A 144,179-nucleotide genomic window follows, 5' to 3' on the forward strand; every position below is an offset into this window, starting at 1 on the left:
ATGTCAAAATTTGTAGTTGGAAATAATGCTTTCTACTTGAAACAGTTACTTTTCTAAGCAGTCATAAGGAGTACAGAGTCTTTTGTATGGTCTACCATGTACACCTGCATTTACTGAGTGTTCATTTCTAGATGAAGTTATTTTTTTCAATTCTTTGAATAAAACAAGTATTTCCCATAAAGCATAAAAAGCAGGTTTACATAAACATCATTCTTTACCAATAGATGCGGACAAGTACAGCTGTTTCCCAGGGAGTATAAATATCAGGGATAAAGAGCATCCTTTAGCAATAGATGCAGATATAGATTGCATTTTTGGTCTGCATATATTTCATTATGCAAATAGTTGCACACTTTTTTCTTTGTATGTATATTTGGGACAACTGTATTACCTTATGTTTTATTCTTGGCTCTGCTTGAAAAACCTAAGGCCTAGTTTAACAATCCTGACTCACCTCATGGTGATTTTCACTCCATTTAGATGGTATATTCATTTTTTGCTGCCTTTTGCACAGAAGTGAATTTCACCCCCAAATAATCCAGACCTGTTCATTGCAATGTATTTGTGTCACTGGACTCACAGACCAGATTTTGTTCCTTTTACACATGTAATTTTAGTGACTCAGCTAACATTTCCAAATTCCAATTCACTTTAATGAGCTGCTGATGTAACAGCAAGTGATCTGTCTCACTGCCTTCAAAAGGGTTGAGTAAGTTTTATCCATATATGTATGATTTCTGAAGATGAGGCTTATATCCTGGGTAACTCATCAGACTGAACAGAACCTGGACAGGGATACAGGGATGCAGTAGCACGTGAAAGTATTCTTTTGTGAAATATTAAGCCATCAAGACACATTTTACATTCCACCAGCTCTGGGTAGGATAGCTGACAAAGAGAACTACCGCTATTTTTTTTTTTCTTATTTTCTTTTATTTAGACTGGAATCTAGTTTAATCATCTTTTTCCCCATTGTTGACATCTTCTGTAAATTAAGAGACTCTGAGAGTTTTGAATTCATAGAACAAACGGCACTGAAAGGGTATGTACCTGCAAGTGAAGCTTTTGTAAACAGGCATAAAATAACAATGCTGCATGAAGACAGTCGTGCATCGGAAGGCAAACAAATTCTGACTGCAGACAGGTGCATCATGTAGTTACGCAGTCTATTGTTTAGCTTTTTGATTTTGAAGAGGTTTTAGAAAAATGGAGAGACTTTTATTCATGGTACTCTTTCAAATGTGCACTTTTAAAAAAAATGTTAATACTTGGTACAAATCCTTCAATAATTCATGGTAAATAATTTTCTTGTTCTGAAATTGTATAGACTGTAGTTTTTATACAATCGCATTATGTATCTTATTTTGCTTGCTTTAAATCAAGGACTTTGTATTATGAATTGCCATGTTATGAAATTATGTGAACTATGTTAGAAGCTGTGATTCTGGTCTCTCATATTTTTTTCCTCACAGGAATAATTCTATTCATTTTAAGCAAATCAGCTTTGACTTTTAGTTAGGTAGTTCAGAAAGATTCTAGATATTTACAGAATCCTAATTTCTGACTACACTGAGTTCTGTGCTTTGTCTCACTGCACAGCTTCAAAATTTTATTTTTTTTACTGTGTTACAGTTTCTTAATTCTTGAAACCTGTTTAAAATAAAATTCTTATAAATATTTAGGTTTCCAGCTTTGTATTTCTTGCCAGTTTTTTGACTATGCACATAATTTCATGGTAACAGTCTTTTCATTCAAATTGTGGATGCTTTTCATATTTAGACCATTCTAATAGCCAGACAGCTGATCCAGCCCTGTTCTGGAAGTCACTCAGTTAAACACAGATGAAGATTACTCTGTCAGTCTCAGCAATCCTTTCAGCACCTTTCCTCATAGGCAACTATTAGATGGAAAACTAAACTAATTTAAAAACAGTTTTATTTAGTCTGTAAATGGCTTTTGCTTCATTTTCAAATACCATCCCAGTGTTTGTTTAAAATCAGCCTTGCACTGCTACATCCATGCTTCTATGTTAAGCCTCTTTACTGGCTTCTAATTTTGGCTCCCTGTCATAGACTCAGCTGCAAAGATTAGTTCCCATCTACCTTTCAGTTCATGATTTGTAGCTTCCCTGTATTCCACTTCAGAAAATCTTTCTTTCTTCCTTGCAATGATATCTCAGGGTCAAAAGACTTATGTAAACCAACTGGTTTGGATGGAATTAATGATGAGCAAATTAAGCTACCTGATTTACTTGTGCAATCAGGTAATTAGATATCTAATTTCTGGACTTTATATCACCAACTTAGTTCTTTCCTGTTGTAATATCCACCCTGACCTTGAATAAAAAATGATGGATGGGAAAAACAGAACTCATATAAAACAAAAATCCAAGCCCCAGAGAGTTTCCTGGTAAATTAGGATGATTTAACTCCTTTATTCATAAATCTATAATAACTGACTGGATTTTACTTTCCGTGTAATCCCATTAGGATTGGGATCAGATGAAGACTAATGAGGCCTGTCACCGCTCTTCTTCAGAGTACTGTTTTTAGGTGACTGAATATGGCATAATTTTCAAACAGCTGACCAGCTGCAATTCCTAAGTGTGGGAGATTTTCTGCCTTCTGCATCAAGCTTAATATTGCCCATGATACAAAATGACACATTAGAGAGGATTTAATTAGCACTTTTTCTAGCAGCACTGGGAGAGAGGTCAAGAGGTATGTTTTCAGTGCCCAGCTCTTCGTCTGAAGATGGGCACCCTGAGCCAACGGACAAGGAAATACACAATAACTGCCACCTGAAGGAGGTCCTGCACACCTGCGGTAGTGGCCAGTGTCCTGTTCTTCCTGCATATGTGTACGTATTGAGAAATCAGAAGCTTTACAAGGTTATTATCTTGCTCTTTTTAAAGAAAAAATGGGCTTTGGTGTTACAATTTTCAAAGGTCAAGTAAAGGCACCAAATTGGACTTCGATTTTCAGAGGCTGCTACTCAAGCCCTTCCCTGAAGTTAGCCTTGTTTGAAATGGTATAGGGTAGGAAATCAAATACTGAGGGAGCTATAGCCACCAATCATAAAAGAAAGAAGCCAGTCCTTCTGTCTTTAATAGATTGAGTTTAGCAGTAAATAACGTTACAGATTCCTTTTCAATCTGAATTCAATCTTTTCCTTTTGCTTTGGTCTCCCAGTTGCATTAATTTCCACTCCTTTCAATGGTCTACTGGTACAATGAGTCACTCTGAACTATGACACATGCTTTAGTGCTAACACTAAAGTTTTTGCTGTGCCTTTCCTGTAGATTAATCAGGTACTTCGGTGTCCAAGCACCTTTCAATACCAGTAAAATCCATATATTATTCTCGTAAAAGTTGATAATAACAAAATAGTGTTACTAAAATGTGGCTGGGAACCATGCTGCTGCTGCTTGTGGTTACAAAACACATAGGTCAGTTGGATACAGACACAATAGAGACTTACTTCTGCACTCAAATCTACTTCATTTTATCTTCTAATTCTAACCTGCCTGGGGAAGAAATATCTTGTATTGATTAGCTGGTTTTGAAGACAATCAATGCTCTAACAAGTACATGACTCAAAAGTGTCATCAGAAGTATCAAGGAATTAAGTACTTTCTGCAGTCTTGAATGCTATGGCAAGTGTCTTCTTTACAGGTTGATGTTGATATATCTCTTTATGTTCAAGTCCTCTGGAATATTATATTTAATGTTACTTATGACTTCCTCTCCCTGCAGTAACTACAGTCTCTGAGCTGTGATTTAACGCTGCTTGTACTGCCCTTCACTGCGATGCTGGGACATGGTTTGACCAAGCAATTTCTCCCTCCTACTCAAATAAACCACACATGGAAAAAAACCCCACAGCTCAAACATACAATACACTAATGTTATGGGCCTGATGAGGCATATCGTAAAGTCTGACTGTGAATTGCTTTTTTTCATAGCCACAGCCTTAAAGAACCACAACTCAGATAAGAGTTGGAAGGGGCTGCAATGTGTGCTTGTGCTTGCTATATGCTGAGCGTACCTGCACACAGCTCCTAAGGGCTCAGGGAGTCACTGCAGCTGCATGAGTTGGTTCTGGGAATTCAGACATGCTCCCATCATACTGCAACCACAACACCAGCACCTGGGCCACCAGGCTTTATCACAGGCAAAATGTCACTTCTTCTAGGCAAGTGTGGAGCTCTCCCTTTGGAAAATGTTTCCATCCTTTTATTTGTCTGCACTAGCTGACTAATTTGTCACACAATGTGAGGTCTACGGATTTTGAGATAATGTCAGTAACTGGGAGAGGTAACAGGCAAAAAACTTGAACTGGACATTGCCAAGGAGTTCAATAAATAATTGTGGGGAGTCTTTTGATGTTGTAAAATGGTGAAGGAATGAGGGGTGGAGTTTTTTTGTGTGAGTATATTGTTCCCCTTTGTTGGTCTTCTGATGATGTGGCTTTAATTTTGGTGTGGATTTTTTTTGTTGTTGTAAATGAAGTCTATACAAGAGTATGTGATGAATGTATATTTTACTGACAATTCAGCTGAGTAAGACCTATGACTAACCTACAAAAGGGGATGTTGACTATTGAATTTCACCAGTTGGAAGGGACTTTACATGGGCATGATATTCATTTATTCCTTGGAAAAACATATAGCACTATATACTCTGAACTTGCATAAAGTAGCATGACAAAGGAAACAGGAAGCTGGCATTGAAATCTATGAATTTATACCAGTATCAGACTGGTGAGAGGGGCAATATACTTCCCGTTTACAAGCTCTACCCAAACTGTAACCTTCCTCAGTACATGAAAAGGTTGGAAACAGAAAGTTTGCGTGGTTGCCCTTCACTTTCCTCTACTGTTGACTTGAGTTGCAAAGGTTTCAAGGGGAGTACTGTGCATACAGGTCTGTGTTGACAAGAATACTATGCTACACATGCTGCTTTGTAAAGTAGTGGCTGCTCAGGGTCTGTATAGTGATCAAATGGCTGACAGCTGCTCCTGGTTTTCTTTTTTATTCAGGGGTCCAGCATGAGAGCTGGACTGTGAATACTGCAGTATTATTGCTGGCTCACAACCGTTGAGCTGATGGTATTGATTTTTTGAAAATATGTTTGGAGCAGTAATAAAAATAAAAAATAAATTCAAGAATGATGAGGCTTTACAAATAGCCAATAAAAGAATCCACCAAAACACTTAGTAAACTCTTGGGCCATTCAACCTTGACAATGTCCTTTTCAATCCGAATCCAATCTTCTCCGAATGCTCTGAGCAGCCAGCTGCGTTTGTTTCCACCCTCACAGTGCTCCACTGGCTCAATGAGTAACTTTGAGCTACAGCTTGCACTTTTAAGCTTTCACACTCTACACAGTCAGCCTGGGCAGAGCAGAGAAAGAAATGCATACTGGAGGACCTCAAGTAAATGAAAGTCCCGTTCATCAGAAGGAACTTCTTCTGAAGTGAATGGGAGGTCACAGTATGGGGTGGCTGTGAAGCTAGACCCCTTATCAGATTTCAGATGGACCTCCCAAGCACACATACTGTTCTTTTCATAGACTTAGGGATTTGCAGTGTTTGGTTTACCCCATGAGCAGGTGAAAAAGATGCAGTATTTTTTATTATTATACATTTTATTAGCTTACTAGATTTTCAAAAATACAAACACAAAGCAGTTCTTGAGCACAGTAGTTTAAAAAAAGCAATATGATTTTTGCTATGAGATGATGTTCCACAACTGTAGCCAAAACTGACATATAATCATTCAATACCTCTCAAAATCAAAAATTAATTATCCAGAATTAAATGCTCCATATGTAAGCTTTCCATAATGGATGTCCCTGAAGAAAAATGACCCTCAGCGTCTGAATATTTCATTACTTCTGACACAAGGGACTTAAGCCACCACTTTCATTTAAAACCAGAATAATTAGTCTAATTTTATTTCATTACACAAACGTAAAATTGGAGTAATGCAGCTATAAATTAGGCCAAATACTTCTAAAACTACTCAATAAGATAAAAAATTTAAATCGGTAATAGAATGTCCTTTATGGACAGATGCTAACAGCACTGAGTACATGGGATAATGTCTTATTCTACCAACAGTTCCATTAAACTCACTGGGGATAACTGGGGAGTAAGTTACAGCATAAAATACACCACACAATTACCAGTTACCATTGTTTGTACAATGTCCTCTGTGATGGGGTTCCTATCCAGATATCACAAAAATACACGAGACAAAATAAATTCATGAGCTTTGAAATCTAACTGAAATATTGAGATAATTGAAATAAATTAAATGAAAAGATCTCTTTGAGCTCAAATAATCCATTCTGCTTGAACCATTACTAGCTGTCTTTGAGACTGCATTTCCTCCCAGGTGAATACAAATCATCAGTGCAAATCTATTCAAACAATCTCCGAAGAAAGGACTTTTTTGTTGGCGTAGTTAACTTCATGGTTGTCTTTTTGCGCAATGGTTTCATGGGTTGCTTTTTCAGGTGCACCTTTTTGGGAGTTTGTAGCCCTTTATTAAGGTGAACATGCTCATTACAGAAGTACTTGACATTTGCTTCTGAAAGACGTAGGAGCATGCTCTCTGAGAGATCCATACATTGTGCGTGGACCCAGTGGCCAGTCCCACTGGAACACAGGATCATTGCCGGTTTGTTGAGCTCTGTCGAATAGAAAGGGACCCAGGTGTTAATGTCAATATTGCAACTGGCAGAGCAGGTGATCCAGTAGCCTGTTTCTGATTCATCTTCTTCGTCATCTTCATTGTAAGTGTCAGTATCATCAACATCAAAGCTATTGGCTTCAGCACTAAAACAAAACTCTTCCGAATCTTCAAATGGAGTGGAGTCTCCAGGGTCTTCAGTCGATGTTTGACTGCAAATTTCTGTTGTCAGTTCTTCCTCCTTGTCATCTTCTGCTCCTTTGCATCTCAAAATGTAGAAGTAGTGAGCATCTGAGATTAACTGTTTGTTGGCCCCTGGAATGCCCAGCAATACAGACCCTTTGCCCATATCATAGCCAAACCACACCCTGCAGTGTTTAATATCTTGTGTCCAGTCTGGGCCCACCCTTTCAAGAATCTCTATCTTACTATCTTCCAGAACTATTGTGTTACACGCCAACCGTTTCTGGCTGTCAGACTGGTAGCCCCCAACAAGGACAAATTCAGTATCACTCATTTGAGTCACTATAGCACTTGACACAGATATTCCCCCTGGCAAGATGGTGCAGGTAACAGCTGGGCTGCCCAGTGGGAGATCAACTTTCAGCTTGTACAAGCTGGGGGACCTGGTGTTATTTTGAAGTGAATGACCTCCCAAAATGTAGACTGTATCGTTTCTGGCAACAGAAACATGGAAAGCAAGTCCATCTTGAAGCTCTGGAAGTATGTATGATGTACAGCATCCAAATTCAAAATCAACGAGAAACACAGATGGCAAACAGTCAACTACACTGTTCCATTTTTCAGTGGTTCTTTGTGCAAGAGGAGTGTATGACCTCCCTCCAAATATAACACTCACGCTTTTTCCCCGGCTATGAACTACGTTAATTGTATGCCCGTATCTAGCTTCAGGGACATCTCCACCCAGGTCTTTCTCAATGCATTGGAACATGGTTTTCTTGCTGTTTTTGCTTACCAGACTCATAACGTAAGCCTTATCAGAAAGGTCATTATTAGGTGTTTTCCCACCGTGGATGATATATTGGCAGTCATCAGACTCTGCATTGCCTCTGAGTGTGCAAAGAGCAGGGTAGCGGAGAGGGGGGAGGTAACAGGAGTCTTTAGAGAAGGTGGCTGGTTTCATTTTGAACTCATCCTGCTTTATATCGAGGAGGAAAACACCAGTGGGACAGGACCTCTTTGGCCATCCTTTCTGCCCAAAGAAGAAAACATGCCCATCAAAATTCAGGAGGGAGAAGCCTGGCTGAAGCAAGGATGAATTACTGGAGGCCGACACCACCTGCAGCAACATTTTGTCTGACTGGGCCATAGCGTGGTCAGTGTCTGAGAAAACAAGCGACAAAAGAAACAGATGAAACATGCTTTAGAGCCCACGAGCGTTGTTTAGGAATACTTAAGACATTGTATTGAAGTTGCATTTCAGTTCGCACTTTGAGACCCCAAAAGAGACCCGCTTCTGCTACTCAAGACACGAATCAAGCAAGAGCTGTGCGTTCGGCGGGATTTTGTACCACCTACGGCCTGTTAGCGCCTAACACCCGTACGGCCCCGCGCTGCTGCGGGCCCGGCCGCTGCCATGGGAACGGCGGCCCCGGCGCCTGGTGGGACCGGTAGTTCGCGCTTGGCGCCTCGGCCCGGCCTGGCCTGGCCCGGCGCGGCGCCCGACCTCCCGGCCGTGGGGCCGCGGGGCGCAGGGGTTCGCGGGCACGGGCAGGCGGCGGGTGAGTGGGGCCGCAGGACCGGGGTCGCCGGCGGTCGGTCGGGGGGGGTCGGGTGTCCCGGCGGCGGGATTCGGCGCCGGAGGTCCGAGGGCGGAGGGAGCAGCGGCGGGGATGACACAGAGCGGGCAGTTCCCTGCCGGTTTCTCGCCCCGGGGCTGCCGGGCTGGCCGGGCTGCAGCCGGCCGGTGCCGCAGGCCGCCTTAGCTGGCGGCGCGGGGTTTGCAGGGAAGGGCGGGGGTCGCACGGCCCCGGGCCCTGGGGTCAGCCGCGGGCGGGCCGGGCGCCTGCGCCCCCAGACGGTCCCGGGCCCGCCTGCCTGAGGGGCCCGGCTGCCCCCCGAGTGAGCGCCCCGGTTGTGGTAAGAGTGGGGGGTCCCCTCCCCTCCAGGCCCCTGAGCCCGGCCCCTGGCCGGGGAATTGCCGTCGTGTCGCCGAGTCGGTGAGCTGAAGTAAGTGCGTACATAGGCGAATGCAAACTCCAGTTGAACATTTTGCAGGTTTACAAAGAAAACATCAAGATTTGTTGGAGATGCGTAGGAGCAGCCGGTGCCAGCAGTATTTCTGACCGCGCAGGTATCATTGCAGTGGCAGAGGTGTAGAAGCTGTTAGTGCTGGGGTGAGTCTCGCACACTTGTGCCTGCTTGAGGTAGCTGTGTGGCTTGGGAGTCCAGCTGCCAGAGGTTTTCATACTGTGATCAAATTCTTCATCTCTGATGTTTGCTCATGCTTTCATGAGCAGGTTTCAAGGGGTATCTTTTGCTTTTTTCCCTGGTTTCTACAAAAATTTGAAAGCGTTGCTGTAGTCAGCCTGGATAGTAACACTGAGTGAGCTTTGGAGAGCACAGACACCAGAAAGGGAAACTGACTGGTTCATTGGCACTGTCCTTGGTGACAGCAGAGCTGTGCCTTTTAGTAAACATGCAAGTTCTCTGTCCCAGACTTTGCCAAATCCCCAAAATGTAAAGGTGTGAACTAGCTTTCAAATACAATATTTGAAAAAAACCCAAAACAAACAACCCCATAAACCCCAAACTTCTACATTTTAAAATATAATTCCCTGTTTTGAAATCTTTAGGATTCATATTTTCCTTGCTCCTGCTTTTCATTTTGCTCTAACAACAAATGCCAGACACACAGGGTTTCTTTTATAAAGAGGGATGGGTATCTTCTAGTCATGTGACATCAAAACCTGGGGGCTCTGGAACAGCATAGTGTACCTAATGAGAGTCACTGTAAAATTACGGGAATTGATGAGACTGACTATATCAAATTACCATCTTTGCATGTTCTCATGCACCACAGGAACTGTTATGCCTCACTCCTGTACTGTCTGTGCAGAAACTGGTATGCAAACTGCTGTGCTAAAATGCACATCTGTCATTAAATGCTTTCAAAGGTAGGTAAGCTTGGTCAGATATGCTTAGGCCAGAGCACACAGACAGAGGAGGCATAACCACTACTGACTCTGTTAAAAAAATAATCTGTGGAATAGCTGTCATGTCTTTTTGCATGTTGTGGAATCACCCAAAGATCATGATCAGGTTCTATTCACTGTGTAGCCAGTCCTTATCCCTCTGCCCTGAAGGTGCTGGTGGTTTTGCACATTTGGATTCCTTTTTGGAAGTACTGGGGTGCAGGTGAAGTTCAGTTATGAGTTAATTAAATTATAGAGAACCCCAATCTGAGCATGTCAGTATACGTAGCAGGTTTTGTTCGTATTATTTGCATGAAGAAAAAATTGCCAAGTTATTTACCTTCAGGCGATAGGCTAAACAGAAATCTCTGCTGCTTGTTTCTTACAGCCATTCAAAAACGGTGGTGTTAGAGGAGTTTGTACTAAGTTGAGTTTACTGTGTTAGATTTCCTTTGTCTCTTTCATATTGTGTCGCTACTTAGCTTCTTGGTTTTCATAGGGTCTTCAGAAAAGTATGTCTTCCATACTGAAGATGCCACGAGCACATCTGTAAGTATTCTGTATTTTGTAACAATAGTGTTCTACATTTGTCTGCTGGTTTGCATTTTAAGTCTAACGAGAGTATTAAAAATGGGAAGGAATTTAGTTGAAATGCTGGCATTCAATTTTTATTCTTACATATACTTCAGGCGCCTCCAAATGTGACAATTACTGTTGTCCACAATCTCACAAACTATTTCCCAAATATTGAGCAGTACTCAGTTCTGAAGAGTATACTATCTGCAGAGACTGTTGCAGATATAGAGTGGAGAAAAGATATAGAGTGGATGAAAATTATTAAAAGTGAGATTGATAAACACACAGAATTTACTGGTTATACAAACATACTTAAACACACTTCCTCTGTGTCATTCCTTAATATTTATTGAACTTTACATAAGCAAGCAGTTCAGTAAGTAACGGAGGGAATATTTATCCTAGATTCTCTGGCAGAAGTAGCTCCTGGGGCACTTGCTGGAATTGCTTTTTCTTTCCAGGTTGTTCATGCTAATTATGGTGTGTTAATAGAGTGTGGTTGATCTTTGGCTATACTGGCCTCCACCTCTAACCTTCCAACACCACTGATTCCTTTGGGTCAATGCTCATCTGTCCCTGAGCAGCTTCAGGGATCCCAAAAGGTAGCAATCTAACTTTATAACCAAAAATTTTAAGGTTTTTTTGTGGCTTTATGCTCAAAACCACGTCACTGTGGAGCTGGATTAGCATCAGTGTTAGTGCGGTGGGAAAGAGACAAATGCCTTTGTTGTGGGACAGCACAAGATAGAGGGGAAAAGACAGTACGAGAAGTGAAGATGGTTAAATAGAGAAGGGTGGAGTTACACAAACAATTACCAGTTATGGTGACTTGAGTCATACTTCATCATATTTAGCATTTTTTAAAAGATGAAGCTCCAAGGATTATACAAATAAGTGAATCTCAGCATTACTTTTATAACCCCTTTATTTGAGGAGCGAACTGGACAGATCTGACAAGCTAAACTAACAGAAAGAAGAAAACAAATATTTTCCCCTATTTTATTTTAAAATCAAACATTATTTTTAACTGTTTTTTTTCCCCCAGTTATTAGTTGTATGTCAACAAGAGATTACAAGGAATTCAGATATAGATAGGTTCGTTGGGAGATGTATTTACAGAAGGATCATAAATGAAGAGAGAAGGTGCTTTCTAAAAGCACTAGCTAATGTAGTTTGAAATGTGCTTAGTATGGAAATAGATGGACATAGTTACAACTTGTATGTGGGGTATTATTTCAGAAACTATATAAAGTATATATATATATATATATATATATATATATATATATATGAGAAGTATAGGATGAATGTGTTTTAGAAACAAGGGGTAGGATTCAGGTGCCTAAACATCAAGTGGCATTTCACATGCCTTTGGATGTTGCTCTTCTCTTCTAGCTTCTGCATGGAAAGTGGCAAGTCTCCCATAGGTCCTTTGTCCTCATAGATCTAGGGTTTATACAATGTCACTAGATCACTGTGTTTAGGCAGTGAGTCACTCACAAACACTGTTTACTACTTACTGTTCTCTTTGACCCTATGTAGTAATTGTTCACCTGTGTGCAGTGCCTCTTACTCAAATAGGCAACAAAAACATTTTAAACAGGAGAACAATGAATAATCAGTACTGTTGTTTAGCATGACGTTTCATATTAATATTTGTCAACATTAAAAAATACCATATTAATAATAATTTCACAGTAATTTGAATGCTACCAAATAATGAATTATTTGATCTTATGAACTGTAGCAAACCCCAAGCACCTTTCATTTACACAAAGGTAAGGTATTTGAACAGCATTAATTGGACACTGAGAGAATGGATTGCGGGATAGCATGGAGTCTTAGTTGGTAAGTGCTCATTCCTGACCATTAAATTCTGTCATTAGTTTGCAGCTACTTTTAACTTGGCATGAATACAGATATGCATGGTAGAATTAAATTTATTTTGCAATATTGTATATAGATTTTTTTCTCCGCCTGATCTGCAGAGTCTCCCTTTGCAAAATGAAAAAGCAGAACCCTGAAAAGCAAGTGCTGTTCCCAAATTCTTCACAATCAAGGTCATATCCAGACACCCACAGAGCTTTGAAGTCCTCTATAAACAGGCTTAAGGAAGGAAATTTTATATAATATTGCTCAAAACATTTGTTAAGTGTTTTGCTTTGGGCAAAACAATAAGTTAGACATACCTGGCTGATAGAGGGTTTTTGTGTCTTCCGAAATCTTTCTATGTAATTGGGATTCGAATGTGAGCACTTTGAGGAATCTTCTCTGACAGCACTGGGGGCTTGTGGCATGGAGAGACAGCCTGATGGAGGGGAATCTATCTGCGTAATTTGCAGATGTGCTTCTGAGTCTACTGTGGCTAACCGGCTGTGAAATGTTGTTTCCCCCCTACCCCCAGCCTTAGATGGCACAACAAGAAACCTGCCAGTCTCCAGAAGCTTTAACTCTTTGTAGTAGAACCAGACCAGAGTGACAGTAGATTCCTGTTAGTTTGATTGTAAATGTAGAACATGCTCCTTTATTTTTTTTACACTGCTAAACCTGCCAACCTCATGAACATTTTTTGGAATTTTTCAGTGCTATTGTAACAGAAAAATGTCATCTAAAGTAATTTTAATAGCTAGTAAAAGGAAACAGCTACTGCTGATTGGTGTACTACTGCTTTTCCCAGGAATGCTCTGCTGCAAGTAGGTAGTGACATTGAAACAGAGCAAAGGAAATGACAAATGTGTGCAACCCAGTGAGTGAGGGCTGACTAAAAGTCCAATTCAGAGTCCACTGAAGTAATTAGGAATGTCTTTTTTTCTACTTCACTGGCCCTCTGATCAGACCTTAAAAGACTAATAAAACTTTGCACCCTTTTGTGGCATTTTTCATCAGTTTCACAGTGCTTTTCTCCAACAAAAAAATAATTAGACTCTGGGAAGTCCTATGGGAACATATCCTTTCAACTGCTAGCAGTGCTAGGGCACAGAGGATGAGCCACTTGCTTAACATAGCACAGCAAATAAACATAAGAACCTGGGAAACAGTTCACTCTTTGTGGCTCCCTGCTTTTGTTTTGCCAGCCCTACCTTCACTCGCTCCTGAGTTACAATACCTGCAGCGCAGTATTTCAGAAATAGCTCGTCTCCCATTTGGAACTGCTGTGAGAATAGAAAGAGCCTGAAATGGAATTTGATCAGTACAGCAAAGCAAACATACCAAATGTTTGCAAAAACTGTCTTGAGACTTTGAGTAGCTGTAATGCAGATAGGATGTGGTGATGTTTCTCATCTGAAGTACAGCAGCTCTAAGGCACTGGGCCCAGTAGTGTCTATATGGCATATTCTCAACTGAAACGAAGGTAAAAGTAGACTCTGCTACAGAGTTCAATGCTGAAGAACTGATCTTATCCCAAATGTAAGGGCATTCAGATCACATTTATTTCTATTTTCGGTAGCGTCTAGATGCTTGACGGCTTCTTACCCAAGTGCTTGACACAGTCTGACCCTTGTTTGGTTCTGTGATCAAAGATCTACAAAAGCTTAAGAGAAAAATCCAGCCCCCTCCCCGGATCTGTCTCATTTAATATTTTATATTCATTTTATTCTCCTTCTGCCACGTGACATGCCTTATTTTTAGAAATTAGTTTCCCAATTATTGTGGCTGAGAAGATGGAAAAATTAAAGTTTGTTGACAACAACACATCAGTGTTGGATGAAGACATGGTCTGTCCAAGCTGGTCTTCTGTACAGTGACAAACTGCTTTGGAGGAACTGCAGGAAGTAGCTTCACAATAATGTGTCTACAGGGCAGGAAAATAATGTTCATAACTGTCCGGGTCATAGCAAGAACATCTAGGATTTGCATCCTGAATTTATTTGGCAGAGAACCCATGCAAAAATGAATAAATGGACTTTACCTTTGTAATTGCTATTCTAATAATATTGACATAGGTAGTATGTTTTCAGCAGATTGCTCACTGTTACGGAAATGTTTTGTTTCACTTGATTTTTTTCTTTTGCAATAAATTACTTAAAATAATATGTGGTTTATATCTTCTTAATCCCAAATCATTCCAAATGGCATTGAGAAATTTCAGGCTTTTCAGCATATTTTCTGCCAGTAAAACACAATCATCTCTGAGCTGGTATGTAGCTGTCTCCTTGTGGGTTGCAGTGATGGACTCCAGCTCAGCAGGGAGAGGGAGGGCCACCTTACTCGTTTGTGTAGGGTTAGCCAGCCAGAAGGCAAATATCCTGGATGTTTAGCCAGGACTCACAGGCTGAAACCTATGGAAAAATGGCACAGGGAGTCTAGCATTCTACAGTCTTCAATTTTCTGTCTCATCTAAAACCATCAGTAAACAGTATTTAATGTGAGGGACAGGGCTTTATTTGGAGGCTTCATCTAAAATAGCTGATTGAATCCAGGTGTGCTTTGACTGTCGAATCTAGGATGATCACATTCCAGCGAACAGTAGCTACCGAGTTTTGGAGGGGTGCTTGGTGCACAGGGAATGCTACCTTTGTTGTAGGCCTCCAGGTGGTCTTTAAAGGGAGCAGTGCTCTTGAAGGCATTAGAAATTCATTAAAAAACCCTTCTGATCATGTACGAGACTGACATAATAGCACTGAAATCAAACAGGATCAATGTGCTTGCTTGCAATTAAAGCCCTTAGATATGTCCTTTAAAAGCTCACAGGTGCTGGGCATGAGAGGCATGTGTTTTTGACCATCCTGAAGGTCGCCTCTGAGGCTTAGTATTATGCAAGCAGATGCAGTTCCCATCCACACAAATTGCTGATGCATTAAGTGTGTGCCCTTAAGAACTCCTGCTGAAGGCAGTGGCAAACATCCAGCTGATTTAAACAGGATTAGCTGTTGCAGATCACACTGAATTGAGAGATGCTGCAAGGAACCTCATCTCAAAGTTTGCGTCCTTTGTAATTGAAGCTTTTTCTTTTAGTTTGTTCCCATAGTTCAGTTGACCTGCACCTGCTTGTGGCCAGAGCTTGCTGCTGTCGGGTTTACTCCAGGAACGTTGCTTCCCTGCAGGTGATAGGTAGCGGGGAGGAGGAGGGAGAAAAGTAGGGCAGGACAGTAGAGCAGGGAGGGCTTTCTTTTGCAACTGTAGCTTTACAGATACCTAGACAAGAAGGAAACAGTTGACTGCCTGTAGCCTTCCTGTGCTGCCCCACCAAAAACATTTTACGTCTTTCTCTGGTAGGAGTTCCTGGAATCACTCCTTTCACTTGGTCCACTTTCAAAGTGCCGTCCTGGGATGTTGGTTAATGGATAGTGACCACAGTCCATAGCTAACAGGCATTTATTGAGGACAGGCTTGAGTTCCAGCTGTGCATGCCGCTTTGCACCATGGGGGCTGATGATCTGCACCCCTCTAGCGGTAGTGCGGGTATGACTTCCTTGGTAACATCTGCTTTTCTAGTGTGGAGGAAGCACAGCTTTCTGGGCCACTTGTGACTGGTGTTTCTGGTGAGGCTGTGCTTTCATGGTTGCATTAACAGCTATGACAGGCTGCCAGAAGGGGCAATCCTGCATGCTTCCCTTGCTCCCACTGCACGTTCCCCCTGTCCGGTTGTGCAGGCACTCATGATTTAATGCCTGTAAGGCAGATCAGAAAACATGTATTTAAACAGAAAATAGGTATTTGCTGACTTTATTTTCTGGTTTTATATCAGTATTTTATTTTGTCTGGCCAAGAGATAGGCTGGAAAGAAAAGCAAAGGGGTGAAGAGGGAGAGTGGGTGTTGGTGGCATTTTTGGAAGCAGCCAGCATTTAGGCTTAAATTGATTCTGACTGTAGTCATCTGATACAGGCTTATTCCTTTTGCAAAGGTGTTACCTCATTCTTTATTGCTGTAATAATACTGTAGCAAATCCATACTCCTCTAGAGTCTCCTTGAGTCTGTAAATGGTAGTAAGCAAGGAGTGGAAATCAAGATACTTTTCCTCCAAAAGTACTAATCCCTGCTCTTCAGATTGAGTTTACTTTAGTTGCTAACAATACAGGATCTAGGTTACTCATTTTGTGTGTAATTAAATCAGCTTCCTTTAGCAAGCTTTACACAAACATATCTATTACATGGTGTGACTTCTACAGTACTGGTGTCTAGAGGGCAGATTGGGATGTTACCTTTTTTTTGTAAGAGACAGCATGTGTTACATAGCTCCTGGAACAGGTTTGAGAGGAGTCTCTAATGTCCTGAATCACAGTGTGCTTTCGCATTGTCCTTAGGAGGCAGGAAACAGCTTTGGTTCCGTACTTGATCCCTTGACAGCTTACCACACACTTCAGACTTGCATATATGCCTGTAGTATTGCCTAACTACATGAGTGGTCAACACACAGAGATAATTTCTGTATTGCCTTTACCAGCACACCCCATTGCTAGTGACAGCTTTTATGCTGCCGAACTAGCCAGGCCAAGAGAGTCCCCAGAATCAAGGTCTTTAGTGCAGACTGACATGTAAAACCTTTATTGATGCTCAAGTTCAGTATTGTGGGTTGTTAAGAGAGTAGCATTGCTTTTATGAGAAGGTAGTTAGATCTGAAGTATCAAAGATTCCTTTGAAAAAAGTTAGTTGTCACAGGTGCAGTTACTGTGCTTGTTCTATAGGGAAAAAAGATCAGGCATTGTCCAGTGGTAACAGAGTATAAGATGTAAAAATAATGTATTTGTGTTGTGATTTTAGCAGACATAAGTTATAAAATCTCTCAAACAGGTGTAATAGTGATGTTTACCATTAACCTATGAGTGATCTATAAATAAAAATTTCTGATTATCCTTTTTTTTTTCATTAAGAATGACTTTTGGGAGAGCAAAGTGGTGTGGTGTGGAAAAGTCATGGTGTGGAAACCTGACTTTAACTTATGCCAGAAATGCTAGTGAAGTTGTTTTTTTTTTTTTCCCCCGAAAAAATTGTGTAAAGTTTTTGTGAGTTTGTAGTGGGTGAACTTATTGCTCTTTCCATTTAAAAATTCAGAATCTTGATTTTTTTTCATTGTCTGTATTATATTTAGAAGAAACTTAATAAAGCACTCAAAAATGCAGCATAAAACAGGAAGCCTATATTCTACCACATTTTTTATTGTTTAGTAGAACTAATAACTGCAGAATTGAAATCATGCTAATACTCACTTGACCTGCCTCTGTGATTGAATGCAGAGATTTCTGGTTTGACTTAAACAGCTGGGAAGAAGACTGCATTTTGAGAAATAAAATTGATTTTGCACAATGATCAGCAAGACTTAATGAATGATTGCCTCAAGAAACCTCATTACACTAATTTGGATGGATAAGCAGGAGTGAAATGCCAAAAGAAGAAACTGTAGTTGCTGCTTGGATGCATCACTTTCTCATTTTTGACTCTAAAACTATCCAGAGCCAGTGTGGGGAAAGGATCAGATATTCTTGACTTACTTTCCTTGAAACCTCCAAGTTAGTTTGATGCCTTTTGGGAAAAAGAAGATAAGTTTTTTATTTCAGTAGTAGTTACCCACTAGCAGAACAATGCAGTCATTTCATTTGTAGATGTGTGATTGTAGCCAGTTCATAAATTTTGGGTGATTCCAATCCATTATTGTACATTATTTTTTCTTTTTCATGGCAGTTCAGAGGAGTCATTGCCTTGAGGCTGTGAATTGGATGATTGCTGAAGCCTTTCACCTATGTAAAATCTACTGGTTAGCTCCTTAGCAAAGGTGAGATTCTTCTGGTCAGCCTGTTTTCAGCTGTTCACATCACAAAATTTCTCTGCAGCTGATGCAGTATGGTGTTCATTTACAATAGACTTATGAATAAAGTAGGTGGGAAGCAGCAGAAAACCAAAGTGGAATGAAAATGAAAAATACAAAAACCTTGACAGGTTGAGGTAAGTTTCTGAACACCTCTGTTTACCATTGACCATAACCATATATGTTCAGTTTCAGGTGTAGTAGGTGTTATCCAGATACCATCCTCTGTGCTTGCTTTCATTTGGGGTGATGCAATAGCATCCTGCAGCTCTTCAAAATAATTGAAAACAGGGAGCGACAGGTAGTTCTAGCTGCCAGTCTCTCCTCTCTATTTTTTGAGTGAATGGCTGTTCTTCTGACAGAACCTAGGCTTTTATTAGGACCTAGCTGTTTTTTCCTCTCCACGAGGAGATGATTCTGTAGACGTAAGTAACAGCTGTGTAAGGGAAGATTAGGTCTGTGTTGAACTGTCACCTCTGTAGTCCAGTTGGCATTTTATTTCTTGCTTTAGATTTTTGAAGCAAAACTGTGAAGTTCTTAGAAAGAGCAGTGGAGGATGGATGCCAAAATGGCAAATAGGGTTTTCTCCCCTCTTTTCCAATTTTGGATTTATTAAAATATGAATAATTTAGTGAACTCATGTTTCAAAATATATTCTTTGGTTTTCCATTGAGAAGAAATAATAAGGAAATGTAGCATATGAATTACAATTTATTATATTTTCTTAACCCAAGATGAATACCTTTGACATAGTTAGTAGGAGATCTCCTATACTAATGCCTGTAATAACTATATTTGCTATGGGAGAGTACTCTGGATTTACTGCTTTGACTTGGGTAAAAATTGGATCCATTTTCTGGTGAAAAAAAAGCCGTTAGTCTTGAGAAAGTAGTCTTTTCCCATGCTTGGAATATCCAGGGAATTTTCTATGCTATATATTTTAAAAATAATACTTCAGTGTTTTGGTGATGTTTCTCCCAATGCATACATATTGAAGTGGATGCTCGATTAAAATACATAGGCTTACTGAAATATATGTTTAAAACTCTTAGGGATAAATTCCTAATCTCTGTATGTCAGGAGATTTCTGGTATTAAATGTTAGATTATATCCGAACAGCATCCAGTGCTTGCTTTTTCATGAGGCTGATGTTCAGGATTTTGCAATCATTATTTGGCTAAAACTTGGTCAGGCTGAAGTCAGCACTACATTTCCCAGCTAACTATAATGAGTCAAAACCTGGCATCGATCCAAAGCCTTGTTGCACTGTTGCTTCTCTACAGTTTAGGATGTTAAAATCTGACGTGAAGTTTTCCAAGTTCTGTAGGAAGTAGAGGCTGTGCAGCAGAGTAGAAATGAGCTAAAGTGTTTTAGTAAGGCTTGGTCTGGATGCTTAATCTGCAGCTGATGACTTGGTAGCTGTAGAATATTCACTTAGAAAGCTGCCATTCAGCTTGGTTAGGGATACAACTATTCTCCCAAATTGTTTATTAATTTTCTAGCTTCCTAGAGCATTTTAGAGTAAAGGAATCTAAGTTTTACTGCCAGCCCTTCTCTGATTTGTTTGTAAGTCATTTAAACTCTTGGTGACTCAGTTTTTTGATCTGTTACTTGGAATAATATTTGTTTGCTCTTCTTCATGGGACTATTGTGAAGTTTATTTCATTAGTGTTTATAAAGGACTTGGAGATCCTTGACGCCAGATGCCAAAGAAAAACAAAAGGTAGTTATTACCATTTTCTTGACTAAATATATGCATTTTTTTCTTTGACTCTAGCCTTAAAAATCACTGCAGTCTTTCATAGAATGAAATTTACCTCAATTAATGGCTGTAATAACTGAACAGTAATGATGAGTAGAAAGCATTGCTTCCCTCTGAAACCACTGTAATTTGCATAAGCCACTCTGAGAGTCTGGTAAATTATATTTTGCTTGGCCAGTCCACAGGGAGATTAATACTGTTTTGTTTTTCGTAAAACATTAGAAAACTTAAAACTTTAGGTCATGTGGGTGTGCATGTGTTTTTATATCTTCAGAACGTTAGTCTTATTTACAAGCTGGTAATCCAACAAAATTAGAGTTTTACATTAGAAATCATGCTTTATTTTCCTGCTGGGCTCTGAACAATTTTTGTTCGATCTTATTTAACTTTAAAATCAGGTTGCCAGCCTTTGCTTAGTGTAATTGATTTGAAGTTTTGCTGAAGAATTAAGCTTTCATTCCCAAAAGCCGTTTCTTCATGCTGTGGTAAATCAAGAGAAGCAGCACAGGAACACATGAAAATCAAGCACTTAGTGTATAAGGCATTCTTGCATTTTTATCACATTTATGTATGTAAACTGATCATTTACACTTTTTAGTTAAGTTGCCACTGTGTGAGACAATGTGTCAGTTATGTGTGTCCACACTCTCAGGGGTGTTTTTCTGCTTCTAGTAGTCTGGTCCTATGTATATTAAAAATCAGTAACATTATTAACTATTTAGCATCACACAGCTGTTAAAATGCCATTTACACAGCTTTTATAAGTGAGAGGCAAAGTTAAGTTCAGCATACTTCACTGAGAGATTTTTCAGGGCTATTACTTCCCTCAGAGTCTGGTGAAGTGATGAAGATGGGCTGGAAGGGTATTGCTGTGTGACTGAAGAGTGGAGATTTCAAGTCCAGAAAAGCCTCTGTTGGGTTCCTTCAGCTCTCAGCACTTGCCCTTCTCAAGGTGTGGTTCTCGTCTTCCTATGTAGCTGCCCAGTTTCATCATACCTTCCCCATCCTGTGTGTTGTCTCAGCATACACACAGACGTCATCATGATTTAAACATGCTGTCCAAAATCTGGGTTTAGGGGATTTGATGGTACAGTGAGCAGTGTACCTGCAGAATGATGGATTCAGTCCGAATTTTGAATGTACAGGTGTCCCAGATGTTAAATCCAATACGCTAGTGAGTGGTGTCACTTTCTGAAAAGAAGGCAGGGGTTGTAAGACTGAACAACTTAAAATGAGGGGGAATGAACACCAGCAAGAGAGTTGGACACTTCTGTGGCCCATATTACCCGAGGACATAAATTTCAGGCATAGATGATCACAGTCTCTCCATTTGCACTTAAGATTACTATGTCCACTTGAATTTTGGGGGAATTGTTGTCAGAAGTCCCACTGACAAGATCAGAATTTCACAAGGAGGGAAGAAAAATTTGATGTTCCGGTGTTAATCGATGTGAATTAGTGACTCCTCAGTTAATTTTTCTACAGTTTTCTACCTGCAGATACATGCGGCTCATTCTATTGCAGAAGCAGCCTACTAAAGCAGATACACCTGTTCGACTGTCAAGGTGTGGATCATGGGAGAACAACTGTTAAACAACAGCATCCTTGATCAATTTATTAATAGCCATGAGCAGTCGTATGAAGAATTTCTAAATACATTTACTTATCTTTTGAAAGGTACGTAACTTCCCACATCTCTCATTAGAAATTGCAGCCAGAAGGGAAGGTAAAAAGAGAAGCAGTAGTATTTAGTGTCGTTCTGCTACTCACTTGCTTTTTAACCTTAGGCAAATCATTCTGATGCTTTTGTTTCTCCTATCAGCAGTGGGATCCCTAAGGACAACTTTCCTTATCTTGCTCCACAGACTGCTAAGGTTGTTCTCTACAGGTGGTTAACCACTTTGTGCTCGCTTTAGGGAGGTGAGGGAGCGTGCACTATTTGGAAGGGTAGGCTTTTCCTAAGTATGGCCTGCATTGTTTTGCTGAAGTTTCCATAAAAGAAGTGCCTAAGTACTTAATAGTACAAGATAGCCTAAGATCAGAGGTGTGCAATTTGGATACTTACACAGGTTTACTAACGCTAGCTTGCTGTGCTGTGCTGTTGTGTGTGCCAAGCTAACAGATAACTTGGATGAAGGCACATCAGGACATCAGATTAGGATGATTAGGCTGAAAAAGTCTCATGCTTTGCAGATGAAACAAAAGGTGGGGCTTAACCTTGATCTAAGTGTTGCTCAATTGCAGGCGGTTCAGATCTGAATCCAAATTCTGCAGCTCAGGTTCATTTCATTTGGCCATGTTAAGTCAGATGCCATAAAAATAAATGCGAGCTACATGTTACTCACTTACAATTCTCTTTACCTCAGCTTTGCACTAAAAATGATGTCCTCATATTATTGGAGAAGCACTGTATTTTTCAATTACAGCATGTGGCATGCTTCATTGATTGGCACTCAGAAGTCTGTCCTGTCCTTGTCCTTCAGGCAGAACTAAGTGTCAGTCAGGCACGGAGCAGAAAACCAGTGGGGGAGTCGAAACTGCCATAGAAATAATCTTGCGGCAACCTTCTTTCTCTCCTTCCAGTAAAATATAGAAGAGAAAGGAGACACTGGGGGATGAGATAAGAGGATTGAAAATTAGGCTCTGGTCTTCTTTATGTATGATTGATACACTGGGGATAGCTCCTATCTTAGAAGCACGCAGCATATCATGATGATACTTGCAAAAAGCCTCAGCGTGTACTTCAGTGACTTTCATTGTCACTATAGCATCTGCCACTAAAACTGTATAAAATGTAGAGCTTTAGCTGAATCAAATTCTTAGAAATGCTGTTTCCTATGCTGATATAAACAAAACTGCTCAGCTTGTTTTCATCCCACCTTCATTTTCCTTTAAAAATACCCAGAGGTGCTGGTTTGCATTCTAAGCTAGTGAGCTGCAAAAATTCCGTGTAAAGCACAAGGCATGTTACGATCAGAACAGTGCAAAATACTTTTTAAAATATCACATTCTTAGTTTCTTAATTTTGCATTTGAAAAAATGTCATTTGGCTTCAAATTTTTAGTTTTAATTAAAACTTTATTATTTTTTTTTAAAAGCAACTGTGATAGCTTAGTAAGATTGCTAGTAAGATAGGCTTCAGAAATTTTCACTTTTATGTATGAGTTCAGATGTTTACTGTGGGGATGTATTTGTGGTTACTGTCAAGCAAAATCTGACAATTTTCAGATTACATTTCCGAATTTGGCCTGACAATGGTGGTGATCCATACACTAAATCTTTGTACAGTGAGAATTAATGTCAGAATTTGCAGTCCTGCTTAATAACCAAGCCCAGACAGTTGTGTGTGTATATAGGAGGCTTTAAAAATTCCTTGAAAAACATCACCATCTTCTAGATTTGGGCTGTCATAACATCAGAAACAGAAGACACACATAGAAGTAATTGGATCCCACTGATTTCACAGGGTACGATATATATATAAGGTGATTTTCACTTTTGCATGAATGTATACTAGCTTTGTAGTTGGGATTGCAAGGATTTTTTCACCAGGAGTTTCTACATTATTCTTGAAAGCATCTCATAAGAAACTAATTTCTTAACTAATGTTGAATTTTTATCCGTTAGTTACATTTCCCACAGTGAAACTAAAAAGAGTATACCTTGAGTACAAAGACCCAAGCATCCTTGACTGTTCTGGCCTACCTAAAAAGAACTCTTTGAGGCTATAAATGTCAGCGTGGAGTAACCTCCTGTGAGCACATTAGGGTCTTCTGCTGACAGAACAGTTCCATTCTTGTAAATATGGGAAACAGTTTTAATGAATTTTTGCATTCCTGACTTTCAATGGCTTTTTAAAAATTGCTAGTATTCTAAACAAGAAAATCACAGTTTTATACTGTTGTCTTTTTGTGTCTGAATGAGGGACAGAATGAGAGTTCATAGATTATAGTAAGGCTTTTACCTCCCTTTTACCAGAGCTGGTGGGACATGGATAAACATACTTAAATGTCATTTTAAAACTCTGAGCTCAGCATTTGCCACATATATACTCCAACAGAACATGACCTATGTATTTAAAATAGGTAATATTTAAAAAGTGTGGGAGCACTCCCTCCATAATTGGATTTTTTTTTTTTAACCCTTTTTATCAATCCTGTAATGGATGGACACTTGAGGGGTGGTTTGAGATTCTAGTAAGTCCCTTACTTTTCCTACTTAGAACATCCAAAGTGTATTTTTTGTCAAAAGGATAATATTAACAAGACAAATAGATAGGTGAAAAGACTGGTGAACCGATGGGAATATGATTTTGTAATTAGAGCACAGGTGCAGAAAGGTGAATTTTTTTATGCTTGTTGTAAAGCTGTGCAGAAGTTTTCAGCACCTGGTAAAAAATGACAACCTCTTGTGCAAATCCAAAGCAAAAATAGTGGTAAGAGAAATAATTGTATTAGTCATTTATTTTAATACATTAGTTTGTGCTGCTCTTAGAATCACTGAACCCTCTTATGCTTATGCCAAGTTACATGTTTAGCTTGTAAATATAAAAGCCAGTCTGATAATAAAACAGCTAACTGGCATTTGCTTTGAGATTGGACAACTCCAGGATGCTTTCTAAGTCCAGAGAAAAATCTTAAGAATTTCTTGACTGTGCAGTTGAAGATGCCGCAGAAGAGTTTGATTTGCAAAGGAGTTGATGACACAGATTTCTGTGGATCTGGTCAATGAGTCATCTCTTCAGAACTAAACACTTCCTAGAACAACTTTGGACAAAATCTCATGGGAATAGACCCAATCCCCACTTTTTAAAAAATTGCCACACAGGGCAAGAGGTCTTTCAAATCTTAGAAAAGAGTGTTTGAAATCTGGTGGAGAGAACTATGATGTCCAAACTTAGAAGGCAGCATCTGCTGATTTTTCTAAACTCAGAGGTGGACTGGGAAATTCGGTGGAGCATAAAGTTTCTCCTTTGACCTGCTAAAAAAAATACAGAAAAAAAAATGGTCCAAGCTTCAAATTTTTAATCTAGGTTTCACATTACTCCTCTCCCACTTCTAAAAGTATGGGATCCTGTATCAGTCAGCTGCATAGAAAAATGCCAAACCAAAGTTTAGGTTCATATTTTTGCTATGGCCCTGGGCATTTGACTACTGGGATTAAATTCAGTCCATTCCTGCTGTTAGTTTTGCTGTGTTTCATATACCTCACACAGCCTGGCAGTACACTGAAGTCTGAGCGCTTTGATCAGACCAATCTCGAAGCAAATTCAACCTTGGGTATATACTTCATAGCCTCAGTGCTGTTGTTTTGATGCTTCTGTGCCGAGCAAGCTGTCAAGCGGAGGAAGTTGGAAGTGGCTGACCACTTCTCTGCTTCCAGGTGGCATGTCCTATTCTGTGTTGTGATCAGATTAATTTAATTCCCCAGTGAAAGCTGAGTGATGTATTTGGTTCATGGTTCGTTTGACGGTAGTTGTCTGCTTCTTTTTTTTTGTTAACCACATTTAGGAAAAACAACCACCTTAAACTTCCTATATAAATGTCAGTGGAGGAACTTTACAAATGTGAGTCTTAACAGCAGAAAGCATAGCAGAAAACTATATAAGAAATGACAGTAAATTCACTTTAATTTTAAAAATGGACCAGTAGGACAATGCTAACCCCAAGAGAAATTTGCAGCCTTCTTCCTATGAGTGGATTTGCCAATAAAAGCAACTAGACAGTTCAATAAAACTAATTAAATTAATCTGTCATCCCCAGGGAACTTAAACAGGGCATGAAATAGGGAAACAGCGTCAATTCAGAGCTTTTTATTGATGTGTTGTGCTGGATCATTGGAAAGAATGGGATAGGAGAAAAAATTTGCAATTTTCTATTGATCATAAATTCACTAGCTATCTCTATGTAACCTCCATTCAATATAGTATAAAATCAAATATCATACAGAGCCCCTAAATGTGGAAAAAACCCAGACATAGGGACGCAAACATCATAGATTATTTTTGAAATAATAATAGCTGATCTATTTTATGGATATTTGTTGTTCTTAGATCCCAGTTGTATTTGCTATGCAAAGTATTACATCTACATTTTATAGACAGAAAAAAAATAGGCATGAAGAAGGGAAATGACTTGTGTTTGATTGCATAGTAGCTCATTGGCAGCACCAGATAAGGACAGAGGCATCTGGACTTGTGGAAACTTTGACAGCCCTTGAACAATAGTGCTTCCCTGGTAGCAATTTTTTGTTCTTTTCTGTGATACCTTTATTACCAAACAATTTCTAAAGATTGTTTCAGATGGAAAAACAAAAGTATTTTCATTCTGTTGCATAACTTCTATTTTCTAGAACGTAGAAAAGAGGCGTATTAGTAATCTTGCTGTTGATGCATTGATACACCACTATAGGTGGAATCTGTATTGGCTATGGTTGAACTCTGTAGTACTGTAAAAAGCGGTTACACAGAATGATCTCTTGCTTTAGCTCCTCACCTTGCCTTGAAAGGTATTGAAGTGTGCTAAATGCAGCTGTTGGCTGTTTCATGTCATTGCAGTGAGGAAGGCCTCCTTTCCTGATGTGGAAATGACACAAAGCAAATAATGTCAGAGATCAGAATCATATCGTAGCTCAACAGGACAATCAGAAACAGAAATCAATTGACCTCACTTCCAGTTTAGTGCTGAACTCTTTGTAGAATTATGTGCTTTCAGTGTCCCTTATAAAATCACATATACATGCCTAATTTCAAGACAGTAGGTATTTGCCTTTAAAAGAAAAATCAGGCCTTTTGAAGATGCTTTAATGTCTTATCTATAATATCCAAAATTAAGCATTTTTAGAACTCTTGGGCTCTCTGACATTTTATTCATTTGGTCCCACCTACTGTAATCTTTTAATAATATTATTTGTTAGGAAAGGAATACTTTGTATGGAGGTGCCAGATGCTTTTAGTTATGTACAATTCACTTTTTTCTTACAGTGCTTATTTAGTTACGTGCCTAGCTCTGGATTCTTCTAGAATGCATACACAGGAGGTTTCCAAAATCAATTCTGTCCTGCTTTATTAGTATATCACTTGCTCTTTTAAAAGTGCTACCAACATGTGTATTTAATGTAGTTTCCTTGTACTGAGGGTGAACTTAAGCACATTTGTGGTTGCTTTGACTGTAAAAAAGAAAATAAACCCAAGTGTTAAAAACACAGTGCTTATTTAAGTAATAAGCTCAAATACATTCTCTTTCTTTTAGCTAAGGTTCAAAGTATGGCTTCATGTAGCCAAGACTTACGAAGAAGTGTGTAGTTCCTGTAGACTGAACTAATATTCTCCCATTAGTTACTGTCTAATTTAAAGCTCTTCCTGAACTATCCCTCAAACACAACTTCTGAGATGTAACACTTTTTACATCCTGCAAAGGACAGTGTAGATTTTCTGAAGCCATAAGAAGCAGGCCTACCTTTATCAACTTCTGGAAGAAGTCTCCCAGCTTTTATATCCTGATACGCTCTCAAATTATAATTGCAAAATGCTATCAGTTGTACAGCCTGTGCCTTTATGAAGCTGTTTTTTGCCCCCACTGCAAAACCACTATTGTTGGAATTAGAAATCCGATCTAGGATGGTGGCATTGCTTGGTAGTGATAGATATCACTTGAGTGCTGGTAGATATTACGAGGTGTAGCTCTCATAACAGGACTGTGCTGGTTAATATCAGCTGAGGATCTGCTCTAAGATTTCTGTCATGTCATTTTTTAAAGGTAATTTTTCATCATCATCTGTTGGAAGAAGCAGGATTTTGCTCATGCAGGCTGCTGAAATGGTCAAGTGTACATTTACCTTGTTATTTAACTGACTGCATTATAGTACTCAAATGGGAAAGGTATCCAACAACAGCACTGTTGAACTGTGGAAGAGTAATAATTTTTTTTTAATGATTAGCTGGGGTGAATGTGATATAAACAGGAAATATTACCCCTTTTCTAACACTGACACTATGTAAAGCACAACAGAGATACAGATAAATGCCACATAAAACCAGAATATATAGGTTCCATTAAAGGAAAAAGGGTGAGATACTGATACGGTAAAGAACAGTTAAACTTTTGAAAATTAAGAGGTGAGTTAGTTTTGGAGAAGTATTGCTGTACATTAAGCTAAAGCAGGTATGTGAGATTGACTGAAACATACTTGAGAGTAGCAGTCATTTGTCTTTCCCCAGAAGGAGCATATACAAGAAAAGGTCCTTTCCTGTCTGGTTTTCAAACATGCTACAGTAAGGGGAGTATCAAAAAATGTCAGTCAGAAGCAGTAATAGGTACTTAAGAATTTACACTTTTAAATCAGATAGTCCCACTGAAGTTACTTGTCCCAGTCCATGGAATAATGTATTTATCTTAGCTGAGGACATGGTATGGTGAAATTTGCTTAGGAAATTGGCATTACTGAGAAAAGAATCAAACCCATACTACCGTTTATAGTAAAAGTTGACCTTTTTTGAAGGAAAAAAAAAAGGTAAACTACTTTTTGCTGATTATTTGTAATTTAATTGGGGTAAGATCAAAGACGGTAGGGGAAAAGGCTGCACCTGCTGAATCTCTGTTCTGGTGAAAAGAGCAACGAATTCCGTAGGCATGAGTGAGTTACATTGGAAAGAGGATTCAGCAGCAAGAATGCCCTTGTTAATTGGAGGTGAAGTATAGAAAGAGAAGACCACAATTTTTGACATATTGGACTTTCAAGAGGTGTTAAAAATATTAATTTGCACACTTAGGCAGATAAGTTGTTATTTTCTCTGCTGCATAGTGCGGCGAATGAAGAGACGGGACGCAGCTTGATGCAAGCAAGATGTCCATTTATTAGTGATTTTCTTACAATTATATATGTTTCTACCTTCTACATATTACACACTGATTGGCTAAATCTTAAGCGTAAAAAACACTGATTGGTTAATATTTAAGGCACACCGTTAGAACAATAGGTACTTACTAGTTTATCTTGACCTAGCAATAATTTTTATTCCAAGGTTAGGGAGTTTCTTTCTACGCGGCTTTCTTAATTACATATTGGCGCCATCCGTTCCCTTATCTGGCTACTTGTTTCTCTGTCCGTCTGGTTGCCTCCTCAACTGTGATGGCTCAGGGGTCTGCTGTTAGCTTGTTCCTTTGCTCCCAGGGCTTGTGCCCTACAAGTTCTAACAAGTCTCTATTCATCAGGCTATAAGTACTTGGACTCTTGTCCTTGAGGCCTTGTCCTACAGTATAGATTGTTAATTGGACAGAAGAGTTCTGTTTGCTTGGTGCTACTGTGAGTTCAGCGTTGTTGAAATTAGTGAGGGTTTTTATTGAGTAAGATTAGAATGGGACTCTAGGAATTCAGATATCTAGGGGGCAGGCAATTCAGATGCTGGGGGTTGGCAGGTATGGTATAGTATATGTAGAACATCCACTGCCTTTTTGGGTGGCAACAGGAGGCTAGGCAGGATGCCCTAAGACTCTTAAAACAGCATGATGAAGTTTAGGGGCCTGAATTGTGCCTGGATTGCTCTTACTTACAGACAGGCGTATAGGACCCTGACACTGAAATCCCCCAGCTATGGCTGTATGGGATACTTGGGCTTTTTGTCATGAAAAGGTGGACAAACTGCATTGATTTACAGAGATTTATTCATTTAAACACATGGAAGCAGGAAGATAGCTTGAGAATGTTAATCAGAGAAGGTTTTCTAGGCTAAGTAACTTTAAAACACTACGTTCTGTTCTCAGCTGGGCAATATACAAGCAGAAGGAGACTGCAAGTTTTGATTGGGGTTACTGCAGAAAATCTGGGAGCTGGTTTGATTGAATTATCAAAAAGAAATGAAGGCTTTAAAAATTGCCTTCTCAACAGATTTGCTTTTTGGCCTTGAAATTTTTTTTCCCCTGTTACAGCTTGGCATTTAGGGTAAATGAACTCAGCACCATACAATGGTTTACATGTTTGCAAATAAGTAAATACAGGTACTCTACAGTCTGTTACTGATATTTTATGGAAACATTTCAGTGACAGGGTTTGGTCTTGTTTTAAAGTGTGGCTGTTGTGATGATGTGTTTGAAGAATGGAGATAGTGAATGAACATGAAATTTGTACTCATGACCTCTGTACAAGGCGGTTATTGTGCTACTATGAGTAAAATTACTTCCTGTTCAAGAGTCCTGCACAAAGTCACTGTATTATTGGAATCCCAGGTTTTCCATCAAAACATAACTTGGAAGTGATTTAAGGGATTCACAGGCCTTCTGCTGGCCCTCAGTCCAGCGTTCTGAGGACGAAGAAGTACATTGGAACTTATAATAGCAGCTTTGCTGTGTTTTTTCTTTTGTTGTTTTTTTGGGTTTTTTTAATAGTTAAAGGGGCCCCTTTCTCATTTTTGTTTTTGGAATGAATTCATTCAGTTGAAAAAAGGTGGGAAATACCTGGTAGTTGGTATTGTTTTGTCCAGTGTATTATCCCACGCCAGGTTTTCTACAGTATGTTACTGATTGCTGTGTCTGGTCTGACTTTGAAATGTTTCACACCATGAGACTTTTGTCATTCTTCTGGGGCTACTATTTCATTTTAACAGATTTCTCTGACAGGAAGTTTTTCCTGATAATCCTGGTAGCTCTCCTCTCTGGCTTTGTGATAAGTGATTCCATTATTCTTTGAAATATACAGGGTGATCGGTGGACATTTCCAAAAGATTCCCTTCCAAACTGGAAGACAAAGATAATTTTAAGCAATAGATAGTGAGAGAGAGGAAAAAAAAAATAAATTATCAAGGTGGATATACTTTCTGATAGAAATATGTTTCTGAAGTCTGCAACATACTTTTCAGTGACACACAATTATGATAGATACTACTCTTGAGAGACTCAGATTTACTTCTCTAGAGACCTAAGCTGGCTTGTTATTTCATTGTTAAGGTACAGACAGTGGAATTTCTAAAAAGTAAGACTGAAAAACTGTCTGCAGAGTGAATATGTGAATCTTTCCATCATTTCAGCCTTCTTCTTTTGCTACTTTTTGTTGTGTTTGTACCCCTTATTTTGGACTTTGGTCACATATTGTAATGGCCAGTGTTGTACGTCTGGGTCTTGGCAGGTTGAGAACCGTGACTGTGAATAATGAGTCAATTATCACTTAGTCAGGGGGAAGGCAGAGCTATCCTCTTAGAAGCATGTAGTAGCTTGAGTTGGAAGGAACCCATAAGGGTCATCGAGTCCAACTCCCTGCTCCTCACAGGACTACCTAAAACAGTATGTGGCAGATGATCATCTGTCATCCCAGGAAAGAAGAGTTCCGTTTTTTGCAGTCTTGCTGGCTTGAATGTGAGCCTTCCTCCTTCCTCATCTCTTTCAAAAGCAAGGACATAAATGGTTGAAATTCAGAACACTGTCAAAGGAATACAGCTGTGATTTTTCTCTGCAGATTGTAGTTTCTTTAAATTTAGAACAATTTATGTGTGTTGTTTTTAATATTTTTTAAGATCATGACTGCTACTGCTTCAAGAGAGCCAGTTATGTGATGCATGCATTGAGAAACTATAGGTGTCAGTAGTTATTTTGGACATCTGAAGGTGTATTTTACTGGCCTTGAGGGACTGTGCTTGAAGCAAGAAATGTAATGTTTGATTCACCTCCCTCCCTCCAATTATGTGGCATAGCCTCATTATGCACCTGGTTGCATAGCTGATAACTCTGTCTGCAGCATGCATTTCACAGCTGCTTTAGGTTGCTTAGACTTTTTTTCTTTTCCTTCTGAATTTTTCACTTGTCATGAATATAGTATCACATTGCAGTTGTGAATGTTTCATCAAGTGTAATGTTTAGGATTCTATAACCAGTAACTCTGCAATGGTCTTAACCAGGAAAAATTTTCTGACAGAATTTATGACTGATCTCTTAGGAGATTGGATAGTGCTTCTTGCTGTAGACTGGGCTTGGTGAATGACACATAAATACTATGAATGCACTTGATTTCTTATTAGCTCATTTAATCTATCTAGCTTTTTAACTGTGACAACAGCTCAGCTGTCCAGAAAATAAATAACCTAATAAAATAGGTACAGTATAGTTTGTATGTACTGTTTAATTGTAACTGCCTAACTAGGTGTCATAGGTCTTTTGATGCTAAAAGTGATATTGTTTTGTTTGGAGAATTCAGAACCTGTATTTTGGAGAAGAATGATCTGGTATGCATCCCAGAAGAATGACCACAGTGGTATCCAAGATAGGCATGGGCTTGCTCACGAATATCATGTATATTCAGAGCCTATCAGCTGTATGGATTATGTTGCTGATCATTCCAGTTCATGATACCTTTTGTCTCTCTGTTGATCAGGCTGAGAAAAATGTATGACTTCCAGAAGCTTTTTCTCAGTTCTCAAAAGGCTTCTGATGTGCACAGGGAGGATACTGGGCCCTGAATCCCTGTTGTTACTCTATAGGTCTGTACATGTTTGGCTGAATAATTTCCTAATACGCACATACCCTAAAATACATTAATATCCTTCATGACTTGTCAGTCTTTAGCATAAAACTTGTAAATTCTTAGTATACAACAGGAAGTCCATCCTGTTTTACCACTGCAGTAACAAAAGATTGAAGCTTTTTGAGCTAGTCATCTAGTTCTTCCTAAAAAGTACGGTGACAGTAAGAATATCTTCAGATAGTAGGTGACAGTTTTGCCTGTCAAGAATTTAAAAGGGGGTTTCTTGTGCAGTAGTGCTTCATTTCCATGGCTTGAAAAAGTGTGTAGGAAGAAGAGATTGCCCATATGTACTTCTGTTTCCAAATGTTGCTTTAGGAAAGTATTTGCTAAAAAAGCAGGGAGAAGACACATGTATCAAGAGGCCTGGGATTTAGGAATTATTCAGAGGATCCATCTGTGGTCTGAGCATTAAAATGTTTGCTGTATCGGTCTGTTTTGGTGCAATTTACTTTCTATGATCCTTGACTCTTATGAGTGTGGACTTCAGGTTATGTCCAGACTGCCAGCCCTTTCTATGTGTCATAGTAACTGCAGCACAGAACTGTCCCTGGGGATTAATAACTCTTCGGTGGATGGCTCAATGTAGTAACCCCAAGGGCATCATTAAAACTCTCCACAAGAATTACTTCAATGCTTGTAACGTATAATTATGCTTTAGAAATGCATGACAGCTTTTCTTATTGTCACAAAGCAGATTTTTCAAACTAAACTCAAGAAATTCTGTTAAATGAGCATTTATTTTTCATGAAGAACATGTGATGTGAAGTTCATTTGAATTGATTATCCTATAGCTGCTCCATATTTGATAATGGGACTTTTAAAATAAGAAGTCCTGGATTTTTATTTTGGCTGTGATTTGCCTATTTTTTGCTGTGTTATAGGAAAAAACCTATTCAACATGGGTCAAAAATCCATACTTCCGTGCACATATTGTCCTGTTCTGTTATCAGCTCCTAGATCCAGTTTGTACTGTTGAGATTTCATTTGATGATCACCTAGCTGTACCCTAATTCTTCTGGCTGCTCTGTGCTCCATGGACCTGGCTGGTAGGACAGTCAGAAGCACTAACAGTTGTCTTAACTTTGCTCTTGTTGTCTGAGGAGTTGTTAAAGGTCTGAAAGATGTCACAAGCTATCGTTGAAAGATTCAGTTCTGTTTCTGAATACTTCCCTGTTTTCAGTGAGGGCACAATTGGCCATGTCTGATGTATAAAATAAACATGAGAGAAGTTATTCCAATCTTCTGTCAATCCACTGGCAAAATATTTTTCCAATCCGTCTTTCAAGAGCAAAGCAACCCCCTAAGAGAACAACCCTTCTTGAGCATTTGTATTTAATTTTTAATCTCAGGACCTAAAATTCTGGCAATTAAATATCACTGGCATACTTCTGTTTATTAGTCTGATCCCAATAAAAATTTATTTACTCACAAAATTTTCTCACCCAGTCAGATTGCTGATATAGGGAGGAAATCAAATTGGTAATAAGCTAAGTCAAGAGCATACTGTAGTTGTTAAACACTGAAAGCAGCAGTACCTAAAGAAATTAGCTCAAATGAGTTTTATTAACTAAAGATACAGGGGCTAGGTTATAGGACCTGTCAGCGCATCTCATCACGTAGTCCTGGACTGGTGGAGATTCTGACTGTGATGCCCTTGGAGATCCAAGAGCTTTGTGGGTGCTGGCCCTGGGCAGATTCCCAGCCACAGTATCAATACCGGTTCTGACAAGAACTACCAAGGCTTACTTCTATACTAGACAACATGGACATTTGCTCTAATGGTTGTGAGGTTCACACATGGGGCACATGTTTGGGCTGATAGTATAAACAGGGTGATACCAAGATACTGAGGTAGAAAATACAAGAACTACTTCATTTTTGGACCAGATTGTTGCTGTGCTATGATCAAAATCAGAGTCCTTCCTTGTGCTTGATAAGAAGGCACAGCATCGGATAGGTATGTGAAGGAATATGTGCACTTGAAGTGCTTAAGATAGCAAGTGATTTTGTGAGCACAGATCCCGCATAAGCTTAGTTGCTGAACTTTTAAAACTAGACATGCAAGTGTTGGGAGCGTGTGTTAGTGTGTTAGGGAATGGGGTTTTTTTGTTGTTTTAATTCTAAAACTGTACATCTAAAATAGCTCAACTGAGTGCATGCAGTTGCTATGGGTTTATAGTGTGTCACAAAGAAGAGACTCTCTTCATATGTGCAGGTGTTTTCAGTGCCAGATGAAGGCATGGGCACAAATGTGCCATTTTGTGCAGAATTCAGAGAGCATTTAAACAGTTTTAAAATAAAAACTAAGGTGTAATCTCACTTACTGTCTTGCTTTATTGGGGTATTTTCACCTCTCAGGTTATTTTATCAAATTTTCTGTATATTGCATAGGCTTTTGAGACAATTAATTCTTCAGTATTGAGGAATAGGTGCACTTAAAGTTCAAACTGCATATTCAGTTTTATGATAAAGATTGCAGTACATGATGTATTATTCATGTATGTCTATGTATATTCATGTATTTCTATGGAGTTCATGGAAATGCTGAGCATGAGAGGAAAAGTGAATGTGTAAAATAAGTCAATATTAGATCTAATGGATTTTGCGGTTTTCTTTTTCTTGGATAGTGCATTATGTTATCTGATCTCCTTGCAGAGGAAGAGGGGAAGACAATTCAAGGAAGTAAAGTGGACTCCTTAAGAAATACTTTTTCTACTCCTGAATTATCAAATGGAAATAAACAAGATGGCCCACCTGAAAGGAGCAAAGACATTTGTGTGTCTCTTCCACCACAGATGCAAAATGAGAATGGGGTAATGAGTTAACATTTGTCCATGTGGACAAGCACCACATTTAAACAGATGAAAATATTGGGCAATACACTGTCCAAATGTTAGAGGCTAGTGGTATTTATCCCATCCAAGGCAAATATTTAAAATACTACCTAAGTGTGTAATGCTTACAGAGGCAACTGCAGGGATCACGTTTGGCAGTAGCATTTATTCTACTGAAGACCTGCCATAATCTGACCGATAAGTAAGGTGCCTTGCAAGGAAAGACCTTTGTAATGCTTTCACTAAAAACTGCAGTCAACAGCAGAGGTTGGCAAAAGGGAAAAAATCTTGAGAGAATGGAAGCCAGTATGCACATGTTTATTTTGTTTCCTGGGGATTTTAGCAAGTACTGAGTTCCGTGTTACTGAAGCTAGATTGGTTCAGCTATTTAAAGTAAACAGTAGGAAGGCTGGAGGGATTTTTAATCTTCTGAAACAGAGGAGATTAGGGATTTAATGTATTGGGACAGGAAAACAACAGACATCATGTGGAGAGAGCGAGATGGAAATCTGAATCCATGTGTTAAGAACTTCCACCCTCCTGCCTGAATAACAGATAGCAAAGCTGTGGTCTAGCCTGTACTCAAAAATTCCCTTCATTAAACTTCTTATTAAAAAAGAAGTAGCAGGTCATTTTGTGTAATGCACAGAGCAGCAAACTGAAGTGCCTTCAAATGGCGGGCCTGCCGGGCCTCAGCCAAAGAGCACAAGTTGTCATTTTCCTCCCTGCTACCACGTGCCTTTGAGGTGGAATCAAGCAAGGCTTTTAAAACAATCACATTCTGTCAATTGTGTAATAATAATGACAAGAATCTTTTTGCCGTTTTTCTCATGAAGAATATGGTTGCCTCATTGGGGTAGGTTGCCTTTGGGCCTCTTACTTTAGCCACTTTGAATTGGCTTTCTGCCCCGTAAAGCAATGTGCAATTTACATTATCGTTTGTTTAATGGAACATTTTAATACTTGTCTTTGTTGCTACAGAAAAAAATGTTTCAAGCATAGCTGCACTGTTTTGTCACGTTAGCAGTTTAAGAAACAAATACTGTAATAGTAGAATGCATCAGAGAAATGGCTAGTGTAGTAGCAGGAGGAGGCTGTAATGCAGTAAGTTGGCCACTATAACCTTAAACCTGCCCTGAGGAAAGAGGGAAAAAACTGCTATCAAAAACAATGCTTCTGTTCTGAATGCTGCTTTTTAGACATGTTATGATTATTTGCTACTGTTGTTCCAGTTGGTTCAGTCTGGTTCTGTGTAGGATTTCAGACGATTACCTGGATACATTCTGTTTTCAGGAGCATTGCATTCACTTTTTTTAAAAAAATTAATACACTGTAAAGGATCTGTATGTGTAAATCAGTAGGAGCTTTGATTGTGATTTTGGTTCTATTTCATGCATATAAGTATTTCTGCCTATATATCTACAGACAGTGGTGAATGAGAGCGCAAAAGCTGGTGGCTATGATGGAAATAATCTCAGTCTGTCTGAAAGAGCGAAGGTGAGGTTTCGTTTGATTTTCTTCAGAGTGGGCATTGTGAGTGGAACATGACTGATTTTTGCTTTATTCATTTACAGAGTACTTGCAATTTGTTGATGTATTTGTTTCCCATCTGTGGGAAAGAAAGATGAGAGCATCACCATCCAAATTTTTTCCAAATGTTAATGAGTATGTACTTTTAAAGTGTAAGGGTTATGTAAGTGTTCATGAGAACGGGGTCAAATCATGTTGGAAAAATCATCTAAGTGTATCTCTAATAACTTTGTGGAAACACAGAGTACTACCTAGTGCATATAGTAAATCCTCCATGGTAACACTCTTTGCACATAGGCTGGAAAAGGCCTTTTACTCTCACCCTATTCACCTATTCAGAGGGCTACAATGTCTTTCCTTGTGGTGTGTTTTAGATAGTTTAGACCATTTTCAAGGGGTATTAGCCTGAAAAAACAGTAGTGCAGCGTCCCAGATGAAGTACCAAAAATTTAATAATTCTTGGCTTTTTTATTTCCCATTCAGTTTACCATTAGTATCAAAACAGAAGGATCAGGCTCTGCATAGCCCACAGCATTTATTGTGTCTGTGCCATATGCAGTGAGCTTGCAAAACTGCGGAGTAGCTTATCATTTAACTTCTTCTATGAGAATATTTTACTTCTCCATTTTGCCACCAAGTTCCTGAAAAAGTTGCCATATACCTTGAGCTTCTTTTCCATCACTGTAGTTGATATGCAGCAATTTTCACAGCAATTCTTTGCTTATATGTAAAAGATTTTCCTTTGAGTTACACATTTCAAAGAAAATTCATATGATTTCTTGGAAAAATGCAGGAGACAATGGTAAAGGTGAAGCAGACAGTGCTTTTTTGTGTTTCTCTGGATTTTATTATAAGGAATGGAATTAATACGTTTTAATCTGTTTTCTAAATTGTGTTTTTTATGGCAGGTGGACAAGTACTTAGATTTGGAAGATATAGACACAGGTGAAAAGACATGCTGTGGTAGGTTCCCCCACCCATGCCTTCATATTCACTATCGTTGTCGGTCTTTGGATGCAAGTGTATGGGCATTGTTTAAAGAACTGTTTCTCCTCTAAAAAAGATGTTCTTCTTCAGTTCTATTGCTAGAAAATTCCCAAATTTCCCAAATTCTACAAATTACTCATTTCCTCACTCTAAGAGGTAATGAGATAATAAATTATAAGGAATATTTATTATACTGTGTCCTGGTGAGTAGTTATTTTCTTTCAAGATTTTTTCAGAATTGCAGAACACTTCTTGTTAGCAACGTTTCTACATTTTTCTGCACTTTTATTTTGTACTGAAATTATTTTGATTACAAAAGTTTCTCCACAAAGTAACGTGAGTGCTAAGAGAGAGTTTGTTGTGGTTTAACCCCAGCTGGCAACTAAGAACCACACAGCTGCTTGCTTGCTCCCCCTGCCTCCCCAGGTGAGATGAGGAGGAGAATCAGGAAAAAGGTAAAACTTGAGGGTTGAGATAAGAACAATTTAATAATTGATATAAAATGAAATACAATAAAAATAACAACAACAATTGTAATGAAAAGGAGAGAGGGAGAGAGGAATATAATCCAAAAGGAAAAAAAGCCCAAAACACAACAGGTGATGCACACACGTGTGTTTTAACACACACGATTGCTCGCTACCAGCCAGTCCCTGAGCAGTGATCACAAAGACCTGGCCAACTCCCTCCAGTATACATACTCAGCATGATGTTCTATGGTATGGAATATCCCTTTGGCTGGTTTGGGTCAGCTGTCCTGGCTGCATCCCCTCCCAGTCTTTTGTGTCCCTCCAGTCTTCTCTCTGGAAGGGCCTAAGAAACTGAAGAGTCCTTGGCTTGGTATAAACATTACCTAGCAACAGCTGAAAACATCAGTGTGTTATCAACATTATTGTCATACTAAATCCAAAACGCAGCATTGTACCAGCTACTGCAAAGAAAATTAACTCTATCCCAGCTGAAACCAGGACAGAGTTCTATAAAGTGGAAATATTTAATGAAAATTTTGTCCCTACCTGTTAAAATGACTTCATCCTGGGCTTTAAATAGGTGAGACTAGTTTTGAATTCACAGTGAAGTTCTTTAAGAATTCAAATGATGAGCATTTTGAATTGTGTTGAACTGTTCCATACTCTCCCACCTCTAAAAAGTAAATAGAAACCTAGTGTCTGTAGTTGTCTATCATAGGTGCTTGTGTCGTCATTATTACCACCAGAATTGATGACCTTTTAGTGATTAATTTCATTTTCCTCATCTATACCTGTCACTGCACAAAGAAACTAAGCCACAAATTTCAAGGGATTTGTCTAAGGTCACTGAAAGAAGCTGTTACAGAGCAGGACTTTGGTCCTTGGTTCCTTGGTTATTTCCATTTGATTAATCTGTCTAATGTGTTAAAGATTTGATTAGTCTTTCCTTTCTATATGTGCAGAATTCCTGTGAAGTCAGAGGGCTTAGGGACTTCCAGTTGATTAATAATTGGAGCTTGGCTGTTAACTGACAATAAAATAATAAACCAACATAAGTCAGGTTTACAGCAAATATTCTTTCTCCAACCTGGGATTTTCAGGAAGGAGGGAGTAAGGTAGCAGTCCTCTATCAAGCACAGACATCAAAGATTTCTTTTGAGTGCAGTGTTCACATGTGCCCATTTTTCCCTTTGTAGGACATTGTTCTGTGTTTATGTCTTTTAATATATATTAAAAAAACGTGGGGCTTACCGGTGGAAGCCTAAGCACACATTTCACTTGTACCATAATGAAATGAGAGTTGTCTCTGTCTAGTTCATGGATGTAGTATTACATATCTTTAGTTCAAAACAGGCCACAAATTGGATGATGAGAAATAAGCTCGACACTAAAATAACCAAGCAGGGCTGTGAGGGAAGAAGAGCTCTGCCAGAGCCTGGAGATAGCTTACCACTTTCTGGACCATGCCAGACGTTGCCTCTCTCCAGGCTTTTCAGCCATTTCTGTGCAGTTGTGTGTGTGCAAGTGTAAATGTTAATCACATATGTTTAGAAACCTCTAGTAAAACAGACTGCATTTGAACAAGATAATTACAAAAATGATCATCTGCTTGTACCGTCTGCATAGCACTTTATCCAAGCCACACTGGGAAAACCTTTCAGTTAGTTCTTTTATTGGTGATTATAAAAATAATAAATATAACATTATACCATCACCACTGTAGATTATCAGTGTGCTGACTACTTGCTTTTTATGTGACATTTGATTTGGCTTTCAATCTCTGCTGTCCTCAGCACTTCCCATGAGACAGCATCCCCTGCACAAACTCCCTGCACAGTCTGCCTAAATGCAGAAAGAAGCCGTATCAACTCTGAAGCAATCAACAGCAATCAACAGTGCTCACAGACAACATTAAGCATTTTGATTGTATTGTATAACATCAAAACACTTCATAGCCAGAAGCTGATTATTACTTGTAAACTCTGTAAGGAAAGTGAACAGCTTCCAAATTTCTATCTGGGCCATCCACAGCCTGGGTCTGGCCCAGGGCTTCTTCAGTGGAGGTAGTTGTTGAGTCAAGATGAAGAATTTCCCTTTGACTCCTAAGTGCAGAAAATAGGACTTACAGTTTGATAGTGTCTTACATGTCAAAATCCACTTGATAAGCTTCATAATAAGGGAGGTAAAATCTTACTCCTGTGAAAACCATAGCAACAAAATGCAAAATAAAATATAAAATGGTATTGCTTCCATTGTTTGTAATCATAAAATAATATAAAACAATATCCTTATTGACCACCTTAATAAAGGATTATTTCTGAAGAATTCCAGTTAGTTTATAAGAGAGGCAAAGTGTTACACTAATTTGAAAGACAATCTGCTGCTGGCCTTTTAAAATGCTGCCACTTGTATGTCAGAACAGGTAGATTTAAGACTTTGTATTGGCAAAACAAGCTAGGACACCCACTAAAAAATACTATTCCTTGCTAGTATAGCTACAAGCAGCTTTTATCTCTACTTGTTACTGGCAACAGTTCAGTATCTCTGTATTTCATTTAGCTTTAAAGGGCAGATCAGTTAGCTGAGTTAGCAACGGTACATTAATACAATAAATATTCACACTTAAGGGGAAGTGGCTCAAAGCTGAGAGTGTGAGAAGTGTGACAGAAAATAGGCATTAAAACTTCCCATCTGAACCAGTGCTTCTTGGGAGATGTCCTGGAAGAATCATTCTAGTTTATTTTTTTCCAATTTATTTTCGTAGTCCATTGTATTTTAAGGTGTGAATGAATACAGCTGCTGCTTACAAAAAAGCCCAAAAAGCAGCCCGTAGATTTGGCCAGTATGCAAATTTCGTTGTAGCTGTTTTCATTAGACAGCACTGGGCTGAAAGTCTGAAACCAGGGCAATGTTTTGCGTTGTGGGAGTTTGGCACAGTAAACCATGATTGGCAAAGTAAAATTGCTGCCTTAAACCATACCTTTAATGCATCGTGTAGAGACAGCATGTGTATGGCAGACAGTTTAATCGTTCTTTCTCACTGAATTCAATCTGTAACTGTAAGTAGCTTAAGGCAACAATAGAGATGATCAGGCTTTCTCCAGGGGTGGAGGGAGGATGCCTACTACCTAAGTTTTGGCAACAGAATTCCTTCCAGGACTGGTGACAAATCACTTGCTGCAGGGCTCGAAGGATAGTTAGGTAATAATAGGTAATATTTGTATGAAGTTCAAAATATGTGAAAAGCATGTCTAGAGACCTTGAGTATGCTATTTTTTAAATACAAGAGAAAACTAAAATAGGACTAATTAAATGTATGTGTGAGGCTGCATAAGCAAGGATATCGGAGTGTCATCCTAATCCAGCTTGGAGCCCTGATGCACCATAAACTTGTCTTTTCAAGGTCTCAGTTCTCTGTAACCCCACAGAGGCTGTGGAGAACCCAGGTGACTCAGTTACTTTGAAGCTGGGGCCAAGCATAGCTATTGGATTATTTAAATAATTCTTTAGGCAAATTGTATCAATATTTGTCATTTTCCATAATCTATGCCTTTGCATTCATATTTATATTTTGAGCCTATATTTACACCCAGAAAAATCAGGTTGAGGAAGAGGATTCAGAGTTAAATTATGTGGATTTTTTCAAGTATGAGGCTCTCCTCAACTGGTGAATCTCTTTTTTTCACCTCCAGACTCTGCAATCCATTTAACACTGCCTCGAGATGATTTCACACTAGGCAGCTCTTTGGAGCTAACAGCTTGAAAATCAGAGGAGACAGCAAAATTAAGCTTTTAAACTTTTTTTTCATTGTCACTACCTCCTTCCTCAGCTCCCCATCAACAGCGTTTTTTTGTGAAATGTAGTGTCTGAAAGTGGTAAAACCTGTGTTAGTGTATGTATAGCTGGGCATCATTTGGCTACAGTAAAGCTAAAGATTTAGACAAGACTCTGAATTTCTTCACTTTTAAAAGTTCAAATCAGGTTTGTGTCAATAGATTATGTTTTCTTTTTTTCTATACTTCTAATTAATATGCATGGAATGAGCAAGAAACCCCAACTCAGCAGTGTTCACCGATTTATTAATCACTTTCTGTGGGTCTGTCATGGCAGGGTGTGGGTGTGTGTGTGGATGGTCAGGACTAAAAAGAAGAGAATTGCTCAGGTTCCAAATATGCTCTCATTAAAGTATGCTGGACATGAGTAAAAGCATTTGAGTTCGCTGCTGTATCATCCAGGAAGTTGATTCATCATGGTCTAAGAGAAGCATTTCAAAATCTCTTCTCAGATTTTTTTATGTTATTGCCTGCTTAGTTGTCGCTATATGTGGTGCCGTTGGCAGTATCCAAGGCTTTCCTGTTGCTAATTAATCACCTCCACAGAGAACATAATTAGCAGCTTAATTAGGATCATCATCCACGAGTGCTGTAGCATCAGCCTAAACCAGCTGTGAGGTACTGGCTAGAGCTTACAATAGCCTACAGTTCCTTTGGGAGCTCCCACTGAGAAGGAGGACTGTCAAAACTCCCTAATTTTTCTCTCTGAAGCATTTTCTTGATTAAACATTATCAGGGAAAGCAGCATTTACCGATTAGACTTTCATGTGCTGTCACACAGCCAGGATAGAGAGACAAAGCTCATTTCTGGCATGTCTACTGGCAAACAAAGGTTGATTACCACTTTCTTATGGGATGATTGAAGAGAATCTGAAACATTGTTTGCATTACTAATGAGCCTTAAAATAGTGGAACTGACATTCTGAATATGACAAACACTTCTTGCTAAAAGCAAAAATAAATTTCCTTCTGTTGTCCTAATTTATAAGAGTTGTCTTCCTGAGCCATTGCCAGACTGTTGCGTAACAGTGCTTCCTCCTCATCTTCTCTCTGTGGATTGGTCTGTAGCAGGGGGTAGGAAGGTCTTAGTACGGAAATAATCAGTGTTTATACCAGTAGGTGATACAAACCTTCTGATGCCCAGGCTTTCCTTCCTTCAGTGTGGGTATATATTTAGGGTGCAAATTTGAAACAATAGCAGATGCTTGCTGTTGGCTTTAAATGAACTTTCACATCTTCCTTCTGTCCTACAAATAGTTTTGACCCAAGTTATGAAAGATCAAAAAAAGCAGTTGCAGAGCACGTGAAGGCAGGCATAGCATATATACCTGTGGACTGCACTGTTCTTTTCAGAAAGTTTTTGCGTATAACTGATGCAGAATAAGATCAGGTGCTATGCTGAGAACAAGTACTGAAAATGCATAGATGACTAGAGACAGGTATAACCAACCAAGAGAATACAGATGAAAGTGAAACCACTTATACGTGAATCATGAACCAAAAGACAAAAATCCAGGATTGAGATACCCAAGGGAATGATACCCATCTCTTTTTTAAAGAACATTCTACTTTACAAGTCCAAAGCCCTGTTGGCTTTGAAATAGTACACAATTCCCAGAAAAAAAAACTAAATGAAGAATTTGATTATGGATTTTTTACAAAGGCCTAGCTAGGAAATCATTATTGTCAAATGCAGATTTACAGGAGAATGAGAGGTCATTAACTCCATTACTGTGGTAAAAATGTGCAGGAAGAGATAAATATCCACTTCTTCCTTCTCACCCTGGATCTATGTACCCTTTTATTGGTTCTGTTAACTAACATTTAAGCAATGCTAAGAAAATTTATTCTGAGATTTCAAGAAGAAATCAAGCTACTAAAATGTAGTATAAAGCTGTAAAGAAACTTGTGTATCAGCTAGAAAATACAGTAGGTAGATTTACATAATCCTTCCACTAAATTACAAGACATATGGTCCCCTTAAGTTCCTTCATAAAATCATCACGGGGACAAGATGGACACATCTGTGCTGTAGCAGAGCCAAGACTGATTCATGTTAAAAGATATTTCTAAACCTAAGGCATATCCTTCTGAGCTGTCACAGAGAACAAACCCAGTACGAACGTTTTGCTTAAGCATGTAAAGCAAAAGTGATTCAGAAAGTCTGTGCGTTTGTGAACTGTGGACCAAATCCTGCCTGTGTCAAAAGGTTACATGTTGCTGTGTCCTGGATATAGGGAAGTCCTTTCAGGTACCTCTTTTTGGAAAGCTCAGGGAGGAACAAACATCTGTAAAATATCCATGGACAAGAGAGTTGTCTGGCACATTAGTGGGGAATATTAGTACTTCTACCAGGTATTTTTACCTAATGTTTCATGTTAAGATGCTTTGCAAAGATTCTTTATGCCGAGCGTACAGGTGGTGAAACTAAACTAGTAAAAGAGAGCTGAATGAGACTGCCCAGCTAATTGGTGTCAAGACCAGTATTCAGTCTGGTGTTTTATAACTCGTACTGCAGAAATCTCTGCTCAGGACCTTCTTTCTTTGTTATGAAAGACATTAATCCCAGGTGTTCTCTTGAGTTTAGGAGCGTATACATCCAGATTTTTAAATCAGAGTCCTCAAGAAAGCAGAGCTACCTGTCTATTTTCAACCAAGTTTGATTTTTCCTTAGTATAGTACATTTTATTATCTAGATTTTAGCTCAGGACTGTATGGGTGTTTTAAAGATAGCTGCCTGTATTATATATTATGCAACAACAAGTACAGCACACTTTGACTAACAAGCTTCTGCCTGTGTCTGAGCACTACAGAATTTTACATGGGATTTTGCTAATTTATACATTGAATGGAAGGTTAAAGTTGGCAATTTTTTATTCAGCAGAGTCATTAGTTCTCCCAGGGGAGGTGGAAGAGACAGTGGCTTGCTGTACACCCTTTTTGGATAAGCCTATTCAACCAAAGTTCAGAACCTTGTCAGTTCCACAGCTGTCGGACAGCAAAGGCCAAGAGGTATGAGGTCAGATTTATTTATTTAAACACTGGGGGTTGGGGTGGGTTTTTTTCACCTGTTGGCTTCTAATGTTGTTACAACAAGAACAGAAAGGTATGGATGGAGTGTGTGGATCTTCTATGAGTTAACAAGTCACATTATTAATTTTTAAATTAATAATGAGTTCTTAAGGACATTAAGACTTGAGATAAACACTCTAACAGAAAGGTATTATTTTGTCTTGCACACTGCTACTATATAATCTACATTTTCAAAATGTGTACTTCAATACTTAAAAATGTGTGTGAGCTTTTTCATATTTAATTGGTGTAACTCACAGAATGTTCAGGTAAACTCTTGCGCTTCCTGACCTTTTAACAAGTCATTACTAGGGCCATTTAATTTCCTAGTGATCTCATAATCTTACAACATCCTGCAGTTCTCATTGGGCTGAATATAGGAACCATCTTCTGCAACAAGGAGGTAGGGAATGATCCCTTTAACTTGATATTTAAAAGAAAAAAAGGTTTTAGAATGTATTGTGATCAGAATTGGGATTTTTCCTCTTGGAAATTAGTAGTAGCTAGATGCTGCTGAGGATCTGCATTGTCTAGGTCTGGTGTAGAGAGGTTTGCACTATACAGTCTGAGTCTTTTAATCAGACTCAATCAATACAGGCTTTAATTTAGAATTGCCATTTTCCCCCAGAATTTCTGTTCTTTTCAAACTGGAACAGAAGGTGTGGATTGCTCACAGGCTTATTTTAAGTCATTAAGCTTCCTATCCAAATAGTCAGTGTGAGCATTAACTTTTGGGGATGTTTCTATTACAGAGAATTCTTCGCCACTTTTTTTCCCCTGCTTGATCATTGTAATAGAGGCTGAAGTTGGCTTCCAGCTAAAATGGGCCAGTTTTGATAGTTTCATATGCTTATTGATGTCCCATGAGACTTAAATCAAGTTTATAAATGATGCGTGACCAATGAAGGTTTGATATTATAGCAGTGCATATGGTGCCTCCTTTCCTGAGCTCAATTGTGTTTAGTTCTTTGCAATAAACTCTTTACTATAAGGAACAAGTCTGCTTTGGGAAAAAGTAAATGTTCTAAAATGACCTTTCAAGCTTTAATACCCACCATTCTGTGAATAACAATACTCACACTTTTCCCTAAGGATTGACATAATTTGAGGTTTTTGCCTTGAGAAATATCCATTGGCACACACACAAAAAAAACCTAGAATGAGCTTTTATGGTTTTCTCATTTGGTAACTTCTGTATAAAACTAAAGAAGGAGAGTTGCAGCAGCCTGCAGTGTTCCTAAAGGATTGCATATGACTCTTTAAACTATAATTCATGAAAAATAGATGAAGAACCTACTGCATGCAGAATTGATTTCCATTTCAGGAAAAGCTGGGTTTTGAAAGAGAAACTGTGTATTATTATGTTGGTTAAGGGTTGCTGCATTTTTCAAAAAAAAAAAGGCTTACGATTTTTAGAGCTGTTTGCTTGGTGCCAGGTTACTCAGGATGAAGGCAGTCTTTCCCCCAAGTTATACACATATTTGTGCCTTCATTTAGATAATGTAACTGGCCTGATTTTTAGAACTGTCAAGACTGAGCAGGTCCATTTTAAAATCCCTCAGTGCTTCAGATTGTCATTGCCTTGAAAATTAAGTCTTGCATTGCTTATGGAGGACTAGTTTAGAAAAAAGATTTTCCCTGGAGACATCCCTGCTTTGAAGTGAGACTGTTCTCTGTCCATCAAAACAAATCTGTTAGAGAAGGGCAACTTAATGTGGCTGCCTAGTCGCTTTTTCATAGAGAATGGAAAACCATTCCCTATGAAAAAATAAAGAAGCTTAATAGTGCAATGTAAGATGTCAAATGTCTATGCTATGGGCATATTTTTGAAGGACTTTAGGGGAAGGTGTGTATCTCTGAATGTATTGCTAGGGAACGTTTGAAAAAAGAAGCTCTGCAAAGACCCAGTATATAACTGGGCTAATTGTTAAAGAACAACTTGTCTACCTGAAAATATTTTTTGGTCAAAAGCTGTTGATAAGAGGCTAAGTAAATGACACAGAAAATTATTTATGTTGTCCATCAGTGTTGCTTCATCTTTCTTTCCTGGGTTTAGACATAAATATATTCCTGGTTTTCAATATCAACAGTGCAGCATACATGACCCCCCTCAGGCCACTGCAAATTGAAACAACATTCATTCCATGGCTGAAGTACATTATCATAGAACATTCACCTTCCCTACCCAGATATTTATTCTCTCCTTTATTTCTACTTAATGCTTTCTTTCATAAAAGACATCATAGTTTTTTTAATTAACAATATGTCCTAATGTCTGTTTCGTAGGGTCTTTACTTGTTCCTATTTCTCCCCTTGCATACATATGAGTACATCTGAATGATTATTTTCCATCCACTCAACTATAAACATGCATTCAAAGTGGGGTTCATCTCACCTAACTTCAGCTTTAAATGTAGTCTAAATTAGTAGAATTCATCAAGAAAGGGAGATAAACACTTCCAGAAAGTGATTCGTCCCACTTGCTGTAAGCATTTTTCCTAAGTTGTGGTGTGTATCCATCCATAGGCTTACTTTTTGGCTGGGTCTTTTTTAGCTAATTGACTATCTTAATCTAGAAGCCCAGTTTTTACATGGTTGGGATCAGGAAAGATGAATTCTACCCTTCTATTCTACTTCGTTTGTCCTTAGTTTGAGCATTCAAATAACTGTTTACCATGCCTATCATTTTATTTTGATCTGTGGAATGGCAGCATCTGTCACCTAAAATACAGCTTCCATTGAGTTCATTTGATTTAAGGTTTTACTGATGGGCCTTTGCTAAGTGCTGTGCATAATTGCAATAAGAACAAGGAAGAACTTAAAGACAGGTTTGACTGAGTGAAAGAAGATGAAAGAATTACATCTTCTCAGAGGCCAGTAAAGACACAGAGATTGAGTGACTTATCCAGAATGATGAAGCAGAAGTGGCAAATTGGTCAAGATTTATTGGCTCCCACTCCAGTGCCCCAAACTCAAGACTAACTTTTTTTTTCTCCCAAGTACCCCAGTATATATTAAGCTTGTATGAGATAATAGCATATATTCCTCCCCCTCCTCCCTTTTTTACTTATTGTTATTGAATTATTGTATTGAACTAGTAAGTTTTCCCTTCGGTATACAATGAAATCATTGGTGAGTGTATGTGCATCCTTTTCATAATTTGAATGAGTGGAATCATGGAGTGCCATAATTACACAGAAATAAGGTTTTAGAAGGGCGGAGACAAGCTATTCAGTTAACTGTAACTTCACATGGATTAATAAAAAGAACTAAGTTGCCAATTATTGTTAGACTTGAAAGTCTCAAATTTAAGGTATTTTATTTGCAACATTACTTTGTAAAGCAGCCTCTAGCAAAATGCTTCAGTTATTAATATGACTATTACATTCTTTTCCCCTTTAATTTGGACATGGAGGAACTGTAAATGAAAATGAGTTTTTTCTTCAGAGAGTAAATCACAGGAGCAATCTTAAGCAAACTGGCAGTTTTCTAATAGAGCAAAATTCTGTTCCCAGAGAGCTCTCAAAAAGATTTCAATTAGATGTTAAATTAGACACCTGAAATTCACGTATTTCTCTCAGTCCTTAGGCAAAATTAACAAGATAATAACTTGATCAGCTCAGAGGATTCGGTGTTCTATAGCAAAATGTCTCCCTTTTGAAATAGATCAAAATTGCAGTTTGCAGTATAAAAATTTTGGATTGCTTTGTCTGGAAGGTTGAAGTGGATGGCTTCTTGGGATAAGGAGCAAAAAAAAAGAATCCCTAGTGCTTTGAGTACTTGTTGAGAGATGAAGCATGCTGATAAATATGCAATAACAATATGAATACACTTTTCAAATGTGCAACGAGTGGGTACCAGAAAAATTGTTAACAGTATAGTTAGGTATGTTCTATTCTGGCATCTAATTTCAGTTAGCATTTTGGGATCAAGTGTTTTAAATTAAAATTTTTCAGGTATTTCTCTGCATCTGCATAAAATGTTCCTGGAATGACATGAAGGTCAGCACAAGGGCATAGTGAACGTGTGTATACTTTCCATAACAGTTGACAGAGGAAGAAGAGGTTTGTTTTTGTAGAATCCCTCTGAAGGCTTACTGTAATTTAAACTCTTCTTAGCTTATTTACCTACAGGTGTGGTAACAAATATTGTTACAACTAAACTAACTGAAAAATATTTGCACCTTGCATTGTATTTTAGAAGAGCGTTTTGGATTTCTGCAAAGGAAAGACAGGTAGTAATGAACCCTGGTTACTGGTGCCAGTTGTTACCCAGTTGCTGGTACCCTTACTGGTGTGGAATTTTAGGAGACTTTCCCTGGGGAAAAGATGAAAGTGGATGTGAATATGGTGAGGAGGTCAAGGAGTTGACCTTAGCCGTAATGGAAAAGAGAGCTTGTGTGCAGGCTTTGTCTCATGCAAACATTTCTTGAATGCACTGTCTATAAAAGTTAATGATGGTTTACCTGGGATAGTCTATGGACATAATCAAGATAATCTTTGTATGCAGAATGAACACCATTTTCTAAACCACCTCTAGTTTTCTTATATATAAATGTCTATTGTCTACAGGTCAGCATCTAGGATGATTTATATGCTTCAACATCTGTTGAAGCCAATGTAAGCCAGATCCCTTGAACGTTAAGCAATACAGATGACTAATGTTACAAAACCAGAAAAAATATTTCCTGATGAATCAGGCAATATTACAGTTTATTAATAAAGGATGTAGATGCCGGCAAGATGCTGGCTGCCATGTCTGTTGGGTACCTGGCCACTGGGGAGGAATCCAGCTACCACTTCTCTGACTTATCATTGGATGGCATTACTTGTGTCAATGCAACTTACAAAATGTTACCAGAACTTGTGTGGGATACTGTGCCTTCTAAACTAAGTGGTGACCATAAGATGCTAAGTGTTCTTCCTCCCTTTCAGCAAAACAAATTCTTAACTTCAAATATGTCCGTAGTCATTGGCTTCATTGAGGTTTCATCAGAAGTTTGGAAAAATAAGCATGTATTTAGAAGTTTTATTGATTTGGTACAGAAGTACTTAAATCTTTGAAACTCAGAGCACTTGTGGAGATGTGCTGTTTGTCATAGTTGAAATTTCTAGGCATTTTATGTTAACTTCTCAAAGGATAGGAAGCATTCCTGTACAGTTTGGGCAGTGAGGATGTGTCTTCTGTGTAGCTCTGGAATTAATTTTATGTAACTGCTTACCATAAACCTTTTGTGTCATGGTCCCCTGCAGCTCCTTATCAGTGTGCAGCCTGCCATAGTTGCTTGTTTTCATTATTTTGTTTAATAGGCAGAGTGTTCTAAGGTATTTTACCAAGAAGCAATATAGAAATGCTGTACACTGTGTCAACAAAGCAAATATTGGCAAATGCTGTAAGACTTTTATGTTCATCATGCAAGAAATCCAAACCAGCCAATTGCGTATTTCTGTGATGGTGAGAAGAAATTATTAGAATCTCAAAATTGATTATGTGTCATTTTTCTCATTCCAGGAATTTCCTTTGCTGGAACTGTGTTCTGGGAAGCATGTTACATTAGTATCAGATGCATGTACGCTGAAGTTTTATGTGATACTAGCCCAGATTTTAAGGATATGGAATCTGTCTTTGAAATTTAACGTAGCTGTACATAACTTGTCCGTATTCCCACAATCCTGCCACTACAAGTGGCAGGAATGTAATAGATGTGTGCAAGGGTGGTTTTTAGATTCCTTGCCTTGAGCAAAATTAGCTAATGATATTCATTCAGATACAGTACAGTACAAATGGGGCACATTAAATGGCTTAAATTAGGTCAAATTGAATAATTGAATTTATTCTCTTACTTAAAAAGAGCTTAATCAGCTGAGAGTGCTAGAGTCAGAAAAATTAGTTTAATTAAATATTAATTAGAAGTTTGTATTTTGGGCTCCCTTATCATCACTTGCAGCAATATTATTTATGTGTCTGTTTTTCCTCACTACAGCTACTAGGGGATGATGTTCAACCATTCTCACTGGATGAAGAATTTGATTATGATGATGTGGCACTGACCCCTAAGTTCTCTGAAGCTGAGCTGAAGGCCATTGTAGAATTGTCTGAAGAGAAGAAAATGGGGACAGTTGTGAAGTCAGCATGAGCTGAAGACTGAGTCAAAGGCATTCTTTGCAGTGCTGTTGAGATAATATTTTTAGGGGGTAAATCTATCTCTTCATTGTACCCTTATTTACTGTTTTTATCTGTGTCGTCTGTAAATGACATCCTCGAGATTTACTTGTTCTACCAAGGTGCCTCAGAGCCTGAGATCGCCTTTCCCTGTACCTCCTCTGAGTCCTGATGAAAACACAGAATAGGAAGACGGTGCTTGCCCAAAGTTGCTTGTATAGTAGCCCTTCAGCCAGAGAGGAAGTATTTCCATTCTTTTTATATGTTATTACACTGACCTGCTTAGGCATTCAGGTTGGCTAAGGAGGTCTGTATTTGTCCCCAAACCCGACGGGATTTTTTTGTAGGTCAGTCACCAGATTTTAAGGCCCCAGTGCTCAGCTACTTTGCTGTTTTTTAGGTGAAACAAGGCAGTTGGAAGGATGTCTCAAATGACAGCCATAAATTCCCTTTTGTGGAAAAATCCTTGAGTGGACTGTATCCTGTATTGGCTCAGGCTAAGTATGCTGGAGTAATTGGCTCCATAGGACCAAAACAAGCTGGTGGAATTCAGAACAGCGCTATGGCTACTCTTGCTTATATCTGGTACTGACAGTTTCTGACTAGTGCAGAGCTAGTCCTAAACTGCCTTTTGCTTAGTTCTTTCAGTAATGAAGATAAGAGCTTCTTGCAGCTGACAAGTCTATAAACTCTTCTCCTATCACTGTAAGACTTAAATATACAGAGTTATATGAGTGAATCAATCTGGGAGTATTGGGATTTTTTCTCTGTCTTTTGAGTTACTTCACTTCTGCAGAGGAATAAATATTCCTGTTTCCAATAAGCTTTTTGGGTTGATCAAAATTGGTGTGGTGCAACTCCTAACAATTAAAACACGAACTGCTACAAAAAGCCTTCCGCACAGAGGAAAAAATAGTGATCTCATCCATTTAAGGAACTGACGTTGAAAGGCTGTCAGATTATTGGGCTTTTTGCAGGTTATGGCTTACACTCAGCATCACTGAAATGCAGCAAACTCTGAAGTTGAGTAAAGGTCAGGTAGTATGGGTGGGAGAGTGCATCTTTGATATAAGGTAGTATGTACTCTTGCTACGAGGTGTTTAGAATTAATTTTTTTCAGCTTACTGTAGAAGCTTTGCTATTGAGGCTTGGTTTAACATAATAACACTGAATTGTATTGTTGGTCATTTTCTGGTACAACTGCATTAGCTCAAGTTTATTGTCCAACATTTTGTTGTTTGCCTATCTCCATTATTTCTGAAGTGGGTGATTAACATGATGAATATGGTAAGAGTGCCTGAGCAGACAGACTATAGGCCAAACCACTAGTTGTTTAAAGGCTCTGGATGAAATCCCTGTGGCCAGTTGGCTGCTCCATTGTCACCAGTTTATAGAAGCAAAATAGGTGCTTTGATGCTCCAAAGGAAATTTAATGGATCAATAATTTTGTAGACCATAATCACATGCCACTAAAATCTGAATAGTGTTTGTTTTGAGGAATAGTATTTACCTCAGTTAAGGGGATATAATTTAAAAAAGAGATTAACAAGAACCAGAAAAGAAAGTGGTCTCAGGCAAGATGTTTAAGGAAAGTGATATAAAACTACAAGTATATTTAGAAAAACTGGCCTGTATAGGACCTTGTTGGTAGAAGGTAATGAGAAATTTATATTTAACATTGCACTCCAAAGGATGCCTGTGCTGTACTTAAAACAGTTTTGATGCAATTGGCTGTATAGCAGATACTGTTCTTTGGGAAACTTTTTTTTTCTCTTTTATAAATGGGAATTCATTTAAATGTGAATTTTAATTAATTAAAATAATAAATTAATTCATTTAAATAGTGAAGTGTTTTGTTGAACCCAAGATATTTTGAATTAAGTTTCAGATCCAACTGGTATTTTGCAATGAAACATACAGCTAAAAATTCCTGAGCAGATCTAATTATTAATTCATCTTCTTCTGGAAGACACAGATGATGTGTATAAATGGGAGGGATAAGAAGTATGTTCTGGAACAGATCCATGAGTAAATCTGGGAGGAAGAAATCGAGAACTTCTCTACAAAGATAGCAAGGTCAGCTTTTAAAAGCCTCAACAGAAAAATAAGGGAGATGACTTCACTAACTTAGGTATGTATAGGAAAGATAAAGTAAGGAACCTTCAGTCTAAGAGAACCTTTGTGTAAGAGTTTGCTGTCCTGCACACAAAGAGTCAACTGTAAATGTGAACTTTTGTGGGTTTCTGAAATGATGAATTTGGCACTTTTTTGGTGTGCTTTTTTAGAAAGGTATGAGACACCCAAACTGTTGGAATCCTGTTGCCAGTAGAGCTAATAAAAAACCTTGAAGTTCATAATGATCTTCAGGCCAAATCAGCTCCAGAATCTCTTAAGTGCATTTTCTATTCATTTCATTATCAATTTTTCCTGGTACATCAGGGATACATCCAGCCACTCAGTTTCTTCTCTCACAGGCAGGTGATTCTCTTACCAAATGTTCAGAGTACCTATTATGCTCCATAAGTGTCATTCAGTATAGTAATTACATGGTTCTGTTTGATATAAAGGAACACTTTGCTGCAAAATACCCAACAAAACTGGAAGTCTAGAGACATCCATCTTATGCAGAGAAATGGGGATAATTCACGTACATTTACACCACTTATGAGTTAGATTTTTGCTCTTTGTTAACAGAAATGGGTATTACAGTGGAGATTAGGCAGTGTAGTCTACATTTTCTGAATATGACATTTTATTGGCCTGCCCCTTTGGTTGTTTTTGGCTTGTACCTTTCATTTGATTATCCTTCACAGGGGAGGCATATTTTCTTCTTTGCCATTACGAGGTTGTCATTTTTAAGAACATACTTTATGTGTTTGTTAAATTTGATACATGTACATAGAGTTAGTTATTGAAATTGTTTCAGTGTTTGTCAGGTGGTTTGGAGTCTGATTAATATATCTTTTCTTCTTGTAACTTGTATTCTCTTTAATATTTAATATTGTCAGCAGGGGTTGGTGAGGGACATTCTCTTTTCTATTTATGGTATTTTCTAAACATTTTTCCTCTTTTCCTAAAAAAGTAAAGGCAAAAGTCATGCACAGAACAGGAAACTTCAAGGGCTACTTGGATTTGACTTAGGGGCTGCTGGAGTAGGGAATATGATTCTCCCTACCACATTGACAATAATTTTGAACTGCAAAATCTCTGATATTGGGTGAACCCATTGGAGGTGATGGTTGTGTGGTGCATCTCTCTAATCCCTTTGTATTCATGACTTCACTGATGTCTAAAGTGCAATGGAGTTATGCATCCGTACCAGTCAGTGAGCTTGTTGTTTACTCTGTTTTAAACTTGTTTACTTGGTTGTTAACAGAAGGATACTGACTGTTTCTTTACACAGTCTTGATGGAGCCTGAGTTATGGGGAGGAACTCCTTGAGTTTATGGGAAGTGTAGTAGTCCTTCCACTGAGGCAGGAATCTGAAGGGTCGTTTCCTTGGCTGGTGTGGTGCAAGCTTGGATATTAATGCTCAGAGTTACTCCTTGTGGGTGTAAAAGGAAGAGTAATTATTTGCCGAGATAATGGTTGTGAAAGAATAAGATAAAAATTGAAGAAATGAAAAGAGATGCAGACAAATCTGACTCAGACATTGTTAGTGTTCTAAATGTATTTTTGTTTATGCACAAAGGTATCATTATATACACTTGTATACAGATAGTGCCTCTGAAAGAAAATAATTTTAGTATGAAGAGTACTCACTAGATAATTCAGAACCTTTTGAAGAAGATGGCATGGAAACAAATCCCTGCTCTTATGGAAAAGACCCTTTGATCCTCTGGCCTTGATTTTCTGCTGCTATAAACTGGCAGAACTCCACTGAGGCCATTTGTATTCATACAGAGCAGACAGGACCCTGGTATTTACAGTCTTAGCTGAAAGAATATGGAGCCAAATCAATTTCTGATTTAACTTTACTTAATATATAGCTATGTATATGACCCATTATCATTATGGGAAAATATTTAAATGAAGAGCCAATGCACATGAAATGTAAAAAACATATCTTCAACTGTTCACTTACTAATTCTACAGAGGTTGTTTTGGAGTTTTTGTAGTGGTGTGTGCTTAGAACATTGCTTTTTGCTTTAACGAAAATATCACATACATTTTCAAGTCCTGTTCAAATCATGAAACTTGATTACATACATGACTACTAAAGATTCCCACCTCAAGTTTTTTTTTTCCCCTCTGCATCTTGGCAAGATTGGAAAGTGGACTTTGCTTTGTCTTGGAATTGTTTTAAAAAGGTCTGACATTCTTTGTGAAAACATACACTTACAAATGTGGACTCTCAGTGATGCAACACTAAATGCAGAAATAAAAACAGGACCAAATTCTTAGTTATTCAGCAACTCATGTACGTCATGGAGTAGCTAAACTGCAACTTAGTATCAAAGTCCCTGTTTGATAGCAGGCTGATTTGTAGCCTGTTGTCCTCTACCTTCAGTTTTAGTCTGGAGTCTAAGCAGTAGCATGGTCCTACCTGGGTATGAGTTTTTACATCCCAGTTGGAAGAGACTGCAGGACAATGAATTTCCGCTAACCAAAGAAGCTGAACCAACAGACTTGTATCTGAGCTCCATGCACACTCCAACGTGCTGAATAATTCAGCTGAGTGTGGCTGTTCACCTCTGTTCAGCAGATTTGTGTTATAACCATTGTGAATGTGATAGTCCTGAAGACGTGCAATAGAAAAGTGGTGACTGACAGTGGTTGGGGCTGGGATTCATTGGAACCTGTTCACTTTCTGGGGCCATGCTGAACAGGTGGCTGACTGCTCCTTTGCAGGCGGGGCTTCAGCCTTGGTGTGTTCAGTGTAAGTGAGGAACCCTGTGACAAGGGTTTCTTGCTGGCCTCAAGAGGTGAGCTCCCTGCACTGCTGAGCAGAGTGCTTGCGATAGCGGAGGGCATTCCCACCACAGTTGCTTTCTTGTGGCAAGGCATCAGTTAGCACAGGTGGCTGTGAGGTGCCACGTGTGCCCTGGGCGCCTCTTGGAGGGATGCGCTCTCTCACTGAGCGGCTGCTGCCTTTGCTGGTCTTGGGCACATGTAGTTCTCCCAGGTGCTAAATGTCTGCCCATCCCTTGGAAAAACAAGACAGGATGGTTTGCTGTGAAATGGTGTGAAGTTGTAGAACATCTCAAAAGATGATGAGTTTGGTAAAATTGTGATTGCTGGCTGTTGCAAGTGACACCTTGTGTTTTGCTGGCAAGGTACTGTAAGCCAGCATTGCAGGTGCATGAGCTGTGAAATGCCACAGAATTAGACTGGAGATAGTTTTAGTGCTTGTTTATGACAAGTTTGCAAGAAGAAAAGCAAGTGTTAAAAGGTACTGTCATTTTTATAGACAGGTTACTTTATTTGCAATTGCAGTGCCCTGCAGTTACAATGGAAATCAATTTTAATGCCTTATGAAAATGCAGAAATACTTGTCTCATTTACAGCACTTCCAAAAAGGATAGATAATAAAATTCCCCTGATTAACAGTCTATAATTTTATGTTCTCTGTGGTGTCTTGTTTGGTATATCTAGCCACATAAATGTTTCAAAATAATAAGCAAAGACAGATCTGAACAAAATCCCTAAATCTAACTTCACGCTGAATTTCAGCTTGTAGAAACTCTCTCTATATATTCAAAGACCTCTTTGATCTGAATATTCCCAAACTTTGGGAAAGTAGATACTCTACTCTAAAAGTCTCTAACCAAAAATTTCTCAAGCAACCATTTATTACCCATCTGGACTTACAAAAAAACAAAGCAGTCAGGGTCCTGCCTATATAAAAAGAGCCTATGGAGCATAACAATTGGAATAACTTCACTCTATTAGAAGATAACAGATAAAAGGATTCTAAAGGTAGAATTAAAGGCAGAATCATATTCTTCTGGAGAATGAACCATACTAAAATATTCTGTTGACTTCATACAATTCTTGAGAACCTTTGAATGCCTGACTGAAAAATTAGTGTAATCATTTTGTAATTCATGTGGATTTACAACACAGTTATCTCTTGAGCCATTAAAATGAGATTAAAAATTGTGTGGGATTCTTCAGTGTATTTTGTGGCAGTGCTAATACTCTAAATTAAGGCTTTAGCCTCATTCTATCATATGTTACAACAGAGTTTGTTCTTTTGTGGCTGTTGTGGTTGAAGACGGGTGGCACTCTTTCTGGAGTGCAGGTGGTACCTGTGGCAAGTAAGCAAGTAAGTTTAATAAGTTTTCTTGAATCCATCTACTTTTCTATCTATATGTATAAAATGGTGTAATATGCGATATAATATGCGTAATTCTTAGAAAGAGACAAGTGTCATTTATTATCTTGCTTATGCTCTTCAGAATAAGGTAGCTAGAGGACAAATTCTACCAATTACTTGGAAGTGTTGATTCTGCCATTTAGGTTTGCTGCAGATTGCACATTTAGTTCTTTGAAAGAGAAATGTTGAAATGCATTTTTTCATCCTCTTTTTCTTATTTTTGTTTTTGTCTTTCCTATGTCAGATTTGCAACTAGCTTTCCTAAACTTGACAAGACACTAAATTAATCCTATGAGCTACTTTCCTGCTGGATAAAATTTTAAAGTAAAAAAGATGGAAGGCTGGTGTCTGGGCCAGGAAACATCAAAGCACCGTTAGCATTTCATGCACAAGCTTAGCATTTGCAAAGCTTTCAAAAACAAACAATCAGGAAAATACAAATAATGGTCAGCCTGCTTACTGAATGAAAATTTAATTCCAGATTGCCTTTGTTTAAGTCAGCTGCTTACACTTTTGCTCCTCTGCCCACCAAGGATTCTGTTAACTAACGTATTTCAAAATCCAGACTGTCAAAAATCCTGACAGCTTGCACTAGCTGAATAGCATTTCCTGCAACAAAACTGTGATACATTTAAGGCTCTTTGTTTCAGGTTGTGAAACACTTCCTGAATTCTACAGATGTATTTGCCACTCATGAACATTAATAAAGTAAACTGTACTAAAAATAATGGCCCAGTGGATATCTTTCTGCTGAGAGCAGGAAGAAGGGAGCTAGTGGGAAGACAGGTTGGCTGAGCAGCCACGTATTACTGCCTGTGCTCTGAATGTGATGCTTGATGTCATGCTTTTGATTCTATTGACTATTGGTACGAGAATCTTGGTTGTCAAAAGAGCTAGCTGAATAACACCCCTCCTCATCCCACCCCCAAACCCACGTGTATGAATGTGCTGGCAGACAAGCTATCCAAATCCAATTGGCTATTGTTCCAAGAGTAGTATTATTCATTACAGAGTGTGTTTTACAAGGTGCTTGCAACTGAGAGCATTTACTAATTGACAGGATTGGGCTCTGTTCACAAATGTTCAATTGAGTGTTTATCTGCTACTGCTTATAATCCTATACTTCCCAAAATTTCATTTTTGGAATGTATATTCTTTTGATACTTTTCACTCGCTGCCCCAGAAGCAACAGATTAAAGTCATCCTTCAAGGATGATACTGAAAACACATAACTTGGAGTGCACTGAACAGAAGTAATGAAAATCAGAATGAAATAAAATGATGTAATATTTAATTTAGGAAAAACAACTTGCTGAAATTTAGATATGCTAGACTCCACAAGTACTACAAAGGGAAGTTGGTGGAACTGATTTGCTAAGGTCAGTTAAAAGCAAGCTGAAAAATACTGGAGAATATGCTATAGGAACAAACCACTGCATCAGCCAGGAGTCGGATCTGATTAATATTTTCCCTCTAAGACTAAGGTACATGAAAATGAATGATTGAAGTCTGAAGAATTTTAGTTGTTAAGATTGTTATTATCTTGGGATTTCCAATTCTGATAATGGAAAAAGGGATAGTGCGGTTTAGTGATGCAGGTTCAGTCTGACTGTTTTGGTTCCAGAGCATCTCTACAGATTTGATTTGTACACAGGCTGGCAACCCATTTATGAAGCATTGCAGCCAGCATTTGCAAAAATGAGAAATGATGTATTATTTAAATAATGTGCTTTTTCTGAACAGCCTAGTTGCATTACAATTGCACAGTAAGATAGGAGAGATGGTGCTTTTTTTCTGCTCTTAAAAAATCAGTTTAGTTTATAATTTTGAAGTGGAATGTTGGGTCAGAACCACATTAGGGCTTTGAGAGGTCTGGTGTCTGTATGTAGATCTGTGGCTCATGACTTCATGGTTCAGCCTTGTTCTCTTTACCTAAGTAAATGACACCACATTTGATCTTACTTTGGAATATGTGAAGTTATTTTTTTTCCAGAATCCAAAACCACTGTTAAATTTGTATTTGCAGAGCATGCTGCTTTTACTGCTTTTTTCTTCTTGCTTTTATTGGTCTTAACTGTCATGTTATATCGCAATCAATATAATATAATGTAATATACAAACAACAGGCATTGCTACATTTTTCAACATGAAAAGGGAACCTTATCTGTACTGAGAGCTGAAGAGGACTTTGAAACCCTTTGGTTGGCTGCACGTCAATTTGAATAGATGTGCATTGTATTAAGCCTCTATTTTTATGAAGCGTTTGCATTACCCAGATCAGGGAGGTGCTACTGGCTGAAATAATTCAGAACAAAACTCAGTTCAGTCAACTACAAAAGAGTCTGCCTTTTGGTCACTATAAATTCCTCTTGATACTCCCCTCCCACTGTAGCTCTATCAGAATCAATGTACCAAACACGGACTCACTGCCGTCTCTTGTAGCTGGGCTCATGTATAAGGCTGCCAGTTCTCTGGGACACTTCCAGGGAGCTGCAGTTTACCAGGAGGCTCCCTAGAGGAGAATGTAATTTTTACTTATTTTCTGTTCCAAAACATGCCTCCATATAATCCTACCTTGTCCTGTCCTCCCCAGAGGAATGGCTGGGGTAGAATACCAACACCTAGACTGATTACCACTTGTTGGTTTAACTGAGTGTTCAATTTTGCTTTTGAGTTCACCTTCCCTAACCTTTCTTTTCCAGATGGAATTTTACTTGTGGTGTCAAGCACTGAGGAAACAAAAATGCGTTTCTTCAAACCACCCCCCATCTTATTAACATTCAGAAGGATGTTTGCTGATGTATTCAATGGGAGAGAAAACTGATTGCTACCTCACAGTAAAGTTTCTCTGTTTTAAATGTTAATTGTTTCAAACACTCTGGAGTTTTCTGTGACCCCTAGGTCATTTTTTTTTAATGATGGTTGATGCAATCTCTCAGAAGAAGGGGAGAAAAAAAGTACTTTGCTGGCCTAGTTTCAGGTAACCTCTAAAAGTTCAAGTGGACCAATTACACATAAAAGAACAACAACTTTTGTAAAGCTTCATTTGACTCCCAGAGGGGAAAAATGATAGAAAATCAATTAACTTTCCACATGAAAAAATAGCTTGTATTGCTAAGGTTTCCTTGCATAGTTTCTTGATTATGTTTGGAAGCAAATTGCCTTGATTATACCTTTGATAGGAAGGAAAGCCTTTTAATTAATTTAATACATGCTATAGCAGTGCTAAATTGTATCACAGAACAATTAAGTGGGCCTACACCAATATTTTTGCCCTGTTGAAAATGGATATTGCTCACTTAGTGAGTCATGCTCTTGCTGGGTTGACGCAATTATCTGTTCGTTGCAGTGTGTGTGACACAAAAGTTATTGGGGCCTTTTGTGTAGAAGCCAGGCTAAATGGAGTAAACAAAAAGCCAATTTCAGTGAAGAGTCTGAAATGTCTCCTCCTGCCAAAAATTTGGAGAAATCTGAGCTAAACTTCAGAGCCTGTACCCACACTGGGGACTGAACCAGACCCCCGAACCCTAAGGCGGCCTCTACGTTCGGCATATTCAGGTTTCAGATCTTTTCTGTTGTTCCTGAATTGAAATGAGGAGTGGAAATGATCCTCTGTCATGAACTTATGATCCTCAAACTCTTGTGCAGCTGTGAACTATTGATAGCAAAATTGTAGTAGCATCATCTACAGTAGGTGCTACTAGCTGCTTCTTAAACCAGTTTTTGCCTGAAGCTCTCAGCTGAAAACAATTACATTTCTTGTGTTGGCTGAGAATAGGGTTTTTAAATGACACTTTTAATTCAAATGTTCTAAATATAACAAGAAACAACTTTTTTTTTTTTTTTTTTTACAAATAATGTGTGTTCTTGTATCATCAGTGATGTTACGTGATATTGTTGAAAGAATAGAATATTAAGATTCTTCTTGATCTGTCTCTGATGATAGTCTATTTTCTTGTCTTTCTAAACTAGTACAATTGGGTCACATCACTTTCTCTGATAAATCTTGCCTGTTCAGAATGTATTCACCAGCACTGTGCTTTTCTTACTGAGGTCTGCCTGGTCTTTTCTGGCGAGTTGTAGAATCAAGTATCCAAAAGCTGAATAATAAAAGAAAGGGTCCACCATTAGAGAATCTCTCATGAATTCATTCACTCATAGCTGTCTAAACTCAGATAAAATACTATCACATATTTTTCTAATATCCCAAGACCAGAAACAATGAAAAATAAAAACCTGTACAAGTGAGGAACAACACATATGCTTTCTGTTTCTTCTGATTTCTTAGAGAAGAACCAATTGGTGAGGGATTTGTTTATAAAAGGAAGATAGTAACTATAATTAGGGAAAGACTTGAGATGGGAGAGGAAGCTTTCTTGCATCAACGTGAAGGCAAATCTGAACTAGAAATGAATTTCAGAGGTGCAGAATCATGGCTGTGAGTGCTGTACCACAGGACCGGTATGTTCTGAGCTAGTGTGTTCTGTATTATTTAGAGATTTAATTTAATTAGAAATCTTAGATTTAATAACTAACAATTTGAATTGTGAAAAAATTGGGCTGGAAAACATCAGTATGTAAGGAGCACTGTCAGAAGCACTCTCTAGGCTTGAGTACCAGTAAAAATACTTGGCATTGACCTGAATGGCAAAGTCAGTAACCAGAATGGCTGCATGAGGTTGCCTGGCATTAGAAAGAGAGGTGCAATTTGCACCACTTAATTCAGTAAAGAGTGACTGTCTTGAGGATAGGTGTCAAATGTGCTTATGGCTCCCTAAGAGAGCCAGTACAATGAAAGGGCTAATGCAGTACCTGGTCCTTCCTGCACCCAGCTGGTTGCTGCCAGTCTTTTTGACCAACTGGGGACTGTAGCTTCAGTGACCTTGACTGTGATGATCAGGCTTAATTGACTGAGTTCAGTTGGTAAATGTATCTAAAAACAAATATATTTGTTTTCCACGCTGCTGGTACGTACACATACTTGCTTTTTGCATCTGTGGCATGAGTGTTCCAATGCAGCCCTCTACCTTCCCATCAATCGGGATTATACAAAACCTCCACCTTTTTTGTTATTTAAATTTGTCTTTCTTATCATCACAGATGCCATACATTTATATACTTTTTTAGTTCCTTCAAGTGAAGAATAGCAAAAATATAATATGCATTCACACTACCGTATTTTGATTGTACTAAGGTTCTGTTTGTAATGTTTAGCTTTCTTCATCAAGAGGAAAAAAAATATATTCTCATCTCGTTCAACATCAAAAGTAGATGGTTTGGGCACTCTGTTAGTGCTGGGATCAGCATCACAGTTAGCCAAGACCTAATCCCTGTGAAAGACAGAGGAATGTGTCAAAGATGATTGAAAATATCACTGATGCATAAAGGCAATCATGTATGGCTACTCATTCCCAGTCTAACTGGAATGTGATTTTCATTGGGTTACTTGAGGAAACATGCTGCTTGAAAGTTTCAGCAATAATATTAAAGAAAGACAGTATTTTCTAGAAAAAAACCTCCTCATCTATTTCAGTTCTTGAATTTTCCACTTAGGCCTGGGATCATTAATTCCTAACTCAAGTTGTGCTCCATGAGAACAGACCAATAAGAGACTCCCAAGTGTGCTGCTAGCTGGCTGACTCTCTTAAGAGACTAATGGATGATGGGAAACGTTTAAGGGAAAGCTGAAAAAGGGAGAGAAGAAAGGTCACTAACTAAAAAGTTTTGGATTTTTTTTTTCTGTCTTGGACAAGAAAGATTAAAGGGGTAAGACCAAGTATGTGATTCATTTTGGGAAATGGGATTAAAAGATCAATGCAGGGCTTGATGAGCATCACATAAGAGTTCCAGAATGCTCTGAGAACCGTTTCCTAGTACCTAAGTCCACCATAAAAAATATTTTGTTGGGGAGAAATTACTTAGTTACCCTTGATTTTTTTTTTATTCATGAAAAGGAGAGTATTGATACTGTAAAACCAGTTCTTGGTGCAGAACACATGGTGGCAATATTGCACCACTCCTGAACAACTGTCATGCGGCACTTCCCCAGCCAATATTCATTTACTGCGCAATAAATAGGTAGGTAGATGCAGTAGAATGCTGCTTTACCCAGGGAGCATTATACTTGTACATGGTAGCACTGATTTTGTTTTCCATTAAAATAGAGAGTAAAGTATAGGAAAAATGCTTCCCTCCCCCCCCCCCCCCCCCTGTTTTTTAGCACTCGTTATTTACATGCATTCTAAGCACTGATACAGTTTAAGTTTTGCAGAAATAATGTAGCCGGTATTGGAAAAATATATGACTAATTAGTTTCATTCCATGAAACCAAATACACCTGCCTTAGAGGAGCACTTAGGATAATAAAAACCTCTACCCATCAGGCACACAGAGAAATTGGGAACTGTGAAGGTTTCTCCCTCTTAAAAGAAAGCTTTACTGCTCAAACAAGCTAGGCATGACCTCTCACTTTCAAAGAGATTTCTAGCCTAAATATAAGCTTCCCTAAATGTCTACAAAGAAATTACAGCATTGCAGAAGAACTTAGCAGGAAAAGTTTTAGGCACATGTAAGGGTGAGTTTCTGGGTTCAGCGGCCATGGAGGGCTCTCGGCACAGAACCCCTTTGGGTCTTTCATATTTGTCCTGCTTTTGGTGTGCTGTTGCAGCTCCACCAGCTCAGTTCCCAAGCCACAGTCTTCCCTGGCTTTTTTTATGCCTTTGTTGAGCTCTGTGCCCTGACAGACAAACCCTCTTCTACACTTCTGTCACGGCTCAGCTGATTTCCATTTCACCAACACAAAATTAATCAGTATTTTTCATTCTGTTTTTCAGGCTCTTAGGCCTAGACATGTTATCAGCCGCTACTGGGTTATTCCAATTTCCCTTAGCTCTAAGAGTCTGGATTCAACTCTGGATCTCAGTGGCAGGAAGGAGCAGTGCACTCAGCAGGTATCCCCGGACTGCCCTCCACAGCGCTACCTTACCTTCCGAGTGGGAGAGTAAGGAGCAAAGTGGGAGCGAAGGGGGAGCGAGGGTAAAGCTGCCAAGGGCTCAAGATGCCCTCTCATAGTGCAAGAAGGAAAAGGCAGGTTTTTTTAGCTAACAAGCAATACTGTGCTGTCTTTGTTCCCTTCTCCCCATTCTACCAGACACAAACGTGAACTAAAATGTAAAAAATTAAATCCCAAAGCATGAAAGCAAGTACTCCAAGTAAGCCACACTCAACCAACTGCTTAGATTCATGCTTGTGAGCTCAGTACTTTCAAACCGGTTGGTATAGGTTGATTTTTGTGAACAACACATACACTCACAGGCCAGCAAAAAAAAAGTATTAGCAATTAAACAAGTATTTGGATCATGTTGCTGGTAAGGTTACTGTAAATAAAAGCCATCTGAAACCACTGAAAATGGGTTAAAGTAGTCGGTACAGCAAAACCAGGGAAATTAAGTGGTTTTTTTTTTCAATGCCTAAAGTCCTTTTTAGGGGTATGTTTCCATGATGAAGATCAGGAGCCCTACAATTCCACATCTTCTTTATTGATTCACAGGAGGCTTAGCTTAAGTGGTAGTGGAAAAAATTGGAATGGAAATTTGCCAACAACTGCTGGTCAGAAATTTGGTGTCTCAGTAGTTCCTACGTCTCCCTGCATCCAACAACCAAGACCGAGGCCTTAAAAAATGTATTAAGGGAGGGAACATAAGTGCCATACAATTCCTTTTTAGGTGTGTAACAGAATCTACATGTTATGATCATTATTTCTACTGTCAGTAATTTTTAACAAGATAAATTAATAATAAGAAGTGGACATGGTAGTGAGTTTTCTTGAAATATGTTGTCCTTGAGCGATTCAGCTAGAACTGTAGAGACCTCTGACCCTGCACACGAGCCAGCAGACATGCCTCCCACGCCACCATCTCCTTGGGGCAGACTGACATGGTTACTAATCTTTTAGTCCTATTACCCACCCTAAGAACAGCCTCTTTGTGTGGCCTGTGAAGCTCCTTCCATCTTGCCATCTTCCTGCCTCAGAAATGCTATGATAGCTTCCATAACCCTTCAGCCAGTGCTTTTTTCTTTCATTTCTCCCTATTCAGCCTCTGCCAGGTTCCCACTTGCCCAACACCTTTGTCAATAGTGCATTGGGTTTGTATTACTACTGTGATTTTCTGCACTCTTTGCTTGACAAGCCACAGTGCTGGAGATTAACAATCCAGATTAATTTCATCAGGAGCCCTTGGCCCAGCTGCCTACACTCACAAGACCAAGAAATTCACCACCCTGTATGCCTAAGCGACTTGCTTCTGCATCATTCTGGTTCTATTTTAAGTGTGAGCTTGAACTGACAAGAAACAGACTCAAATACTACTAGTAAGAAAAAGATAAATCCCTTTTGTAAAAAATATTATCTGTGAAGTGCAGAAAAATAGCTAAGCTAAACATTTTTAATGTAGAAAGAAGGACATTAAAAAGATCCATTCCATAACACACACCTTAAAAAAAATCCCTGCTAGCTTTTGCTTGTTTTCTCCCCTCACACATAAGTAACATACTAGTTCCCTAGTCTCAAGCAAGTGCTAACCCCTCAAACATTTATCAGTTGCTCTATTATTGCTTAGGCTAAAAAATTATGCTTTTGGCACTTTGTAGTAATGGCACAATGATCTTGTGCAGCATCTTCTGCCAATCTTTTTTAAAGGACAGTAAGAGTGTCATTTTTGTAGTTGAAGCATTAAGTCTCCAGGATGCCCAGCAAGGCCTCCTTGGTGCGCAGATTTATTTCCACTGAGCAGTTAGAAGTATTTCAATGAGGGAAAGATACTGAAGAGAAATACAGTAGCTACAGGTAGTAAAGGCAGATGCTGTAGACTACTGATTGAGAGCTAGAAAGTTACAGAGATTGTGATGTTTAACACTCATCACTAGTTCACAGCTGATGTACCTTTACTCTCCTACTCTGGTAATATTTTACTTGGTCGAGATTTAATGGTAACAAACCACAAGATCCCTAGTACATAATATATTTTCTCTTTCATGGGAAAGCCACACAGAAAAAGTGTGAACTTCACATACAGATGCTGGATTAACAATCCTGTTTTCATGAAGTACATAGAAAGGATTTATTGGGCGGGTTTCAGACATAAAATAAGCTCTTTCAGAGGCAGAGGGTGAGATTCCCCATTCACTTCTGCGGGTGTGGATGGAATAAAACACAAGTTGCTCAGAGAGGACTCTGGAAACACAATTGACCAACCTGCATCACAATTAAAACCAGTTTGTCCTCATATGTAGTGACATAGGCTAGAAAATGACTAGTGGAGAAAATGGCTGTGTTATCCTGATTATCTTTCTCTATTCTTCTCTACTACCCTGTCATCGCTGGGCAATCTGTTTTCTTGCAAACTTTATTTGAAGTTGCACTCTTTATTACTCCCCAGTGGAAACTGCTTGCTTTGAGTGGTCTGGACATCTGCAGCAGTAGAAGAGACCTCCAACAAGATGCTTAAAACATATTCCAACATTTTTCATGCTATTCTGTGACAGATGTTTTGTCCAGTCATATTAATCTATTGTCTTGAAAATTAGTTCCTATTAAATAAAATGCAGACCTAATTTTCCTTCCTTTTCCTTGCTTCAAATATTTGGTCTAGTGCTTTGTTGAGATTGGAGTAGTGGACCAGCAGTAGTGCGCATTGATTTTTACCCTCTCCATAAAGATATTACCTTTCTCTTCCCAGTCATATAATGTTTTCAAAATTGAAAATTTATTAAAAGTCTTACTACTCAACTTGTGACTCAGTCTGTTGGGTTTTTTGCAGTTCTGGATGAAGTGTATCTGGTTCACTGTATTGAGATCACTGGGGGTTTGCTTCTTCCACAGAAGCCTGTTGAGATACTCAGTTCCATTAGCAATCATGCTTTTGTCTTCGCATTCAGCGCTGTTGCTGCTACTGAAAACAAAGACTGGATCTGTGTTTGTGGGCTATAAAGAGAGTGGTTTTGATCTCCCTGCCATAATCTTTGCTGACTGCATGATGATGCTATTTCTTCTTTCTTCAATATCTGTGATACAAAAATGATGTGTCTGCTGATAAGATTTACTAGTGGCAATGTCGGGAAGTGCTTTCAATATAGAAAAGGGCCAGATCGCCACTCAGGGGGCAATGGTTTCCCTTGAGAGTGGAAGCTATGTGCATTAGATGGAATTCAGTAATATAAAGTGAAAAGAAATTCATGTGAGAAGGGATTTGCCAATAACCAGCCCTCCTGGGAACTCACCAGACTTCCAGTAACATGCGAGGGAAGGAGACTTTGATGTTATCAATATAAGAGAAATTCAACCCAGCTTCAAGTCCAGTCTTCTATCCTGGCCCTTTAAAATCTAGGCTTCCTTAGCAATTAACATCTTGGACAATAAGAAGGAATTAATGTATTTTTCCCCCATGATATGATGAAAGCATGTATCTGTTAATTTAATTTATTAATGGTTCATTGGTGTCAGCAACAGAAAATTTTTGAACATTCGAAAGACAGAGGGAAAGAAAAGTCTGTTGTCTAAGTTTTTGTTTTCTTTAAATGTTATCCCTGAAGGCACATGTATTTGCTTTAAAATAATTGCAAATGTCACAGCTCTGATTTCAGCTTATGTGTTGCCTGACTTTCAGGGATAAGGGCACTTAAGTTGCTGGTAAACTCCAGCCTAGAAATACTCTGGCCTTTTCAGTTTCTAAAACATTTCATAAGCAGCATTTCCCATCTAGCCTGAAGCAACAAGATTTGACATTTATATATTGCCCCACACATACATCAAATAATGTTACCAGATTCTTTATGATTAACTGATGTAATTGACTTATGAGATAAAAAGAAATTTATGTGGGACAATCTACAGAATAAAACAAAGTTTCGATTTTATTCTAGAGTTGAACTAAGAGAAGGAGGAAATAGATCTTTCCTAAGGACAGCCATTCTCAGGAAAGCAAGCATAGGAAAAGCCGTTGCATCAATACTGGTGAGAAGCAAGGGCATGCCAAATTTATTCCACACCTGGGCAGTATGTCAGATCAATGTATCAGAAAGAATGCAGGAAAATACGGAACAAACATCAAGTAAGTCAGAGTAGATAAGTAGCACTGTCCAATTTTGCAGCAACTCTTCTGCCCTCAGGAAGGACGGACACACACTTACTTTTTTTGACTAAACTTTCAGTGCTCAAGTATTAAGCTTACTGGTATCATTCCATGCCACATCTGTCTAAATACACCTGCCTTGCATCTATGTGTATTCCTGGTATTAAAAAAAAAAAAAAAACAAACAAAAAAAAAAAAGGACTTGAAAATATACAGTAGATGTGACCACCACCAAACTTGCACCTGAAATTGTAGAACAGGGGGTCTCACATGACATTCTTTTACTACCTGATGCGTTGAGTGGGTTTTTGTTACTGTTGCTAGGGACATTCCACAATTAAAGCATTGAGCACCACTCCTAACAAACATTTATAATGTACTTTGAAACCATTTTGAGCACCTCTGTGCTCACAACTGCAGATTTCTGCAAGAGCTATATTAATTCAACAACATTTTGGTGGGAATTCAACAACATGGGAAACAGCTGCAGCAACCTTCAGACGGCAGTGTAAGCGTAACACATGAGAAGTCAGACAGGAGAGTAATCATTTGAACATTAGGAATATTTCAGATCTCATTGTGACTATGAGAAGAAAAGGCTTTGTTGGTGTCCTGAAGGCTTTACACCTTTGCTTGTCTTTTACCACTGTGTGCCTGGATAAAAGACTATGAGGATGAATATAATTTTCCATTTGCTTGATTAATAAAGGGTGTCAAATTAGTCAGACTGATAGGAAAATGGCTTTTGTTGATTTATTTCTTTTTCCCATTGGAACACAGTTCAATTCTAAAAAAAATTAGTTCCCTGTTGAGGGCAAACAGTGAGATCCCAGAACTCCAGAGGGATGATCAGTGACACTGGGATAATTTGTATCCAGGGAGTGGTGTGCTGTGCCCACTATTTGAAGAGCTGAGTTAGTCTATCTAACTTTCCTCACTGCGTATACTAAGAGCTCCTTGTTTTGTTTCATATGGCGGCAACCAGTCGCAAAGAATGACGGACACTGTATGAAGCCCCAGCTAGTTAATTTTTCACTACAGAACTGAACTTCAGCAAAGGAAAATAAAAAAAAACAACTTCAAGACCTAACGAAACCTGTTGTTCTTGTGTTAATAAAAGAAAATTGAACAAAGGAAGGAATAAGACAGAGAAGATTAAGTGACTCCTTATCTCATAGCACAGTGACATTTTCTTATCCTTCTTAGAATTTGTGGCCAGCTCTAGTAGTTGTGTTAGTAAACTTGTACATTAAAATTCAAACTACTTGCTGAACTTTAAAATACTTTCCCTAATGGCCGTTAGTTTGAAAAGAAATCTTCATTATTTCTCTATCTGTGAATGGCTTCCTTCTGTCAACGTTATTTTGTGAGTCACCAGTAACTGATGCATTGCTTTACCTTTATATAGAGTGCTTAGAAATACAGTGATACATACTATGAAGTAAGTAATAATTTATGACAAGGTGTGCAGTATGCAAAATGTCATATAGTTTGGAGAGATTAATGCATGAGCCAAGTGCAAATACATTGACTTAACCAACTACCTGGAAAGCAAGATTAATGAAAGAGGGAAATGAATGCAACAAAGGAAGAAAAAGGCATTGTAGTGACAGAAAACTGTATATAGTATATGTATTTAATATAGGGACCTCTATGAATTAATAGCTCATCTCCAAGTTCAAGTAAACAGATACTTGTCCCCAGTAAGGATGGTCATATAATTCAGCGTGGGCCTGTTATGCCAGACAATCATAAACTGCACACTGGAGGCTGAGTTTAGCAAATCTTAAGTCTGTTGCAGGATGTCACATGTCAAGGTATAGCATTTCAAAGTTTGTTTCTACAATATTTTAAAGCAAATATCTGTGTCTCATTCTGCTAAGTGCCATTTCAGCAATACAGATTAGTAGGAAAGATAGGACAACTCCATGTCTTCAAGTCGTTGCATTTCTAATGAACTGCTGCATGTTGAGATCTTTTGGAAAGACCTGCTTATACCCTCAGGAACACATGTAAAACCGTGAATGCAAATTTTTGAGTATGTATCTGTGGTTCATCCTCAAGTCAGCTTCAAAAGACTCTAGGTTTCTTGGTTAAATTCTAAACCTGGCGTATTTTCTGTGATAACACCGGAGTTTACACTGTAAAGCTCCTGACCTTCACATCAAGCATTTTTCCCTGGAGTCTTCTGTGTTGACACTACCCGTCTTACTATTTACTATGCTTGGTACATGCTAATTTCAGCCTTTACAGACACCAGAAAGCTTATGCTTAATGAAGGCCATCAGCATCTCAAAACCCCCACCATCAGAAATGCAGACCTGCCATCTTACTCTCTCTTCCTATAGTGCCTGACTGTTTTCCCTCCAAACTTCTGGCCTCAAGTGCTATACCTTGTTAGGCTGCAGAAGAAGCCAGTCTGTATTTCAGTAACTGCACACAGTTGTAGACCCACGACACCGGACTTTTATGTGAAAGAAGCAGAGATGTGAATGAAAATGAGCCTGAAGAAACAGGTTGAGAGAAGCATCCATTCTGGTTGATGCCCTTCTTCTGTCCTAGAAGCTCTGGCAGTCCCTTCCTGTGCACCCTGAGGGCTCTGCTGGTATGGCTTCTGAAGCTCATTACAAATTGCCATAGGTGATACAGATGACTAGCTATGTATTTACTCCTGCATTGTGGGCTACAGTGTGAAATTTAAGAGCCCCTCAGTATACAGAAAGTCCAACTAGATGATTGAATGGGCCTTTCTAGCACCATGAATCTCTGTCTCTAGATATATAACCATTAGGATCCTGTTTTCTGTAGACTGCACCATTAAATTTATGGGACTTGGCAGTCTGCAGAGGTAGCTGCCATTCTGTGAGACAGAACAGATGCTGCCTGCTACACTGAAACACACAATACCTTGTTCTGAAAGTCTTTGTCATTTATATTAATCTAAAACAAATCAAATACATTGAAAACATTCCCTAACTTTAGGAGCAAGGACAAATTAATATAATCTTGTTTGACTGACTTCTCTCTATTTGCAATATGGAGAAGAAATCATAAAACTATAATCAGAGATGTCCATCAGAAATTAAGATACCCTCCCATGGTATTTTGTCTTTGCTTATAGTTTTATTTCCACAGTTGCTCTTTAGAGTGAAATCTTATACTTAGCTATTCAGATACAGTCTCTCTTGGCAGATAATGTTCTCAAAAACCCCTTATGGAAAACGCTATCACAATGGCTGTGATAATATTAAGACATTGTTAACTTGAATACATAAACTAAACTACTAAATCTTACTAATCACTAATACAGTGATTATCCACGTTTCAGGAAAATACAGTTTTAAAATTTTATATGCATAATTAAAAAAAAGACACTAAGGAATGGAAATAATTCCTATTTTAATTACTGATTTTAACTGAAAATAAGTAGAACTCTTGACAACAGAAGCTGTTTTTCCATATCACTAACAGAAGAGTAGGTATTATATATGAAATAGAAGTGTATTATAGACTGGAAATTGTATCTTTTCAGCAAAACATACCTTGGAAACCGTTAACTGTAATTACTTATTTCTCAGTCCCTGAAAATATGTGTGGTCTGTATTTTAACTAGCTTATTCATAATTTACCTAAATAGTTTCTTGATTAATATGGTAAAAGAAAGAAGACATTCTAGTTCCTTTTTTAGCCTTTCAAACCACATGTCTATAACACACATTTAATTTTGAAACTACATAGTAAAAAGCTTTTGTGTGTGTGTGTAGGCATGACTCAAAAATGGTGAAAAAAAGAAAAACACATACAAAAGAGCCATATCTTTTGCTCTGTCTTTGCTTCACGGACTTTGATGACATCAGTAAGGAACAACAGTAGTCACTAAACTGATTTGCATGTGAACAGGAAGAGAAGTCATCTTGTCTAACATCAAACAGTGAGTCTGGAGTTTATAATCAGCCCATTTCTGGGCTGAAGATTCAAGGAACTCTCTTCAGTGAAAGTAATTTACAGATTTCTTTTCTCCCCACATTAAAGAATTCTATATTCACAGCTGTCACTAAGCTAATGTATCTCAAAAGTTTGTGTGCATGTTAGAGAAAAAGATAGATCATACTTCTCTTAAATATGCTCTGAAAGCTACCTCTTGCCTCACTGTTATAAAATTCATTAACTGGCTTTTTCTTAACAATGCATTCTCTCCCACCTTTTGTTGTGTACACTGGCTGTTTCGATTGTATCTAATCATAATTTTCAAGCGTTGTTCAACCCACGAGGGAGAAACTGTACTGACAATAGTGCTAAGCATTGTTTGCTTCCGGCAATCTGGAGAGATTTGTTGGTTCATTTCTTTTCCCTGCAGTAACCTCATGATATCCATGCTGCCTGATAGTTCTCAAAAGAAAAGCATTTTAAAATACCTACTTTTTAACTTGAACTCAGGCCTGTTTATCTCGTTATTTCTTTTCATATCCTTCTCCTTGAAATAACTCTCAAACCAGCTTTAAACTATTGTCAGTTATTATTGTTTTTGTTTAGGATATAGAAGGCTGTTCAAGGAATCTGCTCCTGATTCACACCAGGAAAAACATATCATAGAATCATGGAATGGTTTGAGTTGGAAGGGACCTTAAAGGTAGTCTACTTCCAGCCCCACTGCTGTGGGCAGGGACACCTTCCACTGGACCAGTTGCTTAAAGCCCCATCCAGCCTGGCCTTGAACACTGCCGGGGATGGGGCATCCAGAGTTTTGCTGGGAAACCTGTGCCAGTGCCTCACCACTCTCATAGTAAAGAATTTCTTCCTAATATCTAATCTAAATCTGCCCTCTTTCAGTTTAAAACTATTACCCCTTGTCCTATTGCTACATGCTCTTGTAAAAAGTCCCTCTCCAGCTTTCCTGCAGGCCCCCTTTAGGTACTGGCAGGCTGCTGTAAGGTCTCCCTGGAACCTTCTCTTCTCCAGGCTGACCAACCCCCACTCTCTCAGCCTGTCCTCATAGGAGAGGGGCTCCAGCCCTCTGATCATCTTTGACGCCCTCCTCTGGACTTGCTCCAACAGGTCCATGTCCTTCTTATGCTGGGGGTCCCAACTCCTCCTGTCATTCCTCATGCTACTTGCGTTTGTGTAGAGACATTTAAGTTGGGCCCCGGATGAAGCTGTCTTACTGGCTGTAGTCGCTGAAATTTCTTTCTGCTGCTTTTCAGCTGTTCTCCCGCTGATCTGTGATCCCTCTCCAGGTTCTGGGCATCTATTGCTGGCACTGGCATCGAACTGGTAGGAATGGGATGGACTGAAGTTACCCTCCCCTGGCAACTTTAGTTTAAAGCCCTCTTCACCAGGTGAATATAATAGAAAGTGAATTAAGCCATATACATTATTTAATGGATGAAAATCCGTAAGATATCTTTTATTAATGTGTGTCTATTGATATTCTGTTCTTCATTCCATTTTGTCAAACAAACTTGGCACAATGAATCCTGTCACTTTTAACTATACTGCATTATTATGCTTACTATGCTTTTTCTTGAGGTTTTCCTCAAGGACTCTCCCCAAGTGAGACTTGCTGCCTGCCGGTGCAGCCCGAGGGCATGCTCTGGATCAGGACTTGCTACGATGCTGTGCCTGGGCTCTCCTGGCGGCATGGCTGTAGCTGTGCACGCCTGGCCAGGCAGGCTGCCGCACATGGGCATGTGGTGATGGGGACTGAAGCGGTGAGCTGAGCATCTATGAACCTTGGCTGCTGGGAAACTGCTCTAAAGCTGCAGTGCTCCTGTTCCAAGGGGCACTGGCTGTAGCTCAGCTGGGGCCAGGCTGACTTGTGAAGAATGCTGTAAGCTTAATGTTGGGCTGTAGGCAGGGCAGGAGGAGAAGAAAGGAGACTTAAATTGGGGGGGAAGGACTCAAGGAATGTGAACTCACTCTGCAGCACGATGCTTCCACTGTCTTGCTCCAAATCACTGTGGTGGAACCACTTGTTCCTCCTGAGGAGGGACAAACCCTCTTTGAGGGCACTCGGGCAAGGTTTGCTGAAGGGACCTCATCCTATTTTGTTTGCATGATTTTCAGTTTTTCTAGCAGCTTACAAATATCCAAAGGCCTTATATTCAGCCTCAGGGGTTGGGCTGTTTTGTTTGCTCTCCCACGGCACACAGTGGTGGATGATCTCCATGGTGTGCTGAGAGGGCAGAGAGCCATCCAAATCAAGTAGCTATTCATAACCAGGCTACAGGGAACCCAGCTATATATGAGATCAGTATCTGCATTCATAAAATAAGACAGAGCTTAACAGGTGCAATTTGAAGACCATTTCTACGTGGTAAGTTTTGAAACATCCTCTGGATCTGGTTATATAGCTATAAGTTTTTTGTATCCGTTTCCTTCTTACATGTTTTGTGAAATTAGATGTCATTCATAAAGGTGAGGTTAACAATGAGTGAAAATGCTAGTTTATTTTCTCTTCTACTCAGTAAATGTACTGTGATATTTCCTGATTTAATTGACCAATAAATTATATAGCTTTATTAATTCTGTTAATTTTCTGATGTATAAACTTTTGATCTCATTATGTTTAGCTATGTCCATTATAAACTGAATCAGCATCCACAATAGCATCATTGCACACTAGGCCTGCATAGTATTTATTCCACAATGTGTGTCTCATTGGAGTTTTGAGATGTAGTTATCCACCATTTCTTTCTGTTTCTCAAAGAACAGTAGTGAAAAATACTGGAAGAAAACTTTATTTCATGAAATTCTATTTCAATTATCTCTATTTTGTCTGCTAAGAAAAAGGGAACCTGCTTCAGGGAAATGTTTTATTACTTGATGAGTCCCTTCACTTGATTTAAAATCAGTCTTTGAGAGATAACTATATACCTCAGTCCCTTTTGTTTCTGTTCAAATATATCCAGAGTACCAATAGTGTCTGTATTCCTTCCACTTAGCTTCATAAGTTTTCTTTCATGTCATTTATCTTATAGCCAGGAATTGAGCCATATTCCTTTATTATTTCAAATCATTCTTGGATCGATTTTGAAGGGATTAAAATATCCTATAAAGCAGCATCTACATAAAAAACAAATTTTATGAATGATATTTTCTGTTTTCATTGCCCTTGTTTTTTCTCCCTCTGTCTTAGACTGCCTGTCAATGGTTTTGCTGACATGGCAAAAGGTGCTGACAGATACCTCATTGTGGACAGGGCTCAGCATCAATAACTGGGCTGTACATGAAATGTTCCTACTCTTTCTTTCATCGTCTTCTCTCCAAACAAAAAATGGGAGCAAACCGTAGGGGATGGCTGGGGGTCATGTTTCTCAAAGACAGTGGAGATAATAGAGGAAATGATTCTCCACATGGGTGAAGCATAAAGAGTATAGGAAAGGGGGTGGCCTTCTCTACAAACTTCAGGTTGCAGAAAGAAAGGCAGACATAGGGGAGAAGTCTTAATCTCAGAAGATCCCCTGGGAAGGATATTTCTAAGAGAATGATGAAACATGTCAGTTCACCACCTTTTTTTGCCACGAGATTCTTTCCTCGTTTTAGAGTGAAGCCAGATCTGCAAGTAGCTAAAAATCTGCCTTCTTTTAGGGACTCCAAAAAAAAAAAAATAATATGGAGGGTCTGCTATTTTCAACAAGTTTTCAAAACGTGCAGAAACTCTATGATGGTAGAGAAACAGGTTTCAGAGTGTAATGTGTATCTCTATTATTATATTTCTCTGCCCTTCCAAATTTTACAGAAAGTTACAAAAATAATTGCAAAATCTTTCTGGCTTAAAAAGGAATTAGGCAGTCATGAGTAAAGACAGAGTTTGGGTCAAGTAGGTGTCAGGACAGCTGGTTTCTGACATGTTTTATGGTACTTTATAGTACAGTGTTCTTTCATGTATCACAGTTTTGTGTATCACAATTACTGATAAACTTCTGGCTAAATAATCACGATCAAGACCTTATAATTTTCCTAAGAATTTCATGTCTCCTGTGTTTTACAGATAGAACAGACTGCTGTATAAATCATGAATGGAAATGGAAAGCACTAAAATTATGAGCTCACAAAGCTACTGGTAGATAGAAATTTCTCTCTTGTTCTTTGCCCTTTCTCTGTGGCTGAGGCCAGCTGTAAGTTATAATGGTATCAGATTGCTATTTCCCTGAACCTCCAAAACTAATTGCTGGAAGTCACCAGCCAGTCTCTGCACACAGCCCTCCACACTGTGCCCTACCTATGTATAAGGAAGCTGGGGACTGCATACAAAAAACACTAGATAAGTGTGCATGGTTATATCTCTCTGTGTGACTAGCCTGTAATATATCATATGTAATGCTATCTATCAGACACACTCTTTTGGATGCAGTCATGGGAGGCCTATGTTGAAGAGCCTGTGTGTCACACACAGACTACTTAGAGTAAAGCTGAATTCAAAAGGAAAAGTGTGAAGTTGGAGTATACTTCATGGGCTGCATACACAGCCATACACAACCGATAAAGCCCCAAACCTTCCTTCTAGGAAACATAGGGTCTTACGCATTAATCACAGCTGAATGAAAGATGAGCTATGGGATTTTACTAATCAGAAATTGTTCATTTCTAAGATTATTCAGGAAAAGCAACAGACTTCTAACAAAGACACAGGGGCTTAGAAAGTTATGCTTAATCCAGATTTGTCACTGTACTTTGTGGAATCTATGAAAGAAGGGAAGGGAAGGGAAGGGAAGGGAAGGGAAGGGAAGGGAAGGGAAGGGAAGGGAAGGGAAGGGAAGGGAAGGGAAGGGAAGGGAAGGGAAGGGAAGGGAAGGGCAAAAAAAAAAAGGAGTACCTGTCAGTTATTTTTTCAGTCATTATCCAGCTCTAACATCAGAAGAAGGTCACACACAAAAGAAAACAGAGCTTATGGTAACTGTAGTTATGGGTACAAAGCTGATAATTGGGATGATTGAAATTCAGTCCTAATCCTTACAGGGAAATAGTTGCATTTGATATAGTCTAAAGAAAGGCACCATGGCATAAGGACAGATGGGTGCAAAGACTGTGAGAGGGTTGGTGGGTGGGTAAAGCAGATGGAGGATTGCAGTGAGAAGCATCACTGTGAAATGACACTGATGGGTAGGGTTAGTGTGGAAAGGAAGAGTGTACAAAACCCAAACACAAGTTATATGGTTTTGTCATCCAGTTATTAGCTGATATGTAATATTTTTCACTTGCCCATCTCACTGTCCAGTCAATGCCATTGGATGGTCCAAACTAAGTGTATAAAAAGAAGTGCTATATAGTCTCTCCTATTCACATGCAGCCCACTGAAAAGACTGGGACTGATTTACCATTTCCAGACTGTCTCTGAAATTGTCTCTGAAATGTTAAGCTCCCAGACTACACATGAGAACAAAACCTATGAGGAGCATCTGAGGAAACTAGGGTTGTTTAGCTTGGAGAAAAGGAGGCTCAGGGGAGACTTTATCAGGCTCTACAGCTATATGGAAGAAGGCTGTAGTGAGGTGGGTGTCAGTCTCTACTTCCAAGTAACAAGTGATAGGAGAAGAGGCAATGGCCTCTTATTGTGCCAGGGGAGGTTTAGATCAGATATTAGGACAAAAATCCCTTCATTGAAATGCTTGTCAGGCATTGGAACAGGCTGCCCAGGGAAAAATCACCACCACTGGAGGTATTTAAAAAATGTGTAGATGTGACACTTAGGGACATGGTTTAGTGGTGGAGTCAGCAGCATTAGGTTTATGGTTGGACTTGATGATCTTAAAGGTCTTTTCAACCTAATGATTCTGTGTTTCTATGAATGTGCCATCCCAGCAGACTGTCAGGTAGGCTTGGGAAATGGGAGTGAGGCCCTGGTGCAGGCTGAAGAGAGTGACCGCTGTGTTGCCTTGGAAGCTGCACTGCAGCCAAAAGGCAGATGGGCAGTGAAATCCTTCTGCTCGTTCCTCTGTGATCTGGCTATGCAAGAATGAAACTGGCTGAGGAGGACAGTGGTGTTTGTGCTGGCACTGTCTCTATACCATGATGTGTACCAAGATACAGCCAAATGTACAAAAACATTGCTACTCAACAAACATGACCCATTTTGTAAGGGAAGCCATGACCTATTTCTGTGAAGACGGCTGTTCTGTTTCTGGTAGGGAAAGCAGCTTATTCTATATTTAACTGCAATATGTAAGGAAACTAGCTGTAGTGAAGCCCTTTAGGGAGGGGGAGAGGGAGGAAGGACAGTTAGATGGATGTTTGGGATGGAAAATCATATCTGGTAGACCTGTTCAGAGAGCAGGTGGGATTCAAGCTTTCTAACCTACTGTTAAAGACTTGTCTTCATAGATGAGTTCCCTTTGTATTACCCAGTGCAGTTACTGCCTGAATGTATACACATAATAAAACCAGGCTATGCTTCAGATAACATAGTCTCTACTTGGCATAAGGAACAATTGTAAGGTGATAGCTAGGAGTGGTTTGTGGATGATCTGAGAGGAGGATTGGGAAAGGCCCTCAAAAATGGGCAATTGGTTGTGACTGATTAATGACCTGGGAAGGCAGAACATCGGGCATACTTCTGTGTTTGCCTCCAGGTGATGAGGCATCCAAAACTAGGAGTCGTGCCAACATGAAGCCCTGTTGGCTTTCTATGTAGCTTGTCTTTGCCTAAAATAACGGTTCAAGAGATGAAACTGGATGGTCTGAATTAAGGATATTTAGACATACAGTCTCTGGATGGTAGAATTTGGTTTCCTTCCTTGTACTGTAGTCTGCAGTCCCTAAATGTGCTGATGAACTGCTTGAGTATTACAAGCAAAGGAGCTGAAGCAATAAATGGGGAGAAGAGGTATACCTGGGCCTACCACTTGCCATCGACAGCTCATGGCTGTGGGGAAGCACCTATAAAATATGGCTACCAAATTGTTCTTTAAGAGATAGGAGAGAAAAAAAAATATCCTTTTCTACAGAACTGTGGAGGAGATGAGAATAATTTTTAATTATATGTGTATTTGTTGATCTGCTTGCTAATACAGTTTAATTTAAAAGGGCTTCTGAGGAAAAACAAGTGATAAATCTAACTATGGTAAGAGATTAAAGACACCTGCTCAGTAAGCAACATAAGGAAAACAAAGGAAAAGTAGTTGCTAATTAAAAATTGTCAGGTCAAAGCTCAAATAAGCCATCAAAGTAAAAGGCAACCCTTGAACAAACTAATGAAGTATGTCACATCTCTCTGGAAGTACAGCATCGCTGCAAGACATTATTCCTCATGGTGCTCATGTAAGTGAGCTCTTGTGCCTCTCTGGGGAGTGCCTGACTGGGGAGTTTCACTACAGAGGTAACACAAACCTATTGATGCAGATGCAGTTAGAAATATTATAAAAGATATAATGCCACTTTGTCCCATACTCATTATCAAAACCCCCAGAAGTTATGGCTTGGTGTCACAGGCAACTGTGACATAAACACCAAAGTTGCACTTGAAGCAAATGCATGTGAAATGGGAAATTCTGGGTGCAGCTTGCCCTGAGCTGTTCCTTTAGGATAAGGGAACTGCAGTAAAACCAGGCTAGATTTTTTGTGTGATTTTCACACAGACAGGCTTTGTAGCCTTTAACACCAGTTTGTGTGTTACAGCTCAGGCAAATAGCAGGTGCATGATTTTTTATTCAGTACCCTTTTACCCTGACATCTGGAGAGTTAAGTGAGTTGTTTAGGTCAGCTAGGACTTTGTATGGAAATGTACATACAAGGCCATTAATACCCTTTCAGTAGCTGCACATCAGTATGCCCTGCTGCATTAATGCTTTCGATTCATTCAAAGGCTCTCAATGGCATATGTTGAAACATAAGAACTCAACAGGCAGTGAAGTAGCGAATCTGAAAAGATGAGATGCAGTGACCATTAGACAGTAAATGTGTCTTGTTTCTAGTTTCCTGGATAATCACAGCTTGGAACAGAGCTGCTGAAATATCTTAAACCTTTCTGTAGACTGAAAGCAGAGTTTGTGAAGCACAGACAATCGTATTTAAAGAGGTTTCTGGGATCTGTCATTTTTTATGGCAAAGCAGCGAAGGTATTTTAACAGACTGAACGCTGTATCCCACCTTAAAAGGAAGAAAGCCATACAATATCCCCCCCCCGCCCCCCACCAACAATAGATTTCTGCATAGGAAGGTGTCTGTAAAATGATAAATTTGCTGTGGCTTTATTACTCTTTGTGAGTCTTGCAAAATGAGCTACCAAACATGGGACTATTTATATTACTCACCCTTGCAAAAAACAAGGACATGTGAGCAGTGCATTGAGACTGTGCACACAACCAGCAGAATTCATTCATCCAATACATTCATTTCAGAAGGCCATGCATTTTTATTGCTGAGTTAATGCAATAGCTTTCCATAATGCAAATTGAACACAGTGTGTCAAGGAGCACAATAATATTTTAACATACAGTTGAAAGATCTGTATTAATAACAGGCTCATATGCCAAGGTAGATTTACTCTAATTTTGTCTGTTGCTAAGAAAAGGTTAAATCTAGATACTTTATTAAGCAGATAAGGTAAGTTAATAAGGTAACTAAATACAGCGCTTAGAAGGGCAACATCAGTTCCTGGGAGATTTGTCATACCACATGGACAAACTGCATGTTTATCAAGCAGCTTCTGGAGGAGCCTTATTAGCTGGAAGTGGCCTTTATTTATTTATTTATTTATGTACACATGTATTTATTTGTTATTCATTTAGTTGGTTTTAATAGTAAAGCTGAATAAGAAGACAGTTTTAAATAATTCCATAATCAATCACCTCTCCTCTCCTCTCCTCTCCTCTCCTCTCCTCTCCTCTCCTCTCCTCTCCTCTCCTCTCCTCTCCTCTCCTCTCCTCTCCTCTCCTCTCCTCTCCTCTCCTCTCCTCTCCTCTCCTCTCTTCTTCTTCCACCAAGTATTTTCCTTTTGTATTGTCCAAGGGAGTGTGGAGACAGTATGAGCCAGGAAAAGAGATGAGAAGGGAGAGAGCAAACTCAACAACAGCCCTGTGGTTCAAGGTGTCTGCTGGAGTCAACTCTTCTGTGAAAATGAAGGGACTTGGAGCTGCTCCCTTCACCCTAGCTGCACCCAGAGCTAGGGCCAGGCACATGTGTTTCACACAGGAGGAAGACACAGCTGAATGCCTGGGCTGCAGGTAACTTCACTTACAAAGATCTTATGCCTGATTTGCAGCAGTGAAGTTGAACCAAAATTAGGTCTTTTCTGTGCTATCACATTGAATTAATATGTCCAGATTGTTAAACCAAACTTTGTGGCAGAAAGCAGGGAGTTGCCACCAGGCCCCAAGTCCTGAAAGTTGGAAGCAGAAGCAAGATCTTCCTCACTGTATGTGCTGTGACTACCTGCCTGGGTAATGAGCTCTGCAATGCACAGGTCTGGGTACAGTCTTCTCAAGTGCACAGCACAGTATAGTAGGTAGTTGGAGCAATTTTTGGGAAGAAAGGTTTAATGCCTTTTCAATGTATTTGCTCCCCAGATAACAGCAGTTAGTTTGTTGAGCTTGATCTTTCCCATGGCAAAATTCACTTCTATCTGTTTTCTGGAGCTGAGCTGCTCTACAAGCTCTTAGAGGTCAAATTTGCTGCCTACAAGCAGGGCTATTTTGTCTGAGCACACAAAGTATTTCCCACCTTCACACTGACACTCAGGCCCAGAGAATCTTAGAGAGACAGCTTTAGTCCAGCCTGTTCTCCTCTTCTTATCTCTTTCAAGCTTATTAATTATTCCTTGGCAGACAGATGGGAGCTATCCTTATATTTCTATGTGTTTCCACAAAGCGGAAAGATGAATGTTACCAGTGGCTTCATAAAATTCACGTCAGATTGTTGTTATGTTTTATTTGTCAGAGTTGTTTAGCTTGTGACATCCACAGGGCTCAGAATATATTGCAGTCTTCCCTGGGAGTGCAAGAGAGGCATTTGCCAAAATAGAGAGCCTATTGTCTTCCCTGCCTGCACAGCCAACTTCTTTTTGATACTGAGGATGATGAAGACACATATCAAACGGGTGAGCAGATGCCCTACAAATTTACAAGGCCTGGGGTCAAAGATAAAAAAGCATCAGAGGGCACCAAGTTTTAAATAAACAAACACTATTGGCCTTGACTTTCAGCATACACTGGACTGTGTACTTTAGCTTGTGAGGAAGAGTAAGAAAAAACCAGACAGATTTGCACTGATGTACTACAACTGTTTCATAAAACATATACTGGGGTCTATGCATATAAAGTATGCATTGATATACACAGCAAAACCACCTACCACTAAAACCAGGCAATTTTGAAACATATTCCACCTTTTGTGACTCCTTATAAGAGTAGTTTTTATTTTTTAACAACAAAACCACATGTTTTTGATGGTAATAACATTTCAATACTTATGCTACTGAGAGTGAGGACCTGAAAATGAGAGCAGCAGTTGGGAGTTGTCAGGGATGAGTTCCCTAAAAACTAAGGTGACTTGTCCAGCCTTGTGGCTGATAATAGGAAGTGCTGATCTAGTCACTTTACATGCCTCTATATTTACATGGCTAGTTAGATCTTTAAAAGGATTTTTACTGGGACAGTACCCTGCACTTCTGCATATGTATGTTGTGTACTGAGAAACGTCTTCCAAAATGCCTTGCCCCTTTGAAATGCACATCATTTGGCCTTCTTGCAAAAGGCATAGTTCCTTCTTGTCATGGTGTATTACAAAGTTATGACTTCATTATATTTTGTATCTCTCTTTCCATGAGCCAATTTAATCAGAACGCAAAACACAGAAGTCCTTTTGCTTCTGACTCATTTTATTACACTGCTGTTAGCGGATAGTTTACAGTAGTGTTACTGGTCCTTATTTCTGCTCCATGTAACCTACATGATTCATGTGCTGTGTCTTATTCATTAATGTAAGGACCTTTGAAGTTTGGTTTAGCTTCTCTGTGGACTTATAATAATCCAAAAAGGAAAAAATGTTATGCAGCCTTTATGTGGACCTCTCCTCCTGAAAAATGAGGGGGATCATGGGATACACAGAAGGCCCACCAAACTCTGGTTGCTATAAAACTGAAAATTTCATTTCTACAGTCCCCAGGGACAAACTGCATAGAGTAAATCCCATGACAGTAGCCACTTAATGGCGTGTATTTCAAAAGCTGTAAGACCGAAGTGAGAGAGAGAGAGGTACTCAGTGTGTGTGAGAGGTGAACGTGGAAAAATGGGAAGGACTTGGTAGCGTTAAATTAAATGACAGAAAAGTGCAATATTAACTGCTCTGCAGTAGAGCTATTCAGAAGTTGTATTTCAAAGTCCTAAACCCAGAAATGAATGGCTTATAGGAAAAATAAGATTAGATAGCAACTTACTGCAAATATGTCAACCCTGCATAGACAAACTATGCAACATTTGTTTATTTTGTGTGTAGATTGATGTTTTACAGGGACAGGCAGAAGTCTGCATAGAGATGGGCCCATAAAATGGATCTTGTAAACTTTTTAGGTGAGCAGCCTTCCATCATACACTGTCTACTCAGGGGACACTTCAGGTTTACAGACATAAGCACAACCAATTTCTGTTGACCTGAGACTGAGGAGCTGTGGATGGGTAAGAGCTGTGGGTGGAGAGCCCTGTGGTGGGCAGGGCAGTCCTTCTCCCCAGTGGCTACTGGAGCCAGCCTTGGTGGCAGGCTTTGGGGCAGCAAGAGCAGCTTCTGGCACGGGCAACACTGTCAGCCCTGCCTATGCCCCACACCAGCTCCCCACCCCTCAGGAGAAGCACCAGACATTTTAGCTTTCTAAGACTATGACAAGCTAAAGAAACAGGCCAGGTCCTCCTATATTGCTGCCCTTGCAGTAGAGCACTGCAGAGAACCATCATCTTTGCTACATCCTGAGGGTTAGTTAAGCAGTTATTAAGGTAGAATGAAACAATTTGTAGGTAGGCAAAAAGAAGCAATGGGAGTATGGCTTCTTTTCCTCTCTACATTTGAAGAACTAGCTTGGCCGGGAGAGCCAGTCATTTTTAACATTGAAGGAATAACACTGAAAGGATTTAGAAATGGAGATGGGGGTGGGGCAGGGAGGGGGCGAGGAAAGAAATACATTACTCTAGAGATGTTAAACTATTTGCAAGAAAGATAATTTTGCAGTTATTCTAGTCAGAGAGTGTCTCTCTGCCAAATCCAGCACAAGAAATTCTGGTAATTAATCCACAGAGACACTTACGCATCTAATCAGATTTGAGATACCTGTGTTCTTGGCACAGGTAATGTGTCCTTGTTATTTAAGACTGGTATAAATTGGCATTTAGCTGAAGTTAGCACCTGCATAGACCACATGAACTTTTGCTTTTTTTTGATAAGAGAAGCAGAGAAGCAGATGTTAGAAAGCACTGGGAGATGCTGAAACCTTCAATCCCACTAGTAAAAGCAGTTGGCATTACAGACTGTATTTTACTGTCTTTTTACTCAGAAGCTGCATCCCAAAAGAATTGCCAAGCCTGAGCTTTAATCACATAGTTCTCATGCCACCTCACTGCCCAATGGAAAGAAAAGCTGATTTGAACTACAATTACTATGATCATCATCACCCTGCAGTCAGAGGTGTGCCGGCAGCACTGTGGCTATATTCATGTGAGCAGGACATTGTCCCCTGGTCACGCATTTTGCGGTGAGGAACGCACTCCTGAGGGCACAAGGGAGTCTGCAGCAAACAGAGAAAGGTAATCTGTGCTCTCCAGCAGTTTCTTTAAACTTGGTTCATCCTTTTTCATCATGTTGAGGAAAGATGCAAGGACAACTGCTGGGATTCATCACACCTCGCTCAAGCAACTTACATGCCTTAAGTTAGGGATTTAGCTGTTATAGGCATCTTGTATAGTCAAGGAAAAACAGAAATTCTGTCCACCTGTCACCACTGGAGACGCATTATTTATTTTTGTTGACTAAAGGGAAGCTTAAGGCATTTATGCATCCAATCTAGGGAACTTTGTCAGGTTCCTGAGTTTAGGGCAGGTAAAAATGTGTCTACCAGAGCTGTGAAAGATGCTATGATTGGTATGTCCTTCCTAAATCTCAAGGTAAGTTTTAGGCTATTGGTTTCATCTGTAGTGACTGTATGGGTAAGTACTGGAAGTTCAATAATATTTAAGCAAAGGTTTCAGTGTTCAGCAGCTGGTAGGAATTAGGAGAAGGCAACCATTGGTGGCTGGCAGGACTTTCAATGTGGACCACTACATCCAGTGGCCTCTTTTTTTTATCTGTGCCAAATGATATCTACATAGTGATCCTGATAGCCATGGAAGATTTCTTTAGGGAGTAAATGAGACTCCTGAGCATTGATTTTGTCCAGTGACCTCAAATAAATATTGAAACTAAGAGTTTTTAAGGAAATATTTCAGTGTGATGCTTTAAATAATATCTTCATATGATTCACTATCAATAATGCATTCTGGCACAGTGGAATTGTGACATTAAAAGCACACTGAACTCAGCCAAATAATTTCAACTTGTAAGAGTCTGAAAATTATTTGTACTTTGTAAGGCACTAAAAATAAACCAGAAAAAAACCTGGTATCTCCCTATAAACTTAACGCAGTTGAAAATAGACTATTGTTGCAAGGCATATTTAATACTGTCACTAATTCGCTCTCAGAAATGGTACAAAAGGCAAAGATAATTCCCTCAAGAGCTAAAAGCTGGTCAATAGTTTAAAAAAAAAAAAAAAAAAAAAGAGGAAAAAAAGAAATGATAGTCCTGTGAATAAATTCCACTTAGGTCATATTCGTTTCAATAGAATGAGGATCCTTTTATCAGCTATCCAGGATCATCTAATAAACACATTTTTTTAAAGAAAAATATCATCACAAGTGTTAGTTCAGTATTCACACCTAAATGTGTGACATTTTAACAGAACGATTTATTATTTTTGCATGCAAAAGAACTATCTATAGTGATTAGGGGAAGCCGTAAAAAGATTCATCATAGAAGATTTATCATAAAACTTATGTTATCCAGGCTGAGTACCAAAAGATACCATGTCACCTTGAAGCCTGACTGCACGGTGTGAATTATGTGCTAAAAATCATCAGTGTGTCCCGAAACAACAACTTAGTCTCAACGAATCATAAAAGAATGTGCATTACTGATTGATTGTCAATTCTTGTCTTCACAGGAAAACATTCATCAAGCAGGAGGGCCAGATGAGGGGTTCAGCTTAGGCACTGTGTGAAAATCACTGCTCTCATGAATTACAGAAAGTGAATCTCTGGATTTCTGTGATAGGTTTTTAAAACAGAGGTGCCACAGTCTTATAATATAAAGCTTCCTGTAGTCACAAAAAGAGTGCTTTTCTTTCTTGAATGCAGACAGATTTTCAAGCAGAAGCTGCAGTATTACAAAGTGATTTACATATAAATTAATACATATTAGACCATATGAATAATTCACTCCTTCAGAGGAATGATCACCATCCAGTTGGTCTGATCACCTAAGTGAATATGTAATGTTAATTGTGGCACACACTCCCTACATATTCATCATAATAATCAGTTTTAAATCATTAGGTAGACATTCCTGTTAATGGGTCTTGTGTTGCAGTTCTGCTGGAGATGGACCTAAGTAATGAAGTCCAGTGTTGCAGTTCCACTTTCCAGTTTTTTGGCAAGACCAAGAGTGATACTTAAATCTGTGATGTTGCTTCTGACCATGCAAATGGTCTGATGCACAGGAACACAGGGGAGAGTCTGCACCTTGCTGGCCTCCGTTACAGACTCTGGCTCAAGGTAGGAACACTCTATGTCCTCCTTACACAACATCAGCCAACCTTCACTCCTCCAGTTTCTTCTTTAGCAATGACTACCTTTAATTTCTGCTAAAGAAACTGCTCAGTTATTGCCTTGGCACCAGGAATTTAATTTTTCTGGCATACATTTCTTTCCCTGAAGTAGACCTGCTTAGGTTAAGGAGTGAAGATATTTTGAGAAACCAGAAATTACTGGGTACTGGAGCTATAAGCCTGACAATTCCCAAACTCACCCAGCTCTGTCTGGGAGCTACATGTTGGTTTCCGTCACAGAAGACAGTATTTCAGAATTAAAACCCAAACCAACCAACTAAACCAGCCCCAATCAATCTTGACTAATTTGCTGCAGCAGACATTGTGTGAAAAATGCATAGAATTAAGGAAGGAGCTTTTCTTTCTTTTTTTCTCTGTCTCTGGAGTCAACTTAAAACAGAATACTGTCATTAAAAGGTAACCTAGCCAGTAAAAGGCAGGAGGAGAAGGCTATATTCTTCTGTGAATTGTTTTATGAAGTATCTCATGGCTGACAATCAGTGAACTAAATCCTTTGACAAGGAGAGATTTACAAGGACTTGTCTACAGAGGCAAAGTGTTTCTACAGACTTCAGGCAGCCCTGGGACCAGGGATTAGCAGAACTGCACATAAATACAGTTTACAGCTACAGAATGCCACAACTGGGAGCCTTCAATAGGAAACTATGTGTAAACATGCCTATGGAAACAGGCTTCACATACTGATCATGAAATGTACAGGGGTTTAATAGCTTTAAAGACTTTTGTAAAAGGTACTTCCCTTCATTAACTCGCACTATGTTATTTATGCCCCTAGAATTTTTCTGTCAGACATTTTTTTGTTCATGGCTATTTCAGTCTTCCACTTGGAAAAATGCCAGCTCGTGACACTATGTTTGGACCAAGGCTGAGTGTTATTCTCCACTTAGCACTGTCTTCATAAGGGGCTGCATTTTTGGTGTTGTTTTTGTTTTTGGTTTTTTTTTTTCTTTAAATGAGTGATGAGCATTAGAAGATGGATCAGATAGAATTTAAATATCACAAGCTGTTAAATACTAAACACTTGAGGAATACTTAATTAAGCAGCAGTACGCAGCAGGTGGTCAGGTTCTGAGAGGCTATCGCATTCCTGGGTTGGTATCATGCTGGAAAAGCCTGTCTGATTACCTTTATTAACCACCTCAGAGGGGTAGTAATTAACTACTGCAGAAATTTACTGTCTGAAAAGCACATTGTTATCAATGAAACGAACGTGAATTTTCAAAACACTGCACTTAATGGGCATTACTGCCACACAGAAAGCAGCACTGGCAAATAATTTCGCAGCCCATTTGTGTTCAGGTAATATTAAAGCTGCTACATAATACTGTTTTTAAGCAGGAATCAGCTGGATAAGTAAGTGGAGTAGAGATTGCTGCTACCTGTCTGGTGCTGTTAATCTGTGACTAGCATTCTGTGATAAGTGAAACTGGTGAATCTTAAATCTGGTCTTCAGGGACTGTGGCTACATTCACCCTGTGAAAACATATTCTTAATGCATGACTGTACCTCCAAACCTGCAGCCGCTGTGGGTTTGATGTGGCTATGCGTATCATTACAGCAAGAAATTCATTCAAGAATCACCATGTCAGGGCAGCATAGTGATTGGGGTCTGGGGTATTGCTCAAAGTACTGAACCTCATTTCTGAATAAGTAAAACTATCAGATCGCAAGAGTTAATGGCCACTTTAGTCATCACATCCTCCATCACATGCTGGAGCTCCTAACTCTATGTGTTCAACACAAACATAGAGTGTTACTTTCCACATAACTAAATCCCTAAATCTCCTAAGAGAAGCAAGGAAAGATGCATGCCAGTGTATCACAGCTGCTGATTATACACATGTCTGCATCAAAGTCTTAAATTGCCTCTTTCTTCTTTCAGTTGAATGTAGGATCCTTCTCACTTCTTGCCCTAAGCTGCTGGTCATCATCTCTATCTGTGCACTGTAAAACACTTACTGCATGTACTTCACGGATGATTGCTGGGCAAAGTAGTCTCTCCACTTAGTTCTGCCTTTCCAGAATACATTAGTATGCCAAGGAATGAAATATTCCAGCCACCTGAGCATCTTCAAGGACCCACCATGTCTTTTAAAATCTCTCTGACAGAAAATATGTCTTTCCTCTTCCCTCAGAGGGAAACTCTTTACCCAAGCCATCCAGAAAGAGCCTAGGGCCAGAGATGGGTTTCCTAACCATAAATATGAAAATACTTTGAAGTCCATTGCTTCACTGCCTTGGTGGGCCAGAAAGCAGAATTTTTATCCTTTTTGAAAGGGGAGAATTGCAACTTGCCTGCACTTACTTCTGAACTCTGGAATGGGCAGAAACAACAAATGTAATGTGATGACACTGGTACAGTTAAAAAAGGAATTTGAGAAAGGATGTTATGACACATGCTCAGCCTTGTGCTGTTTGAGTTTAAATTATTGAAACATTGTTTGTACTCAATGGGTTTTCTCATATAATTACTGAGAATTATCTAAAGTGTCCCTGAAATAGTCTTTTGCTAACAGTTGTAGTGAAACGACAATGGAAGGAAATGGTGCACATTTGTATTACAACCATTTCAAAGCAGTGTCTATCACTTCTTCATCAATGCATAATTCTTATATATCAAGTTAGAAGAATAGTCTAGTATCTTTTAGGATTATAAGCATTACATCAGGGCAAGATATTATTTAGTAATATATTTAATACATTAGTTATCAAATAAATCAGTGTTACTATTGATACTATCTATTTCATACACGCTATGTTTCCTAAAGGTTTAACATTGACTCATTTATGCAGGTGAAAAAGGCAAAAAGGAAAGACAGTAACTTGGGAGACATTTTTTAAACGTGTCTTTAAATTATACTGCTATTTTTTAACATCTGCCTTTGGCAGCCTTTCCTCCCTTAGCACAATTACTAGTCAAGGCATTATTATTATTGAGTATGTGATAAGGATGTAGGATACTCTTTAAAAGGCTTTATTTAAAAGAAGTAAAACCTGTAAGCGCTCTCATTCCCAACAGCACAGTAGAAACATTTAACAGAAACAAAGCAACAAAAATCTAGAGAACAGACTATGAAAAAACAGGAGTCCAAATTCATACTCATTCTCATTAAACAGTTTCATCTTTGCTCTCTGTACTGTTTATTTCTCTTATTATGAAGTTTGAGTCCCTGAAGGGGGACAGCGTACATGTTCTAGCACTCAAAAGTGATTATAAAGAGACTGATTGTACAAGAAGTAGTGGATAACTTGACTGACACCCAGTTACTGCTGTAGGTACTGCAGTAGCAGCTTGCCTGATGCACAGAAAGATTTTTTCTTCATTCCCAGATTCCTGAAATTATGTTGTTGTCTTAAGCAAAAAAAATTTCAAACAATGATAGCAATTACAATGAAAACATACGTTATGGGATGCATGCAGCGTGCTCCAGGCATAAGTACACACAGTCCTGCTTTCTTTTGATACTTTTCAAATATAATTACACTTTAAGATAGTATCTAAAGTCTCCATATATTCTTTTCCTTTTGGGCTTGAAAGAAGAGCTTTACATTGACAGAGTGAAGTTTTTGAAGTAGGTAAGGGTGAGGCTTAATGTCATTTCTAAAAATAAACTCTCAGTATTTAAGCCTCACTGCGCACCTGTTAGGTGCTACCTCACCTCACCTAACTGAACGTAAGCATCCTCACACTTTGCAGTCAGACCGGTAAGCAAGGCCTGGGTGTCCAAAGTGAGCTAAGGTGGCACCAATGTGCCTGAAGTCCAAGGCTTTTAAAAAGGTCTTTAGACTAGCTCCCTGCTCCTTGTAGAAATGAAGTTTGCAGGAACATGAGCTTTTGGCAGTAGCATTTCCTGGGAGAGCTGTCTCTGCTTCAGGGGTGATCTGCATCTTTTCCCTTCTCAACCAGAGAAAGACCAATCCTGTAAGTAGTGCATGCTTTCACTGCTTTGCCAGAGCCCTTCCCGGCTCTTTCAGACATCCTTACATGAGTGCAGCACTGGAGAGTGAAGTAAGTTGCAAAAGCCACTATCTGAACTCAAACAAACCTGTCAGAAATAAAAGGCATGTATAAGTTAAATGATTCAGCATTTGCAGGCTCATTGATGAGGGATGGGGTGTGAGTACTGAAACACAAACATCTCAGAGAAGTGGCAAAATCTTTGTAGTCTTGAAGTATAACATCACTAAGAGACAGAAACCCTTTAATAGAACAGAATAATGAAGATTGTTCTAATTCTATTGTATTGCTTATACGCACTGGTGTTAGTGACATGTAAGAAGTGAGAACTTCTCTGTTTATGCTATTAAAAGGATGCTAGAAAAATTGAAGGCTGATAGTTCTTGAAACAGATCTTTCATACTGGACATAAATCATCAAAGCAACTTAGGGGAAGTTACAGATTTTAGATTCTCTTTAAAATCAGCAGTTTAATAGGAAAATCCCCCTTCATGCTGCAGTAAATTTGTTTATTCGCAGCAGGAATTTGAATTTCTAACATTTGTACTACAAACATGCACTTTTATCTGCAAAGTACCCAAAACAGCTTTTTTTTTTTCTTTTTCTTTTTCCTTTTTATGAAATGAGATTTTGATTTAGCTAAGACTGTGGATAAATGCCCTTGGACTCACTGTCAAGGCCACTCGGTGGCTGCAGCTCCCACTGAAGTCAGTGGGAGTTTTTTCACGGACTCCAAGAAAGGATTAGATCTGCCCTGTCTGACTCAATTAATGGTAGTGAAAGTACTGCTATAAAAGCAGAATGTCATGACACCAATTCTGATTGCTCATAGTCAGTTTTGCTGGTCGTTCTCGGGGAGGGGGGAAGTCACAAACGAATTTAGGTGGTTAAACACAAAGGAAGCATTGGCTCCCTTGAAACACATTTAAAAGAAAGGTTACAAGAAGAGACCTACTTTTTAGGAGGAAATGGAAATAAATACAATGTTCTAAAAACGCAATAAGGGAATATCTGCCACCTAGTTTGTAAGGCAGTTTACAGGTATTTGAGCTGACTGAGGCAGGAATAGGGGAGCAGGGAGGGAGGTATGGCTAAAATAGCTGGAAGTGGGGAGGTGGCCAAAGTTGTGTGAGCAGCTGAGGCTTCAGAGAGCACTGACACAGATGGTGGATGCTCATTTACAGGAACTCTCGTGGCTTGGCGCCAAGCTTTGAGCTCAGTTGACTCCCCCCTGCAAAAGCCACCACATGTTGAAGGTGTTCCCTCAGCTCGGGTCTAGAGGGCTAGGAGAACATTGCTTGTACAAGTATTTAGAGAACTTTAAGTACAAGGCACCTGTGTCAGCCTGGATCAGGTCATCACCTTCCCGTTCTCTGCAGGAGCCACAGGGTACTCTGTAGCCAGAAAAAGATTTTTTAATCTAGGTCTCCTTGCTGAAATAGCATTTAAACTAAGGAGGAGGTAGGGGACATTGACATGCTTAAGCTGGTTTTGTGATACCCTGAACTGAAGATATCACCCAGAAAGGTTTGTAAACCCATAACGATTGCCTATTCCTAATTATTTATTATCTTTGCTGTTACAGACTTTTCCTGTATTACATTTAGGACATTGCTCCTTTTGCAGCCATCTTGTGATAACATTAATAATCCCCTTCTTTCATTTGTATTATCTCTCTGGAAATATTTATAGACTATGTTCATATTCCCCTGAGTCCTCCTTTCTGCTGAGAGAATTAATTTTGTTTCCTCAATCACTCCGTCTCTTATGTGTTAGCCTATAATCCTTCCATAGTGTCATTTTCCTGCCCTTCTTTGCATTGTCTCCACTTCTACAATATCATTTTTAATCACGGACAAAAGAACTACATATAAATTCTTAAATTTAATTGAATACATCTCACTTGCTCTTTTAGCTCCTTGACTGAACAAAGTGGAGGGTCAGGATCTTACTTTCAACTTCCTTGTTGTGCAAGAACTCCCATTTAGAGACAAAGAATTGCACAAACCCCCGAAATTATTCAATAGACATATGGGAAAATGCAAGAGAAAGATGTGGTTGTCTCTTTACAGTCCTACAGAAGGCCCACAATTCAAAATGACCAAATGTAATTAATATCCACTAACAATCTTGGACAGGCAGGATAATAGATATGGTCCAATTTTCTTACCAACAAGAAAAGCACCAATTAAAGTAACAATCTACTAACTTGTGTGCATTCTTGATACATTTCTGTGACTGTACTCAGCTCTGAACTGAAGCAGAAAGATTAAAGTGATAAAAAGTTTTCGTCTTTCTTCAGCTTTATATAAAAAAGAAAAAGATGCCATCCCAAAAAATTCAAGAGCTCTTGTGCTGGCTCCAAGAGGATCTCTCTCACTGCTTCTGTGCCAGCTACATATGGCCATGCAGCACCAGCAGCTACACCAACCCACATTCAGCTCTGCACAGCGAGCAGCAGGGCTTGGACCCTCCTGTATAGCACCGTTCAGAAGGTGGGGTGGTGGGGTAAGTGTCTGTGAGGAGGTCAATGCTGGCCTTTGACAGTAGAAGAACTGGGTGTCCCTCATTTGAAAGGATGAACCCTACCTGAGTAAGGCAAGGTGGGATGATTTTTTGGGGGGTATGCTGAGTGCAATGACATTTCATTTAAAATGCTGAACTGCTCTCAGGTTAGTTTACTCTCAAAATACTGTGGAAAAGAGAGTGTCAGTCACTCAGCATCAGCATTTCCAACAGGTGAACAAAAAGGGGCAGAAGGAATGCATTTTAATTCTTTTTTTTATAATTTCACTTGTAAAAATGAAGCCAGAATGAGCTATCATCAACACTTTTACTGAGCATTTTTCAAGGTGTAGTGGAACAACCCCTGAGGAGGATTTTGCTTGTTAATTGTCCTTTAATACTTGGTAGGTGTCCAGCTATTGTCCTATAATTTAACACCTAAGCCAGCACTTTAAGTTTCATTCAGATGGATGTTCTATACAGGAGTACTGGTTCAGTTTAGATTAGAAAAATTATTAAGACTGCAATCTTTTCTTGTGATTCATATATCTGTTCATTTGTTCCTGTAATAGTACCACATCCACCAGCCTCATTAACCATAATAGACCTTTAAGCTCCTGGTGGGTTATAGGTTTCTAAAGTGTTACAAAGTAATTCTTGTCACTATAATTTAAACATGATGTTGTTGTTATTACTGAATCTATTTTATGAACTTTTTTCCCCCTAACTAGATATATGCAGAGATGCTTGGTTGTATATTGCATTTGGCTGGAATGGTAACAAAAATCTGGGTAATTACGGATGATGAATGGTGGATACTGAACTCTTGAACATATAAAACAACCTTCTGCCCTAGCACACCTCATAGTGAAAGTGCTCCAGTAAAATACTGATGAGGAATATTACATACCTGGCTCTGAAAATGAGCCCAAATTGTGCTCATTATGCATGAAGATACTCATATTCACTGTCAGGAACTTTGCCAATGAACCTTTTTGATATGATCAAATGACAGAGCATCCTAAGGCATTATTGAATCCCACACTGAGATCTTGGAAGATTTTTGGCCATAGAAAAGAAGATTGCTGTAGTCATTAGTCAACAGTAGTCACAAGAAAGTGCATCTTCTATTCAGTGCAAGGTGATTCCAGTCAATCCCTAGATCAAGATCAAGACAATGCTTGTATTCTGCATTATAATCTACCCCTGAAGAGTAGCAAGCAAAACAATGTGTTTTGGTTTTATAATATTAATAGAATTTCTTCATCTCATATGATCATACTTTGTAATTATTCAGCATCTTTCACTCAGGGATATTAAAGGCTTTCTCAGCATCAATTAGTACAAACGAACAACCTCAGGGTTTCTTAACTATGCTTACTGTTGCTATTATATACATTAAGTGCATTCATTTTGCAGCGACCTACCATTTCAATCAACTATAGTGGTGAGATAATTGTTGAAGAGCTGGTCTCTAATATTTAGGATCAAGCCAGTCTCAGATCTTTTAGATACTCTACTTACATAGGGCAAACTCCAGTCAGCATCAGACTTGCCTTTAAAGAGCACAAAGTATGCCAAATTGCCCACTACAGGTGACTGTTTCTGTTGACTTCATGCTCTGGACTTCTCTATCCCATTAAACTACCCCTACCTGGGGAATAGTACATTTTTTTCTTGCATGAGGGCCAGAAAAATGCTTAGGAGTGCAATAAATCAGCAGAGATTGACTGGCATTCCAAGGCGGACCAGGTGAAAGTGGACAGGAGATGTAGCTAAACTGAAAGTCAAGAATTTATCATCTTCACTACTCACTAATGGATTCACATTACCTTAGATGTAACAATGCACTCTATTTGGGAAAAACCTGGGTAAAGAGCATGAGCAACAAGTTTAAATTATTCTGGAATAGTTAGAACAACTTCTGCCTATGCGCCTGCAAATAGATGGCCAAAACCAATGGACAAATATCCTTTGTACTCAACAGGAATAGGAATACTAGGTCATTAAATGCTGGAATTAGACATCCTTTTGACTAAAGGACACTGAAGAATGCACAACACATGGATTAGCTAAAGGACATGCTCGGAGGGAAAACACAGAATTCAGGAGAACTAACTCAGTCTGCTCCTGCCCAGTAATTTTGGTCTACATTGGAGGGTATCCTACAAGGTTTTGGGTTTTCCCAGCCTGTGTTATCAGTAGTTCTGGTTAATAATCCTATGAAGTTCTTCTTTGCCTCAGAGTTTTTTCCAATAAAATTCACTACTTTTGTTTCTGGAAGTAATTTCTCGTTTGTTCTTCTCTGACGATGGTACATAGCAGATGGATAGAAGAATATATACAATCCAATACTACTGGTGCCAACAAAAACCTTTGCCCGACAAACTTTACTTCTCCATATTGTTTTAATATTTATTTATGATATCTCACCTCTGTGGGCCTGTCAGGAATGTCATAGAGTGGCAGGTATTTACTTCTTTTTTTTTTTCTGAAGTAAAAAGAAAAAACACAGTCAGAAAACATAATTAGTTTTCCTAGTGTATTAGCTTTTCCCTGTGCTTTTTCTCTTGTGTTTAAACATGGGAGATGGAGAAGGAAATATTTGCCAAAACTGCGCTATTGCAAATATATCAAAATGTTCAAGAGAACAAGCAGATTATTAATCATCTGAAAAGACTCAGCTGACAATCCATAAGGGGAAAAAGTTGGGTTTTTTTTCTGTGAAAACTATCTATCGTCTCAAATTGGCTCCTCTTGGCAGACTGACAACTTTGGGTCAATAATTACTCCAGCTGTTGAAGCTGATTTTGAAACCTTAAATCAAATTCAAGCAAGACCCGTTGTATAATAACTGTGAGCTTTCCTACTGTTCCGTAATGCTAAATAGATCACACATAACAGAAAACTACACGTGAAACAGAAGTCAGTGGAAGTGTCTTGGCTAAGATACAAGTAATAGACCATAAGACTTCTTAACTGGAAGCATCTTGGCTAAGATACAAGTGGTAGACATAAGGCAACTTAACTGGAATCTCCTCATACTTCCTATACTTTTACTGTTTCTAATAAAATTTCAGGTATTTTGGAAAATGATCAGGTAGAATGTAACACTGAATAAAGCTCAGAAGATGAAGGTAGCCAGAACCATATTTTACCCTGGGGACAAAACTACAAAACTACCTTCAAGCCAACACTGGCAGAATTCATCGTTCAATGAAGATTCTCATTCATTTAGAAGTTTTATGTTGTATCAGAAAAAAACTGCAGAAGGATAAGTGACTCTTGACCAACAGTGACCTACATCTGCAATCAATGAAGCCATTTTTTAAATCCATAAAGAGCAGAAAATTTTGATTACTTTTTTGTGAAATTGTGGAGGCTCCTTTCTGCACAGATTACTTCTTTTAAAAATGCAGAGGAAGATTATAGCCTACAGGGAAGGACCGAATGTGCCAGAAGGAAAGTAAAAGCCGTACTATCCTCTGTCACTGGAAAACTATACTGCAAGTGTATGTGTTTTTCTGTGTGTATATTTTCCCACAGAGGGCAAAAAAAAGTGACAAAAATGAAAAAAAAATCATCAGAGAGTTTCAGTGAGGTAAAATTTTAAACAACTTTCCTTCTCTGTCTTCTGAGCCCACCTGAATCAATAGGGAGAGCAATACTGCTGGGAAGGTGGTCTTGCTGCAGGGCAAAGTAGCCTGTCCCAGTTGGCATGGTTATTAAACTTTGAGATTATTGCCAGGCAATCCTCTGAGCAGGGCTGGATTGTGGCTGAACACTTAGGTGTGATGTCCCCACCACTGCCCACTTAAAGTGTACATGAAAGCAATCCTGGCACCCCTATGTCTGGCAAAACATAGCTGTTCTGTTCTAAGTTGAAACAGTAAATGGTGTCTTGCAACTTAAGATGCTCAAGAGACCAGAAATGCTCCTTTATCATCAGCACTACTAAGGAGTCGAAGTGTCTACCAAACTAGCCTTCCTATTGAGTTGAATACCTTCAGTACACACTGCATTAATGCTGATTCTTGTGTTGAGCAATCAAATTAGATGTTTTGGGGTTGTTTTGGGGGAGTGGAGAGAGGCAGTGAAGAGGAAAGGTTTTTACGTGCAAACTCGCTTAATTTTCTAGAAGTCATTAAGTTACAACACCAGATGTGAGTTGGGCTCTGAAAATTTTGAAGTGAGTTGATTTCTCCACAGGGGACAAATGAACGCTGCATAGGTTTGGGCAATTCTTTTAAGGATGTTCTATTCACAAAAACCACAGATATCTAAGAATATGTTCACCTTGTAAAGAGATTGCAAAAGCAATAAGCAGCCTACATATAATCAATCCATCATCAAAACTTCAGCTGAAAACCCACCTGTGTCCCAGCCTGTGCTGATCAGCAGCTGTTGCCTGTCTTTGTCACCTCTTTAACAGCACTGTGATCGCCTTTAGGAAATGTTTTGCACTGGTTATTTTTGGGTATATGGATATTTTTGATTTTGGATGTTGGATTAACGTGTTCGTGCAGACCACCAGTATAGATGGAATTTAGCCCATGATACCGTGTTTGCTACTACCGGATGTGTGTGTTACCATTATCAGCTCTAGTACAGATCAGCTGTAAACATACAGATTTCTGTCAAGACCCAAGCTCAAGCATACTATTCAAAGCCAGTGCTCTGATTCATGTTGGTAGCAAGCATAGAAGGAGAGAGACTGATGTGTCATAAAATACACTTACCCTCCTACATAAAAAAAAAACCCCAAACCAAAACACAAACCCAAACCAAGACAACAACACACATTTGAATGGGTAGAATGTCTTTGTACTGGTTTATGACTTTGTGTATGGTGGCAACGACTTTTATCCTGGACTAAAGCCTGATTAAGTGCCTGGGGAGCCACAGCCTGAGGTTGTTAGTCATCATGATGTCAGATCTGTCCTACCTACATGTAATAGCTATCAGCTGCTCACTTTCCATCGAACTTTCACTGGCATTGTGGTATTTAAGGGGTGGCCAGCTTATGACCTGCTCTGTATTCTAGTACCCTGTCTGGCAGGCTTAGTTCTATGGGACAAAAGTGGAGGCAGCAGCTGGTGGGCTGCTGCCCCAAGCTCCCCGGTCTCCTTACCCCATGTTGAGGTGAACTATTCAGAAGGCTCCTTTCTCTCACTCCACAGTGAGAGAAACTGTTTGAAACAGACTGAACTCTCCTTCAGTTTTGGCAATGATGCATTTACTGAAGAGCCAGGGTTCTCACCCTTCATTTCTGGGAAAGATACTACTGGAAGGCAAATGATGGTATGTAGCCAAGTACTGTGGGCTCTGTCTCTCAGACTTGAATAAGTGCATCAGAATGACTGAGATAATTGATGGAAGACAGTCTTTGATGCTAGATATTTCCAATTAAAAAAGAAGATAGAATTACATCCCTTTACTTCCTACTGCTAGTAAAACATATATACAATTTCGGTGGTATTTTCTCTTAAGGCTGAAGGGAATTCTTACCAAGGATGAGTCAGGTGGGGAAGAACTAGTGAGTGCTTTTGTCACTAGAAATAATTATAGACATTCATATTGGTTTAAAGGCCTGTCTTCAGACAGAGCTGCATGTTGTCTTGAAGGCAGTGAGTCAGTAAAGCCGAGGAATTCAATAGTGCTCGGCATCTCCAGGTAAGGCAGTTTATAATTATGAGGTAGACTAGAGCCAATTTTGTATCTATATTTTGTCCTTCAAGAGATAAAGTTTAAGGGTACAATAGACCTCAAAAGCCTTAAAGATAGTACAGCCATAAAATACCATTTAGACACAAGTAATAAGTCAGTATTGAATTATCATCTGACATGAGCTAAGTTGGGTTATAAAAATCAGCTGCTTCTTATAGAGACACACCTTTGCTTATTATAGGTGAAGTTTCAGCACAGATTCCTTCTATTTTAATTTTTTTATTCTTTTTAAAAAATGTTTTAGGTAGATTTTCAAACAATATTCAGAATTCTTCTGAAAAAGAAAAAAACCCACATGTGACATACTCCATAGCAAGTCTGTTATATTTGATCATAATTAATACTCTGGCCATTGTTGTGTGCATTTGGTGCTCTAGTCCTTCTCTGTTAGTATTGCAAAAGATTATGTTCCTTGGCTTTTAACTTTTTTATCCAAAGCGTGATATTAAGCTATCCCTCTTACTATAGGAATGAATAAATCTAATACTTCATGAACAATCCTCTTCCATTTCAAAAGATAAGGTTTTCCACTCTTGTAACACCAGTAATTTTTCATAATTGCAGCCCACAGAGTTCACAAACAGTGAAACTGACCCTCTCTTTTTAGCTACATTGTTTAGTAGATTCACTGAATTTACCAGAATTACTATTTGTGACTCAGAAAGTTCTTTCACAGATTTGATTCCTGATGTGTAGTTAAACTTATTCATTACTTAGTTTCTCCATACTTATGACAGGTAAACATAGAATCCTAGAATGGTTTGGGTTGGAAGGGAGCTTAAAGACCGTCTAGTTCCACCCTTTGCTGCCATGGGCAGGGACACTTTCCAGCAGACCAGGTTGCTCAGATCCCCATCCAGCCTGGCCTTGAACACCGCCAGGAATGGGGCATCCACAACATCTTTGGGCAACCCGTTCCAGTGTCTCACTTATGTTATTAGTGCTCCTGTGATATGTTCTTACCTCTCAGGTAAGCTATGTTTTACAACCATGTTGGTATATTCAAATACTTAGATTATAGTCCGTATCATAAAAGTCTAAGGCTGCATAATTACATCTGAAAGTCTCAGAAGTATGGCTGGTTCTCTTTCACTGTAGCATAGAAAATACTTAATTGTGCACCAGCTAGCCTAGGAAAATGAAACTCAGAAACACTGTTATGCGTTTGTTGAAATTTAATATGAAGGAATAAACTAAACTACATGAATTTCATTTGCAGAAAAAATAATGTTTTATTAACAAACAGATAAATATGTTTAGTAAAAAAAATTATATCCTCTTCCAGAAAGTAAATGAAAGAAGTGTCATTGAAAAATAGACTGTCAGATTGGTGCTGGTCTAATGCTGTTCCTTCTGCATGGAACATTATGCATTAGTGAGCTGAGAGCAACAAGCTGGAATTATTCTGAGATAATACATATTATTTTTTTAGAATAATACAATCAACTAGTCTATCTCAGGCAAATCGGTCCCTTAAGCTATAAATGTATCCTGATTATTTATCTTATAAGCAGCCAAGTGGAACAGAAAAAACAGGAGTTGTACTTTCCTACTGAATTTCTTCTACGTGGTAAACATGCTTGCAGAAACAATTAAGCACCCTGAAAAGAACATCTCTCATTTCCTGTGATGCATAGCTGAATTTGGGAACCAGCATCTGTGAATACAAGAAAATTGCTGCAATACCTGGTTAGTCTCTACATATTTACGAAGAAATTGTCATTTACAGTGACCTTCATTGCCATATGAAATAGGATCATGTATATTAGGCAATATCAGCAATATATCAGTGAATGATATAAATAGATGAAATATATTGCACAATATATATTGAGAACATCTGTTTTTTATTGTCGTATGTCTAGTTAGACTGGGCCTAAGCCTACTTGTTTGTTTCTGTCTATTTTTTAGTACAAATCTATTAAAATGTTCCCATTCTTGATGGAACTGTAATTCCTCATTTCAAGGGATTCTCCAATTAAAGCATAGCTCCATCATCCCAGCTGCTGTCTTCAGCTCCACAATCTGAGGGTGGCTGGGGAGAGACGCGTACTCAGCACAGAGGAGCAGAGCCACCATCCTGGTGCAGTGGTGAGGGATGCTGGGGAGTGCAGTGTATGGCACAGCCTTTGAAACACAGCAAAGAAAGGCTAGAGTTGAAAAGCATGCACTAAATCCCTGGAACCTCTTTGTCCATAGTACATTGCAGAAGACATTCAAAAAAGTTCATCTGAATGAAAAACAATCCTCTGTGGGCTTGGTGAAGTATTGTAAATATGATCTTGAAGCATGCCTGGAGACAGACTAATTAGTGAATTATTACTTAGATAATAATAATGCTTATCCTCACCTCCATGAAGCACTCCTGGCTAAGGGATGTCTTGGGATCTAGTGGAACTTGGACTTGCGTTCTTTGCCATTTGTATAGTATTACCTAAATGCAGCTTGGAGGAGGTCTGGAAGCTGTGGCAATGCTGCATTATGCTAGCAGGGCTTGTTGGCTGGTGCTGCAGAGGACTCCCTGCCCATAGCCACCACTGTGTTCACCTCCTGCCTTGTGCGTCCTCTCCCTAGGGAATATGGTCTTGGGTTGGTCAGAGCCTGGAGGTCCTGCTCTCAGGTCTCCAGCCGGGCCTTGCAGGCACTGCTGCCACACAAGCAATGCCAGAGTGTAACTGTCCAGGACAGAATAGGGGATTCAATCTAAGTTTGGGCTGCATTTACAGTGTTCAACCACTCCAGGCCCAAGTCCCAAGGCTTTCACTCAAAACCACCAGCTTGGCTTGGGCTTGTCTATTTAAACAGCTTGAATGGGCTCATATAGGGTTGGGTTTTTTTCAAAAGTTTTCTTTCTTAGGTCATTAATATTGTGAATTTCCTGAGCTCCTCCAGCTACATCTGAGCACCATTTAGCTCTCTGTTGCACAGGCTAATGTGACAGTTTGCAAGAAAGAAATTAAATGCTAAAATTTCAGCAGGCAGCTGAAAAGCGACATCGTTAAAACTACCTGTGTTTACACAGAACCAAGGAGAAAGAATAATTCTATGGAGTGCTAAAAATGATTGCTGTAAAGTTTATTTGCTCTCTGTTCTCACCTTCTCACCTTGCTCCATAGTCTCACTGACTGCACTGACTCCTGTGGACTCAATCAGAAGATCTGAGGCACAATGATGCATTGAAGAACAGCTGAAAAATGCTTTTTTCATTGTAAGAGGACATCATATGTCTGTTTACTGGTAAACAATTAGCAGCAGCTATCTAACAGTCCTGAAATTTGTTTGAAAGCAGGCAAAATGACCTGAGATATCCATTCCGGACACAAAATGCTGGCATCACCTAAGCCAGTGTGTTGGCTTTCTTGTGTCTGACCCAGCAACCAGGCAAGATGAGCAGGTAAATGGGTAGGGCAGGGAAAGGTTATGCTTTTACACAGAAGTGGTAAAACCAAAACATACCCAGATATTTTTTTTTTTTTCACTGAAGCATTTCTAAGTAGCAACAAAAGGGACAGATGCTGAAGCTGTGGCCTGTCATCTTGGTTGCCTTAGGCTGATGCTGTCACTGAGTCATTTGACTGGGCTCCTCTCCCCCTCATCTGCAGTTGAACCATAACACTCTTTCCCTCACTTCTAAAGGGTGCTGTAAAGCTTAATTAGTACAAAGCCCTCTGAGCAAAAATTAAAGGAGAGCAGTGGGGGATGTTTGCCCTCTTCCTACTTGAGGGCTAAGGCTGACACAGAGCATTGCCCTTTGTCAGTGGGTGCTGCCTGGGTGCCAGGTAAGGGCACGGGCTGCCCTCCGAGCCTCAGAGAAATCCCCTGTGATGGACAGTTTCAAAGGCATCCAGTTCTGGCCCAGCGCAGAATTAGGGCACCTGCTGAATCCTCCTGGACAGTAAGAAAAATCCTTGGATCTAAGAGATTTCCAGAGGGACATGCTTAGAAAAAAACCCTTCTTCTGTGTTAGGAAATCGCTGGATGTGTTTTCATAAAGAACCAAATAAATAAATCAATGCTTTATCTTCACAGAGTTAAAATCTGTGAACACCTTGCACACCCTGAAATTCCACCTTCAAATAATTCAACAAAACAGCAGTCATAGGACCAAGTTTCTTTTATACAGTGTTGTATAATAAAGTCAGTGGAAAATGGATGTGAAAATTGGGGCTGACAATTCCCGCTACTGAGTGAGTGATGTAGGAAATATTTAAGAGGTCCTAAAAGAAAGCAAGCAGAATAATGGAGAAGATGATGTGGCATCTGCATAAATGTCACAGGTGGGAGGCTGAGAAAAATTCTCGTCTTATTACTTTAATGTAAGTCAGGAATAATTCCCATAGATCGTTACTGCTACATAGGTAAATACCAGTGAGAAATCAGAATCAGGCCCAGGATATGGATAAGAAGTGAGAGAAAGCAGATAAACATTCAAGGGTGCACGTTTTTAGCTGGCTGTGCTAATGTGTTCTAATTAACAACAGTAATAGGATTCGCACAGCTAAATCCCTGCACATCACACTGAAAATTTACTCCTGATGCCTGCCTGCAAGAAGGTGGGTGGGGGGAGGAGGAAGAGAGGGAAAGAAAGTAGAAAAACAATAAAAATTACATTTCACCCTGCTATTTTGGAGGAATCATAATTACTGAGCAGGATTGGCGACTCCCTTTTATGTTAGATTTTCTGGAGAGGGCTCTCTCTGTCTTTTTTCTGTGTGTGGGGTAGCAAGGAGGGAGGGAGGGTGAAGTGAAAAATTAGTGGTCTGGGTAAACAACGAAACCTGAATCTGGATGGTTTGAAACTCAGGATAATCCTAGCAAGTTGGGAGCTGTGTAGTGGGATAATTTGAAATGTAAATGTGACATTCTCCTTGGTAAATTAACAAGACATGACTGCAGGCTCTCCTTGTTACTGCAGTCACATTCAAAGAGTCACTCGTTCTCTCTCTTCTCGTCTAATGCTATGACAATAGACAATCACCAGGAGCCTTCTTCAAATAAATATCAAATCAAGCCTTTACCACATCCAGAAGTGACATATGTACTGTATTATCTTTTATTCATTTTATGCAGAATCTTGTTGCTATAAACACCATCTTATAGGATGCAGCTGGGATGCCATTCTCTCTCCCCTCTCCCCCATCCCCCCTTAACACCAATTTCTTGCACGCTTCCATAGAATAATGGGCAGAAGGTATCTAATTCATGATTATGAAACAAAGATTTAAATTTTGTTCTGTAATTCCCTAATATAAAATGGAGAGGACTGATCTTGTTTTGTTCCTGAACATCTTGAGGGCTTTTTAAAAATTATTATTCTATCACTTAAAAAACTATTGAAAAAATGCCCTCGCTTAACATAAAAATGCCCTGTCCATAACGATCATAATCAGTCATGTGAGATGATATGATATCTATACAACAACTGCAAATTCAATCTGTCCAGAACATGGAGGCATATTTTCCTGTTCAAATAGGAATGAATGGTAACGTTTAAGCTATTAATGTAACTTCTTTGTTGCTTCCCATTTTCTCACAGAGCTGGGAAAGGGAATACTATGGATGTGGCTCTTGTCCTGTGTTTTGTCTCAGTCTTATGGCAGTTTAGTACAAACTTGTCTATGGTCCCTCGAGGAGGGTCATTGGGGAATAGCCAGCATGCACTTATCACCACGTATCTCTACTTTTTATACCTTTTTGACTTCAACATGCCTTTTGGCTTCTCTTCAGTCTCCACTGTTAAACTACCTCTGGAGAGGTGCCAGAGCAGGAACTCCTAGCATCTACAGCCAGCAATTCTTAATGGTAAGGGTTTATTCTTCAGAATGTTTCCAGAGTACCTCTTTTATTACTAAGTGTATAGACAGTGGTTGAAGGATTTTCTTTGTGGGCTTGATCAATAGCTCCACAATAATGATATTTCAGCATTTCAGAGACAAAATATGTTCTAATACAATATTTTTAGCATATCTTTTTCTCTTAACCTGAGAGCTGCCTCACTGTGTTGTTCATAAGCTGCAGGCTGTCCAGAGAAATCTTCTAGCTAAGTTTCCTGCATTATTTTAGACAGCCATGCAGACATTGCTTCGGTTAACTCTCCTTTAAACTTGTATATTGTGGTGCACTACATGCTTAAGCTTGGATATGCTTACCAGAAAGAAATGCTGATCTTTGCAAAACTCTAACAAGTATTATTCTGGTTGTACATATCTGCAGTAAGGAGATGGCTATTTTCTGCCTATGGCATTGGCATTACTTTTCACATGTAATATTTCACATGGCAGAGATCAAGGTGTCTGAAAATAAATTCCCAGAAAGGAACCATTACCAATGCTTTAGCACACTCATTAATCTCTCGAAGCTGGATTGTTCCACAATAGAAGCTGGCCAGTTATCAACAGCAACCCTTTCCCAGAGGGTTTCATGTAACTTAAGCCTTGCCCATATGTTAAAATAGCTTCAATTAGATATTAGTTTCCATGTGCTAGCACAAACTGTCATGCTTCTAAACAGAGATATTTTTTTCCATTGGTGATTTTATGGATTTCCATCATAGTCATTACTCCATTTCAAAAGTGAAATATGCTTTCTGTATTGTGAGCGAGGGATCTAAACAGTACAAACTGTCAAATGCTTGCTAAAATTCAAGCTTTCTAAGTCTTGCTAAACTGATGGGCAAACTTGGACATTCACAGCAACAGCAGCAGTGCTACAATAAGGCAAAGTCCTTAAGTATTGAAGGATCATAAACATTCCTAAGAAATTCTAGCAAGACCTGCCTCTTCTGTGGTGATCCGGGTTGGACTTCCCATCCCAAAAAGGATTTTCAAAGATCCCTTAGTGCAGAACTTTTGCCATCAGGAGGAATCTTGGTGTTTTCTTGCAACGAAGGCTATTGTAACTCTGTAAAGCATGACTTCTGCATTTCTGTATACTTTGTTTCCCATTGTTTTTGCATGAAAGAGATGTCATGTCCAGAAAGGACATTTGAGAAATCCGGGTTCAACAGACCCCTGGTAATACTGGCATTCCCAGTCCCACAAAAGGGACTGGGATGTAGACATCTCTAGGCAGAAGCAAGACAATATTGACTGCGTGCTAACAGAAACCAGCTGTATCCCCAGTACAGCAGCTCATCACAACACATACTATTCGATGCCAACTGGAGGATGAAGGGTTTAGAAATAAAGGTCATCTCATTTCCTGGCCTAGTTGGGTGTGGTAGCAAAACTGTATCTAGTTAATAAATTAATCATAAACCCTGTATTGCCAGGAGAGTTACAGTCATAGAGTTTCAGTGCTGCATTTGAGACAGTAAACTAAGGACAGTGCTTTCTGACTTCATTATCTGATCAAGTGCCATTTCAAATTCCCTTGATCTTTTCTCAAAGGGAAGGCATGAGTTTCTGTGTTTATGTTCCTTGTCGAAATAACGTGGGTGCTAGAGATCTGGAGCAGTTCTACTGTTTAAACAGGACATCACGGTTCATGACTTCAAGAGTCTGTTCCGAGTCCCATAGTGGCTTATTTGGCAAGTCACTCAGAACCAGGCCTACACACACCCAGGTGCCTCGCTCGACCATGGGTGAAATGGTTGTAAGTGAGAGCTGGAATTCTCAGTGCATCTGCAGCGTATTCAGCAGCTGAGTAACTGCTCTGTAAGTAAGGCTACTTGTGCAGCATTTTCCTGAGTGAACGAGCTCGTGTGATGAACCTGTCTTTTTGTCACATTCCTGTGGTGCTTGGCTGTGGCCAATAACCCTTCTGGTTCTTACAGCACACCCTCTGTGCCATGCTTTACCTGGCTTTAGCAGTACTGACAATGCCACAGAGGCCATATGCTCTGAGACTGAACTAACACACATTTGTAAAAATAACCCTTTGGGATCTGAAGAGAGAAAGAGCTTTTAGAAATGCAGTGGAACAGCCTGGCAGTGGCCACTATTGTTAATAATTCCGTGACTGATTTCAGACATAGCAGTTTCATTTCATGATTGAAATTTGCCCTTGTGTTTGACAGAAAATGGGCAACATCAAAGAAGGCATTGAAGTGACTGTGTGCACTTACTACTAGAACATGCATGTTGACAAGCTGCTTTAGAATTTAAAAGGAATTTTTAATGTGACGTCCTACCACAGCAGTCAATTCATATATAGAGGCTTGTGATCTGCAAGTTAAAAATGCTGATTAGCTATGATGCGAGAATGCTTTAAAGTAGAACCCTTTGATTTCTATATTTTCTAACAGATATAAACTGGTTATTGAATAACATTTGCATGATTTGTCTGTCTTATATCCTTAATAAAATTAAAAGATTTAAAGGAAAATGTATTATTTATAATGTTTTTATGTAACAGGGTTTCGCCTTAGCCTATTGAGTTTTTATGTTAAGTACAGATATTTTGACAGAACTTGCGACTGTCTAAAACCTGAAAAAAAGGGGGAAATACAGTCAGAAATGCTTAATAGCATCTCCTTGACACTGTCAGAATATGAAAACAGCAGCAGGAAGAGTCTGCTGAGGATCTGCATTTGACAGATAGTTCATTCTCTGCAATCTTTTTCCTCACATGTGCTGCTTGGTTACAGGTGAAAGTTTTTTGCTTCCTCCACACCAAACAGAAATGACAGCTGACTGGTGGTCTAAGTAGTTTTCACTTGAGATATTGGACATGGTGATCAAAATATGATGTTAGAACCAAACCAGCATATTGTCAATGGGATAACAAATATCATAAATATCAGAATCAAATGAAAAGGGGTTCTCTAGCAGATGACTTTTCAAAGAAATATACTAGTCCTCAAACACTGTGTAAATGGTGATACTGCAAGAGCAGGAACAAATCCTTTTGTAATAAGAAAGGTGGTATTAATTGTAAAATTAGAAATTAATTAGCTTTGGTCCACAAGACCATTGAGTAGCCTCACTTATTCACATTGCAAATCATCTCCCCTTGCATGCTTGGATGAAGTTTTGTGCATTTTTCTTATTTATTTTTTTCATAAATTATTATCTTACATTCCTTATTATACTATATATCACACAGTATATAAAATGATTTACAAATCCCATAAAATCAAATTACTCTTTTCATTGACTTGTACAGAACTTTAATATTGATATGGCTTCCTTCAATTTGGCTTTGTTTGATCTTTTAACCTCTCCTGTCTCTCTCAATGCCTAAAGACTATATGACAGATATAGTAAACATTGGGCAAAACAATTGATTTGATTTGACATCCATGTTCCAATAAATATAACACTGTCATTGTTTTTTCCTTTGGACAGCTGAAAAGAAAGATGTTTAATCTTATGACAAAGTGTTGCTTCAGCGATTTTGGGATCAGGAGGACATGTGAAGCATTTAGGACTGTATCAAGAGCAAGGACAAATGAGAACCTAAGCATGTTCAAAATACAAAGGAGGTCACCTACACTGCAGCACTATACACAAGCCACATTCTGTAGGGCTCAGCCACAAGACCAGCCTATGCTCTTAACTGCTGTCACAGAAGTTACTTTGTACATGAGTTTCCTTGTGGAATGATGGTCTCCTAAGAAACCAGATGTCATGGTGGAAGTTGTACTGGCAGTTACCAGTTACTGGCAGTAACAGAGCCCAGATCAATGCACGACCCTGCTTTTTCCTTACATACTACTAGATGTAACACCAACAAAAGCACCATGAACCTGCCATTTAAAATGTAACCTACCACTCTGAGAATGACTTAAGCACCTGGAAAGCCATGGTTTTGGTACACTGTCCTAGCTCTGGAGGACAGTCTCACCCATGCTATATACTGTAATCCCACATTCCAGACGTCAATGGGATTTTTATGTTCATTTCAACAAGAGCAGGATTAAGAACTGCACTATCAGTGTTTGGATATACCAATATTTGTCCCCAGGAAAATCCGTGGCAAATGCATGATGACATGAGGAAGACAGATCCAGTTGGAAAGTAAAACTATAATCATCCATTGCTGGGCCTGCTGCACTGCAGAGAAGACAACAAATCTGAGTCCAACCTTTTTATGAGATCACCTCCTATCATAATCACGACAGTACTGGTAGATGGTGTTTCCTCAGACTGAGGGCTATGACACCTCATAGTGTCATAGTGGATTTCCTATTTCTATCACTCTGCGATCCTGTGGAAAAACTGGGGAGATGAACTAGTCAGAAACCACAGCACACAGAAGCAGCAACAGACACCACCAAAACAAAGCTCTTTGGATAATCTAAGACCTTTCTGTAATTTTCACTGGATTTCTACCCCATGATATACAGGTACATACTCCAGTGACCTGCCTTTTCGTTGCATTTATTCCATACTTCTTCTTCTCAGCCTTTCTCCTTGTTTTCTTTTCCTTCCATATCCATGAAACTAAAAGCAAACAAATCTTTTCCCTTTAATTACATATTAAATGAAACAAAATTAATATTTGCATTGTTGAATAGTCACTGTGTGTATCATATGCCTCTTTCACACCTTTTTGTGCAGGGCAAGTCTATTTTTCAGCAGTGTTGGTATTGGAGAACAGCAGTCCTGAGAACCCGAGATTGATTGGAACAGGAGGAGAAACAGCTTCTGCATGTAAGACTTAACAGCGCCCATGCACAGGTTACCACAGGGCACATGATCAGATGGCCAGGGCTCACACCTCCTCCCCGCCAGGCACAACCTCTCCCACCCCATAGTTAAGAAAGAGAGAAACCTCTTACCTTGACACCCAGCCCCAAGCATCATTTCTTTGCACATATTTGAGGACAGTGGAATAACTGTTCTGAAACAAAATCACTTTTATTTGGAACAATTTGTCTGCCCTGGGGAAAACAGTCTGCATTGCAAGAATGGTAAAGTCATTCTGCTGCAGGGATGACAGCCTATTTTCCCATGCAGCAATCCCTAACTAGTTCTTAATAGGTGGCTGATTGCACAAACACAACTACAAATGATTTACATGAAGACAGTTCTGTGAAACTGACTCGGAGTGCTTCCAATTAAACAGATTTATGAAGAACTTGCATTAAGACAATGTAGTGAAGGCAAAACTGAACAGAACTGAACAAACAGTTTCAAGTCCAACAGGATGAGCAGTGGTGTAAGACTCAGAAGACTGCAGGATACATTTGGCTTTGATCGTGCGTGACTTGTGATTTTGGTTAAGTCACTTCCCTCTTCTTGGTCTCATTTCCTAATTTGTTAAACAAACTTATTTTCCTTATAAAGTGCTTTCAGTTTCCTGTCTGCAGGATTTCTTAAAAGCTGGTTGGTTATTCTTCAAGTATATGTACTTTGAAATTTCCATATCAAAACTAGATCAATTAGTCTATGTGAGTTTGCTGTCTCTCAATAGTGGTCAATGATTCATTTATCAGGAACTTAAGTGTTTTATAATGCACATAATTGCATTATAGATAAAAAATAATTCCCATGAAAGAACATTTCTTCCTGACTCAAGCTGGTGATCAGCTTAAGCCTTGAAGCATGTGGGCTGATACCCCTTGTAATTTTATCCTACCTACTGTAACTGCAAAAGCTTTTTTTACAGTATTCATATGTGTCTAATCCTTTTTTAGAATCTTGCTAAGCTAGTTGGCTCAATAATTCAGTTTACATTTGCTCAGGTTCTGATATAGGTGAAGATTTATAATATTCAGGACTGGTTCCAAAGCTCAGCTTCTTGATTCTTCAAAACTCACAAAGAGCCTTGCCTCAAGGTTATTAGTCATGGCTTCTTGGAAAATGTTGTGATTATACAGAATGAAATGAGGACATTAAACAGCATCCCAAGTTTAGCGGTGTGCCTACTGTATAATGCAGTGCCTTGTTTACAAGGTAATACAAATGAACACGCATCTATTAACAAAATTAATGATGAACAATTGCTGTAATTTCTCCTTGCTTGGAAAAAACCTCTTGCAAATAAATCGGGTTAACAGTGGCTTGCTCATTAGCTTTATCTCTCAGACTAGACAATGAACAATGTTAACGAATTCACTTCAGTAACATTAAGATTGTGGTATAAGAAACAATACTTATTTCTGGGCTATTATAAGGAGTGAGTGTAAGGAAACAAAAGACAGAAGAGCTATTTGTGCTGGACATCCTGCCTTCACTTTTGAGGTTTGTAGTCACAGTGGAATAATAGAAATGGCTTAGTGAGACACAAGCTATTCATCTACTCTACTGAGAAATCGGTAAAGCACTTATTGCATTGGTGAATGGAAGCCAAATACAGGAATGAACATATTTACTACTGATATGAAAAGACCAGTGTCTTCACTGGCAGAAATATGTCATATAGAATCTACATGGAAAAGTGTCCAGGAGAAAGGACTGTTACACATTCCCTGTGTTTACACATGCATTTACAGACTGCTGTTTTATGATTAGGTCTTAGAGAGAGGTGTATTGTATTTTGAAATAAAGAGAGTAGACAGACAGAAATAAATGAAAGAAATTAATAAAAAGAATGGAAACATGGGCTTTCTTACTTTTCAGCATTAAGGAATTCCAGGGCTGACCCTTGGCTGAATGTTCTCCTCTGCCTAATACATAGAAGATTGACTTTGACTTCCGGGGCAATAAGCACACTGATTTGAAAAATGTTTTGAAATACCAGTATGAATATTTCCTTCATGAATGGATTAAGTAAGATAAATCTTATTCAAATAGATCCCAGAAAGGCCAGTACAGCCACTGCTTTCAGTCCAACACTTCAGGAAATTCAAGCCTGGCTGTAGAGCCTGGTCTAGTCTATATCAGGAAATTCTATGACACAAAGCAATACTGAGGGAAAGTGTGCTAAAAATTTTGACAAATAACTCCTTTCTGATTTGGGTTCTTTTATGGTAGTATTTAACTTCCTCAGCCTTCTCTGTTATGTACACACACAAATGGGAAGTCACAGAACTAACCTGCTGTGTACAAATAAAGTCTATGAAGAAATACCTGGACCTTTTTTCAATCAAATTCTTTCCTAGTGTTCTTTCCTAGTATGCAGTTACAAAACAGGACTCTAAAAAAATCTGTACAAAACAAGGAAGCAATTATCCCTTTGCTGAAGACATAGAAAGGAAGGATCAGAGACAGAGATTGAAGGCAGTGGGAAGCTACAGGTAGTCTGGGGCATCTGAGCATCATGTGCACTCATACATCATTTGCATGAGAAATCACATTTGTGATTGGCTGTGTTAATTTGCATCCCTTATTGCTTTTTTCATTGTGAGTTTATACATTTGGGAGAAGCTATTATGCAGCATTCCTGGAGAACTGAATTGTCCAGATACATCTCAAAGAAATGTGGCATGAATACTTGAATAGTCTGAAATTTTCCCATTTAATGGGCCATGAGTTCACCCTGCTGACTGCACTTCAGAAAATTCTAAGCCTATCTCCAGTGTGTTCTGTCTTCTGCCCGAGCCAGAAATGTTGCCAAATACCCATTTTTTTTCTTTCTCTTGGGATTATTTTTATGATTTGGGTATTTTCCTTTGTGAGATAGGCTAAGACCACAAAATGCATTTCATAGTGGCCACTACACAGCGTGGCAGGAAATCATTCTGGGCAACTATTTACTGATAGGCTGCATATTAATGAAATGCTTAGAAATATTTGCTTCATGATTGCTTTAGTAAAACAACTTCAGACTATTTTTCTAAAGAACATACAGAAATATAGTTTGCAAGGGAGTGCCATGGTGTCCGAAAAATTGGTCTCATAGGCAATGGTGTAAACAAAAATAATTCTTAAGCTCAGAATTGATAATTATAAGGCAGCTCAGATTTTTAAAGTAGCCCAAGAACCAAAATAATGTATACCACATGCTGTGACTAAATGTAATGACCTAAAGGAAAACAAAATGTTAAACAAGAGACAATGAAGTACTAATCAGGAAAAGTTGGGAGAAGAGTTGTAAAAAACCATATTCTCATAGTTGGACATTTCATATTATGAGGATTAATTGATTAAACTTTTTTCCCTTTTTGAAGAACTATTAGATCTAGCCCTCCAAAGCTATGTGTGTTCTCTGGAATTCCTCCTCAACAGACCAAGTGCTAAAAAACATTTCAGTATCATCTCCAAACTGATTTCCTGGAGTGTTGAGGAGTTCTAGCTACCTTAGACTGTATTGTCTACCATACTAAAATTAGATGCCTGCTTCTGGTCAGAGATTTACAGAAATAGCCTGTGGCTCCTATAACTGCAAATGAATAAATTTTGAAAGGAAAATTACTCACTTGGAATTGAAAATCAGCTTAACTTAGACATTAAGTGATGAAAATGTTGACATGGGCACATAATTGCTTTCTGACAAATGGTGAAATAAAACCTCTTGCCCAAAATATATGTTTATGTTGCCATTCTAGTGTCACTTTCTGCTTCTCTTGTGGGAGCTAATCCTGCATCCCAAAAACAGATGTGAGAAAACTTTCCCAAGACGGCTGGCAAGATGTTGCGACGGAGGGAAGACACAGTCACTCAATATGAGTGATCAGCAGACTTCCTTTATTGTCTCTTACAGTCACCTTTTATGCCTTCTTATAATTAGCTCATACATATTACAAAAGTTAAGCTCATTATTGGTTAGTTGCCTAAATACCAAGCCCACCCCTAGTTTCTCTTCTGTAGTTTTCTGTTCCCACCTGCAACATTCTTTTCCCACCAAAATCTTCCTGTTATTGTGTAACAAGGACAGCCAAAGACAGTGTATTTTGCTTTACTTCAGATAAGCTGAGAGCGATGTGCATTTTTGTCCAGCCAGCTGGACTATGTCTATGTGACCTTTTTCAGCTAGCCAGTTATCCACAGCAAGACACCGAAGAAACTCTGAAATGGCCAGTCTGTCTGAAAGAGGCAAATCAGGCAGCACCTCAAAAGCACCCTACAAAAAGCCTGGTAAGCTACAAGAAATCTGTCATCTAGCTACCTGAAATCCACTGAGAGAGCAAATGCCAGGTCAAACTCTGAGACAGTTGGATTAATGTGTGATTCCTTGTTCCTAGGACTAAATACCAAGAATCCGTTCCTGGGAGTCTGACAGCATCAGGAAGGTGAAGAGCTTGCTTTACATTAGCCATGACAATCTGTAAATACTAAACACAAATCCTCTTTAAATCAAATCAGCACTTTACCCTATGTAATTTTCTGTGTCACTGAAATTCATACAGGTTATAGAGAAAATGGAAAAGGCTGTTCATTGTTCATTAATGAAGCACAATTACAGGTATAAAAGGAAACAATTTTCTTAATGTCTGTTATACTGCTGGAATGTGATTGATGGTTGCTGTTACTAAAACACAGAAAAATCACTTAATGACAAAATAATCTTTTTGTTAGGCTGCAAAGATGTCACAGGGATTATTTTCCTCTAAAGCATTCATTCTTGCTATTACACCGCCAGAAGATTTCAGGGTTTTATTACCAGTCTGTTCTTTCTATATAAAGGAACCCAACTCAGGGAGGAAGCAGAGGCATGCTAGGGATTCTAGGTTAAAAAAAGGAAAAAGGAAAAAAAACAAAAAGGGGAAAAAAAAAGATTCCTTGTATTGAAAAGACGAAAACCAAAAGAGGTTAATATGCAGTTATCTATGTAATCTCTCCATCCATCTCTGCTTCTAATTGGCTTCATTAAACGAAACCACTTTTAAAAAAGGGTTTAATGAATGGGATTGAGTACTGTGATCACCTGTGAGAGTAGGAGAATGGACTTCACATCCTGTTTGGTGCTGTGTTTCTATGACTACTGCTGTGACTAGGAATCGGACAGAACAAGGCTGGCTTCCCTGGTGTGCCTATCGTCACAGTATCTAGGTACCACCAAATATAATTCCCTTCTGTTAAAAGGCATGGACTTTGTGTCATGTAAGGAGTAAATAATATGGGAGAAAAGCAGCAAGCTTTGATCATTATGAGAACATTTTCCTGATCTATTTGTGCCAACATTTATTGCTGTATTTTTTTTGCATTATTAAGTCTGGTTTAAGCTTATTGGGGGGGGGATTGGGGGGGGGGGGGCAAGTAGTTTCTTAAAATAAGATATTGTACTTATAAAATCTCATTATTAATATCTTCACAATAGTCATTGCTTTATGGTACAAATGTCTCAACTTGTCAGCCTTGTATGCTGTATTACAGCATGACTTTGGCATATATCTAGGCATGATGGCTATCTCTTCATTTTTGTTGGCAGTAAAATATAAATATGAAAAGCCAATTGTTATCATCACTACACATTGAACACACCTCAAAGGAAAATTAAGAACTCCTGATACACTGATTTTAGCTGGTTCTATTCATGTAAGCACTCATCATTGTATATAGTCCTTGACCATTCCCTGGCTCCCCAGGACTCCAACTAAGCCACCTACACTTCACTTACTTGAAGAAGGAATCTTTATTTCATACTTTTGTCCGCAATGAAAGATTAGGATCTACTTGTGCAACTCAGCAACAGGAAAGCAAAGGGAAGGAGCTTTGACACTGTTTCCTCTAACTGATGGCTCAAGCACCTGAGTCTGTTGGGTAGGTGATCTTTGCAAAAGTCTGACAGCAAACTACAGTGACACACAAACAGGGTGCAGGGCAAGGGGCTGTGAGAATTTGTGTTACAATTTAAGCTCTCTCTTGCATAAACTCTAAGAGAATGTACTCAATGGGTTGTTGTCATCTGACATCTCATAAATGAAACTCCTTATTTTACAGACAACTTTTCTAGTATTTTTCTATTCTTTTATCTTCCACAAATCTAGAAAAGCAAAAGCATGCAACTGAGTAAGCAGAAAAGACTACCGTTTCTAAAAACATCTCACATAATTTTACCCCCTGTTGCTAGTTTGCTTTGTACCTCTCATTAAGACTTTTGTGACAATAATAGCATTTACTGAGAGTTCCCCAAAAGGGAAGGTACTGTCATAACAGATGCTCAGAGCTTACAGATATATTGATGAAAAAGAGAACATATGATCAACTGGGGTGACATTAAAACTGTTGAGAGGCACTATGTCTTCTGTTAATGATTTGCAGGTGCACATTGCAATAAATCAAGCCAACGAGGCAACATCTTGATGAAGTTTTGCTACTTTGAATAGAATATGCAGATGGGAAGATGACAGATGATTTTAGAAAAGTACAATTAAATCAATACTGAAAATAAAGAAAGTTGATCAAAGAACAAAGAAAGAATAGCATTAAAATTAATCATCCCAAAGTCATAAAATCAGTTGTAAACCCTTAGCAGTGAAAGATTAAATAAGGAGGAAATTAGTGTTTTAAAAGAATTTGAATTTTCCAGTAGAGTACCTGATAGTGACTTTGTTGAGTGTTTAGTTTCAGGCAAGCCTAGTCACACTACAGGCAGCTGGAAGAATCATCAAATAAAACCAACTGATGTCAGCCTAATTATGCAAAAGCTCAGGGTCCTTGAAAAAAACCTTCAAAGACAAACAAATAAAGTCATAACCCTAAAACCTGATACATATTTAACCAAGAAAAATATCTGTTTTTTCAAAGAGGATCCTGTTTTATAGCTATTGAAGCCACTGGTCTGGATCATGCATGATAGCTCTGGTATATTCATTGGCAGATCTCTGGTATTTAAAATCATGATGTACCAGAAGCAGTATTACGTATGCATTCAATATCAATATGGAGTTCTGATATTGCAATGTTCCACTGCAAATCACTTACATTTTTGTCACAACTGGTTATGCTAAAAAGCTCAGGAAGCAATAGATTTTAAAGATGCAGTTTTCATTTTTGTAAGGAAGCCTGATCTATCATTTAGCAACTCTGTATTTTTCAGGAAAGATGCAGCAGAACTTTGTCAGCACACATGCTTTCGCGAGGGTTTTCTGTATAATGTTCGGTGCCAGCCACTGCTGAAGTAAGGATAACAAATTAAATGGCTCATTGATCTGTTCCAGCACAGAAAATCCTAGGTTTCTCTGTATTTATTGTAGCTGGTGCTCCTTAATACCCAAAGGCTTAATTTAACACCCTCAACAACTTCATATGAGAATCTGTGAGAAGCCTTTGAAATTAGGACATTCCCATAAAATAGACACTTCTGCTACAGCCACACATCCTACTTGATTTCTGTGAAGAAAATTGCAAAATTCATGCTTAGAAAACTTCTTGCTCATGTTAGGCTTAACAGTCAAGGCTTCAAAATTAGGTCTAGGCCTTGTTTCAGCACTGATGATGCTGGCAAAAATAATAGGCTTTACTTGTGCATTTGCATCAGTACTGTGGCATGACATTTGTTTGGTAAGATTCACTGTGCATGAAATTCAGCTCTGTGGAGAGGGTTGCTAAAGGAGGGTCATGCAGACCACTTAAATTCCATTTCTGTCCTCCAGTTATAAAGACTTGTGCCTAGGTCTCATGTTAGCCCTCTGTATGAGGTAAATGTCATTCAATGCAATTTGTTGTTGTTATTGTTCAGTCCTAGGCTGTCTGCGTAAAAGCTCCTACTTGATTAGCATTTGCTTCCCAGCAGATACAAAACACTCATTAAAACAGATACTTTATCTAGAAAAATAAAAACTCACGGTATAACACAAATTTTTAAGCAGAAGTCCCAATTGAATATATACTGGCAATTATTTTCAAAAACCAAACTAAGTGCCACTATTACATGGTAAAATAATTAACTAATTACAGACTCTTGTCCATATCCTCTGCTATGGCCATGTTGGACTGAGTAAAGCAGCAGCAGTGGACATAAAAAGGGGATCTGATATTTCATTTATTGCAAAATTACGTTTGATATAGATTTATTGACTAAAAAAAGTATCTTAAACCTTGTAAATTGGCTTAAAAAACCCCAACAACCAGCTAATTAAACATTAACAATACACTAGGAGGTGACTCTGTAGTTTTGTGGAATACAGAATTGCAGTGTTTTCTAATATTTATAGTTATTAATAGTTAATACAATCTCAATTTTAGGATATGCATACCCAGTTGAAAATTAACATTGCTATATCCAAATTAGTATATACATTTAAAAGGAAAATATAATACACAGTATCCCGTCTTTCTGTATCAAGCAGAGGACATACACTTCCCACACACAACAGCCTAAACTATGAAAAATCTCAACTCCTAAGAGAATCAAAGACATGTACTAGAAAATCTCCACAGATTATGGGAGAGGTGGCAGTGGTACTCCTTCTTCAGCTGGTACCTACAGGGTATAGTTGGCCATTGGTCAACACATTGGTTCAGCTGTGGTTGTTCAACCTTTATGGTCTAAGGCATGGCTGTAACATGTCACTTTCATTAGACTGTTCCTTTACATTGCCAGTGACATCTCCACCAACACCCAGGTTTTACAATATTTTGCTGAACAGCAGTCAGAATGTTTAATCTGAATGAGATGTTTTCAGTGGGACAGATTTACCTCTGGTGTAACTATGCAAAAGTTGAAAGAGTAAAACTATGAAAAAAGCTTGGTCTGTTGAGTTTATTGATTAAATCTGATTCATATGAATCACAAGCCATATTCTGTCTTTGGACACATAAATTCAACTTGCATTGTGCCTAGTGAAAGTCATAAACGTATATCTGTTGGTAGAATATGGCTTAAACAATTGCAACTCATTAGCTTAGTGAAAACATAATTGTCCCTGACATGCAAACTACAGGAATGCCCTCAACTCTAACCTTGGGAAGAGCCGCTGACCCCTTGCATGACTTCAGCAACTCACTTGGCCTCCTGTACTTCAGTAAAATCCTGTTAAAATATGTGAGCATGGAATCCACAGGAAAAAAAAAAAAAACCAACAAATCACTGGCATTGAATTAAGGTTTTTCTTTGTAAATAACTTTATTTGTATAAATATATCATGTTATATCTGAAGCAAGGCTGCAGAAAAACCTGAATAGATGCTAAAAATACACAACTCTGCTGATGCATTAAAAAAGTTTGAGGTTTTTATTCATGTTGGTTTGCTTTTAGTGTATAGTATCAACTATGAAACAGAGCTTTGCAATTTAGGAGGTTTTAGCATCTGGTCTTTTCTTGCATCCTACTTAGGCTATTCAGATTAATTCCAGAGACCATTCCTGACAAAAGAAAGCTTGTCTGCAAGGAAACTGGGCATCCTCCATAGCTCAGAGAGATGAAAGTCTTGTATTCTCTTCTTGCAGAGATATGAAGTGTTGAAAAAGGTGAATGGCAAAGAAACATAGGCAGCTGAGCTGCTCGCTATCCATGTGCAAAGTTGATCAATGTGTTGGAAGCATTCTGAAAAGGACTATTCCTAATACTTCTAGTACATAGAAACAGGTAGAAAATAGGAGAAAAAAGTGTCCACCACTTAATTAATTGCCTTGGTGTGCTTAAAAAAGAACTAATGTACATTAATGTATAGTTTATCATTTCCCCCTTGGCATTAGCATCTCCTCACAAGGAAGAGGTCTTTGGTAGTGCTTGAAAAACATTTTGAGCCTCTCACCCTATTCCTGTAATTCTGTTACACAGATGAGAACAAGGGATCCATACTGCACCAAGAAAGCAAGAAAAACAAGAACTGTGGTATTTGAAAAGGTAAGCATGGAAGGAAACTGCAGCTCTGGGTGCTGCTCTGGGAGCCCTGGAGAGGTTTTAAGGCTGTGACAGGGTGGTCAAACTCTCTGTCTCTGGATATGTTGATTCATTTTTTTGTCACAGTAGTTGCAGTAACAAAAGCTGGCACTTCAGAAGTTGTGGCAGCTGACCAAACCAGAGAAATGCAGTTGGTGAGAGCCCAGAGCCTGGTATGTGCCAGAACAAACAGGGTTTCTCTACCTTGGGTCTGGCAGCACCCCCCTCCCCAGGGCACAGTGAACTGGAGACAAGTGAAACACGTGCTGGACTTTTCTTGGGAACAAAGTGACACAAAGTGAGTGAGCCTTGAGAAAAATGTGTTAAAGTAACTAACTCCCATTGCTCTGAGTCAGCAGAGCATAATGCTGTATTCCTGTATCTGCTTCTGTGATTACTGAAGAAACTCAGTAGGAACTAACCCTTGATATCAAGCTAAGGAAACAGCACTATAGGTATGACATTGTCATCCTAAGTGTTAAATCTGCTTTTCTCAAAACGTTTGAAATACTAAATCTTCAAGTCTCAGTGAAAGGCCAGATACCTGGCAATCACTGTTACAATCAACCATTTAAGTTAGTGTTGTGTTTTGTTTTTTTTTTTTTTTACAAGAAAAAGAGCCACAGCAGGTATTTATGTAACCCTGGGCTTCAGGAGATCTAACTCTGGCCTTTTGAAGGACCTGCTTGGAGGAATCCCATGGGTTAGGGCTCTAGTCGGTAGGGTGGTCCAAGAGGGCTGGCTAATACTCCAGCATCACTTCCTCCAAGCTCAAGATAGGTGCATCTTCATGAGTAAGAAATCAAGCAAAGAGGGCAGGAGGCCTGCATGGGTGAGCAAGGAGCTTCTGGCAAACCTGAAACAGAAGAAGGAACTATAAAGGGTGTGGAAAAAGGGACAGGCCACCTGGGAGGAATATAGGGATGTGGTCAGAACATGCAGGTAGGAGATGAGCAAGGCTAAAGTCTGTTTGGAATTAAATCTGCTGAGGGAGGTTAAGGCAATGAGCAGGGCTTCTTCAAGTACATCAGCAGGAAAAGGATGACTAGGTCATCATGGCAAAAAAAATGTCATGACCTGAATGAGGTCTCCTATTTGTGCCAATGGGAGTTCTTTCCTGACTGGAGTGCAAAGGGTAGTGTGCAGCCTAGGTTATAATATCAAGTGATACACTAGCTGAGTACTAGCAATGGAAATAACACAGTTATGATCTGGCTTTTATGAGTCTGAAGATCACATTCTCTGTCTAAACACTGCTGATGTTTTATAGAGCCAAAGTCATGCCTAGACAAATACAGGAGTCCTACCTAACCTAGGTATTTACTTTTACAAATGCTGCAACATTTATCATGACTGCCCACAGCTGTGACTAAATTAGACGGATTGAAAGGTGCTTTTTTTTGCTTCACTAAAACACTACATTGGAGCATGTTTTCATTGATAGTCCTGGATAATTTGAATCTATCTTTTCCTGGTTAATATTTTTCTATTCCACCATACTCCTTAACAGAGAAAAGAAGAGAGGGGTTTAAAACAAAGAAAAAGGAATATTACATTATTTTTAAGAAATAAACCTGAAGAATTACTGCTGATTCCTGCCTTCAGGAACCTGATAATGAGAATCTGAGTAAGCATTTTTTATTCATTTTAGCGAAGTGATGAATGTGGAAAACGAACACAGAAGTCCTTAGTGGATGTTACAGAAATAAGTAGGAAAGAAAATATCAACCCCAAACCAAAACAAAAATAACTCTGGAGAGGAAAATAAATTAATTTCAAGAGTAACATAATGTGATTGCAGGCCTGCTCTTACAGAAAACCGTCAAGTTAATTTAATTCCGCAAACCCCATTGCTCCAACAAAATGTTGTTTAAATCAATTCATTCTTTCATTATGCTGCTTAAGAGCACCATGAAGTGATGAGAAATTACTGAGATGACTTTCATGTATCAGAATCCCTTCATTTTCAGTTCATTTTCTATCCTGACATGGGATTAATGTGCTGCATTTGCATGCTAAAATAGTATATTTAATTGTAAAAAGTGGTGTTGTTAAATTACCTCACAATGAGTTTATTTTAAATGGTTCATTAAAGTTTTTAAAATAGCTTGCTGCACGATTGCATCTCTGCTCTTCTTTGATGTATGTCTTCAACCAATAGCTGCAACATGGGAAACCTTTTACTGTCTATTCTATTTGGCCTTTGAACAACAGATTTTCAGTTAAAACCAGTTCAGGCCCACAGGATCAGATTCAGATAGTTACAACCCTTGAGCCCACCCCTCTCCAGAACTGCACAAAAATAATATGCAACTATTGTGTATGTATACATGCATGCTGTCATCTGGAGTAAAAATTACCTAGATTGTGTTCTCTTATGTGATTCCTCATCCTGTGGCAGGGGTTGACTCACATGCTGTAGTACACAATCAAGTCACAACATAATATAGTACATGATCTGATTACTGTCACTCATCCACAGCTCTTCCCTTCCCTTCCTTCCTCTCTCTGGAAGGATAAAGTACGTGTAGGTATTTTCTCTGGAAAAACAAGGTTCTGCAAGTCTTCAGATTGGCAAAGGCTGAGTTGAGGAGTGTGTTTTGTTCTTCGAATATCACGTAGTGAGGACTATGGGAGGCCACAAGATTTAGATCCTGAAATTATCTGAGCTTTTTGTGAAAGGGAATATTCCAGTGGCATCAATTCAGTACCAGTAACATGCAAATTTACACCTCTCTTCTTTAGCGATATGTATATATATAGATGTATACTATTATATTTTCAGAATCACAGAATCATTTAGGTTGGAAAGGACCTCTTGAGACCACCTAGTCAAACCCTCCTGCTCAAGCAGGGTCAGCTATAGCAAGTTACTCAGGGCAGCATCCACTTGGGTTTTGAATGTGTCCAAGGATGGAGGTGCCACAGATTCTCAGGGCAACTTGACCCAGTGTTTGACCACTCTTACAGTAAAAAAGTGTTTTATTGTTTTCAGATGTATTTCCTTCTTTTTAATTTGTTCCGTTGCCTCTTGTCCTGTCACTGGGCAATATCGTCTGGCTCCCTTGCCTTTCTTCCCTCCTTTCACATATTTAGACACATTGAAAAGATCCCCCAGAACCTTGTCTTCTGCAGGCTGAATAGTCTCAGCACACATCCTTTTCTTATATGAAAGATGTTCTAGTTCCTTACTCATCTCTGTGGCTGCGTTGAAGTCACTTCAGTAAGTCCATATCTGTCTTGTACTTTGGAGCCCAGAACTGGACCCAGGACTCCAGGTGTGACAGGAACCCTGAGGAGCGGAGCAAAGCATAGCAGACCACCATCAGGAGTCACAAAGGTGAGCTACGGCAGCAAAGCTACCCAAGAACCAGCTTCCTCAGTGTCCTGGCTTTGGACGGGATAGAGTTAATATCCTTTTCAGTAGCTGGTGTAGTGCTGTGTTTCGGATTTATTATGTGAATAATATTGATAGCACACTTATTTTTCAGTTGTTGCTGAGTAATGTTTATACTAAGTCAGGAACTTTTCACTTTCTCAGGTTGTGCCAGCGAGAGGGCTGGAGGGGCACAAGAAACTGGGAGGGGACACAGCCAGGACAGCTGAACCAAGCCAACCAAAGGCGTATGCCATACCATAGGACATCATGTTGAGTATGTAAACTGCAGGGAGTTGGCTGATTGCTGCTCGGCGACTGGCTGGGCATCAGTCAGCAGATGGTGAGCAGTTGTGTTGCGCATCACTTGTGGCTTGTGGTTTTTTTTTTTTCTTTTGGATTTTATTCCTCTCTCTCTCTCTCTCTCCTTTTCATTATAGTTGTTGTTGTTGTTATAATATTTCATTTTATTTCCATTATTGAATTGTTCTTATCTCAGTCCATGAATTTTGCTTTTTTCCCTGATTCTCCTCCCCATCTCACCAGGGGAGGGGGAGTGTGTGCAAGCGGCTGCATGCTTCTTAGTTTCTGGCTGGAGCCAAACCATGACACCCAATCAACTCTATCCACACTCTCTCTGGTAAAAGCACACTTACCTATGTCTACATGGTGGAAAAAGTCTTTCCTCTACATTTAAGAAAGCAGAATTCAGGTTTTACTTTCCATTTCATCTGTGTATGTCTTGTTTTAGAAACCATAACCTGAAGGCTGTTGCAAAAGTTTTTAGACCTGTCTCTATTCATCTCTTTGTTGACAATGCACTTGGAAACACAACGGAAACATCACTCTTGATCTCAGTGGGAATTAAGCACTGAAATAGCTTTGAAGAGTCAAGTATTAGTCCTTAGCTTGTAGAATAACAGTCGGATTTTGAATCCTTCATGTGGCTTTTCAGTGAGTCTTTTGCAAATATGCACAAACAGTTGCCTATATTTATGCCAGCTATATGCTTGTGCACTGAAGTGTTGGTTTTCTTTCATGGTGATACAGAGGAATATCATCCCTTAGGGAAGAATACTGTATCATTAAACTAATCTATGCTATTAAATTTCTATTATCACTTCTGTGTACATGCATTTTAAAACTAAAAATGGTACAGAGAAATAATACACCTTTAGAAAATCAGTAGTATCAGGGCTAATACCTACTCATATTGGTATTGATTAACTGTACGCTTCTTCCCTGCCATTACCTAGCATATGTTGGTTAACAGGAGGGAGGGGAGAAGAGAAGGGAGAGTTTCCCTGGTATACCAAAAGCAAAGACCACTGGTAATGGATGTTGGTTATCTTGCAAGTCTTGAAGTTACCCTTGAAGTGTTCAGGATGGATTTGAGAGTCTGGCAGCTGCAGTTACTGTCTCAGGTCCTATGCATGTGAATGGCACACATTCAAGCTGCATTCTTCTGATGCTATTGTTTCACTTCAGCTCTGTATTTCACACGTTGCCTACATGTATGCTTAATGTTAGACAGCAAAAGGTACTTTTTGGTTTTTGTAAAAGATCACCCCAGTTCTAAATCATACGTAAGCTCTACATAGTAATGCGTTTGAATGAGAAAGCTGCATTACACAATTACTGCTATGAACAGGTGTTTATCAGCAAAAGGATATTTTCTGTTTTCACACAACAAAAGTATAAGAGGCCTTCCTGAGTACAAATGGCTGCGCCACAGGCTGGACTGCCTGCAGCTATGTTATCAGACGTTGTTTTGCTGTTATTTATTGGTTTACTATTATAGACAGGTTACATGCTTTTGACACTAGCTTCAGTGAAAGAGGTATGGTTTTACTTCCTAGATCCAGAATATGTTTTTGAAGTAAAAAGAGCAGATCTAATCTGTTGGTTTTAGGGGACTGTTTTCTCAGTCTGCTGGCACAGTCTACCTAGCATATAGCTGTGGTCTACGTGCAGACAGTAAAAGTTTTTAATGGTGTATCTGCAGAAGATTTTCTAGGTAATTTAACACACATTGTAGAATTATTTCTGGTGATTTTTGCTTTGTATTGTTATGGCAGGAAGAGTTTTAGTCCAAGTCCTTTTAAATAGGCTAATGCAAATGCTCAATGGCTCCCTGATGTGTCCAGTAAAACAATTTAATAAATAGAAATATATTTTCCTCAATCTTCCCCCTCTCCCTTTGACACAAGATATGCTTTGCGAATCTCAAAACTGTATCTCAGTAAGTGCTCTCATTTCCTTTCCTCTTTTAAACAAAGGCAGGCATGAGTCTCCACTTTGTTATTAGTTTACAGCGGTTTAGCTGCAGACTATTCTAGCAGTCAGAGAAAGCAGAAAAGTCTGAAGTTATTAGTGTAATACCAAGGTCAAAGTTTGATAATTTTAATTGAATAATGTAGTCGTCTCAAATCTTGAGACTTTCCAAGTCCTACTGAGGCTACCAGAAACAGCTTGTGATGTTGTATAGTTTGGTTGGTTTGTTTTCGAGTACTGGCTTAGGTGCTCCATCCTGGGCTGGTTGACAAATGAAGTCTTACAAATTGGCATATGTAAATCATGGATCTGATTTCTAGGTATGCCTGCAGACTCAGGCACTCAAGGATCATTGTTTGATATGTACATTGCACACCCATTTTGAGAAATAGTAACTGTGGACTGGTAAAGATAAGCAGAGAATATATTTCCCTATTTTTTTCCTAATGTTTCCCTGCCCTTCTGAAGGTTATAAGTCAAAGTACTTTTCCTCCAGCTAAAAGTAATACCAGATCATTCAGTTCTGCAGTTTAAATTATTTGATGGGATTGCTATCAGACTGCAAAGCCACGGTTTTCATTCTCTACTCCTGGTTGCTACAGCACCCTTTGCTCAACCTTCTGTCTGGAGGAAAGTCACCAAGACAGTGAATTAATGCTAGTTCTTCCTCCTGGTGGGACACAAACCCGGCCTATGTCATTCTTTAGCTCCTAGCCATAATAGACAATGGTTATTCACATTTTTATTTCCTAGTCAAAATAAGCAGTTCTTTCTTTATAAAATAGGGATGGATTTTAAATTGTGAAACCCTGCAGGCAGAGCCAATCTGGGTAGGAGTGTGTCATAGCATTATGCTGATAAGCCAGCTTCAGATACCTGCTATTTCTAGACTACAACAGACTCAAATTGCTGGTGGAATATAGAGCAAGATTTATGGGAAGGACTGAAGCTATTCTTTCCAGTAGAGGAGCACCAGTTATGTTACGCTAATGATATTTATTAGCAGGCTTCAGGACACTAAAGTTAGCGCATCAAATTTCCAACATCTTTCTCTACCAGCCCCTACCTAGACTCCAGTGCATGACTAGTCAGCATTAGAAGTCTTTCTCTCCCCCCTCCCCTCTCCCTCCCCCAGTGGAGAGGCAGGGATGAAGCAGCTATTTTGATCTTGCATTAGATCTTGAGACCAGGACCAGGAACACTGACAGTCACAGCTTTCTACCCTTGTCAGCTCATCCTTGCCTTTACTGGGCAAGTCAGAATATTAGAAACATAACTTCAGGAATAAAAAAGAGAAACAGAAAGAAGAGTAAAAAAAAAAAAAAGAAAGAAAAAAGAAAAAAGAGATAGTACATTTATAAAAGTATTTTTAAATGAGGAAAACCCAGAACTGGTAGTACAGCAAAGATGGAGGACTGAATTGACTCCAGGAGAAAAAATAAAGAGTAAGATGAGATTTGCCATATGTTAGAGGGGATATCTGATTAGTTTGAGAGAAGACAAAAGATATATTTACAAGGAGTTAAGAACAGAAAACAGACCTTGTAAGTAGCTCTTTCTCAATTAGGCTGAGAACTCAGCAGTGCATATACCCTCCTCTCACTGCCTGCCCAGAAGAAAAGCGAATGCAGAGCTAACAAGAATTACCCCCCTCCCAGAACACAAATCAGATAGCCTACTGAAAAAAACTCTCCCACCTTTGCTGGCAACCTCCTTAGCCAGAACTAGCTAGTTTCTGCTCTCATTTTTACGGGTAACACCTCACAGGTTTCTCCTGTAGGCTTTCAGCTCTAGAAGTCTGAAAAATTGGATCATCCTGTCCCCAGAAGGCTGAATCCACACTGCTCTGCCCTTCAAGCCTCTCCGCAGTCCTAACTGTTTTCTGTTTCTTACGGATTTCTGATTCACAAGGCTTACTCCCACCAGTGCTGCCCTTCCTCACCTTCACATCACCCAACAGTCATCCCAGCACTTTGCAGACTAAATTTCTGCCCTGTCATTTCCACCTGGGGAGGTAAGCTAATGGTTGGACCCTATGGTCTTAAAGGTGTTTTTCAACCTAAATGATTCTATGGTTCTAATTGAGCACCCCTTCACCAACCAGACCTATTTTGCAGCGGATAAAGAATGTGTTTCATAATAATACAGCCAAAGCTCTCCACGAAGACCAATTTTTGCCTCCACCCATAAACACCCCTCATCTTCCAGCTTCCATTTCCCTGCTTCCCAGATCTCATTTTGGGGCTGCTTGCTATTTACCAGGGTGATATGGTCTGGGACTCTGGCGTTTGCCAGTTCAACCGTGGACTCAAAATGATGTATTCCAAGAAAAATCCAGCCTGTCTCTTCAGCTGAGCTTTTCACTTCAGCTGTTCCTGTTCCCTTTCCCTCCTGCTACCCCCACCTTGCTGGAATACTCCAAGTCACAAAAGTGCACTTTGAAGGAGCAGTAACTATTATGTAATTCTAAGGCTCATTTTTCGGTTTCAGTATCAAAACCTGACAGATGGCTGTCAGCGAGACCATCAGTAACTGTGAGCAATGTAGCACAGAGCTGTTCTTTCTATTAATTCACTGATTTGACAACAGCACTTCAAATCATAACAGAAATGTCACTGTAAGTACACAACATCAGAAGTAAAGAGGCCACAGCACCACCTATATGTATTTGTGGTTCTCTGAAGAATCACCTCTCAGCAAATGGTTTACTTGGACAGCTTTACAAGGCACCAGAAACATCATCTTCTGAAGTTCATGTTCAGATTTGTGACAGCATCTATGAATAGCTTAGTCAGGTTCAGTTTGTCCCAGTAAAGTTTCTATATTCATGTGTTCATAAAATGTGAATCAAAACCCATTCCACAGACTTCAGGCTGCGATACCATCTCCATTTCCAAGATCTCTTTGGAAGCAAACTTCAGCCCTCCCTTAGGGAGGATGGAAGATGAAATTGATCTGCCAAGATTTGGAGTGAAAATTAAGATACTCCTGAAGCAACATTATATCTTAAAAAGTAGAGAGGTGTTTCACAGCCCCAGTCTCAGCTGGCTCCAATGATTATTGTTTAGTAGGGCCTTTTGGCAGAGAAATTCCTAGACAATGAGGTTTATCTGGTTTTTTTTTTACACTGAAGTTATTATTTCAAAGCTTTTGCAGGAATCTAAAATATTATTTTGTGGTTTTCCAAGTATGTGGACATGGAATACAATGGAATAATTTTCTCCTATTAAAGTAATTGTAACTGCATTAAAATAAAGCAATTCTGCTTGTGTTGTATGTGCATAGTTACTTATAGCAAAATGTCTTTGCACCTGTTTCAGATCAAGATTTGTGTAAGAAAAATGAATCATCTGGAACCTAAGCTCCATCACACGTGCAGGTTTCAGCATGTATGCCCAAACAGTTGCATATACTTGTAATAGGATATACTGTCAGGTCCTGGCCTTAAAAAAATTCTGGCTTTTTCGACCTCCTTTCTCCCTGGTATCCCCCCCAGCACAAGAAATGGACATGTTAAATCATGCTTGTACAAAAAGGGACAATTTATTTCTTTGCATAGAATGAAAGGAAAGAAAGGGCAGCAAAACACAAATGAACAGCATGGCTTATGTATGAGGAAGGCTCTGAGAATGACAGCTGCTAAAATGCATTCTCAGGACAGTTACTATTTTTTTGCTGCAAAGCAGCAGCTCTGCAGCTAACAATGGATGTGAATAGAAAGCGCGTGGATTTCCTGCCCTCCCCACCCCCCCCCACCCCAGCCCCGACAGTGGCAGCATTCTCTCTAGGTCATGTGCAGGGATACAAATCGAATGATGAGATGCCCTCCCAGGATGAAAGATATCTATCATCTAGGATTTAGCTGATAGGCTGTAAAGTGCTTTTAAATCCTTTAAATCCGTATACATGAAGGTGGGTATCAGGAAAGTTGAACTGGGAAAACCATCAAGAGCACAGATAACTCAAAGCTGATGAATTTCACAGGAACCTTTCATACCAGAGTCTATGAATTAAAGAGAGCTGAAAGAAAGATAGACAACAACAAAAGAAAGTTAAGGCAAGCGGAACAGGTGGGGATAGGGAGCTTCTATTTTTCACTTAGCACTTGAAATGTTGGATGTTCAGATAGATGCATTTCATTTGGTTTGCACCTCCAGTTCCTACCAAAGGGAAAGATGTGAAGCTTTATCTGATGCAAATGTAACTGTACAGCTTTATGAAAGCAGCAGGCACACAAAATGTCAACTTTTTGACTTGCTTGCTTCTGTTGAACTAAAAGTTATATGTATCTGGTTAACAATCCAATTTGTCCTTTAGTAATACAAAAGAGGTAATTTTTTTCCCCTGGGTTATCGTTTTGGTTCTGATTCCTCTTCTGTGACTACATAGTTAGATAAATAACTGTGAATATGATCATTTTATTTACATAAAGATGTATTTGTAACTAGAGGTAGAAGGCTTTTCAAGCTATACCATGGGAGCACCAGGGTAAACTTCACTTCCTGCTTTGACGCAAATGTGTCTGTGCCTTGACTCTATCTCTAAATTGGATGGAAAGGAAGAGCTATCCCTGAATGAATCCTAAGAATAAGACAGGCAGACACGAATCCATGTAGCAGAAACAAAAATCTAAATAAACAGATAGACAAGGTCCATCCAGTTCTTGGCTTTGCTCCTGTAAGGAGTATCAGATACTGCTACTGCAGTGATGTACATGTATCTATCAGACAGCTACTAGATCACCAAGATCACCTTCCAGCCTCCTGAGCTGGATTAACTTTCTTTCCTGACTTATTTAGGCCTGATCAGGAACAGAATCCCTGTGATGAAAAGTTCAGACTCCACTATTATATCCCTGCACAAACCTTTTCAGAGCAAATGATAGTCCTCCAGTACTGATGTTAGCTAGACTCGAGGCAAGAGACCACAAGCTACGTTTGATAAAGGACAGCTCAAAGAGTTAAGGTTTACTAAAACCAGATGGGAACATTTGCTGTGATTTGGTGGTGGCTGTTTTTCTAAGGAGGATTCTATTTACTGGGGTTAGTCCCACAAGGTTTCATTAGCAGCAGAACAACTCATACAAAGTCATTTATTACACTAGACAATATCACAGTAAAAAACAATATGCATTTTTGAGAGTCAGGCATCCGTCTCTGTTCATTATGTCACTTCTAAGCACAGCCCTTCTCGTGAATAACCGTTTTCAGCATTATCCCAAGTAAATCCATGGTCTGCTCCCAGCTTTCTCTTCTCATACAGGCACTCTACATGGTGGTTAGCTGCCACTTCTGAGGTGCTGTGTTGGGTCATACCACCCTCAAGAAGCTGTAAGAGCCTGAAAAGTCAACATAAGGAAGAAAAGGTGAGAAAGGGAGAGTGAAAGTATAACAGCTTCACAGGGCACATGTCCCCATACTGGATGAAGCTAAGGATGTTCCATTCTTTCACTGCACAGTCAGCTCACACATTTTGATCAGTCACTGCATTACTTTTCTAAAAGCTAATCTGCATCCCAAGCTGCCTTAGGAAATTTCTAACTGCAGTACTCTGGTGTATGATACTGCCTGAAAGAAAAACTCTGTTGTGAATCAGACAGAACTCAAACCCTCAACTTGTACATCCAGGAATTTGGGTGTCTGGTATCTTTGCGCACTGCTCAGCACTGCACCCTGCATGTTTGTTCTGGGTGGTGGGAAAGAGCCCAAGTCAGCCTAAGCACTGACAACAGTTTGTCAACAGCAAGGGTTTCTCTGCGTACTAATTGATTCAGCTCCCCCACAGTCAGATCTAGAACTGGTATTCCTAGAACTCGTTGTGAGATATCAGGCTTTTTGTGCAGTATTACAGGTACTGTCAGCTGGGGCAGGAGGGTGGGGGGGAGTAGCAAGTGCCAGGCTATCTGCTCCTCACAGCTGCAGCAAGTTCCCTTCTTCCGAGAGGCACCCAGAGGTGCTGCAGAACAGTGGCAGGGGTGCAGCTTTCAGTTTTGCTTATTCTGATCAGCATCAGCCCAACAGTTACGTGATTTACGAGACTCAATCTTGCTGTGTATCAGTGCAACTTCCACAGGAATATTGTAAAGTGATGATCAGAGAACATTCATGGAAATGTAAGTTGCTTTTTATTTGTTATTCATCCAAGATTCTGAGCTGGCCTGCCATTTTTAATATTACATATCCTATTTTCTCTGAAGATGGCAAAGACTGAGACATGTGACACTCATCCCAAGATAAGGATTCTGAAACTGAGGTATTCATATGGATTTTTACCATTAATCTGGAGATATTGCACAGGTCTCTACGGCTTAGTCAAAACCTGGTCTTTTCTGCCAATTGTGTCAATCTCTGTGAAGTAAAAGCTTGCCTATCAGAAATCCTAGGAGAAGAGGGAAGCAGGGAAATAAAAGCCATTTCCAAGTTCTCAATGTTTATTAGATGAAAGCAGTTTACTGCCACTGCTGACTTCAATTAGAGTGGTTTTCTGAAGGACCTAGCATTAAAAGCCTATGTTATTCATTACAAATTTTGTAAGTCATGTACCCATAAGAGGAGCAATGGATTTGTTTCCTATGATAGAAAAAGTCTTAAGTAATTAGTATAGTTAGAGGAGAAATATGATTTATTGATTTATTTTTTTATATATTTAGATGTCTTGCTTGAGCTATGCATTTCAATTTTATTTAAATTTCATATGGCAATATAATGAAGTGTCCATTGTGGTTTTCTGCTTTAGAAATGTCTCTGAGACAAGTCTGAGTCTTATAAAGTACAAGGAAACAAATCCAGCCTAGCTTGGCATAACAGCACAAGCCTTAGTACAGTAAATTGCCATGTGTCCTTTCTTTACAAAATATGCTAAAACCTAAGGAATTTGTATGTTAAATTTGAATAACAGGCCAAAATAAGATAATTCCTCTTTGCTGACAGAAACACATTAGCCATAGCACACATAACCATTCTTCAGTACAGAAATGTGTTCTTTAAAGTATGGGTAATTGCAAAACAGCTAACCAGAAAGGAAAATAGGTTCCAAAAAATATCACATCTGATTGATGTACTTGACAAGTGGGTAATAAAATTAGGTTCTGCTCAGAACATTTTGGAATAATTGATTTAGTTTATTACTTTGACCAAAATATGCAAAAATGCAATATTCTTTCACAGTTGCGCTATAATTCTTCATACTACTAAGAGAGTGGGGGTGGGGGGTGGGGGGGAGGGAAATGCCTATTAGACAGAGTTTTGTTATGAAAATGGGCCTATTAGAGAATCTGAATAGGATATTTGAAATATGACATCCTTTACAGTGCCCATGGATGCTGTGTGCTGCATGTCAAATACACATAATACCGGTGACTCTCATGCATCTAATTGTGTACAGTTTTACTGAAGCCTCTGATTTTATATCCACCATCCATCATGGGGTACAAATGACATCACTGAAATGCTTGATTTCCTCCTCTATGTTTCTCCAAGGCTGCTGAGACCCGATGATGTGCTTGATTTCACAATTCTTAGGCTCTGTGCCTGGAGGCAAATTATAATCTGTAAAAGGTCCTTAACTCCATGGTTCACTTCTTTTCTAAGCAGAAGACAGTGAAGTTAGTTGACTGGCAAAACCAGACAGGGCTGACCCCTGTGTGGCTATGAACACCTGTGGATCTGATGCTTTTTTCTGGGTGTGAATGTGGTCTGCCTCTGTGCCATGTGCTGCTGTGGAGCATGTCACTTCAAACCCTCCCAGGGGGCACAGGACGGGACAGGAAGCATTCCAGGAAATGGCTACACACTTCTCTTCACATATGAAAAGATGCAGAAGTCGGTAGGCACGGAACTGGCCTAAAGAGGAACATATTTAACCTCTTCACAGCTAGGCCTGGTGACAGCAAGCAGCAGGGTATGCAGGCTTTGTTGGACCCAAGAGAACGCTTTGTTTCTTGCGGCAAATAGGCAGCACAAAAGATGAGAAACAACAATGTGAATATCTTAGTTCAGTCAACTAATTAAAAATGTGATTTTGGGGCCAGGAGCAACTCATTAGCTGCACCCTAAAGCTTTCGCAGTAAATCTTAGGAACAATTGAATGATTTCATATTATAAAAAGCTTGTTATTATAAATGGACATCTTAAGTGCCAGAAAAATTTAAAGAACTGTACCTTGCAGCAAAATCTTGTAAGCAGATGCATGCACTTCCAATTACATGCTGCCTTGACCACTTCTGCATGCATTCAGTTGCTTAGCACCATTGTGTATGATCACATTCTCAGCAGGAGAGTTTATAATTCTCAGCAGAAGCATTTCCCTGATTAGGAAAAATAAGGGTTAGAAAAGTGCCGAGAAACGTTTTCACGATATGTTAAAGGTGATGAAATGCTAGGGAATGACACAATCCCCTTAAATCTTAAGAGTGGGATTTATTCTGCAAGACAAACCATAGCTTTTTGAAGTTCTCTCCTTTTTCAAATGACAAAATGCACAAAAAGAATGAGCTGAGCTATTTTCTGTGGAAGCTGGAAGGTTGGGTCTATTAACAGGGTTTATAATTTACTTCATTATAAACATTTGGATAGAACTAAATCTTATGAAATAATGCACTGTAACAGGAGAGTACCTTCTTTTGTTTCATTTAATAGAATATCAATAAATGGCTATTTTTAATGCATCAGCTTTCACCAGGTGCTTGCCAGGTGTTCATTAACAGCTTTATTTATTTATTTTCCTTGACAGGTTAAAAAATTTGTTCCTGTGAAGAAACCTTAAATCAGGGATTATAAGCACATGTGGCACAAGGCAATTATTTCTATGCTTTTAGAAAACTCAGCAATCTGCATACAGTGTTGAAGAATGCTGGGAAGGAAGAGCTGAAAGAAAGATCTGGATATACACTCACACAGACTGCTTACTCAGGCATAACTGCTAACAACTTTGCTGGAAATCTCTAAGTGAAAGTTGGAAAGGATTAAATCATGTTTCAATGGGAAAGCGGTAAGATCTTCAATCAGGTCACAACATTTCCTTTTTCCAAGTTTCATTACATTTGAATCTGAGGCATGTCTCCCTTACCAAGTATAGGTCCTATAAGATTCTTTGCAAGGAAGGGAACACCTCAGATAAGATGCTTTGGTTCATCACTGCTTTGAGCTTAGTCCTGTTTTCAAACAGATCCTCAAAAGGATTTCTGTTATCTCCCCAGTGTGCATCTCTAATCTCCTAAATCCAAAATAAAGACATTTAAAATGCTGGGTCAGCGTCTTTCTGGAGCATGAGAGAAAGGAATATGGGACTTGTCCCAGCACATGGTCTCAACTGTGCTGGGTCCAGGAGAAAACAGCTGAGGAAGAAGAAGAGGGAGCAGCAGCTCTGTTCCTGGCTTTTTCTTGACAGTACTGTCTGCTACCATAGGGCAGGCAAACCTTAAGGCATTGCCCCTTTCTGCTGGCTGCTTTAGATGCCTCCATGCTCAGATTTGGGATCCTGTTCTCAGCTGGCCAGCTTTCCCCAGGAGCTAAATAAGCATATTGCTTGCCTCAGTGGACTCCTTGGAGGCAGTAGGACGGCTAAAACTCAGGCAGTCCTTCTGGTAATTTTTCTCATTGGAAGCCAGAGGATTTCAAACTCTATCACCCACACAATTTAAAAAATTTTATCCTTCATAAGCAGAATTAGCAAACAGGAAATAACTCTTCTTCAGTATGTACTCTAAGTTTGGCCTTACACTTGCTCTCGGGGCAGGGAGTGAAATACCTGGGTGTTCAAAGGCCTGGACTAAGTTACTGTATGTCAAATAAATGCATAGTCACGGAGGAGAGGCTTTTCTGTATGTTGTTCTTAAGGCTCTGATCTGGAAATACAGGCATTTAATTTACATGTGTACATGTCATTTCCGTTGACAGCACAAAACAAATTGTCTCTAAATGTGCTGATGTGCTTTTCTGGCTTGCAGTGTAAATCCCTGATTGAACAGCTGTGGAAGACTATTTTATCAGATGAAGGAAAAGAAAAATTCTTGCAGAACATAGTTGTATGCAGAACCAACTGACATTCAGAGTGAAAAAACTTGCCACAAATAATTCACTTCATAGAATCATGGAGTCATAGAATCATTTAGATTGGAAAAGACACTTCAGACCATTGAGCCCAACCACAAACCTAACACTGCCAGCTTCACCACTAAACCATATTACTAAGTGCCACATCTACATGTCTTTTAAATATCTCCAGGGATGGTGACTCAACCACTTCCCTGGGCAGCCTGTTCCAATGCTTGATAACCCTTTCAGTGAATATTTTTTCCCTAATATTAAATCCAAACCTCCCCTGGTGGAAATTGAAGCCATTTCCTCTCATCCTATTGCTTGTTACTTAGGAAAAGAGACCAACACCCACCTCACTGCAGCCTCCTTTCAGGTGGTTGTAGGGAGTAATAACATCCCTCCTGAGCCTCCTTTTCTCCAGACTAAATGACCCCAGTTCCCTCAGCTGCTCCTCATAAGACTTGTGCTCCAGACCCTTCACCAGCTTCAGTGCTCTTCAGACGTGGTCCAGCACCTCAGTGTCTTTCTTGCAGTGAGTAGCCCAAATCTGAACACAGTATTTGGGATACTGGACACTCACGCCTATCCACACTAAGAATATTATTGATTTTACTAGCTCTCTCTGCTCTGTCTAAAAGGCAGAAAAACCTCACCTTATACCGCAACCCATGATAATCTTTCACCCTAACTAAACCATCAGAACAGTAAATGTTCATTCTAAGATTTTCTTAAACAGTATATTCTTGAAAGTGAACTTGCAGTATGTTTTTTTCTGGAATTTACAGTATTGTAACTGGTTTTTTTTTTGTGGTTATATGAGGAGATTGAGGTACGGACTCCTGAATTTGACCAGAAGACCCTTTATTAGTCTTAAACCCATGCTTATATAACCTCCTTTGTTAATCACATGCAATGTACTAAAATATCATTGGTTAATCAATACTGTTCACACACTTCTCAGCTACATATAATTAGTTAATTACTAAGTTACAAACACACAGAACTTGTTGCATTTTTTTTTTTCTCTCTTCTTTCTTATCTCTGTGATTTTCACGTTCTCAGCCAGCTGCTGACGTGGCATCGCGCATCCGCTCCAGCCTCGCTTCATATCCCGTTTTTCTTCCAGGCATTCAGCCAACCTTATCTTATTTTTTCTTCTTTAGCCTTCAAGGTCCTTCACAGGCATCGCGGCCTCCAGCACCTGCCACAAAGCTCTCTACATCCTATTGCACAGTTTCTACTTGTTTGCCGTGAGTGAGAGATGTGTCAAACCCTGTACACAATGTCTTTTCATCTTGTACCAAAAGGAATCAACCTCCTTTTACTGAAGATAACAGCAAAACTTCCACTGATTTAAACTAGACCTGGACTGGTTCAAGAATTACTTGAGAATTGTGGAAGCTTGTTTTCGTTTTGCAGTTCTTAGTTACATTAAATAGTACCAAGAAACCACCAGATTTGGACTGGGTGCGTGGAAATGTAGCCTTCAGCAAATGGTTAATGGTTGGATTTGTTCAACTAAAATGGATGCAATTTTGGTGCATAATGTCAATTTGATTAAAGTCTGTATACAGTTATGCAGGAGTAAGTGGATAACGCTGTATTTTCCATGAAAACTGAGTATAAGAAACAGCAGGAGCACAGCATGAAGATTAGAAAAAGAACTGAAGTGGACTGTTTAACAGCTAATTAGAGTCATCAACTAGGCTTTTTTTGTTTGTGTAACTGGAGGCATTATGCCATCAAACAGGGATGTGTATGGAATGTTTCATTCATTTCTGGGAATTTCAGTACGGAAAGTTACTGAGAAATATTTCAAGAGGGACAACAAAAATTACCAGAGGTCAGGGATCAATTTAACAGGATATCTAGACACTTGTATGAAAAATTCATATGAACAAGTTGACTAAACTTAGCTAAAATAGAAATATGTTAATAATCTAGCAGTTAGGAATGAAGAAGCTGTTACCCAATTTTGAATCTAATGGTAAAATAAAAATTTCCATTTAATCTAATATAAATTCTCCCTCTTTTCAATTTCACCTCCATCCTTTCACCTTTTAAGCAGTTTTTTTACCCTTAGCAAAATCAGCAGAGTCTCCTTTAATTGCAGAGCCACAAGAGCTGGACAAATCAGAGTAATGACTTCTCTAATTAAATCCTCTTTGAAGTAGAGCAATGTTTTAAAGGTGAAACAACTAGATTTGATTTGAAAATTTTCTACAGATGTAGAATTCACAATTTATAGAACACTCCTTCAATGGTTAATTATTACCATTGTGAAAAGAAACAGAACACAAAAATAAACTAAATATTTCCAGAATGAACCAATAGGCTTCATTAAGCTCTTCATTATATTTCCCACATAGATACATATTGACTGTGAAGTCATTGCTGAAATCCTGTCTTTAATAAGGTAAGCAGAGAGAGACTTGCATTATAAGGAATATTTTCCAATCTTTTAATTTTTCCTGCAACTTTTAAGTGTTGTTCTTTTTGGACTGTGGATGCAGTTCTGTAGCAAGTCTATCACTGACAGCATAACAAACCCACCTCCTAACCTGGTTATTAGTCCAAGAATTAGAGTAGGCCTTTCAGTCGCACCATCACAGGGAAGTTTGTCTTCCAGCTGGTTAAAACCCAGGGGCCTGTCTTGCTCCTTCCACTGTCATTGCTTCCCAGGCCAGGCTACACTACTCCCCAGACATAGACTGATTATTAGTTTCACCTCTGAACACATACATTTATGTTTGACCATGTTGAGGAATATATCTCCCAGTTTCCAGCTTACCAAGCCATCCACATCTTTCTGTGGTTTTGAAACATCATCTAAAGTATCATTCCCCACATTCCTGTACCATTTATACACTTCTACCAGTCATTGTTTACTCCTCTGAGGTCATTTCCTACAGTGCTGAACAGCACATGGGCAAGAAACTGCCCTGAGGACCCTGCTAGAAACTCTCCCTTATCTGCAGCTACATGTGCGGACCATGGCTAAGGAAGGTTTTTGTAAACACAGGATAAGCTGCGATGATTTTTGTGCCATCTGTGTTTCCTGTTGTGATGCCTAGCCAGACCTCTTTTGGGAATCTACCTCACTGGCAGTTATCTAACAGGGCTTACTCTTAAATGCACATATAGCATGACCTCACTCTAAGTCTTTTCTGGGAAGAAAACAAAATGTAAAGCACACAATGTAACAACAGAAAGCCACTATTCACTTGCACAACATGGGCATTTAGATTGAATATTATTTGATGAACACTAAGCAGGGTTCTGGAAATCCCTTTCCCAATCCATTGTTCACCACAGCCTCCTTTGGTGAGGCTGTGAATAATGGACTTCAGTTTAGACAAGTTGAGTGCTCTGTTGCCTGCATTTTCAATTATTTATCTGGGTCTTAGAAGTACAGAGGGGCAAACTGGGTAAGACTGGACTTGTAATGTCTGGTGCTGCCAGTCTAACACTTTCCACCAGCAAAAAATTAACTCATGGAAAAAAAATAACCAATGGTTGTGTCACTTTAAATACAAAAAGTTATAACATGCTACTCTTTGGTATTAAATTCTAACAGTGCAGCAGATTACAATAATAAAATGACAAAGAAAAAGACACTTTCTACTTTTCAGACACAAAGAAAGCATTGATCAAACTTAATACGCACAGCAGAACAGTAAGTAGGGTTCTTTTTAAAAACAAAGATTAGCTGAAAACATTTAAAAGGTTTTACACACAAAAAGACCCCACAGGATAGGCTCTCTGAATAATGATTCAAAACATTATCATTAAAGAATACCATTCATTATTATGGCTTTTATCAAGATGACTTCTCACACAGCTCTTCAAGTGAATTCAACCTTGGCAGTTAATCCTCCTGCTGACAAGTGAGTTTGTCCTCTTTGGGTCTCCAGATCTCGAGTCTGAATAATAAAGTCTGGTTCCAGACAATGCTGGTCAATCCAAGCTCTTCTTTTACCCCTGAACAACTCCGTCAATGTCACTACGTGGGGTGCAAGCCAAATACACATAAATAATTTCCCCAAAGTATTTTTGCAAGCTTCTTTCAGAATTTTCCTGAGGGATTACATGTTGCGGTAGGCCTGAACCCAGAAATTTGGCTAAACATTGAACTCAGTAAGAGTTAAGATTTCTGAATAATTTAGTTACTTATGTTCATTATATACTTTTTATTATTATGCAGTTATTAAATGTATCTGCCTATGAAATACTGAATCATATCAGGAATTACTTCTGAAGGCTGCCAAAGCAAATTAATACCTGATTAACCTCAAAAAAACCAGTTCTCCAGTTAGGAACAGCAGGCAAAGCCTTAAAAATGCTTTGTTGGGACTCCAGCATCACCTCAATATTGAAGGAATCTTGTTCCACTAAGCTAACCTTATCTCAGGTAAAGCAACCACACAACAGAATAGCATCAGGGCTACAGAAAGTGCCTGGATTAGCAGTGGATAGTTCATTTCATGCTCACTAGAGATGTAGGCTGTATTTCCATGAGAAAAGCAAACTCCAGCTGAAGCACCATCAGGTAAGGGTTTCATGTGCAGATAGGATTCAAGGGCATAGCAATGCCCAAGTCATGATTAGATATTCTCTGCAGTGCAAACAAGCCTCCCTCTGGCCTGATCCTCTCTACCCATGCCACCAAGATGAAAATCTTATAACAGAAGTATCTTAACAGATTCTACAGTCATACTTTTTGTTTACCCTGCTGTCCTTTCTCCTAATTTTAATGTTGCAGTTTCCAGCTAGATCTAAAAAGTGAAGGCTGGGAGAACACATTAAAAAGTGGGTAGAAATATCCCAGTGACTTTCCTCTTATTTCAGCCCTGCGCTGGGTCACGTGTGTCTGTGGCAAATCATTTAGACACACAGCTTCCTCCATATACCTAATAAGTTGTTTCACTGTTCTGTGTACACGTTACCTCATTCAAAGGATTTTCACATTAGTAAAACATTTTTTTTCTATATTATTTGTAAAAATATTGCCATCAAATGCTGATAGAAATAGGAAGAACACACCTAATTTACAACCTTGTAGTCCAACCTTTGGTCATAGCCCAACTCTAATGCATAAGGAAGGAAACCTGTATCAGTGAGTGTCCTGTTTCTTACTTCTGGAACTAAGTTTTATGGTATTAAGGCAAAAGACTGTTATTTCTGCTCGATATAAAATCCCCAGTCTCTGCAGCTGTTTCCAGCCTTCTGATCTGTTATGCTCTTGTGTTTTTCAGTGTCCCTTTCTTTCCAAACTGCATGTCTTTTGTGGGCCTCCAGGGACTGCAGAGTGTAGCAGGGACACTGGTCCTATCCAAGATTTCTTTAATCCTGTTGGCTAGAGTTAGCAATGTGAAGAAACAAGCCTTCTGAATCAAGTCTATAAGCATGAAATAAGCAGTATTTTTCTGTACACCTTAGGTTACAGGTGCAGGTGAGCTGTTGCAGCTGCCACACAGCAAGTCTGTTGTGGAGAAATCATTAATTAAATGCTATGTAGAAGCACAAAGGGAGATTTTTATGGTGGTTTTTTGTTGTGGGGTTTTTTTTTGTTCTTTTTTTTTTTTTTTCTCTAGTATCCTATGTAATTCCAGGCTTTGAGTGACTGATGAATTTAGTAAAAGGGAAAGCATTTCCTTGCACAATGCTGCTGAAATTTCTCCAGCCAAGGAATGATGTCATGTGTGCAGCATAATTGCAACGATTCACAGAAGCCAATTGCAAACTAATTTTCAAGCCATTCTAACATGAAACAGAGACAGTGTATGTGAAATAGAACCAGAATAAACACATGGGAAGTATAACACTCTTTCAGGAGAGTGCACAACAAAAAAATACCTAGGCAGATAGAGGGGTATAAATGCTGAAAATACATCACATGTTTGATGCTGTATGTCCTGGTTTTAGCTGGGGTAGAGTTAATTTTCTTCTTAGTAGCTGATACAGTGCTGTGTTTTGGATTTAGTATGAGAACAATGTTGATAACACACCGATGTTTTAGTTTTTGCTAAGTAGTACTTTAAATCAAGGACTTTTCAAGCTTCCTATGCTCTGCCAGCAAGCAGATGCGCAAGAAGCTGTGAGGGAGCAGAGCCAGGACAGCTGACCTGAACTAGCCAGAGGGATATTCCACATCATAGGATGCTATGCTTAGTATATAAACTGGGAGGAGTTGGCTGGGGGCTGCTGATTGCTGCTCAGGGACTGGCTGGGCAGCAGTCAATGGGTGGTGACCAACTGTATTGTGCATCACTTGGAGTTTTTTTCCTTTTGGGTTTTATTCCTCTCTTTCTTTCTTCTTTTCAATACACTTGTTGTTATATTTTATTTTAACAATTAAACTGTTCTTATTTCAACCCATGATTTTTACCTTTTTCTGATTCTCCTTCCTATCCTGCAGGGTGTCGTGTGTGTATGGAGTGAGAGAATAGCTGCATGGTGCTTAGTGGCTGGCTGTATTGCCCAAAGCCCTCCATTTTCCCATCACTCAGCACAGGATTCCCCATCTCACACCACCTCCCTGCAAGTTACTCCTCTTCTTGCCAGTGCAACTCAGTTGTGGGAGGTGGGAGCAGGAATAGGGGGGGAGATCGAGCTCTGTGCCCACATGAAACCATCGCCTGTCTCCTGAGGCGGTCAAAGCGCCAGCTCCGACAGTAGCCTAGGAACCAAACTTTGGTGACTGCAGGGGGAGTCCACATCATTCGTACATCAGACAGGCAGTAATGCAGATGTCAAAATACTACTCTCAGAACAGAACAGGGCTAGGTTTGAAATGGTGAAGGTCACTGATTCTCTTGATAAATTGTTACTGTTTGTGCTCTGGGAATGCAAGTGGTTCACATTGTTGCTACTAGTTATTTACATCCTTGCACCCAGCAAAGGCTAGAGTAATATTAATTCAGGTTACAATCTCATCAGCAAGTAAACAAATGCACTGTTTGTGAAAGGCAATTCATAACAGAAAAAAAAAATATCTGTTTTAAAAAGGCTTAGCCACATCATCGCGCTGCTTCTCTTTTCAGGTCAGAATTAACATTTCTGATCTGTCAATGCAACAGGCTCATTCCTTCTGCTGATTTCTGACCAAGTTGTGCCCTTCCCTTGTCGTTATTGGCCACCGGGGACAGTGTACGGAATTAGAGCTTGAGCTGTCAGCGGGGTTATGATGCATGAGCTACAGGGGAACCCAGCTTGCTCTTCTGCAACAATATTGATTCTCAAACACTGATGGTAGTAAAGCTTGGTTTTGTCAGCACATTACCACATACATGATTTGGAAGACACACAGGAAGCAGAGAGCGCAGTAGCAAGATGCCATAAATACATTCTGCCAGGATTTATGGCTTTTTCATGTGTCTACCTGCAATTTTGACCACGGGCACTACTGAGATCCTGGTAAATCTCTTTTGAACTTCCTCCAGTCCTCATGTTGCCTGTGAGGAAATGAGGCAAACTGCCTGCTTGGAACAGGGTGCAGGGAGACTACCTTTGCTTACCTTCAGCTGATACAGGAGTAATTCCAAGCTGAGACATTCTCTTTATCTTTTAAAGTCTTTTGTAACTTTCTGCCCCTGTAGCTTTAGTACAGGCTGCACATACCTAGAAAATGTAGAAGCTTTAAGAATACAGATTTCAGTAATCTTTTCTTTTAAATAAAAAGACATTATTTAATTTGTGACCGATTTTTCTTTTTGAATTATTCTAGCAGAATTATGTATATACAGAATTGACTACTGAAGGAAGCAATGAAGGAAATACCGAAGAAACACTAATCTGGACCTGAAGAACTGAATGCTATTATTTTTCTTCTTGCATGGACTTTCAGAGTTGTTTAAACTACATTACACAAGACTCCCAAACTTGTAAGCCAAGTGTTCTAACCCTGGAATTGGAAGCAACACAGCTGCATCAGCATGGCACTGTGCCCAAGCCAACAAGCATTATTAGAGAGTTAACAGAGCAATGCTACTTTGGGGTCCCAAGCTAGTTTACCACCACATCAACACACAAACTTTCTTGGAATCCACTTCACTGTTTCCCATATAATG

At 39.1% G+C, this 144,179-nt stretch overlaps 3 protein-coding genes across 26 annotated transcripts; 1 reads left to right on the forward strand and 2 right to left on the reverse strand.

The window, feature by feature from the left end:
- Positions 1-6,053: 6,053 nt before the first annotated feature.
- On the reverse strand, positions 6,054-8,027 carry RAG2 (recombination activating 2). Its single transcript, XM_056345597.1, has one exon. It carries the CDS (start codon positions 8,025-8,027, stop codon positions 6,426-6,428), a length of 1,602 nt encoding a protein of 533 aa, XP_056201572.1. The 3' UTR covers positions 6,054-6,425.
- Positions 8,028-8,242: 215 nt separating this feature from the next.
- Positions 8,243-12,725, reverse strand: LOC130152410 (basic proline-rich protein-like). The gene is made up of 2 exons (XM_056345947.1): positions 12,618-12,725; positions 8,243-8,914 (listed from the first exon to the last, which is right to left on the reverse strand). The coding sequence occupies exons 1-2, from the start codon at positions 12,723-12,725 to the stop codon at positions 8,243-8,245; spliced, it is 780 nt and encodes a 259-aa protein (XP_056201922.1).
- On the forward strand, positions 8,291-57,433 carry IFTAP (intraflagellar transport associated protein). Of its 24 annotated transcripts, none has more exons than XM_056345605.1 (13): positions 8,291-8,439; positions 8,936-9,054; positions 10,352-10,401; positions 18,050-18,140; positions 18,229-18,310; positions 19,830-19,896; positions 20,748-20,889; positions 21,421-21,612; positions 35,098-35,255; positions 36,702-36,773; positions 37,715-37,769; positions 44,979-45,109; positions 51,153-57,433. In XM_056345605.1, the coding sequence occupies exons 8-13, from the start codon at positions 21,510-21,512 to the stop codon at positions 51,303-51,305; spliced, it is 672 nt and encodes a 223-aa protein (XP_056201580.1). In that variant the 5' UTR covers positions 8,291-8,439; positions 8,936-9,054; positions 10,352-10,401; positions 18,050-18,140; positions 18,229-18,310; positions 19,830-19,896; positions 20,748-20,889; positions 21,421-21,509; the 3' UTR covers positions 51,306-57,433. The 24 variants fall into 24 exon arrangements, with proteins under 24 accessions (XP_056201580.1, XP_056201584.1, XP_056201582.1 ...); XM_056345609.1 differs by having other exon boundaries at positions 20,766-20,889; XM_056345607.1 differs by lacking the exon at positions 20,748-20,889.
- Positions 57,434-144,179: the final 86,746 nt, after the last annotated feature.

This window comes from Falco biarmicus, chromosome 7, assembly GCF_023638135.1.
Source record: "Falco biarmicus isolate bFalBia1 chromosome 7, bFalBia1.pri, whole genome shotgun sequence".
NCBI lineage: Eukaryota > Metazoa > Chordata > Aves > Falconiformes > Falconidae > Falco > Falco biarmicus.

Coding starts and splice junctions, on each gene's coding strand:
- RAG2 (XM_056345597.1), bottom strand. CDS start 8,027: ATGGCCCAGTCAGACAAAATGTTGCTGCAGGTGGTGTCGGCCTCCAGT.
- LOC130152410 (XM_056345947.1), bottom strand. CDS start 12,725: ATGCCACAAGCCCCCAGTGCTGTCAGAGAAGATTCCTCAAAGTGCTCA. Junction 8,915..12,617: donor AAAAACCCTCTATCAGCCAG/GTATGTCTAACT, acceptor GTTCAACTGGAG/TTTGCATTCGCCTATGTACG.
- IFTAP (XM_056345605.1), top strand. CDS start 21,510: ATGGGAGAACAACTGTTAAACAACAGCATCCTTGATCAATTTATTAAT. Junction 35,256..36,701: donor AGATGCAAAATGAGAATGGG/GTAATGAGTTAA, acceptor ATATATCTACAG/ACAGTGGTGAATGAGAGCGC. Junction 45,110..51,152: donor CGGACAGCAAAGGCCAAGAG/GTATGAGGTCAG, acceptor TCCTCACTACAG/CTACTAGGGGATGATGTTCA.